Source organism: Narcine bancroftii, chromosome 1 (assembly GCF_036971445.1).
Source record: "Narcine bancroftii isolate sNarBan1 chromosome 1, sNarBan1.hap1, whole genome shotgun sequence".
Taxonomy (NCBI): domain Eukaryota; kingdom Metazoa; phylum Chordata; class Chondrichthyes; order Torpediniformes; family Narcinidae; genus Narcine; species Narcine bancroftii.
In genome coordinates, this window is record NC_091469.1 from 205,268,418 (window position 1) to 205,412,596 (window position 144,179).

General features: G+C 42.3%; 1 protein-coding gene across 3 annotated transcripts; it reads right to left on the reverse strand.

Annotated features, from left to right (window-relative positions):
* Window positions 1-4,232: 4,232 nt before the first annotated feature.
* On the reverse strand, window positions 4,233-92,554 carry zbtb26 (zinc finger and BTB domain containing 26). Of its 3 annotated transcripts, none has more exons than XM_069889072.1 (3): window positions 92,487-92,554; window positions 14,723-14,869; window positions 4,233-13,363 (listed from the first exon to the last, which is right to left on the reverse strand). In XM_069889072.1, exon 3 carries the CDS (start codon window positions 13,351-13,353, stop codon window positions 11,977-11,979), a length of 1,377 nt encoding a protein of 458 aa, XP_069745173.1. In that variant the 5' UTR covers window positions 13,354-13,363; window positions 14,723-14,869; window positions 92,487-92,554; the 3' UTR covers window positions 4,233-11,976. The 3 variants fall into 3 exon arrangements, with proteins under 3 accessions (XP_069745173.1, XP_069745186.1, XP_069745175.1); XM_069889085.1 differs by lacking the exon at window positions 92,487-92,554 and adding an exon at window positions 16,299-16,463; XM_069889074.1 differs by lacking the exon at window positions 92,487-92,554 and adding an exon at window positions 15,013-15,217.
* Between the last annotated feature and the right edge of the window lie 51,625 nt (window positions 92,555-144,179).

The following is a 144,179-nucleotide window of genomic DNA, read 5'->3' on the forward strand; positions in this document are numbered from 1 at the left end:
CCCAACTCCACCACACCACGGCATATCAACCACAGGCCAATGGGTTGGTGGAGAGGTTCCACAGATACCTTAAGGCATCCTTAATGGCATGGCTTATCAGACCTAACTGGGCCAACAAACTCCCTTAGGTCCTGTTAGGCATCTGCACCACACCCAAGGAGGACCTTGAGGCATCCTCTGCTCAGTTAGTCTACAGCACACCCCTAGTTACACCAGGCGAATTCGTGATGGACCTGAGGACTTAGGGGACCCCCTGGTGACTGAATTGTCATGACTACGAGAGTGACTAGGCACCCTAGCCCCCGCTAAGCCTAGACCCCATGGCCAACCATGTACTTATACCCAAAAGAACTTTACTGACTGTAAATACGTGTTTGTTCAGCACAGGGCTTACCGGCCACCTCTAGAGCAGCCTTACGAGGGGCCATACCATGTCCTCAGAAACAACAGCTCCACCTGTGTTTTGGACATTGGCGGGAAGGAAGAGACTTTCACACTCAACCGGTTGAAACCGGTGTAATTGGACTTTGATCAGCTGATCACTCAACTAATCTCACGGAGCAAGGTTTGGCCTCCTAAAAATGGTGCCCAAATTGCCGGTTCGGGGGGGGGGGGGAGTGGGGGATTGTGTAGCAGCCCACAGCCTGGGCTGACACAGAAAATGGCCATTGAACGCAGCGACCGGCAAACCATCATGCGGGCTAAAACGCCCGTTTCCATAGGCTGCCGGCAGAGCAATGAAACTAGCCAATCACTGCCAGTGGATCACAGTGGGCCCAGTCAGGGCCTGGGCATTCATGGTAACCAATCAGCAGCCAGCCCACTCAAGCCATGCCCCAGTGGTGACACAGCCAAGCTGACTATAAAAGGCAGAACTGCCACTGAATGAACTCAGTGGCAAATACACTCTACTGGGGAGTGGGTTGTTTCTTCTCCTGCGGATTCGAGCTACAGCCTTAGGAATATAACCGAGAACTATAACCCAGGTGTAGCCATAGCAACCTCACTACAACCTAACTTATTTAACCTTTCCCTATAACTTAGACCCTGTAACCCTGGCAACATTTTATTAAATCTTCTCTGCACTCTCTCCAATTTCCTATTCTTTGGTGACCAAAACTGTAAATAATACTCCAGATTTGGCCTCACCATTTCCTTGTACACTTTTAAAATAATGTCCCAGCTCCTATACTCAGTGCTCTGATTCATAAAGTCAATATGACATAAGCTTTCTTCACCACCCTATATCCACATGTGACTTCATTCAGGGAACTATGCACCATTATTCCTAGATCCCTCTACTCTACTGCACTCTTCAATGCCCGACCATTCACCATGATGGCCTATTTTGATTAGCCCAACCAAAATACAATAGCTCACATTTGTCTGCATTAAACGCCTTTCTGCTTTCAGCCCACTCTTCCAACTGGCCTAAATCTCTCTGCAAATTTTGAAACCCTTCTTCACTATCCACAACTCCACTGATCTTAGTATCATCCGCATTCTTACTAATCCAATTTAACATCCCATTATCCAGTTCATTAATGTATATCACAAACAGTAATGGGCCCAATACTGAACCCTGTGGCACACCATTAGTCATTGACTTCCAATCTGACAAACAATTATCTATCATGTCTCTGGAATCTCCCATTCAACCATTGTTGAATCCATTTTACTATTTCAATGTTAATGTCTAATGATTGAACCTTCCTATCTAATCTTCTTGAGGACCACATCAAAGATCTTACTAAAGTCCATATAATCAACATCAAGTGCCTTACTCCCATCAACTTTCCTAGTAACCTCCTCAAAAAATTTGATGGTTTGTCAAACACGATTTTCCTCTCACAAATCCATGTTGACTGTTCCTAACCAAACCCTGCCAATCCAAATATTTATACCATCTCTAAGAATACTTTCCATTAACTTACCCACCACTGATGTCAAACTTATAGGCCTTTAAATACTAGATTTACTCCCAGCACTCTTTTTAAAGCTACCCTCCAATCTTCTGGCACCATTCCCATTACTAATGACATTTTAAATATCTCTGTCAAAGCCCCTACTATTTCTACACTAACCTCTCTCAAGGTCTTAGGGAATATCTTGTCAGGACAGGAGACTTATCCACCTTTATTTTCCTTAATATATCATCATTTCTATAACTTCCCTATGTATTTCCATTTCTATACACTGATCAATATCCTCCTCCTTAGTAAGTACTGAAGAAAAAAAGATTCAAAATCTCCCCCATCTCCATGCATAGCTGTCCACTCTCATCCTCCAGGGGACTGATGATTCCTCAGAGTCCTTTTGCTCCTAATATATCTGTAGAAACTCTTTGGATTTATTTTCACCTTATTTAACAAAGCAACCTCATATCTCCTCTTAGCCTTTCTAATTTCATTCTTAAGGTTCTTCTTACATTCCTCTAACACCTCCTTTACTTCATTACTTTTTGTACACCTTTTTCTGAACCATATTTCCAATAACCCTTGAAAACCAAGGTTCCCTAAAACTTTTAATCTTTCCTTTCATCCTAACAGGGACATATTGTTTCTATACCCTTAAAATCTCACCTTTGAATGCCCTCCATTTTCCTTCATCCTTCCCATGAAACAATTTATCCCAGTCCACACCTTCCAAATCCATTCTCAAAATTAGCCTTTCTCCAATCAAAAATCTCAACCCTGGGTCCAGACCTATCTTTCTCCATAATTATTTTGAAACCAATAATACTGTGATCACCAACACACACCTGTCACCTGACCTATTTCATTTCCTAATAGCAGATCCAACACTGCCCCATCTCTAGTTGATACCTCTATTGATGTAGAAAACTATCCTGCACACATTTAACAAATTCAAATCATCCAGCCCATTTACAGTATGGGCATCCTTGTCAATGCGTGGTAAATTAAAATCTACCACAATCACAACCCAGTGCTCTCTATAAATTTTTGCTATTTCCTTACGAATTTGCTCCTCCACATCAGATGGACTATAATACACCCCCGCAAGTGTTGCCAACTTTTTTCCCACTCAATTCCATCCATAATGCTTCTATAGACAAGCCCTTGAATCTATCCTTCCAAAGCACCGCTGTAATATTCTAACAAGCAACACGTCCTCCTCTTTTTCCCCTATTCTATCACACCTGAAGCAACTAAATCCTGGTATGTTTAATTGCCAATCACACCCCTCCTGCAGCCACGTTTCACTAATGGCTACCACATCATAATTCCAAGTATCTATCGATACTCTAAGCTCATCGACTTTTCTCAAAATGCTCCAAGCATTGAAATAAATATTTAAGAAAATCTCCTTCTCTTGCTCTCTGTTGATTACTAATGGTGCATACAACTTCTCTGTCATCAATTTCATCCTTCTCCTTACATCTATCTTCAGTCTGGTTCCCCTCCCCTTCACATCTAGTTTAAATCCACCGGAGCCACACGAACAAACCTACCTGCAAGAATATTTGTCCCTTTATAGTTAAGATGTAAACTGTCATGCCAGAAGAGTTCCCACCTTCCTTGGAATGTTGCCACATTATCTACAAATCTAAAGCCCTCTTCTTGCACCATATTTTCAGCCACATTTTTAGCTTCTATTTCTTACCTCACCTGCATGTGGCACTGGTAGCAATCCTGAGATTGCTATCGTGAAGGTCTTGACTTTTAATCTAGCTCCCTAAGCTCACCCTACATGGCATCCACACCCTTCCTCCCCATGTAGATGACATCTGGCTGCTTTCCCTCCCCCCCCACCCCCCTCAGTATACCATGGTCTCAATCTGTAATATCCCGTACCCTTGCACTAGGGAGGCAACATATCATATGAAATATCCAATCTCTTCCACAGAACCCCTAACTATAGAATCCCCTATCACAATCCCATGCCAGACAACCAGACTCCGTGCCAGAGACATGATCACAACTCGTCCCGAATACGTCAATCCCCTCAACTGTAGCCAAAGTGGTATACTTGTTCGTCATGGGGATGCCCACCGGAGAACCCTGCTCTGTACGTCTCTTACCTTCCTCCTAACCATAATCCAACCACCGTCCTCTCGACTCTTAAGTATAATATTTTCCCTATACCTACTATCTATTACCCCCTGCTATCTATCAGTGACCAAATGCCCAGCTTCAACTGCATTCAGTTAGATTACTTTAGCTGTCCATTGCATGCACGTGGAATGCTGGAATTAATACACGGCTCATGAATTTCATTTACAAAGCAGTTTATTTTTTTAAATGAATTTGTTTTCCAGTGAATAAATTTGAATACTGCTATTGTAAAAAAAAAACCTGCAATTGCAGTTATATTACACCAGGAATGTGTAAACCAGGTATTACAGAAAAGAGGACTTTTATTGTTGTCAGTGCATCTATTAGAGTTAATTGCTAGGATAAAACAAATAGAAAAAGCTATAATTGATTTATTCACATAACATATGCAAAAAAATAAAAAAATAAAATCTTTTAACATCTGTGTATACATGGTACCATAAGGAAACGACTTTTTCAGCCTTTTTAAGAACTGAATGTGCCTCAACACCATTTTGTCAGTATTTTTGATAGAGCATTTTTGTTTTTATGATTTGAAAAATAAAGGTTGCATGAAACTTTTTGTCCTTTACGGACAATCCTTTAATTATGTTCAGCCAGATGTTGGAGGAATTCATGAACATTGCATTCCTACATGCATCCAGCTAAAATATAAACATTGTCATGTGGTTGAGGATACAGCTGCGTAAGCTGAAAACAAAAACAATTCGGCAAAAGGACTAGATATTATTTAAAGTAAATGTACTACTCATCTATTCAAGAACGACAGCAAAGGCAGACAATGATTTCAAGTACCTTGGAATTAATTGCTGTATCAAGAAAATCATATGCCTCTAAATAATATCAAATTCGTTCATTTGCAAATACCAATCTGAAAGGTAGTATTTTAAAAGTATCAAAACTGTCTGATCTGATAGTTGATGGTAGGATTTGGGGGCAAGTCCTCAAATCACATCTTAATAAGAATTAGGGTCATTGCCGTACATCCCAAAATTAGCTTAGACCGATGAGTCACGGGTCAAGTGAGATATTTTACTGTGCACAGATCCCCATCAACTCAAGTGATAACAAAGGGCAGGAGATGGACTCACTTTCATGCATCCTTCCTTGTCCCTTCACTCCGAAAACTATCGTGCAATCACATGGAAAAAAAATAATCATTTGAAGAGCTGTTCAATCATTTTGATAAAGGATGTTTGATGTCTTGAAAGTCACCTGTGATGTACAGAAGTAAAGATTTATTTTCCTCCAACTGTTTGGCTGTGAACATTGTTCACCTTTACCTGGCCTTAGTTAACATTGCATCAACGTCGTTAGCAAAGCTGGCTCATTCAATTCCTACAGCTGCAATTTCACTCCATTCTTGGTGGAAACCTAATGATTTCACAGCTGAGAAAAATGCTGCGTCATTCTAAAGCTACATAATTAAAAGTACACGTATAAATATATATGTCACAAATACTGTCCCAGATGAGGTATATGCTATTGTGCTATGAACACAAAAATCTAATTTCAGGACCAATAGGGTCAGGATACTGAAGTAACTGTAGTCAGCTCTTATTGTGACATTGCATACAGTACTAGAAAGATGCATACAAACTATTAAAAACAATTAATTGCTGATAAAAATAGAACACACCTTTAACAGTTTAAAAACTTCAACAGAAGTCTTTTGTGGACTGGAAGCAACACATTATATAAGATCCAAAATGGTAATCCTTTAAATGATATCCAGAGCTTACAGACTTGTTAAAATCAACCTGATTAACCATTTATTGGTGAATTGAATCTGCAACTTATGCACTTACTAAATATTAATGTTGACTGACATTTTGACAAACAAAGTACAATTACAGTGAAATTTTCATTATCCACATTTTGGTGAAATAAACCCTTTGTCAGATCACTTTGTGGTTTATTGGCTAACACCTTTATCTTCCTCTAACCACATTCAGTTATTTTTTTATTTTGATATTTTCTGCAGTTCCATGCCTCGGATACTACAATACTAACACATAGAAAGTTATCATCTCTCACCATACTACTGCTGTGATGTGGCTCCGCTGCACATATTAACCCCGAAAACTAAATAAATCAAACAAACAGGAAAGGAAGGTGATTCGTCTGATTTACATTGTTTTTCAGTGTTACTTTGGAGAGGGTTTGGGGAGGGAGGGACTGAGGTGGGGACAAGATCATACGACAGGAATACAAGATCATTCAATTCAGAACTATATCCCCATGCACTGCATTTAAAGTTCATCATCATTTCTGCACATCTCGACTTCATAATCAAGAAGGTGGTTAAGGAATTTCTGCAGATCCTAAAAAGGTACCGATAATACCAATTGATACGCTTTCCCATCCCTGTAAATGGCACCTTGAAAGGAGACACTGATGGGGATCAGGAAATCTTTCAGACACTTGATTTGTTCCAAACTAATAAAAGTATGTGGGAATATTAGAGATTGGAAAAACAGCTGAATTACAAATTCTTCATGATGGAAAAGCATTCACTTGTCATTTAGCAGCATACATTTCCCTCTTCATACATAGGTCCTGTTTCCCCTTAAATTCATTTAAACTATCCAGTTCTGCTCCTTCTTGCAGCAGTGATTACAAAATGATCAAATTTCTTCTGAACCTCCTGTTTGATTCCATGAGAATCATTTTCTGATGGTGGTGTAACTGAAAACATGTTTCTGTTCTATAAAAACTTTCATGATTAAAGTCATCTCTTTGCCCCTTTTCAAGCTGTGCATTCTTAGTTTGGCATCTTCCTTCAAAACTAATTTTCACCTTTCTGTGCAACAACCAGATATAATACCTCTCGATGTGGACTAACCAAGGTCAGCACAAACTTAATTGTCTCTTTACTTTTACTACGGCCAAACAGACCTACGTCAGAACTCATGACATGCTTGTTTTCATATATCCCCTTGTTTCTCCTGTTAAAAGTCTTATTTTCTGGTATATTTTCCTAACCATACACTAATTGGTGTTGAATTTCATTTGTAAAATATAAATTCTGCAAATCTATTAAGGTGTAACTCATTACAGGTTTTGCCTAATTAGGAGTCCCCACAAATTGTTGTTCATTCTACAGTTCAAATCATTAACAATAACTGGGCACTCATCCTTGTGAGATCCTATTCCCACCTTCTGCCACTCTACCCAGGAATCTTCATCCCTTCCCTCTGCTGCCAACTCATTGCTCTACTAATCATTCCAACTCTGCATGACCATGTAGTCCATTACATGGCATCATATTGGAAGACCTTTGGAAATCCGGATTTATTACACCACTTCTGTCTACTTTCTAGGTGGCCTCTTCAATAAATTTGATGAGGTTGGTCAAGCAAAACTTTCCTTTATAAATCCTCACTAGCCATTATTCTATTTTAGGTGATTTTTCTACTTTTTTTGGTAAAGATTCTATTTCTACTATCAACGTTAAGGTATCTGTCAACATACTATCTTTGTAGTTAACTGTTAGCTATCAGCTAGTCCTTTGGCACTAGATTCCTTAAATGAATTATTAAAATATGCAATAGCATTATATATTCCCAATTCTGTTAAGACACATCAATGCAAATGGTACCCATCAAGGATTTTATGCTCTGGTATTTATTTAAATTTTGCCTCTTTTAACCTCCTTTACATCATTTTAATCTGATTTTCTGCTGCTATGAGCAACTAATTGATCTCACAGGTAAATACTGAAGCAAAGTAATTAAGAATTTTGGACTCTTAAGAACTCTTTCTACAGCTGCTGCCTGATCTGCTGAGTTTGTTTTGAGAATTTTGTTTTTTAAGTAACATTTTTTCCTAATTGCTTGATTACCTTTTGTCTATTAAAATTTTGAGGCCATGTGCTGGTAGAATATTGTGCTCTGTTTGAACTTCCCTGATGTGGTCGTTCCACAGCATTCCTATTTTTTTCTGGAGGCTTATTGTATTCTGCCATTGCTAACTGCTTTTCCATTTTATGTTAATTCATCTGTAGAATTATATTAGTGTTCTATTTTTTTCTTTTAAGATGACATCTTTCCTCTTGGTTAATGAACAATTTTAAATGTTTCCTGTGGTATATCTACACAACTATTCGACATTATCGTTCTTTTTTTTCTAATGTTCTTTTTTAAGCCTCTCCAAATCATCCTCAATGTTCACCCTGGCCTTTTGTCAGGGTCACGTGCTTTCCAACTTTTATCCTAAACTCTTGTTAGCTTCCCTTAGGAGGATGGAATTTGAGAGATTCAGCAGCTAATGGCACCCCCACATGAAAGATCTATTTTTGATTCTCATGTGCTGAGACCACTTGAGGGCTTGGAAATATCAAAAGGAAAATAAAAGTTGCCTGATAAACACAAAAGGGCCAATGGGAAAGAGTAACTATCCACTGCTTTGAAATCCACTCCCAGGATAATATAATTATGGCAGTAATTCAATAAATCAAAACAACGATTTATCCAGTTTGGCTATAATCATGAATCCTAGGATGAACCGAGTCCAAAATTCTGCCTGGGTTCGATCTCTTTTAGCTCACGTGACTGTATATTAATGCAAAATTGATCATGAACTAAGGTAACTGGTTGGTGTGATATACTTTGCTTTTGTTCCTTTGATGTGACTTTTAATTATTACATTGGAAAATAAGTTTAATAAATAATCAAACATCCAAACCATTGCCTATAGTCCAATTTTAAAATCTGTCAGTTTTATTGGTAAATAGCAATTTCGAAAAAAAAATTAAAGCATGACTGTTAGCGTCCTTGCTCAGAAAAATAAATAGCTTTGTGTTCTTAAGAGCATTCTTAAATGGGTTCAAGCAGCAGATACTGACAGCTCTAGCAGAAAACTTCACACTTGAAAACACACCTTTGTGTGCTAAAATTGATCATGTTTTGGGTAAATTATACTGAACAGCATAGCTCTGCTGTGTCTTTATTGACAGGTTGTTTAATCATTCAAAGCTCATCAGATTTGTTTCTATTGTTCTTTATTTTCAAGAGATCAAGGCTGTCAGAAGGAAATTAAAATACAGTAGTCAAATTGAGGAGTGTAATTAACACCCCTTCAAGTTGACAGCTTGATACTTGAATATCAGAGCGCATCAAGTACAAGCACCAAAGAATTGAGTTAAAAGTTCCTAAGGAAGTGTAGGTAGTAACTCGCTGGTAGCATTTAACTTGAATTGGAAGCTTTTGCACTTGAATCTCAACATTGAGACTTGTGCACAGTGTAGTTCCAAAGGAGAGCTATACAGTTGAAGGTTCCAGTTAAGATATTAAACAAAGACCATGGTTAATCTCATAAGAAAATGCAAATTACTTCAGTAATTTGAAGGTGTGGGGAGAAGGGTGGTGAACAACTGTTCCTGGGTTCTTGGTGGCTCAGCACCTCCACTCCGTTTGAAACCACAGCAACCTCACAGTGGCCAACCATTTCAATTCAAGGTCACACTCCTGCGCTCACATGTCTGTCCATGGCCTTATGTACTGTCCCACCGTGACTACCCGCAGATTGGAGGAACAACACCGTATCTTCTGTCTGGGCACCCTCCAACCAGATGGTGTTCACATTGATGTTATTGCTTTTCATTAAACCTGCTTGTCTTTTCTTTCCCCTCCAACACTTCCTGCCTTCCCAGTTCTTTTACCTACACAGCCCCGCTTTTCCCTCCCCTGTAGTGCTGCTGTCCTCTGCCTCGCTTCTTGACCTATCAGCTCCTGCCCTGCCACCCCTTCCCCCTCCCACTCTTTTGTTCTGATGCTTGCCAGCATTTTCTCATACTTTGATGAAGGGCTCAAGCTCGAAATGTCAGTTATGTATCTCTGCCTTTGCTACATAAAGGACACTGTTCGACTTGCTGAGTTTCTCCAGCATTTTGTGTTTTTACTTCAACCACAGTGTCCACAGAATTTTTGTGATTTAGTTCTGGGTCCTTGGTTAATATTTATTCCTTAGTCAATAACATTCATACACGATTATCCCCTTCCTGTTTGTTGGACCAGTGCACAAATTTCTGCCACATTTCTGGCTTCATTATATTGATTCCATTTTTAAACTACTTTCACTAGAAATTAAGCCTGCTGGATCATTCCAACCAAACATTCATCCCCTGATTTAGTCCAGCGTTTCTTAAGAACTTATTTTCACTGTAGGCAGGACAATGAAAAGGTTTGCACCATCAGACATGCCAAAGATTCAACTCAGAAAAACAACTATTAAAGTGGAACCTCCCTCTGCAAAGAAGATACTAGTTAATACATTAGTTCTGGTTATGATACACCAGTACGTGCACAGAGGCAAATTCACAACTGTAGTGTCAATTCAATAAATATAATGGGCAGCACAGTTAACACAGCAGTTAATGCAGCGCTGTGACAGCGCCGGCAACCGGGGTTGAAATCGTCGGTAAGGAGTTTGTACATTCTCCCTGTGTCCGCGTGGGTTTCATCCGGGCGCTCTGGTTTCCTCCCATCCTTCAAAATGTATGGGGATTGTAGGTTAATTAGGGTATTTGGGCACCATTGCCTGTTACTGTGCTCCATGTCTAAATTTAAAAAAAATAACTGCTAACCAAACTTCAGCTGATTCCTTTTTTGAAGGGAGTGGATGGAAGGGACAAATTGTAAAATATACAAGCCACCAAAATTCTAAGCTCCAAATTAATGAACAAGCACCTCACAGGATGATTTCAGTGGAATTTTTAACAGATCATTTTTCTGAATCTTCAAAGAATGATATTAGTGTTCTTGCTCGAATTCAAATACAAAACTGTGTAAATGTGCACACTTGTATCAGCAAGAAAGTAACAACTCTGAGATAGCAACCAATCCCACAATTTCACCAACACCTTGGGTAGAGGGACTCGTCCATGATCATTTCTGGGAGCAGAATTACAAGTTTTACAATTTGGTGGAAATACACAAAGTATGGAATCGCTACTTTTGAGGAAACTATCAATTGTCCATCTGTTTAAGACACACAGCACTTTTGTGCTTATTAACAAGTAGCCCTAGTTTCCCCAACCAAATCTGGAGACAACAGAGGAAGGCAGGACTGGAAAAAAAAGTGCCTTAAATGTTTGAAGTAATGTTAAAAAGCTACTAGAAAAAAACAGGGATTAAAAAAAGGAAAGAACTACGCAAGTCAACCAAAATAGTACAGGCAGGCCCAAAATCGGATTCCTCCAGAACAAGGTAGACGTCACTGTATTTGGAACAGAACACAGGATAAAATGAATTGAAAAACCGAGAACTTTCTTCCCCTGAAAAGGCAGTGAATGCTGGCTCAATTGAAATTTTCAAGATGGAGATCAAACAATTTTTGCTGATGAAGGAATGTGGAACAAAGTTGAGAATGAAGTTCAAGCAGAAGTTAGTCGAGTGGTGGAAAAGACTGGAGGCTATGAATAGCTTCCTCTTGTCCCTATGTTCCACAGTCATAAGGCATTTAAGCATTCAACTTGGAAAACTGGATAACTAACCAGATGTTTTCTGTTCATTACAGATTAAAAAGGTTTTTATTTTGGTGCCTTATTACACGCCCTAGAGGAAAGGGAACCTGACAAATGCAAGGCTATGTCATCTATTCATCCATAAAAACTTTGTGGCCCATTAAGATGCATTCAGTCCATTTAAAAGTACCTAATTGCTTTTCTCAAATTATCTCCATTCTTCCAGACATCTAATAAAACTGTTGGGAGTGAGCTCTATTTCATCTGTTTGAAATCTACGGAACATTTCTTCCAAGTTCAGTGTTCTGCTTATGTACTAACTCAATTTGGTGGAAAAATTTTACCAACTTCCCTCAAGTGTTTAAGTTTACCACTTGCCTAGAGATTTTGTTGACCTTCTTAGAATATGTTAGATCAAGTAAAGAATTACCACAATCATTCAATAGTATCTACTTCCAGAGTAATTTCTTGTATGCTCCCTTCAGTGACGTTATCTACACATTTCTTCCCATGCTGTTCTTTGAGGTGTCGTCTGAGGGCGGGCTTATGTGCAAAGCCCACATCACAGTAGTTACACTTGTGGGGTCTGTCACCGCTGTGGAGATTCAGGTGGTCCTGCAGAGAACATTTCTGTGTGAATGTCTTCCCACAGATCGTGCATTGATAGGGCTTGATTCCCGTGTGCACACGGATGTGCCGTGTCAAATTACTTTTCTGCGTGAAAATTTTGCCGCAGCGCAGACACAGGAAAAGTTTGTGAGTTTTCAGGTGACTGATGAAGTTCTCGAGATGTTGAAAAATTTTACCACATTTACTGCAATGGTGAGGTTTCTGAAGCCACTTGTCCTGCATTTTAAAATGATTTGTATACATGGTTTTGTTTGCGAACAGTTTGGAGCCCCTGTTGCGCCTGTACAAAAACCCACCTGCAGCAGCCATTTCCTCATTCGGAAAACTACTCAATCCTTGCAATTCAAACTCATTGGCTGCCAGCATAAAACTTGTGCCATTCACCACTTCTGACAATCTGGGTGGATCAGCTATAAAGTTCTGTAAACAGCTATCTAATACCTTGTTGCTTCTTGAGTCAACAGATGAATTAACGAGGGAGTGCTGTGAATCAGGAGAGTTTGCAACAGCCCTTTCTATACTATTACTGAAATTATTGGAGAGATGACTCAAACTGTCCCCATTCTCACTTTCTTGAATATCACTAGTTAGAGATTCCACTTTCACAATACGAATGTTGCTGTCTTCAGAGTCTGTTTCACAGTCAGAGATGTCTCTAGTTTGTGGGAGGTCTTCCAATTTGTTCTTTCCAGTATCTGACAAGGGACTTTCTTGAGACCGTTCAGAACTTTCAGGAAATGCAGTTGAAGTGCTACTTTCCCCGACTTGGTGCCCTTGATCTTCAGACAATAACTTTGGCTCAATGTATCTAGAAAGGGCTTGTGTGCACTTTTCCACAATGTGACCCATTTGAAGATAGCTTGCAGCAGTTAAGTAGTTCACCAGTTCCTTCACAGGGAACTCTAGGATACCAGTGTAACAGGATAAAAGTATCTGTTCTCCAACTTCAGAACTCTGGAGAAGCGAAATTCTGACATCCTTTGAATCATTCAGCAAAAACTGGTCCCTCAAAAAGGGAGAGCAGGCAGCAAAAATAATTTTGTGCCCCAGAAATGCCACATTGTTGATTCGAATGGTAACATCACAGAATCGCTTTTGCTGCCTCAATAAATTCATTTTTTGCAACATGGAATCTCCGTAGCTTGTAAACTTAAACCGAAGGACATCAGAATTTGGAGCCATGTTTCAAAACCTGGAAAAAAATATCAGAATTGACATGAGCAATTTATTATCATTTGCCTGAAACATGAAGCAGTTTATCCAAATTACAAAAATAATTTATGAATTATTTATCTTGTAAATCTCTCATCTTTAATTCAAAACGAACTCAAATCTCACTCAACACATTATTTTGGCCACTTATATCCATAACACGTTATAGGTCACTTATATGCATACCTTGATATATTATCAAGGAGTTTAAATACATGTCCTTACTTGTGTATCTATTTTAACCTTCATTCAAATTTAGGAATCACTGTGTGCACACTGAGGCAACAGTCATAGCCCTTTTCAAACTTCAAGGCCAAATCAGTAAATGAGAAATCTTCTTGGCTTGGCTTCGCGGACGAAGATTTACGGAGGGGGTACAGCATTCTCTGAACTTTGAAGCCTGAACCACCAGCATTTGGAGAATGGACAAGACTTGCTGGCCAAGAAGTAAGTAAGGGTTTACAGTTGGATGATGTCACCCAAATAAAGTCTTTATTTTGAAGCTACTTTTCAAAAATTTTCCTCCAAGTTGTCAAGTACAGTAAAAAACCCCTAGTATCCGGTATCTATGGGGATAAGTAGATGCGAATAAATGTATTTTCTGGTTGCTTGAAACTTACAGGGCCTAACGCACCTATAATAAGAATAAACTTTTTAGAAGACTAAAGATAAAAATAGTTTACTGTATTTATACTGGGCAAACCACTTGCATGAATATATAAATTTTAAAGCTTTTTACTTTATTTTAAGCCACATTCTTTGAAAACATTTAACCATCACCACATCTGTAGGTTTCTTCCCCTCCACTGAGCCGCCCAAAAGACGAGCAATAATAAATAATTAACCAGCTCGTCATCCTGAGCAATCCCATTGCCGTTGAACTTTATTCAAACAGCTGCTACAAACAAAGCACGACCAAAGCACTCCGCTGGCAAACTATTTGCTCCCATTTTCACCAAAGGTTTATGGGTTATTTCAGAGAACATTTACTTCTACAATTTTAAACTTGCGTATTTCTTTTTACCTATTATTTTATTCTTATTTCTTTATTTTTTATTTATTTTATTTTGCCAGTTGTTTGAATTCCATGTACCAGAGGTTTTAATATTTAATTTCCAACGTAAAATGACTAGTTGTTCATATCTATAAGGCCTTGAATCGTCATGCTGAAGTTACTGGTATAGGCTGGAAGAAAGTTGCTCAAATACCTTCACAACAGAGGGAGAATTTAAATTCAAGTTATTAAATCAGGAATATTTTTTTCTCATCAGTAAAGATGAGTACAAAACCAGAAAATATCCACTAACAGATTTGTAGGAAGGAAATCTTGTGTCCTTACCTGTTTTGACCTACATGTGACTCCAACTCCACTGAAGAGTTTAACACTTAATTGACCTCTGAAATGGCATGGCAGGTGATAAGGGATGGATGATAAATGCTAGCCATATAAGCAAAGTCCACATTTCGTGAATGAATAAATAAAAACCTGTATGGAGGAATCACAGAGAAACTTTACCATCATCGTACAGGCAGAAAGTTATATACCATGTTAAATAAAAACAGAATATCCAGGAGATACTTAGCAGGTCAACAAGATTTGTGGTACAAACTCTGTTCATCTCTTCATACCTGCTAAGTATCCTTAGTCTTGTTTTTACTTCAGATTTTCAGCATTTGCAATTCTTTTGCTTTTCATGGAACTCTATTTCAGCAGGAGAGCAGGACTTGCTTCCATTATTAATTATCCAGTCACAGGTGAAGAATCATCTGCAAAGCTTCTACTCATGGTCTGATATTGCTACCTCTTCAGAATCCTTGCATCTTCTGATGCGTCATCTACATGTTTAAGATTCAATTTATTGTCAGATAATAAAGACAGTGCAATATCATATGAAATTTGTTTCCGTTTGCCATAAGACAGACAGATTCGCTGTTGGCAGAGATTGCCTGATGCAACATTTAGTCAGAAAAAAAAGAAGCAAAATAGTCAAGGTGTGTCAATGGATTCATCTCCAATGCTCCTGCAGCCACATGGAGTCCAGACCAGCAGCCCAAGCTCCAGATCCCAACCTCCAACCCGATCAGGAACCCTTCAGCGCCATTGGCACCCACTTGCATCCCAGTTCTGACACTTGGTACCCTTGCAGGCAGTCTTGAGCCAGTCTCTAGCAGTCCGCAGCTTGGTGGGAATCCTTCGACTGAAGTCGTCTGCAGCCTGAATGGATTCCTCGCCTCTAGTCATCATCACCCAGTGTGTTCTTCAGCTTCAGTGCCCCTTATTGGTTCACCGCCATGGTCACCATGCCATGGGTTGTCTCCTTTGCTTCTCCTTCTCAAATAGGGGAGGTCTCCCCGCTTTCTGATGCCCTGTGCCAGTCCTCTGCTTCCCCGGAGTCTGCAAGGGAGGTTTACCCACCTCCCACCACCCCACAAAAAAAAAACCAAGAAGTTGATGTGGCCATGCTGGCACTAGAAGAGGGAGACAAAAAGTGGATGTGTTCACAGAGTTTCAGACTTGGTCCTCAAAGATAAATAGGAAATGGCTATCAGTATCAGTAAATCAGAATTCCTCCACATTAGACCTAAAATGAATACACATGGTGCTTCCAATTATGGAAAACAAAATGATGAAAATCAGTAGGTCCACAGCAACTTCCCTTGATAATAATGGATTGGAATCACTTTATGCACACTCCCAAGCTCCACTCGTCAGGACAAAAAAATGGGACAATAAATGGGACAAAATAAATACAAACTAAAAGAAAGAAAAACCCACACAAAAAAAATCAAAACCAATATTTACAGTGTTCAATTAAAATGTCATGGATTAGTCCAGAAAATAATCAAATGGCTTGTTGGCCTTTATATTTAAGACAGGTAAAATTATGCTGCAGATCCCAAAGGAGTGGACGCACCTGCAGTATTCAGGGAGAGATACCGGGAAGATGCTGGAAATACTCAACATGGTCAGGCAATATCTGTGCAGAAACAGAATTCATGTTTAGATAATCAATCTTTTCAATTTGTGTCCAAAAGGAGAGGTATCAAAATCGGAACCCCGTTTGTTTCTACAGAAGCTGGTTGTAAAACACATTTCCCTGCGTCTGTATCATTTTGGTTTTGGCTCACTTTGTGTGCCTTGTATTGGCACAGGACTTCAACACAGAAAGACACCTGATGCTCAGCACCAAACCACAAGGAACAATTAAAGAAACTGGAATTGTATTCCCATGAATTTGGCTGGTTTGAATCAAGTTTTTAAGATATTACGAGGAATTTAAAGCGTAGATTTTGAGGAACTAATTCCAAAAGTTGTGGATGTGAATAGGGACATGCTCAAAAATGTAGAGCCACATTACGTGGTTGAATGGGAGGAAACACACACTTGAAAAGGATGTTAAGACATCTGGAACTCAATTTGACCAATGATCATTGATTTTAGGCCATTGTTACATTTAAAATCTGCGATAAATCATTTTTAAAAATTTTGAGGATATAGGCCAAGATCAGACAGAAGTTGAAAAATAGAATGGGCTCAAAGTGTTAAACATCCACTTCCTCCTCCTGTGCTCAGCCCTGTATGAAGGTGGTATACATTATTATCTCACAGCAGTTGGGGTCCTGCAGTAGCTGTTTCTCTCACAGTGTCACCCACATGCCCAGACCACACACCAGAAAGAGCAGGAGAGTGGCTGACATTTTTCTTAACCAGATGGTAACTCTCGCTATTCAGATGATGAAAGCCTCAGTTAAATGTGAAAGGAAAGGAATGGGTGGACACGCCCACAATTTATCACACAACCTATACACTCAAATTATTTCACAGCAACCAATCCAGATGACATGAACCTTTGGAGCATCACTAAGTGAATAGTCTAACACCTTTTGAAATCAAAGCAAATACTCCTGAATGAGATGGTATAGAACACAGAATTGTAATACAGGAACAGTCCCTTCAGCCCACGTGGCTGTGCTGAACTAAAACTTTGCTACTTGCTTATTCCTGTTAGGTTAAAAGGAGGGGCAAAAGGTTTGAGAGAGCCGTGGTTTTCAAGGAATATTGGAAACTTGGTTCGAAGAAAAAGGGAGGCGTACATTAGATATAAGAAGCATGGAGTTAAGGAGATGTTTGAAAGATACATTGAATGTAAGAGGAATCTTAAGAGAGGAATTAGGAAAGCTAAAAGAAGGTACGAGAAAACTATGGCAAGCAGGGTGAAAACTAATCCAAAAGAGTTCTACAAATATGTTAATGGTAAGAGGAAAGCTAGAGACAAAATTGGTCCCTTAGAAAATCAGAGTGGAAAACTGTGTGTGGAACCTAGAGAAATGGGGGAGATACTGAACAGTTTCTTTTCTTCGGTATTCACTCAGGAGAAGGATATTGGGAGATGTGGGATAAAAAAAGCAAATTGGGTAAATATGGGGAATATAGAGATTACAAAAGGTGTAGTTTTAAGGCTTTTGAAGAATATAAAGGTGGATAAGTCTCCGGGACCAGACTGGATCTTCCCCAGGACATTGAGAGTAGTGAAGGAGGAAATAGCAGAGGCTCTGGCGGTGATTTTTCAAATGTCATTAGATATGGGGATAGTGCCGGAGGATTGGCGCATTGCGCATGTGGTTCCGTTATTTAAAAAGGGTTCAAGGAGGAAGCCTGGCAACTATCGGCCTGTAAGTTTGACGTCTGTGGTAGGTAAATTAATGGAGAAAATTCTTAGAGATAGTATTTATAAACATCTGGATAGACAGGGTCTGATCAGGAGCACTCAACATGGATTTGTGGGAGGAAGGTCATGTTTGACCAATCTGATTGAATTTTTTGAAGAGGTGACTAGGAATGTGGATGAGGGTAGCTTAGTGGATGTTGTCTATATGGACTTCAGTAAGGCCTTCGATAAGGTACCACATGGAAGGTTAGTTAGGAAGGTGCAGTCTTTAGGTATAAATTTTAAGATAGTCAAATGGATTGAACATTGGCTGAAAGGGAGAGGCCAGAGAGTGGTAGTGGATAATTGTCTGTCAGGTTGGAGGCCGGTGACCAGTGGTGTGCCTCAAGGATCTGTATTGGGCCCATTGTTGTTTGTTATATACATTAATGATCTAGATGATGGGGTGGTGAATTGGATTAGTAAATATGCAGACGATACTAAGATAGGTGGAATAGTGGATAATGAAGAAGGTTTTCAAGGATTGCAGAGGGATTTGGGCTGCTTAGAAAAGTGGGCTGAAAAATGGCAGATGGAATTTAATGCTGATAAGTGTGAGGTGCTTCATATTGGTAAGAAGAATCAGAATAGGACATATGTGGTAAATGGGAGAGCATTGAGGAATACAGAAGAGCAGAAAGATTTAGGAGTAACGGTACATTGTTCCCTGAAGGTAGAAACTCACGTGAATAGGGTGGTGAAGAAGGCTTTTAGTATGCTGGCCTTTATCAATCATTGCATGGAATATAGGAGTTGGGAGGTGATGTTGAGATTGTATAAGACGTTGGTGCGGCCTAATTTGGAGTTCTGTGTGCAGTTCTGGTCGCCTAATTATAGGAAGGATATGAACAGAGTGGAGAGAGTGCAGAGAAGGTTTACCAGAATGTTGCCTGGGTTTAAGCATCTGGAGTATGGGGAGAGATTGGACAGATTGGGTCTTTATTCTTTGGAGCGTTGAAGATTGAGAGGGGATTTGATAGAAGTATTTAAGATTATGAAAGGGATAGACAGAATGGATGTGGATAGACTATTTCCGTTAAGAGGAGGAAAGATTAAAACAAGAGGACATGAGTTAAGAATTAAGGGGCAGAGGTTTAGAGGTAACATGAGAGGGAACTTCTTTACTCAGAGAGTGGTAGCTGTGTGGAATGATCTTCCGGGAGAAATAGTGGCGGCGGAGTCAATTGTATTATTTAAGAAAAGGTTGGACAGGTATATGGATGAGAAGAAGGTGGAGGGTTATGGGCATTGTGCAGGGAGGTGGGACTAGAAAGGGGTGTTTGGTTTGGTGCGGACTAGAAGGGCCTAATGGCCTGTTTCCGTGCTGTAATTGTTATGTTATGATACATTTCCCTCTATTCCTGCACGTTCATGGGTTTATCTTAAAAACACTACGACTCTGTCTGCTTCCACCAGTATCTCTGGCAGCCCATTCCAGGTACCTATTACTCCCTGTAAACATAAACTTGCCCCACATATCTTTACACCCCTCCCAAAAAAAACAGCCCACACACACCTTATATGCACGTGCTCTCTTTATTTTATAAACTTCGATCAGGCCACTCCTCTGGGTATACCAATACTTTTTATAATATTGCCTTGGTATGAGGATTGGAAGGCAAGCAGGGCACTGAAGCAGAGGTTGCTAGCTTTAAAATATTAATTATTTGCACAATTAATGTTGTATTTAAATCTATATACTTTAATAGCAACTTCTGTGCACTAACAATGCAGTCTTATCTCAAGTGTGAAACATTTAATCTGATGCAAATTCAGACATTTGTTTGAGATTCGCTGGTAGAAAAAGCCAAGGAGCAAGTTACCAAGTATTCATTTTAAATGTCGTATTCCTCTATTGAATTAACCCAGTTGGGTCTCATATGCTTGCAATTCCTTTTAAAATGGCTCCAAAATGTGCCACAAACTCCAGGTATTTTTTCAAGTAGTTTTTTTTTTCCGATGGGATTCAAATTGGATTGGTTAGCAACATTTAATGCACATACAGGGTGAATCAATGTATCATGAAATCCTCATAATGTGCAAAAATAGCTAGTCACTTATTAAATGTTGTGCTTAATTCTACCACAATCTATGCAAGGTTCTGAAAATACCTTTATGCCGGTCAGTTTGAAAGTAATACTCAGTCTCTGCTTCTCATGAGATCAAGCTCAAGTCAAGTGTCTTTGGCTCCCAATAATTTAATCACAAATTAGAGGGCTCTCTCAGACTCTCAAGAATCAGCATTTAGTTTTTAAGGTTTTACAATCACAGCCTAAAGCACCGGGCAAACCAATTCACTAGTTTGCATGTTAATCTTCAGTCCATTTTAAGATATTATTCCCAAATTTCACACTCAGAACTTTCCAATCAGACAAGCAGTTTTATCACAAAAAAATGTTCAAGTCAGATTGAAGCTTTGATGTTTAAGGAATTTTGAGGCACATTAAATCCTTTTGCCATTACCTTATATTTGTGTCAAGATTTTACTGAGTCTTCAGTTCATGTAAGAGAGATGTTTCAATAATAATAGTTAATTTGTCATACACACAAGTAGAATGTACATATGCACTGAGATTCCTACTTGCTGCAGCCAAACAGTACGGTAAAATCCCTGTTATCCAAAATTCAAGCAACCGGCAACCTCAAGTAACAGGCAAAAAATAAATTGCAGAAAATAAATGGGTAAAAATATGGAAGTTTAAGATTACTGTGTCTCCCCGTTATTTCACCTTTCACAAAACATGCAGTCTGGTCTCAAGCAATCAGAAAAACTTGCTTATCCCGCATTTTCCAATCCCCGTAGGTGATGGATACCAGGGGTTTTACTGTATTTTCTTAAAGTAAATTTTAATATATATACATCCAATGACTATAAGAGAGCTAACAAAAGATATATAATCAATATTCAGTTACTGTAGTGTGAGAGCCAAAAAAGTGCAAAGTTCCAGCAAGACTTTTTACAATTTTGATAATTTCTATTAAAAATATCTCTCAATCTTTCCTGCTCCATGGTGAACATGCTTAGTTTATCCACAAAATTGAAGGCTTTCATCCTTCATACTTTTCTAGCTAATCACTGCATTTCTCCTCAGAGCATGATATCCTTTCTAAAGTATTGGGCAAAACTCTAACGGGGTACTAATAGTAATTATAAAAGCTCAATATAACCTAAACTTTCAGTTCGCAAAGGCAATCATCCAGTTTGCATTTTGTTAAAAACAGCTTTGTCAATTCTAAAATCTTCAAAAGCATGTGTTTACTTCACTAGGTTTCTCATTTTCAAGGACTTCTCTGAAATTCTTAATTAGTTTAACAATTCATTGTCATTTGGTCCCATTAATACAGGAATTAATAGTTCCTTAAATTCTTTGTAAAACTCCGGAGGGAAACCATCCTCTCCTGGAGCCTTATTATTTGGTAAAGATATTAGTCTCATAAACTTCTACAACGGTAAAATAGTTTGATAATTCCAATTTTTCATCGATATTTAACTTAGGCAATGTAAACTTGTGATAAGTATTCCTTTTTTTTTCATCCTTTAGAGATTCAGACTGGTATAATTTTTTATATAGTTTCTAGAAAATATTTTATCTGTTGTCTAATAAAGCCACAGAATTCCTTTCTCTTTAAAAGTATTGTATAAATCACCATCTATAACCAATATTCTACTCTTCCTCCAATGCACTTGACATAATCAGATAACACTCTAGCTTGATGTTCAATCTTATAAACTCTAGTTTGTAATTGTGCAGAGACTAGAAACATGTCAATATGCAAATATGTTTTGTGTCTAAAAGAATAAAAGGAATAGTCCCTGTCCTTTGGATGAATTTTTCTCCAACTATCAACAAGGCTCATCTCATTCATAAAATATGTTGCAATCTTAGCTACTTTTTTGTAACAATACCAAAATTAAAATCTCCACCTACTATTATTTTCCCCTTTGCATCTGATAATTGTGTAAATATACCTTGTATAAATTTCCCATCATCTACATTTGATGATAATATATTCATTAATGTCCAATATTTTGAATAAATTTGACAATTAATTATTACATATCTGCTCATTTTATCTATAGTGGTATCCAATATATTAATTGGTAAAGTTTTATGTATTAATATAGCGACCCCTCTAGCTTTAGAGTTGAAAGAAGATGCCAGGGCCCATCCAACCCAATCTCTTCTTAACTTCTCATGCTCTATCTCAGTCAAATTAGTCTCGCAAAAAAAATCTACTTTGACTTTATTCATATATATATATTTTTTCATTTTATTGGGTTCTGTATTCCATTTATATTAATACTAATAAAATTAAAATTTCCTGCCATTAAGTACCATCATTAAATCTTTTGTCCATCCATCATCCTATTCCCACTCCTCTCACTCCCACACAATATTAATAACATATATCACAGTACTCATAGTTAATCCAAGGGTAAGATACAAAGAATAAAGACAGAAAGACAGATTAAAGATAGAAATACCCACCCCCCCACCCCAAGGTGTGTGATGGTGTTACTTCTCTAAAGCCCTGATCTGTCTGGGATGTGATCAAAACCACATATGTGCATATGATTTCACAGCAGTTAGCTCCATATTTCTAACTAGCTCACTCAAAATACCAAACAATCCCATGTTACATTAATATTATACATTCTATTTTTTTTTAATAGATCTTTTAAATATATGTAGGTCATTTATAGGCTAAACTCTCCTCCCCATTTAAACTCTTGGATTTTTTTCAGTTACAGCTAAACTCATTCTGTCAGATAATCCATTCAAGTGTCACCAACCACCTGTTGTTCTTTTTCAGGCAATGAATCGGCATACACCTTCGCCTCATTCGGTTCTGTAAAAATTGTTTTTCCCCTCTGGGACAAAAACTTTCAAAACAACTGGATACCTCAAGAAAAAGGCATAGCCTTTCTTCTATAGGACATCTTTAACGGCATTCAATTCTTTTCTCTTCTTTAACAAATCAAAACATATATCAGGATAGAAAAAAATCTTATTCCCATTATAAATCAAAGATGATTGTCTTTCTTTTGACTGCTTTGCCGCCAGTTCCAAAAGATTCTCCCGTACTTCATTACGAAGAAATTTAACCAGTATCGGACAAGACCTTTGATCAGGCTGTAGCTTTGGTCTCAATGCTCAATGTGCTCTCTCTATCTCCAGGGCCCCTTGAAATTCAGCTGCTCCAAGTGATTCTGGTATCCAATGTTGTAGGAACTTTTTCATGTCTTGACCTTCATCACCTTCTTTTAAACCAACAATCTTGATGTTATTTCTTCTACTAAAATTTTCCAAAATGTCTATCTTGTGCATTAATTGACCCTTTGTTGTAGCTGCTTCAGCTTGTACCTTCCGCATCTGTTCTTTAATACTTTGAATCTCAAACTCGTTCCCTTTAATTTTTTAATCTACGACTTCAAATCTTTTATCCACCTGCTGCATTATTCTTTCAATTTTCTCTCCATTCTTTTTAACTTCATCTATTAATACCACCAAAGACTGTTGAAAATTGTCCAAACATTTTTTCATTTTAACTGTAGAAAAAGAGAATTCTTTGACTTTTTCCTTCTAGGTCCATGCTCAAAACGTGTTTCCTGCTCTTTCCGTTCTTCTTCTGGTCCACTGGAGCTGGAAGCCTCTAAAACCTTTTTAAAAACTGCCTCCTTTCTTTTTGTGTTCTGCACAGCACAGAGCCACTTCTTCACCTGATGCGGTGGCCATTGTCAAGAGAGACCTTGGACAGCTATGTCCAGACTTATCTCCCCTGGGCAATTCCTTACAGACAGCTCCTGGATCTTTCTTTAAGGTAGGCCTTTATCTTCATCTTTCTCCTGTTCTGCTTCTTGTATTGCTGAAACTGCTTTGTCTTTCTTTGGTGGCATTTTGACTTGTTCCATATTCCTTTAAACATTTCTTTCTTCCATTTTTTTGACTTTTTTCCAACTTTCTCGAGGAGAGTAGGGATTTGCAGTCTAACCCCACGTCATCACGTGGCATGCCCCCGTACTTGCTAAATCAAACAAAAACTGAGTGTTTCTGAAGAAGGCATTGAAGAAAATCCAGAAAATACAAAATTAACTGGATGAAGGATTAAAGATGAGGAAAATATTTTAAAGGCAGCAGAAGTGTGTAAGTTAATAACCGAAAGGGTGAAAGAGGCAGAAACCTTCACTACATTTAATTGGGCATTAAGAGCCACGAACTAAAGACCAACAGACTGCATCTGACGTATAATGGGATTAGTTTGGGTAGTTCCTTTTCTGACAATCATGAACACGATTGGCCAAAAGGTCTCTGACAGTGTGAACATTTTTCCAGTGATTTTACATGGGCTCAGACTTTGTAGCTGTATTGTCAACAAAATTATCAGAATTGACAATCAAACTCTGCAAAACCTGAACAAATTGGGAGATTTCTACTGTAAAATTTATTTAAAAAAAATCTACTGGAGGAAATCAGAAGTTTGAGCAGTATCTGTAGGAGTTAGGTTCCAACCTAAAACATTAACAATTCTTTCTCTCCTACTGATGCTGCTCCACCCATTGAGCTCGCCAGCAGATTGTTTTTTGCAGCAGATGCCATTTCAGCTATGGACATTTCAATGTGGAAGTCCCAATTTTATTTTAAAAGAGATTCAGTCTGCTAAGAAAGCATTATTGTTTTGCAGCTTCTTCACAAGAACTGAGTCAAAAAGCATTAAACTACTGGGTTAAGAAAATCCAGAACATACAAAATTAACTGGATGAAGGAATAAAGAGCAGGAAAATACAATGCCCTCCATAAAGTTTTAGATAAAGACACTTTTTTCCTTGACTTGCCCCTGTGCTCCACAGTTTTAAATTTATAATCAAAAAATTAACATGTAATTAAAGTGCACATTCCAATTTTCATTCAAGGTTATTTGTATACATTTTGCTTTGATCACATAGAAATTACAGTACTTTTTACACATAGTGCCCTCATTTCAGGACTCTATAATGTTTGGGACATTTGGCTTCAAAGGTGTTTGTGAGTACTGAGGTATGTTTAATTGCTTCATTGGTGCAGGTATAAGAGAGCTAGGCTTGATTCTAAGCTTTTGATATCCTTTCGTGTCTGTAGTTGCCATTTTTCTACATGAGGACCAGATTGTGTCAATGAAAGTCAAAGCAGCCATTATGAGGCTGGAAAACAGGAATAAAACAGAAAGAGACATCTTCCAAATCTTAGAATTACCAAAACTGTTTGGAACATAATTAAGAAGAAAGAGTGTAGTGGTGAGCTCAGTAATCACGAAGGGTCTGGTATTCCAAGAAAGACCACCACTGCTGATGACGGAAGAGTTCTCATCATGGTGAAGAAAATTCCCCCAAACGTATGTCCAACATACCAGAATCATTCTTTAGGAGGCAGGTGTGGATGTGTCAGTGTGTCAAAGTCCTCAGAAGTCTTCATGAGCATGATTATCCCTTTGCTTCCACAAATGCTGCTCACCTCACTGAGTTCCTCCAGCAGTTTTTGTTTTACAATTGGGGAAGGTTTCAGCAGGAGCCACTGGACATTTCTTTCCTTGCAGCTTTCAACAAGGACAGAAGGTCGTTTCTGATAAAAGGTGCCTTACACTAGATTACTTCACAGCTCGTACATCAATAGGAATTTGAAAAACTGGATTCTGTGCTCAAAAGCTGCCTGGATGTATGTTACATGTAATGTGGCCACACAGTAGAGGGGTGCTACCACATGCTAAGGGAAAGATGAGGACCTGCCCAATAGCACTCACATTTACTGTAATAAAAATGCTTTGAGAGGTTGGTCATGGCTAGAATGAACTTGTACCTAAGAAAAGGCCTGAACCCACTGCATATTTGCCTCCTGCCACAATTGTTCCACAGTAGATGCAATCTCACCGGCTCTCCACTCAGCCCTGGATCATCTGCACAACAGCAATACCGACTGCTTTTAATTGATTACAGGTCAGCTTTTAACTCCATCATCCCCTCAGTACCGGTCAGCATGTTTCAAAATCTGGGCTTCTCCACCTGTCTCTGTAACTGGATCCTTGACTTGCTCATCAGAAGACCAGTCAATGCAGATCTATAACATATCCTCTTCAATGATATAGACGCACCTCAAGGATGTGTGCTTAGCACACTGCTCTACTCTCTCTCTCTCTCTCTCTCTCTCTCTCTCTCTACACCCAGGATTGTGTGGCTGGGCATAACTCAAATACCATTTACAAATTTGCCAATGACATCATGATTGTTGGCAGAATCAGAGACGGCAAGGAAGAAGCATACACAAGTGAGTGGTGTCACAACAAAAACCCTGCACTCAACTTTGGCAAAATCAAGAAATTAACTGAGGATTTCAGGAAGGGGAAACCAGGAAAACACACACCAGTGGAGAGGATAAATAGCTTCAAATTCCTGAAGATCTATCCTGCGGCCATCATGTCAATGCAATCGTGAAAAGAATTTGAGATTTGGTGTGTCACAGAAGACTCTCGCAAATTTCTATAGGTGTTTCGTGGAGAGCATTCTGACTGGTTGTATCATTGTCTGGTATGGAGATGCCAATGCACAGGACAGAAAAAGGTTAGAGAGTTGTGATCTTGGCCAACCCCATCATGAGCATCAGCCTTCACTCCATTAAGGACATCTTTAAGAGGCAGTGCCTCAAGAGAGCAGCTTCTATAATCAAGAATCACCCTCACCGCCGAACCCATGTCCTCTTCTCACTGCTACAATCAGAAAGGAGGTGCAGGAGCCTGAAGACGCACATCTCGCATTACAGAAACAGCTTCTTCCCCTCTGATTTCCTGAATGTACAATGAACCTACAGTGCCCTCCATAACATTTGGGATAAAGACACTTTTTTCCTTTACTTGCCCCTGTGCTCCACAGTTTTAAATTTATAATCAAAAAATTCACATGTAATTAAGTGCACATTCCAATTTTCATTCAAGGTTATTTGTATACATTTTGCTTTGATCACATAGAAATTACAATACTTTTTACACATAGTCCCCTCATATCAGGACTCTATAATGTTTGGAACATTTGGCTTCAAAGGCGTTTGTGAGTACTGAGGTATGTTTAATTGCTTCATTGGTGCAGGTATAAGAGAGCTAGGCTTAATTCTAAGTTTTTGATATCCTTTCGTGTCTGTAGTTGCCATTTTTCTACATGAGGACCAGATTGTGTCAATGAAAGTCAAAGCAGCCATTATGAGGCTGGAAAACAGGAATAAAATAATGAGACATCACCCAAACCTTAGAATTACCAAAACTGTTTAGAACATTATTAAGAAGAAAGTGTAGTGGTGAGCTCAGTAATCACGAAGGGACTGGTATTCCAAGAAAGACCACCACTGCTGATGACGGAAGAGTTCTCATCATGGTGAAGAAAATTCCCAAATATATGTCCCACAGATAAGAAACACTCTTCAGGAGGCAGGTGTGGAAGTGTCAATGACTGCAGAAGACTTCACGAACAGAAATACAGAGGCCACACTGCAAGATGCAAATCACTAGTTAGCCACAGAAACATGGTGGCCATATTAGTTTACTAAGTATTTTTTAAAAACCTGCAGTATTCTGAAAAAAAGATCTTGTGAACAGACAATACCAAGATTAACTTGTATCAAAGTCACAACAAGAGCAAAGTGTGAAGATGTAAAGGAACTGCCCAAGATCCAAAACATACCACTTCAGCTGTCAAACATGGTGGTAGGAGTGTATGGCTGCCATAGGTACTGGCACACTTATCTTCATTGATGATATAACTGTTGATGGTCGTGTAGCAAAATGAATGCTGATGTATATAGAAAAATCTTATCTGCTCAAGTTCAAGCAAATGCCTCCAAACACATTTGATGGTGTTGGAACCAAGGGGTTAAGTAATCATAGAAAATACGCCTATGTACTATTCATTATGTATTCATTAATCCAGTACGATGTAACAATTTACTATTTACTTCAATTATAGTGTTTAAGGGAAATAGGAATTCAATTAAGTAACAGACACAGTATGAAAGTTGGCTGATTATAGTACGTGTAGAATTTGCTGCTTCCAAATATAAAAGAGAGAAAATGTATAAACCAATTTAGTAGGAATGCTAAGTCATGAGGAGGTGTTGAGTAGAACAGAAGACTATGGCTAGACGAGAACAAAGAGTACCATGACTGAGAATGTCGGAGACAAAGAAAATGGATAAACCAATTTAGTAGAAATGCTAAGGCCTAAGGAGGTGTTCAGTAGAACAGAAGACTATGGCCAGACGAGAACAAAGAAATAATTAGAAATATCTGGGGTATGGAATTGACTTCTGATCAAAACAAAAGGAAGTTCTGGCCTTGGGGATTAAGATAGGAGGTCTACACATTGATAAGTGCAGAGCAGGAAATTGCTTGAGATTAATCTTATGCAAGGAATCTAGCAAAGAAAGCCAACTCTTGGTCAATGTAATAAGGTTGATCTATATAAACAGAAGAGACTGGACAATAGGGGTCAGTCTTGGGGAATAGCTCACTGAGCAGGTGACCTATGATCTAACGACTGAACCAGAGCTCTGTTAAGCTTTATTCTTGTGCTGTGTAATAAACTGATTGTGAAACCGAATACCTTCTCTTATCACTTCATTCAACGAGCACGCTGGACTCAGACGACACATAGACTAAATTGAGGGTAGGGTAAAGCCAGAGTCTGACAATGGCACTTCATTTAACAATACTGCTAAAGCAACAAAGGAGTTTTTAAAGATTAAAAACTGAAAAATTATTGAAGGCCAAGTCAGTCACCTGATCTAAATCTAAATGAGCATGCCTTCCATATGCTGAAGAGAAAACTTCATGGGACAAGTCCCTGAAACAAGCAGGAGCTGAAGATGGCTGTAATAGAAGCCTGGCAGAGCATCACCTGAGAAGATACTGAGTACCTGGTGATGTCTGTGAATCACAGACTTCAAGCAGTCATAGCATGCATGGAATATGCAATAAAGTACTAAACATGACTACTTTAATATACATATTATTGCCAAATACTATGGTGTCCCAAAATGAGGTGCTGTAATTTCCACATGGTCAAACAAAAATACGCACAAATAATCTTGAATAAAATCACACGTGATTGTTTGATTAAAGATGAAAAACTGTGGAGCACAGGGAAAAACAAAGGAAAAAAAAAATGTCTTTGTCCCAAATATTAAGGAGGGCACTGTGGACACAACCTTTTTTGTATTATTTAAATATTGAATTTATGGAACTGTAATCTACAGCAGTTTTGCCCCTGTAATTCACAATACTGCTGTAGCAAAATAACAGATTTGGTGACACATTCATAACAATAAATATGATTCTGATATCATTTAACTTTGATAAATGCACCATCAAGCATGTTGGTAGTTGGCAAAATACAAGCTCAACTTGCGGGTATCAGCAGGAGAAGAAAGGTCGAGATGTTTTTCTGCACAGATCACTGAACACTCATGACTAACAGAGAACTTATCACTGAAACCAATAAGCTATTAATAGAACTTTTGGCATGAATCAAAGGACACCATTTTCACATGATATAGCCTTCCCACATATACACTCCCACACAAAATTATCATCTTAAAATCTATTCAAACAAGACGTTTAAGAACTTTGGCCTATGTACTTTTCAGCAGAAAGCTGTGGGTGACCGAGAGGTCTGCAATATATCATTTAAAATGAAAGCCAGGTGATGTGCCTATTGAAAGATTATTCAGATTTAATCAACTGCAAAGAAGGGCATATAAACTGTACAAGACTGTGTAAAGATGGTCATTTTTCTCCCCAGAACATATTCTCACCTGTTGTGATGGGTGCCTGTTTGTTTTTAGCTAGGAACTAATTTAGCCCACGAGATTTGCCTTTCCTATTTCCACCTCACTATTTTCCACTCTAATAACACTGAACAACAATTTTTTTCAAAAGGTTTGCTTCCTGAAAACAAATTGGGTAATTATGATAGACACTTCAAGCTGAACACAAAGATAAATTTAAGAGTTGCAGCATCATGTAGGAAGTTGGAGAAACATTACATCAACTTTTATTGAATTTAGCAGGTTTGATCGCATAATGATACTGAGTCAAGTTTTCAGGTTGATTGCACGTGTTGCACAACAAATGTGATGAGGTCCAGGATTTGTCTTGGTCAACTGAAGTGGAGCTCATAGCTTTCTTAATAAGTGCAGTCATGCTGTGTCTTAAAGCTTAAGCATATAGTTCCACAAATGCACTGTTGCAATATTGATGAGACATTTCTGCAGTATTGAATCTTCCTGAAGACAATAAATGCTATCGTTAAGTATTGTCACTGTGCTATTCCCTGAAGAACATGTGCATCGACATGTGTTCAATCTATATCAATGTAATGCACATGACATATAAGTGAGCTGCTTTTATAACCCATCTGCATCTATCCCGACGAAGCATGCCCAGGTCTAAGACAATATTTGCATAGCATCTGCACTGAGTGCATGCCCAGGCATGCTTGGACTGACTAAAACAGCTTGCTTTGTGGGCAATATACTAGTTGACTTAAAATATGACAAAAATAGGTTATATCTTAAAAAAAACGGTTCATGATAGGAACATTTTAAGGTGATTTTCGTGATCAGCAGCCAAAAATCCATAAAGTACTTCCAAAAGTGCTCAGGAAGCAAAATCTTCATTGTCCAGTGTAATGGACACCAAATAAATGTATGTATTTTGTATAATTGCACTCTCCCAAAGTTACAACATGTTCCAGTTTCAAATCCTTTAATTTTCATGTTATCTTGGACTGATTTTGTCCTTAATATTCAAGAGGAAAGCTCCAGGATAATGTTTGACCTTATTCTCCGACCTTCCCCTCTCAGAGACTGAACATTCTGTCCTCAGTAGAGGTGTCATCTTTGTTCTGCTTTGTCTACACCTTAACGAGTTCACACAGACTATAATGTTGAACTCTTCTTCCATCAGTTCCGTCTTCATGCTTATTTCCACAACTATGATTCTCCACTCCTTATATCATATCCTTTCTCCTGCTTTAAAACATCTTCTTCCCCCTGAACACCTCATTCCAGTCTTCTATCTGCTCTGGACCTTTACATTTCCAACTGCTGCCGTGACATCAACTGTATCGACTTCACTATTCATTCTAATCTCACCACCTTGGAACACCTGGCCCTCCACTGTCTCTACACCAATCCGAACCTCACCATCAAACCTGCAGACATGGGGTAGCACTGTTGTGATCTGGCACACTTACTTCTATCAGGCCAAAGCCAGATGACCACTCTAAGACTTCTCCTCTTACTTACTTTCGAACAGGACCCCACCAAAACTCATCAAAGCACTGTATCACACACCATCTCTGAACTCATCCCTTCAGGTCACTTCCATGGCATGGCCTCGATTCTTATTGTTTCCCATTTCTACCTCCTACCCAAGATCCACAAACCCAATTATCCTGACAGACCTATCAGGACCATGTGCACCTGCCCTACTGAATTGGTCTCCCCCATCCAGGATCTCCATCTCTTCAACAACTTCCAGTTCGTTGAACTCAATCGCCTCATATTTACCATAGATATCCAATCCTTATGCACCTCCATTCCCTCAAAGCCCTTCATTTCTTTCTAGACAACAGAATCAACCAGTCCCCCTCCACCACCACCCTCCTCTGGCTGGTAGAACTCAATAATTTCTCCTTTGACATCGCATTTTCTCCAGGTTAAAGGGGTAGCCATGGGTACCCAGATGGGCCCATGTGAAGCAATCCGTGCTACAAGCCTACACAGGCAAGGCCCCCTCAACTCTTCCTCCGCTGCATCGATGACTACTTTGGTGCTGCCTCATGTACTCACGATGAGCTTGTTGACTTCATCAACTTTACTACCAACTTCCACCCCGACCTCAAATTCACTTGGTCCATCTCTAGCAACACTTTCCCTTTCCTCGCTCTCTCTGTCTCCATCTCAGGAGACAAACTTTTGACAAACATCTATAAAACCACCAACTCCCACAGCTACCTCGACTACACCTATTCTCACCCTGTCCCCTGTAAGGATTCCATTCCATTCTTTCAATTCCTCATCTCCATCATATCTATACCCAGGATGAGGACTTCCATGACAGATCATCAGAGATGTCCTCCTTCTTCAAACAGTGTGGTTTTCCCTCTACCACCATTAACTCAGCACTCACCTGCATATCTTCCATTACCCGCACATTTGTCCTGGCCCTCTCCGCCCCCACATGCCACAAGGTCAGAATTCCTCTTGTCCTCATCTACCACCTCACCAGCCTCCACAGCCAAAACATCCTCTTCAGCCATTTCTGCCACCTACTATGTGATCCCACCACTAGACACATTCCCCTCTCCATCTACTGCAGGGACTGCTCATTCCGTGACTCCTTTGTCCACTCCTCCCTCCCCACCAATCATCCTCTTGGGACGTAACACTGTGACCACAGAAGATGCTCCACTTGTACCCACACTACCTCCTTCAGCACCATTCTGGGCCCCAAAAGGTCCTTCCAATAAAGCAACATTTCACTTGTGAATCTGCAGGGGTCATCTACTGCATCCCGCTGTGGTCTCCGCTATATGAGAGACTGGAAGCAGACCAGGATATCACTTTGGTGAGCCCCTCAGCTGTTTGCCGCAATAACATGGATCTCCCAGTGGCCACTCAATGCAATTCTCCATCCCATTTCCCTTGCCGACATGTCTATCCATGGATCAGCCAGACTGAGACCACCTGTAAATTGGAGGAACAACACCTCATCTTCAGATTGGGAACCCTGCAACCGGATGGCATTTATATCAACTTCTCTGACTTCTGCTAAATCTCCCCCCCTCCCTTTCCATGTCTTCCCTCCATTCCCTGTCTCCTTTTTCACTGACATGATAAATTCTACCTTGACCCTTATCACATCTAATTAACACCTTTTGTTGGTCTGGATTCCTGCCCCCATCATTTGAATTCTGAGACTTTCTGATATATCCTGTTTCTGCCTTTTCTGATTTTTCCTCCAAGAAGGGCTCGGGCCTTCTTTATCTCCTAGAGATATTGAAAAGATCAGCTGAGTTCCTCCAGCGTTTTGGTGTTTTTTACTACAATCACAGCGCCTGCAGCCTATTGTGTTTCACTCAGGATAATGTGCCCTCCTTACTGGATTTTTTTTATATATAATAAAGATTCTGCTTGACCGACTAAGTTCTTCCAGCCTTTTCTGTTCAGGATTCTAGCATTGGCAGGCTCTTTTGAATACAGAGGAATACACCTTACTTTCCAGGTTTTTCAATGGGGCAATACAGGGCTTGTTCTTTTTAACTCAACAAGGACGGTTTTAACATCTTCCTCACAATGGTCATCCATTGTTTTAATAGTCTCATAGTAATGGGTTATTTTATTTCACTAGGCCTTTTCATGCCGCACTGTGAAATGGAGATTCCCCGGGAATTCTTCCGTGAACATGCAGTCTGAAAAGGCCAGCCCAGGAATTTTAAACATGTCCATTGCTCTACCTCATAGGTAGGGGCGCAGCCCTGGGAAATGTTCCCGAACCACCCTCTCCCTGCGGTCTAAAGAGCCAAATGACAAAGCAGGGACGCCTCGTGACATCAGTGCTTGCATGCTGTGTCACAAAGGCGATTAAAATGACTGCCTGACAACAAGGGGCCACTCTGGCATGTCACAATGGCAGCACAATATAGAATGAATGCCCATCCTCGTTAACCATGACCCCTCACACAGCTGGATTTACCAGTGCAGTTCCAGCTGTATGAGGGACTATGGGAAATGAAGTCGGCCATTCATCCTGCATTGTGTCGCCGTCGCAACATTCTGAAGCGGCCCTGAAGTGGAGGGGGGTGGGGTGGACGAGTGACTGACTGATAGCTAAGTTGGGGGGGAGGGAGAGGGAGCAGGCGGGCGAGTGACTGATGGTCAGCCAGGGGTGGGAGTGGAGGGAGAGAAAGGGACTGGCCAGACAAGAGAGCAACAGATGGCCAGGGGAGAGGGAGCGGGCGAGGGACTGACAGCTGGGGAAGAGGTAATGGGCGGGGGAGCGACCAACTTACCGATGGCCGGGGGGGGGGGGATATCAGTTGGGGGCGGAACTCCCCCTAAATTGCCAGGGAGGGAAAATTCCCAGGAATTTGAACTGCAGTGTGAAAGGCCCAGGAGGTCCTGAATTCCTGGAAATTTCTCTGGGACAAAGTAGGGCCACTGTTCACCTGTGGCGTGAAAACAGCTACTGCTTTTACTCGTCTCTATCTCAGAAAATGGTTCTTAACATTTTCTCTTCTTCTAACATTGCCCACAGAAAACAATTTGCATTTGGCACCAAATATTTTTCAACAACTTTATTTTCTCTGACATCCAAGTCCATCCAAAGATCTAACTCTCCACAGGATGGTGAAAGTAATTGAGCATCTTGTTTATTATTGCAAGTTAAAATACCAAAACAAGACACACTTCACAGTATTCAATACTAACTCTCACTTCTGGGGAAAGAAAAATCACTGTCCTTTCTGCTACATTCTTCAGATTTTAACTATTTTCTTATTGTCTGCTCTTTTACCTTCAAACTTTTCTGGTGCCCCCAAAAGTCCTTTGATTTTAAATCCTATCATTCCTTTAATTTCCCTCCCTATATACTCCTTCAGAGTTACAACTTGCCAAGTTCTCTTGCACATCCTCAAATTGTTGCACTACAGGCCACTGTGGTGTCAGGAACCAAGGTCCATAACTCTTGAATTCCCTCATCTCCATCTCTACTTTTTTTCTCTCTCCTTTAAGATGTATAAATCTACTTTGGATTCTTTGTCCCATATACAAATTTGTAAATATATACTTACTATTAAATAACAAGAGAAAGAGAAAGATTGTCACAACTTTCCTTAAGAAATTATTTACTAAAATGATGTAGAAAAGTTATTCATAAGGTTTGTTAAAATCCTAAAAATTTCACCTTTGGGGACACTAGGGAGCGACTAATGGAGTAAGATGCAAGTTACAATGCTCTCTAATTTCTTTCTTCTTTGGCTTGGCTTCGAGGATGAAGATTTATGGAGGGGTATGTCCACGTCTGCTGCAGGCTCGTTGGTGACTGACAAGTCCGATGCGGGACAGGCAGGAACGGTTGCAGCGGTTGCAAGGGAAAATTGGTGGGTTGGGGTTGGGTGTTGGGTTTTTCCTCCTTTATCTTTTGTCAGTGAGGTGGGCTCTGCGGTCTTCTTCAAAGGAGGTTGCAGCCCGCCGAACTGTGAGGCGCCAAGATGCACGGTTGGAGGTGATATCAGCCCACTGGCGGTGGTCAATGTGGCAGACACCAAGAGATTTCTTTAAGCAGTCTTTGTACCTCTTCTTTGGTGCACCTCTGTCTTGGTGGCCAGTGGAGAGCTCGCCATATAACATGATCTTGGGAAGGCAATGGTCCTCCATTCTGGAGACGTGACCCACCCAGCGCAGTTGGGTCTTCAGCAGCGTGGATTCGTTGCTTGCGGACTCTGCCAGCTCGAGTACTTCGATGTTGGTGATGAAGTCATTCCAATGAATGTTGAGGATGGAGTGGAGATGGAAGCGCTCTAATTTAACGCCAATCTAAATAACGTTGTACCACTCGATTATAGTTGATAAAACGTGATAATAATAGGTGTGGATTTTTGAAGTGTTGAAATACTGAATTAGAAGCCAACAAACCAAGTACTACACAATCACCCCAGACGCCTACCCTGCAGACTTAAGTTTCAACCTCACCTGATCCTGTCTTACCGAGCAATTCATCATCCAGCTATGAAGAACCGGTAATTAACATTAAAGTATTAAAACAAAAAAGTGCTAACTGCACCACGTAAAGATGTCATAAAGACTATTAAAATGGAGATGCGGGCATATAATCGGAGAGGATATAGCTGCTCTCATAACGGGCCTACAGACTGTAAAAATATAACTCATGGCCAAAAATCGTCCATAGACACCAGATTGAAAGAAATTAAAGATACTGTTTGTGAGATAGAACTTTCACTGTCTGATGGCATCTGCTTGATGTGATAAAGTTGGAAAAAAGATGTGGCAATTTGAAAACGAGGTCTCAGAGCAATAACATCAGATTAATGGGTATTCCCGAAGGAACCAACAGCATGAGTACAAACACAGTATTGGTTTTATTAAAAAAGGTGTTCAGCTTGAATAAAGAACCACTGGTGGACTGGGCACGCCGCACCCTATGGACGATACCCAGGGCTGGGGGTGCACCCACAATCATTAGTGACCAGACTTCATTATTATAACAACTGTGTGGATGGATGTCCTACGCCATGCCAGAGAAAGTCGTGAGGTAAAATGGAAGGGGATGACTATCTCAGTTTTCCTCGACCTTACTGTGAAAATGGCCCGAGCCTGGGCGGCGTTCAATGATGTCAGATGGGAACTGCGAACTCTGGAGGGGGTCTGATATAGGCCATTTTACCCAACCTGTCTATGGTTACCAACAGCAATTAGGTGAAGGATTTCTTTTTGAAAGATGAGATAGAATATCTCAAAACGTTAAAAAACAATTGATTGAAATGCGAGTGCAATGGGGCGCTGCCACTTGTACATTCTTACTTTAATTTGCAGTTATTAAACTTGTTTAGATTTTTAAAGGCGCAATTCCAAGACTTATACAGTATAGCAACATTACTGTTAAATTTATATTCGGAATTATTGGGCTGAATGATGCAGAGTCGACTGAAGTGTCTATTAATCTAATTCAAAGTTCGCAGTAAGGATGATTGTTTCTGTTCTGTTTAAGCTCACTCTCCAAGTCCTTAGCCTTTAGTTGTAAGGATGCTTTGACCACTTGAATGTAAAGTATTGTCCCCATTGGTTAATTTTAACATGGGGATAAGCGTAGTCAGTGTGTGGATGTGTCTGCAGTTTTGTTTGTGTATGTTTGGTGGTTGTCGGGGTGGGGGGTGGCTGCGGTGTCGAGTACCTTAGCACTCACACTCAATTATGGCATAATAGACCACAAAATCTCAATGTATACCTCAATGTGTCCAGGCACTCCTAGTGGGTGGACGCCTGTCAGATTTATCACTTGAAATATTAGAGGAATGGGAAGTCCTATTAAAAGATCAATGGTCTTCTCCCATCTAAATTGGTTAAATCCGGATATAGTATTCTTGCTGGAGACTCACCTTTGCATTAAAGGCCACTTAAGGTTGCGAGGTCCATAGGTGTTATATGTGGAGGAACATGTGACCTCCTGTCAGTCATGAATATTCCAGGTGGTCATGTGTCCTTCCTGTCTGAAACTTATTCAGAAGTCACAAAACCTGCCAATCATGGTTGGACTCCAGCCAACCATTAGTGCACACCTTGCCATTGGCTCATTTAAATTACTTAGGGTCATCAATGGGCAGACACCCAGCTCAGAACTGTATAAAAACTTGATGCATAGCACATTTCTTTCTCTCTGCCTTGTGGTCCAAGCTCTGGACATCGCTCCACATCAGGTCGCTACTGTGGACATTACTGGAAGAGTTGCAGATAAGGTATGCACTACACTTAAGTTGAGCCACAGTACTGTGATACATCAGTGCATGTAGAGAGCCACACCCATTTGAAAGTCCCTGTCTGTGAAGTGTGTACATGTGCAGGAGCATGTAAAACATAGGTGGCCTCTGTTATTGGGGGTCCAACCTGGGTCCTATGTGAATGTCTATATAGATGTTTTGTTGTAGGATAACGGTATCATTTGACATTCTCTGTTTGTCTGCTGTGTGTTCAATAAAGTTACCTGTAATTGTAACACTTGTGTCCAGGCTTGTCCCTCTGTGAACCCAACGCCAAGCTAGTAAAGGAACCCCAGGATCAGAATATAAAATCCCTGGGTTGACTGACAATCGTCAGAGGTTCAATCATTCAGTGGCGTGGCTTACCAGCCATGCCATGCCATGCCTGTCAGTAGCATCTCCAGGCTGGATCTCCATGGAGAGAAGACAAGGCATCACATTGTCTCCCTCCTGGAGCAATCGGGGTTTCCCGACAACAGGGGGAGTCTTGGGGAAGTCCTATGGTTACTGATACCTCTTCTTAGGAGCTAGTGGGGCATTGTGTCCAATTTAAGTAAACAGGTCGCCCAGAGAGATAGGGAGATAGAAACTCTGCAGCATTTTTGTTGTGTACTACAGGAGGCAGTGCAGACTGCCAAGTGCGAGCAACCAACCTAGAAATGAAAGTCATGGAGGCAGTTTCCAAGCTCATAAAACACAGCAGCTGCAAGAGCTCGGTAGTCTGGCTGGCAGCTTGACCCAGGCAAAATCCGAGCAATTATCCAGTGGGGAGAGGGGATCGACATGTGGTTGGGGGAATGGGTGTGTGTAGATAGATGGTGATGACCCTGAGGAAATTGCGTCCTGTGACAAACATCTTTCCTCTTGTGCCTGAGCCTTTGCAAGCCTGACCAGTTACCACACGAGTCCATGTCTACCACGAGGACACCCCGCTGACCCTCCAAAATTGGGAGGTAGCCAAAAAATGGGGTGGATCTCAGGAGGGCACGTAGGTGATCACTGTGAGATAATGGAGACCTGGGATTATACCTCCAAGGAGCTAATCGGGCTATGGGACCAATAACACCAGCAGTTGGGTGAACACCATGCCACATGCTGAGGGGCCTCCAATGTCCGCCTCGCTCAATGGAAAGTGAGCGCCCTGGGGAGAAGGTCCAAACAACCGATGATGGGCAACACCTTGCAGGTGCCACCAGTTGATGATGGCACCACCCTATGGGAATGAATGGTGATTGCAGACTGGGTCAGGTTTCCTGCCCTCCTAGAGGGCACACTGTTGGCATGGGGACACAGGTTGTTAGAGAGTGGGGTGATCATGGGCACCACTACCCAGGGAGCACGAAGGTGACTGGTGCCTTGGCAGGCTATTCAGTCACCACTCCACGCCACACCTTGGAAGAGTGGTCTTGCCCCTTATAGGACTGGTGACTGGAAAAAACATCCAGGAAGCCATTATCTTCGGAGTACACTGAGCAGGGAAGCACCCACTCAAGTTTGCAGGGCTGAGAGTAAATTTGGTGACATCACCCTGAGGGTGACTCACAGAGATATACATGCTCTCTGGAGAGAGCATTGTGGGGGGTGGGGGGAAGCCCCATGGGGGTGCAGCTTCCCGTGTACTGCCCACTCCGACCTGGACCAGCCTCCTCTCTGGTCCTCTCCCACCAGAGGTGGCACCTGACTAATCTATCTTGTGAGCTCTCCCAAACCACCACCCCTCCCCCTCCCTCCAGAAGAAGACTACCCTTCAAGCTAGCTGTTCCTCTTCTCTATGTGGGGGGCCTACAAAGTGCTTATTAAAACAGACTGCTGAGATCCCATCAGCTGTTGTCATGAATCATGCAGAGAACTTTCAGAAGATAGGCAAGAGCTGTTGTCATGGACACCTTATCACTGGACATTCCACCTTAAAAAGACCACATCTTTTGTCATGCACCTTCCAAGTAAAGTTTTTGTAATGGATCTTTCTCTTTTTAATTGCACCCAGAGCTAAGGTATCTACTCTTCACTAATCTCTCTCAGCCCAATCAGGAAATTGTAGTTTTAGCTTTTAATTACAATGTTACAGATCATGCATTAGCAAGAAATATTATATATATATATATTTTGTAACCATTCGGCAAATACAGCTTCCACCCCAGCCCTCCCTTTAACAGAAACTAATTCTCATGGGGTGGGTGCTTCAGGAGCTTTTATTTAAAAACTACTAATTTAGCCAACCTTACAGTCCTGACTTCTCCTGGCTATCGTTATAGAGAACCAACACAGAAATTTGTGGCACCCCTTTAAAGGGAATGCGAGCAGGAACACCATCCTGGTGTCTAACAGGCCGAAAAAATGGGGTTTCCCACAAGAATACAGGTACATGCTGGATGTATGCCTGCTGACCAGTCCCTACTTCACCACAGGATAGCATGGCAACAGGCATCTGGGCTCTGTACTGAGGGAGCACCCAAATGTGAAGCTAAGGTGCAGGATCCACAAGCCAAGAGAGGGCTTTGGCACCTTATGGATGACCCTGTACTGCCTGCTTGCACATGTTGATAGAAAAGGTGCTCACGTATGCTAGCTAAGCTGGAGAAACCAGGCATGTGAATCAGTGAACAGACAATTTTCCCTTCCCTTCCCTCTGACACTGGGGAGCAGTTCCTGCAGCACCTTGCTCCATTGGGAACATGGTAACAGCACGGAAACAGGCCATTAGGCCCTTCTAGTCCGCACCGAACCAAACACTCCTCTCTAGTCCCACCTACCTGCACAATGACCATAACCCTCCACCTTCTTCTCATCCATATACCTGTCCAGCTTTTTGTTATATAATAAAATTGACTCTGCCACCACTATTTCTCCCGGAAGCTCATTCCACACCGCTACCACTCTCTGAGTAAAGAAGTTCCCCCTCATGTTACCTCTAAATCTCTGCCCCTTAACTCTTAACTCATGTCCTCTTGTTTCAATCTCTCCTACTCTTAACGGAAATAGTCTATCCACATCCACTCTGTCTATCCCTTTCATAATCTTAAATACCTCTATCAAATCCCCTCTCAACCTTCTATGCTCCAAAGAATAAAGACCTAATCTGCCCAATCTCTCCCTGTACTCTAGATGCTTAAACCCAGGTAACATTCTGGTAAATCTTCTCTGCACTCTCTCCACTCTGTTTATATCCTTCCTATAATTAGGCGACCAGAACTGCACACAGAACTCTAAATTAGGCCGCACCAATGCCTTATACAGTCTCAACATCACTTCCCAACTCCTATATTCCTTGCAATGATTGATAAAGGCCAGCATACTAAAAGCCTTCTTCACCACCCTATTCACATGAGTTTCTACCTTCAGGGAACGATGTACCGTTACTCCTAAATCCTTCTGCTCTTCTGTATTCCTCAATGCTCTCCCATTTACTACGTATGTTCTGTTCTGATTCTTCTTACCAAAATGAAGCACCTCACACTTATCAGCATTAAATTCCATCAGCCATTTTTCAGCCCACTTTTCTAAGCAGCCCAAATCCCTCTGCAATCCTTGAAAACCTTCTTCATTATCCACTATTCCACCTATCTTAGTATCGTCTGCATATTTACTAATCCAATTCACCACCCCATCATCTAGATCACTAATGTATATAACGAACAACAATGGGCCTGAGGCACACCACTGGTCACCGGCCTCCAACCTGACAGACAATTTTCCACTACCACTCTCTGGCCTCTCCCTTTCAGCCAATGTTCAATCCATTTGATTATCTCAAAATTTATACCTAAAGACTGCACCTTCCTAACTAACCTTCAATGTGGTAACTTATCGAAGGCCTTACTGAAGTCCATATAGACAACATGACCCTGTTTAGTCAGGCGGGGGACGGGGGAGCTGGTGAGACATTGTCATTGAGTTTGATAATGTGCCTTGTGTACCATTCGGAAGGCACGTGTATATACCCATTTGATTTGTATCATTTTAAAAAACTTTTATAACATGTTACATAGAGTTTACTGTCTAGAAACCAGTTATTTATTGCATTTTTAGTGATTTGCCAGTGATGAGACTTCCGAGGGGTGGAACATTATATGTGGATTGCAGATGGTCATGTGTCCTCCCTGTCTGAAACATTCAAAATTCCCAACTCTGTCCACCCATTAGTGCACACCTTGCTGTTGATTCATTTAAATTTCTTAGGGTCATCATTAACTAAACACCTGGCTCAGAAATGTATAAAACATCAATGCTTAGCACATTTCTTTCTCTCTGGCTTATGATCCAAGCCCGGGACATCACTCCTCGCCAGGTCGCTACTGTGGACGTTGCTGGAAGAGTCACAGGTAAAGTGTGCTCTACACTTAAGCTGAGCCAATAGTACTGCAATAGATTGGTGTTTGCAGAGAGCCACACCCCCATTGGTACAGGGAACCTGTAATGTGTTTGAAAGAGAGTGTGTACACGTATGTGAGCATGTGAAATCGGAGTCCAACCTGCGTCCAACGTGAATGTCTATATACTTTAGTAGAGTAATTAAGAATAATTGTCATTCTCCCGTTTGTCTCCTGTGCGTTCAATAAAGTTACCTGTAATTGTAACACTTGTGTCTAGACTCATCTCTCTGTGAACCCACTGAACCTGATGAACTTCCAAACACGATAGTAAGTAGTCTTTCATTCTAATTTCGACTCTAAATCATGAGGGATTGCTATTTTAACAAATTAAAATATCTAAGTTGAACTAGCTAATGTGATTGCAGACAGAAGTACATTATAGTGGCAGGTAAGCTCTTGCTGAAACAGGAGCTACTGGTCAGTGTTTACACACTCTCATTTGATAGTCACATGGTAATTTTGGGGGGGAATTTCAATTGTGTAATGGACCCAGCTCTAGATCGATCTAAGCCCTGCATTTGTTCCCAATCATCCATGGCCAGGTTGTTTTTAGATTTTATATCTGGAAACAGAATAGTCTAATTGACCCTTGGAGATTTCACAATCCCTTAACTATAACATTTCAATTTTATTTCCCCCCCACATATTTCGTTCATAATTCAGACTCTAGGATAGATTATTTCTTTTTGGATGGCTCTCTCAATCATGCATAATTTTTTCTGATTATTCCAGTACTGTGATATCTGATCATGCACCAGTATTATTACACCTGCAACTATCCAACCATTCCATTAACCAACTGCACTGGAGATTCAACTCTTCTTCTGTCAGAAGAAAAATTTTGTTGTGAACTTTTATCAGACTATCAGTGATTTCCTTTCCAGAATCAAACCTCTCTTTCCTTACTCTGGGAGTCACTCAAGTGCTATATGAGGGTTCAAATAATTTCGCATTCAGCTTCATTAAATAAGAAATGTACTGCCAGGATTAAAGAATTAACATCCGCTTTGGTGAAATGGATCAATGCTAATGCAGGCTGTCCATCTTCAGAAGTATATAAAAGTGTCCTGATTTACAAGCGGACTTTGAGCTTTTATCAACTACACAGGTGGAGCAATCACTAATACAAACTTGTTGATTGTGTTATGAATACGGGGGCGGGGGGTAAGGTAAGCCGCCTATTGCCCCACCAAGTAAAACGTCAGGCTGCATCAAGGCTGATACCATAAATTAGAGACTCCTCTAATAACATAATATCAGATCCCACAGAAATTAATGCTTGTAGTGGCTACTGCGGTAGAACGACTAAAGAAATATAAAAACACACCAGAGTTGTCAACCCAAAACCGGGTTTAGGGTTTATACTGTGTGTCCCGGGCTCCACGGGACAAGATGGGACATCACTATGAGATAACTGTCGATCCACGGGACCAGCAGGTTTATATTTAGCCTTGTAAGTGTCCCGCGCCTTCCGACAGGAGACTCAACGTGCCGTTCCTAGACACTCAGTATCCCTCACGTGGGGTCTATTAGGTGAGTAGGCAGAAGTCTGCATTAGGGTTCCGCACGCCCGCAGAACCGCGCCAGCGACAGTTCACATTGTCGTGCTGTGCGCCCGCTCAGCCCGCTACATCATATGCAGCGTCCGTATTAATGGTTCTGCACAGCTGCAGAACTGTGCCAGTGACAGTTCACCTTGCCGCGCTGTGCACCCACTACACGCTGCCTTTAAATCTTTTTGCTCCTTACTCTACAAATCTGAATATGCTTTGGACAACATCAAAATGAGCCAGTTTCTTAATTTCATGAATCTGGTTATTGACTCCAACTTGGTTAAGGAACTAGACCCCTCACTCACTCTGGATGAGATTGCATTATCAATTAAAGCAATTGTCTTCAGTTCTATTTTTGTGTTTAATGAATCACTGGACCGAGGAGCTTTACCAACTTGAACCATAGAACATTACAGCACAGAAAAACAGGCCCTTCGAGTCTGCGCTGAACTATTTTTCTGCCTTGTCCCACTGATCTGCACCCAATCTATAGCCCTCCAAACCCCTCCCATCCATGTACCTGTCCAAATTCTTCTAAAATGTTAAAATAGATCCCCCATTCACCACTTCAGCTGGCAGCTTGTTCCATACTCCCACCACTCTCTATGTGAAAAAGTTTCCCCTAAACTTTTCCCCTTTCACCCTCAGTGGAAAAAGCCCACCTACATTTACTTTGTCTAAACCCCGCATAATTTTTAATAGTTCAATCAAATCTCCCCTCATTCTTCTACGCTCCAAGGAATAAAGTCCTAATTTGTTTAACTTTTCCCTGTAACTCCGTTTCTGAAATCTGGGCAATATCCTAAAGTAAATCTTCTTTCAATCTTATTGATAACTTTCCTGTAGTTAGGTGACCAAAATTGCACACAATAATCCAAATTTGGCCTCTTGTACAACTTTACCATAACAACCCAACACCCATACTCGATACTTTGATTTAAGAAAGCCAATAAGCCAAAAGATATCTCAACCTTATCTACCTGTGATACCACAAACTGGGAATTATGTACCTGTATTCCCAGATCCCTCTGTTCTTCTGCATATCTCAGTGCCCTATCATTTACTGTGTATTTCTTTTCTTGGTTTGTCCTTCCAAAATGCAACACCTCACACTTATCTACATCAAATTGATCTACCATTTTTCAGCCCATTTTTCCAGATGGTCCAGATTCCTCCGCAAGCTTTAAAAACCTTCCTCACTGTCCACAATGCCACCAATTTTTATGTCATCTACAAATCTACTGGTTCAATTTACCACATTACCATCATATATAAATGACAAAAAAAATGTTTCTAACACCAATCCGTGAGGCACACCACTACACACAGGCCTCCAGACTGAGAAGTAATCATGCATTTCTACTCTCTGGCTTCTCGCATCCAGCCAATATCGAATCCAGTTTATGACCTCACCATGACTACCAAGTTTCTGAACTCTCCTGACTAGGCCTCCCATGTGGGACCTTGTCAAAGGTCTTACTAAAGTCCACGTAGACAACATCACAGCATTTCCTTCAACAGCTTTCCTGATAAATTCCTCTAAAAACTATCATATTGGTTAAACATAACCTGTTCCAGCTATCTTCCTTTATAGGCACTTGGAAAGAGTAGAGTGCCGTTGTTTATGACTCATTTACAGAAAAATCCACACTAAAGTTGTGTTGAATTTTTCAGTTTATTAAAACTTTGTACCTTAGTAATGACATTACTTTCTTATACTATTAAAACTATGATAAAACAATTAAAATGATACTTAAATGATGATTAGAACGGTCGATAAAACAGTCAAAAAAATTATTTGGACTGTCTCCATTCTTATCTTTCTCGCAGAGTAAAGGAAATTCAAAACTGATTGTTTATCTTAAAAACACAAAAGCTAATCACAACCTTGAAGCAGGCTGTTACTAGGAGACATTCATGGAATGCATAAACAATATTTTCTGCCTCTTGTAAAAGACAGATTTTGGTAATTGGTCTCTTCAGAAAGCCAGTTTTAGTCTTGATCTGAATTTGATGTCCAAATCCTATTTTGTCCTAGATGGTATCAACAATCTTTTCCATCATCCAGGAATTCCAAGGCACTGAATGGTCTATGATGATCACAACATCCCCAGCCATGAAACTGTACCTAATCCTAATCTTAAACCATTTCTGTCACTCCTGGAAGATATTCTTTCACCCATGTTTTTCCAGATCAAATCTGTTATAAATTGCGATGAGAAGTAATGGATTGAGCAAGTAACTGAATCCATTTTTTCAAACATTATCTGAACAGCAGTTGCAGTCTTTCTCCTGATTTAAGGGTCTTTATTTTGATTTCAAGGTCTTCTGGTAAAAATTTCTTCTAATTTATCAGGATTTTGAGGCCACTCCTTTTGAGCCTGCAGAAGAAACTGAGACCCTGACACCCACATTTCATTCTTCATAAAAGACTTGATTTTCAAAGGTCAGGAAGTCAGATCAGTAGGAAATGTTAACTGCCTTAATGTTTCTCCACTCTATTGGACATGAGACTTTATCAATTTCAGTGATTCTGTTATCCACAAAAGTTTGAAACCTTGTAGTTTTATTGTTAACATTTTTGAGCACAGAGGTGCTATCAGTCTAAAATATGGAGTGTGTTAGTTTCATCTGTAACTAATTTTTCAATATTGTGCCCATTCTGCTCTCCATGGTAGCAGCTGTCAATTCCATTCATGGGATACTGACTGGTTTCAATGGAGCCACTCTGGCCTTTCCCATTGCAAATCCACAATGTACCTAATCTTTGTTATCATGCAGTAATAGGTAACTAACAGTTCCATATCAGTCTTCACATGCATCTGCAAAATGATGCAATTGAGCAGTTGTTATAATTCATAAATTTGTGGACTTAAAGCATCAGCCAATCTTGAAGTCTTCCAGCTTCCGAAGATCTTGCATCCAACACCTCCATTTTTGCACAATGGATTCTGGTATCTCATCATCCCAACCAATCTTCTTCTTACACAAATCCTGCAGGATCTTCTTGGCAGTCAGGACAACTGGTGTCAATATTCCAAGAGGATAATATAATCGAACAGTTGAAAGAATCCCCTTCCCCCTTCTTGTGTGAGGACGGTCCTTCAAAATTATTTTGAACTAAGAAACATCATTCTGAACACACCATTGTATTCCTAACACCCTTTCATGATTCTGTTATCCACAAAAGTTTGAAAACTTGTAGTTTTATTGTTATGATCTAAGTCCAAATTCTTCATTTCTCTTGCTCTCTCATTTTCAAATATGGCAGTCAATATCTGGCATCTATTACTTGTCCATTTGGTAAGTTGAAAGCCTCCTTTCAAACAGATTGCCTTTAACTCATGATAAAGAGCTACTGCTTCTTTAGCTGCAGGTGCAAGTCATCCACAAAGAAATTATTTTTGATGGTGTTTGTAGCTTGAAAGCCAAATTGTTCCATACTGTTCTCAGCACATTTTCTAAGGGCAAAATTCACACAACTTGGCGATGAAATCGCTTCACATAGATGCCCTGTTATTCTGTATTCCACCATGTTCTGACTGTAATCTCCATCAGGTCACCAAATGAATTGTAAAAAGTCAGTCTTCATTCGGTACTTTCACCTGATGGAACAGTGCTTCAATATCTGCAGTGACGATGACAGGTTCTTTACAGAATCTAGTTAGGACTCCTATCAATGTACTGGTCAAATCAAGTCCACGTAGGAGTTGAGAATTTATTGAAATTCCCCGAAAGGTTGCTCCACAATCAAACACCACATGAAGTTTTTCCTTCTGTGGATGCAAAACTCCATGGTGTAGTAAGTACCATTTTTTGCCATCACTACGTTCCAAAAATATTATCTGGTACTTCCTCTATATATCCTTTGGATATCATGTCAGACATGTATTCAGTGTAGTCTGAGTGAAAGGAAGCATTTTTCTTGATTCTTCTCTTCAAATTCAGTGCATGTTTCTCAGTTAATACTTCTATTATCAGGCATATGTATGCCCCTTTCCTTTAATGCAATAATGATCACTAACCATCTTGGCAGATTTTAACACCAATTCCAGGAACTGCTGATCTTCCTTTGAAGGTTCTTGGTCAGTCCTGATATATTCACGAAAGTCATTTTTGAATTGCCACTACCACACCTTATCAAACTTCACAGTCAATATGTTGTTGACCCTTATAGATTTTGAGCCTCTTCTTTCTCCTCATGGTCCATTAATCATCCAACCAAGTGTAGTTTTGACAGTGTAAGGTTCATTTCCCTCACTCCTTATTATATCTAGTGGTTCTAGAGCCTCTGGTATAGCTGAACCAATTAGTAATTCAATCTCAGAGTCAATATCACGTAAACGAATATTTCAAAAGTGTCCACGGTTCAATGTTGCTTTGATGTGCACTTTGTTTCTTGGCCTTGACCTCCACAGGTACTATCAAAGTTTGCAGTTATTTTCATCGGCCCCAGGAGGACCATTTGTTAATACTGAGGCTTCAACACTGTTTTCTTGTTTTTGTCATTTGTTCCTTTTCTGTATTCTTCTTTTCCTTGATATGTAATATCTTAGGATGTTTCTGACTACACATGTCACAGCTGAGTCACATTTTGTAATTCTTTAGCTGCAGAAGTGAGACAGTCATCCACATAGAAATTATTCTTGATGGTGCTTATAGCTTGAAAGCTAAATTGTTCCATATTGTCCTCAGCACATTTTCTATGGGCAAAATTCACACAACTTGGTGAGGATGTGTCCTTTACACAGACAGCCAAAACCTACTCCATCTTCCTTCAAAAAAAGTGATTTTATCACAGTGCATCTTCTTTTCCATCTGTGCACACTTTTCCAAATCATGCTTATTATTACAGAACAAACCTTTCTTCACAATGGGCAAACTTTAAGTTTTCTTAATTTCTTTATCTACCACTGTCAGAGAGGTGGCCAATGTAGTTTTCCTTAATTTTGGTTGAGGATATGATTTGGACTTTTCAACTTCTTTACTCACTGTTTGAGTACCTTTGATATTTCCATACACTGGATCTGTGATAATGTCCACTTGCCCTTCAATGAACTCCACCAAATCCTTAAAAGTAGATGTCACATAGTTTCTTTTCTGGTATTCAACAATTTGACTTCTCCACAGTTCTCTCATCTGGAGGGGTAATTTATTTACAATGATTACGATATTATTAGGTATGTCAAGCTCTCGAAGATGGTCAATCTCCGTCATGACGTTACAACTTAGAAAGAGGTCGTAAGATTGTAAACCCTTCATGTCATCTGGTCTTATTAATGACCATGAAAGAGCTGTAGAAATTCTATATTTGTTACCAAAATGTTTCTCTAGTAATGACTTAACCTGTTTGAATCTTGCATTAGGAGCCACAAGTTGGTAACTATTTACAAGATCTTGTGGTGGTTCTCTGGTGAACTGTTGCAAATAATATAAACAATCCTCTGTTTTATAAACAATTGTAATTCAAGGGTGTCACCATCAAAAATAGAACCTCTCTTTTGGGCAGAGAAGAGAGTCTGTAAATGCATTAATAATGCAGCTATCTCACTTTATCTTATTGTGCCTGGGCCTACGTTATTTCGTTCACCCAGATTTCTAATACTTGCCAGAAGCGCCTGGTATGATCCTTCAAAAGATTGCATTTGGCTCTGTCCAATGGGTTTATCATTGGGGTTTAAGATCTGGCTCTTTGCCTTAACCTGATTAATTCAGGATCTTGCACATCTCACAACTGCAGCACTGGCTGAGCCCCGAGTTTTAATCTACCTAGCTCATGACCAAACATGTCTTGTGATTGTAGCACTGGCTCAGCCCTGTGGTTTGACCTGCCTATTTCAGGACTAAGCACGTATTGTGGTTGAAGTACTGACTCAGCCTTGGTATTGAATATTTTCTTTTGTCCTTCTTTTAAGTATGATGCTTTTGATAATTTACTTTGAGCAACAAATACCACTGAGCTTCCTAGTGCCTTGACCTGACATGCTGAACAACAATTTTTTTGCAGTTCCAGTAGCTCCTGTTATAAAGGTTAAAACCTTGTGTTTTTACTTCTTAATTTTGTGCCTATCCCTTTAAGAAATTATTGTTTGTAGTGTTACCATAGTTACTAAGACCTCATATGTTGTAATATCCGGGTGCACAGAAAGCTTGCATCTCATTGTGCGAAGAATTATGGAGGAGACGCGAGCTCGAGAAACTTTTCTTTGAATTCATCTTAATTTTAGGTTATATCTGCTTAAAGTAGAATATTCATCGTTATGAAAATATCAATGCAAAGTTATACAAAATGTTCATCTGTTTTATCAACGAATTATAGCTACTTCAAGCTGCAACTACAAAGTTCGGTTTATTGGATTCTTTGCCTTGGCTTCGCGGACAAAGATTTATGGAGGGGGTAAAAGTCCACGTCAGCTGCAGGCTCGTTTGTGGCTGACAAGTCCGATGCGGGACAGGCAGACACGGTTGCAGCGGCTGCAGGGGAAAATTGGTTGGTTGGGGTTGGGTGTTGGGTTTTTCCTCCTTTGCCTTTTGTCAGTGAGGTGGGCTCTGCGGTCTTCTTCAAAGGAGGTTGCTGCCCGCCAAACTGTGAGGCACCAAGATGCACGGTTTGAGGCGATATCAGCCCACTGGCGGTGGTCAACGTGGCAGGCACCAAGAGATTTCTTTAGGCAGTCCTTGTACCTTTTCTTTGGTGCACCTCTGTCACGGTGGCCAGTGGAGAGCTCGCCATATAACACGATCTTGGGAAGGCGATGGTCCTCCATTCTGGAGACGTGACCCACCCAGTGCAGCTGGATCTTCAGCAGCGTGGACTCGATGCTGTCGACCTCTGCCATCTCGAGTACTTCGACGTTAGGGATGAAAGCGCTCCAATGGATGTTGAGGATGGAGCGGAGACAACGCTGGTGGAAGCGTTCTAGGAGCCGTAGGTGATGCCGGTAGAGGACCCATGATTCGGAGCCGAACAGGAGTGTGGGTATGACAACGGCTCTGTATACGCTTATCTTTGTGAGGTTTTTCAGTTGGTTGTTTTTCCAGACTCTTTTGTGTAGTCTTCCAAAGGCGCTATTTGCCTTGGCGAGTCTGTTGTCTATCTCATTGTCGATCCTTGCATCTGATGAAATGGTGCAGCCGAGATAGGTAAACTGGTTGACCGTTTTGAGTTTTGTGTGCCCGACGGAGATGTGAGGGGGCTGGTAGTCATGGTGGGGAGCTGGGGCTGATGGAGGACCTCAGTTTTCTTCAGGCTGACTTCCAGGCCAAACATTTTGGCAGTTTCCGCAAAGCAGGTCGTCAAGCGCTGAAGAGCTGGCTCTGAATGGGCAACTAAAGCAGCATCGTCTGCAAAGAGTAGTTCACGGACAAGTTTCTCTTGTGTCTTGGTGTGAGCTTGCAGGCGCCTCAGATTGAAGAGACTGCCATCCGTGCGGTACTGGATGTAAACAGCGTCTTCACTGTTGAGGTCTTTCATGGCTTGGTTCAGCATCATGCTGAAGAAGATTGAAAAGAGGGTTGGTGCGAGAACACAGCCTTGCTTCACGCCATTGTTAATGGAGAAGGGTTCAGAGAGCTCATTGCTGTATCTGACCCGACCTTGTAGGTTTTCGTGCAGTTGGATAATCATGTTGAGGAACTTTGGGGGACATCCGATGCGCTCTAGTATTTGCCAAAGCCCTTTCCTGCTCACGGTGTCGAAGGCTTTGGTGAGGTCAACAAAGGTGATGTAGAGTCCTTTGTTTTGTTCTCTGCACTTTTCTTGGAGCTGTCTGAGGGCAAAGACCATGTCAGTAGTTCCTCTGTTTGCGCGAAAGCCACACTGTGATTCTGGGAGAATATTCTCGGCGACACTAGGTATTATTCTATTTAGTAGAATCCTAGCGAAGATTTTACCTGCAATGGAGAGCAGCATGATTCCCCTGTAGTTTGAGCAGTCTGATTTCTCGCCTTTTTTTTTGTACAGGGTGATGATGGTGGCATCACGAAGGTCCTGAGGCAGCTTTCCTTGGTCCCAACAAAGCTTGAAAAACTCATGCAGTTTGGCATGCAGAGTTTTGCCGCCAGCCTTCCAGACCTCTGGGGGGATTCCATCCATACCTGCTGCTTTGCCACTTTTCAGTTGTTCGATTGCCTTATATGTCTCATCCTGGGTGAGGACCTCATCCAGCTCTAGCCTTAGGGGCTGTTGAGGGAGCTGGAGCAGGGCGGAATCTTGGACTGAGCGGTTGGCACTGAAAAGAGATTGGAAGTGTTCTGACCATCGGTTGAGGATGGAGATCTTGTCGCTGAGGAGGACTTTGCCGTCTGAGCTGCGCAGCGGGCTTTGGACTTGGGGTGAGGGGCCGTACACAGCCTTTAGATCCTCGTAGAAACCCCTGAAGTCGCCAATGTCCGCGCTGAGCTGGGTTCGTTTGGCGAGGCTAGTCCACCACTCATTTTGGATCTCCCGGAGTTTGCGCTGAAGATGGCTGCATGCGCGACGGAAGGCTTGTTTCTTCTCTGGACAGGACGGCTTTGTAAGGTGGGCCTGGTGGGCAGCTCGCTTCTTTGCCAGCAGCTCCTGGATTTTCTGGTTGTTTTCGTCGAACCAGTCCTTGTTTTTCCTGGAGGAGAAGCCCAGTACCTCTTCAGTGGATTGCAGTATGGTAGTCTTCAACTGATCCCAGAGGGTTTCAGGGGACGGGTCCATGAGGCGGGTTGCATCGTCGAGCTTTGCTTTGAGGTTTGCCTGGAAGTTTCTTCTCTCTTCGTCTGACTGCAGGTTTCCAACATTGAACCTCTTTCTGGGGGCTTTACTGCTCCTGGACTTTGGCTTGAAGTGAAGGTTGAGCTTCCAGCGAACCAGCCGGTGGTCAGTGTGGCATTCCGCGCTGGGCATGACCCTGGTGTGGAGCACATCTCGTTTGTCACTTTCTCGCACCAGGATGTAGTCCAGGAGGTGCCAGGGTTTGGATCGGGGATGCATCCAGGTAGTCTTGAGGCTGTCCCTCTGCTGAAAAAGGGTGTTTGTAATGACAAGCCGCTGTTCTGCGCAGAGCTCCAACAGGAGGCGCCCATTGTCGTTGCACTTGCCGACGCCATGATTGCCCAGGATTCCTGGCCAGGTTTCTGAGTCTTTGCCAACGCGAGCGTTGAAGTCGCCAAGGATGACAACCTTGTCGGCTGTAGGGGTGCGTTGGATGAGGTTGCGCAGGTCAGTGTAGAACTTGTCCTTTTCTGCTGGTTCCGCCTGGAGGGTTGGAGCATAGACACTGATGAGGGTGATGCAACGCTTGTTTTGAAGGGGGAGTCGCATGGACATGATTCGGTCCGAGTGGCCTGTCGGAAGGTTTTCGAGTTTGGAGGCAATGAGTTCTTTTTTTTTCACACCATAAATCACATTAGCCAAGATATACACTATTTCTTTTTCACACATATACAGTGACTTTTTCTCCCCCCCCTCCCTCCTCCCAAGCCACCCCCCCTCATCCATTTTAGGTATACAATCTAGGTTGCATTAAGCCAGTCAGACAATGTTGTCATTCAACAAAAATACACCAGAAATTCTACTGAGTCCATTCTTTTCTTTCCTTCTCCTTCTATCAACTTAGGTAATGTTTGTCCCCGGTAGGTTTTCGCTATTGTATTTAATGTAAGGCTCCCATACTTGTTCGAATATTTCAATATTATTTCTTAACCTATATGTTATTTTTTCTAATGGAATACATTTATTCATTTAAATTTAGTTGTTTCTTCCTTTTAATTTGGTTATGTATTCCATTAATATTTAAAGTCATATAGTTCAGCGTAGCCATTTTATATTTTGTTTATCTTCTCTTTCCGTTTTTCCATCATTACCTTTCCTCCTTTTCCATTTCTGTTTTCTTATTTTCAACTCTTTATAAGACAACATTCCTACAACATCCAACATTTTCCTTATTCTCCTATTTCTATCTTCTTTATCCCCAATCTCCCCTTCCCCTCCTGAGTTGTCCTTTATCCCTTGTCGGACAACCACATCTCCCCTCTCCATTTGGATTTGCGAATCCACTCGCAAGCGTCAACTGATTTTGCAGTGACTGCTATTTCCCCACACCCAGCCCCCCCCGAAAAGATTTCACTTTTCATATGTCACAAAGGTCACTCTTTTAATTCCCTCCTTATTCTCTCTATTCCATTACCTTCCCTTATTAATTCTTGTCTATACTATCTATATTTTCCTCTAAGTACAGATACATTCACGTCTGCACATTGTCTCTATTCACTCTTATACCTCTTTACCCGCATACATATCAATCGTGATCATTTTTACTCTCATTACCCGTCTTCATCCCTCAGTCTATTTTTGTCTTTACCCACATACATATCAATCGTGATCATTTTTACTCTCATTACCCGTCTTCATCCCTCAGTCTATTTTTGTAATTGTTCTGCAAATTTTCGTGCTTCTTCTGGATCCGAGAATAGTCTGTTTTGTTGTCCTGGAATAAATATTTTCAATACCGCTGGATGCTTTAGTATAAATTTATACCCTTTCTTCCATAAAATCGCCTTTGCTGTATTGAACTCTTTTCTCTTCTTTAGGAGTTCAAAACTTATATCTGGATAAATGAAGATTTTTTGCCCTTTATACTCCAGTGGTTTGTTGCCCTCTCTTACTTTTTCCATTGTCTTCTCCAGTACCTTTTCTCTTGTAGTATATCTTAGGAATTTTACTACAATAGATCTTGGTTTTTGTTGTGGTTGTGGTTTAGAGGCCAATACTCTATGTGCCCTTTCTATTTCCATTTCTTGCTGTAGTTCTGGACATCCTAGGGTCTTAGGGATCCACTCTTTTATAAACTCCCTCATATTCTTGCCTTCTTCATCTTCCTTAAGGCCCACTATCTTTATGTTATTTCTTCTGTTATAATTTTCCATTGTATCTATTTTTTGAGCTAGTAGTTCTTGTGTCTCTTTAGTTTTTTTATTAGATTCCTCCAATTTCTTTTTTAAGTCTTCTACCTCCATTTCTGCTGCTACTGCCTGCTCTTCCATCTTGTCCATTTTCTTTCCCATTTCTGTTAAGGTCATATCTATTTTATTCATTTTCTCTTCTGTGTTGTTTATTCTTTTTCTTAAATCATTAAATTCCTGTGTTTGCCATTCTTTAAATGACTCCATGTATCCTTTAATAAGAGAAAGTATATCCTTTATCTTGCCTTTCTTTTCTTCTTCTATTTCACTGTACTCTTCCTCTTCCTCTTCTTCTTCCTCTGGGTTGGCCATCTGTTGTTTCTTTGGTGCCTTTTCCTTCTCTTCTTTCTTGTTTCTATTGTCTTCTGTGTTCTCTTCTTGCTGCAGGTGTTCTGCAGCTGTCGTTGCCGGCTGTGGAGATCGACTCCCCAGCTGGTCCCCCCTCCCGTCGGTGTGTTTTTTTTCATGCGCATCACGCATGTGCGACTCCTCACGCATGCGCGGTTGCGCACTTTTACTCGGCTCAGCGAGCCATTTTTGTAGTCCATTATTTACCGACCTGAGGGAGCGGGTTTCTCTCTCCGCAGCGGGCCTCTTCGAACAGGTAAGGCCTTCACCTTTTTCCCCCGTTGTCTTCTCTTCCTCTCTTCTTACCGTTGCTTTCGATTTTTCATTTTTTGTCGCCATCTTCTTTCCACCTTTATACTCACTTTTCTGTAACTTTTATTTCTGTGCCTTTGTGTTTTCCTTTGTTTTTCCCGACTTTTCTGGAGAGGGCTGGAGTTCACTGTCCGGCCACTACTCCATCACGTGACTCCTCCGAGGCAATGAAGTTCTTGACCATGAAGCCTACACCAGATAGGCGTCGTTCATCCAAAGGCTTGCCAGACCAGTAGAGTGTGTAGCCCGCGCCGCGTTCTTGGAGGCTGCCTACATCTGCCAGGCGGACTTCACTGAGAGCGGCTATGTCAATGTCAAGTCTGAGGAGTTCATGTGCAATGAGGGCAGACCGACGTTCAGGTCGGTGGCTGTCAGCCTTGTCTAGCATGGTTCTGATGTTCCAGCATGCTAGCTTGAGTTTGTGAGCATCTTTTGAGGGGGAGGACGTGGACCTGTCCTCGGGCCTGCGCAAAGGAGCTTTTAGGTGGAGTGCAGTGCGCGCAGTACTGGCCCCACCCTTTACACCCATGGTTCGTGTGCCTTGGCCAAGCAAGCTGGGACGTGGCTGCGAGGTCCTTGGGTCGTAGGTTTTATATTGGAGTGGCCTTCTCCTATGCAGGTTTCTTACCCGGGCTGGAGGGGTCTGCCTCCCCTCCTAGGTCGGTCCATACTGCCCGGACCGGGGCCGAGGCCGTCGCAGCTCTCTCTGTGCCCGGACTGGGGCCGCCGCCTCCAACTCTCTGCCCGGATCGGGGCCTCCGCCTGCTTCCTAGTGGATTAATAAGATAGTAATTTGGAATATCGTTGCTCATGTTTGCTTGAAGATGATGTTTGGAAATTGGAAAATATTAGAACTTGGAAGGTGTCATCTATACCTGTTCCCTCCTCAACTGTTCCTCCTGTTGTTCAAAGGCATATCTCTCTTGAACCAATTGGTACTCCCTTTGCCTCTTTAATTGTCTGTTCCGCTCTTCTAAGTTAAATTTAATGGGAAGGAATTTTTCTTTTTGCTTCAAGAATTGCCACATCAACCTGAATTCTTTACTCGTGTAGATGCAGAACTTGTAACATTGGAGTCTGAACAAGAACTCCTTTCAGCATTTCACACACTATCATTAGGTTCTATATGGCAAATGTTGTCTTAATATTTGGCCCAGTCTCCATTTTGGATTGCTCATCCCCCTCACCACCATCTTGTGGCACAGCCTCAGACATTTCCTTGGGGCTGATCTTAATTTTTATTAATAGCTTTTGCAGAAATTCTGTGGGATTTGTATCCCCAGCAACCGCAACCTTCTGCTTATCTATATCCTCACTCAGTCTTGCTTGAGGAGTCACTTCGCTTCCACTTGTCTCTAATTGCTGACTTTGCACTTCTTCTATATGTTCTTTGACTTTCATCTTCTCAACACATAGCTCCTTAGCTGCAGTTATTGCTGTGGCAGCTGCCACCTTCTCCATTCAGTCAATCATTGCACTCAAAACATCAAACATGCACAATAATTTCTCCCAAACCATCCTCTTAGGACAAGCGACAGTTTCTACAAACTGTTTTCTAATTTGCAATAAACACACAGAAGTAACCTTTAATAAGGCTTCTTCAATGGTCTTGGTGCTGTTGATGCTTGTGCTTCCTTTATTGATCTGCTCTAAACAGAGCCCAAATGATCCCATCTTCTCTCCAAAATCTAATTTCCAACTTTCTATATCTTCAATTCTGTCTTCTATTGACGAATGAATCAATAGTCCATTTTAACATTTTTACTAAATGTTGCAATTATCTTCCTTTATAATTGCTTGGAAAGAGTAGAGTGCTGTTGTTTATGACTCGTTCAATGAAAAGTCCGTACTGAAGTTGCGTTGAGTTTTCCAGTTTATTAAAAAAGTTATACCTTAGTAACTGCATCACTCTACTTTCTTATACGATTAAAACTATGATAAAGCAATTAAACAACAATTAAATGATGATTAGAATGGTCAATAAAATGGTCAACATTTTTCAGATTGTCTCCATTCTTTCCTTTCTCACAGAACATAGGAAAGTTCAAAACTGATTGTTTATCTTAAAAATGCAAGCTAGCCACAACCTTAATCTGCTGTTGCTAAGAGACACTCATGGAATGCATAAACAATATTTGCCAGCTTCTTGCAGAATACGCTTGCAAGTCATTTTAACACTTACATGACCTACCATGTACAAATCCAAACTGACTATCTCTTATCAGTCCTTGGCTATCTAAATACTTGTATATCCAATCTCTTAGAACACATTCCAATAACTTACCTATTACTGACGTCAGGTGTACAGTTTCCAGGATTACTTTTGGAGCCTTCTTTAAATAATGGAACAATAATACACCAGCAACACACCTGTGGCGAAGGACATTTTAAATATTTCTGTCAGAATCCCTGCAATTTGTACACTAGCCTCCTTCAAGGTCAGAGGGAACATCTTGTCAGGCCCTGGAGATTTATAAACCCCTGTATGCTATAAGGTAGCAAGCACTTCCTTCTCATGACCTCACTGCTTGTCTTCCTAACTTTCCATGACTCTGTTCCAGTTTCTCGAGTTAATACTGATGCAAAATAACCCATTTAAGATCTCCCCATTTCTTTTAGCTCCATACATAGCCGACCACTCTGATCTTTAAGAGGACCAATTTGGCCCCTTACTATTCTTTTGCTCTTATATGTGTAGAAACCCTTTGGATTTTCCTTCACATTGTCTGCCAAAGCAACCTTGTGTCTTCTTTTAGCCTTCCCCTGATTTCTTTCTTGAGGTTTTCCTTTCATATTTTATACTCCTCAAGTATTTAATTTACTCTGTGCTGCCTATAACTGTTATACACCTCTCTCTTCTTCCAAACCAGATCCACAATGTCCCTCAAAAACCAGGACTCCCTATGCCTGTTAACTTTGCCTTTAATCCTGACAGAAATATACAACTCTGTACTCTCAAAATTTCCTCTTTGAAGGTCTTCTACTTACCTTGCATATCCTTGCCAGAAAATAACATCCTAATCCTTTTTCATTTCCTCAAAATGGGCCTTTCTCTAACTGAGAACCTCAACCCAAGCCCCAAAACTATCCTTCTCCATAATTACCTTGAAACTAATGGAATGATAATCACTGGACCCAAAATGTTCACCTACATAGACTTTTGTCACTTGTCCTGTCTCGTTCTCTAATAAGGAGACCCAGTATTGCTCGCACTCTAGTTGGTACCTCTATATATTGATTTAGAAAACTTTCTAGAACACATTTGACAATCTCCAAGCCATCCAGGACTTTTACAGTATGGGAGTCCCAGTCAAGATGTGGAAAGTTAAAATCTCCTATCACAATCTGGTTTTCTGCAGCTGTCTGCTACCTCTCTACAGATTTGCTCCTCCAATTCTCATTGACCATTGGGCAGCCTATAAAACAACCTCATGAGTGTGGTCATATCTCTGCCGTTCCTCAGTTCCACCCATACAATGTAAGAAGATGAGCCCTCTGGTCTGTCCTGCCTAAGCACAGCTGTGATATTTTCCCTGATGAGCAATGCCATTCCTTCCCCTTTCACCCCCCCCCCCACCATTCTATCGCATCTGAAGTGATGGAAGCTCAGAACATTGAGCTGCCAGACCTGCCCCTACTGCAACCAAGTTTCACCAATGACCACAATATAATTCCACATGCCAATCCATGCTCTAAGTTTGCTTGTATTTCCTACAATACCTCTTGCATTGAAATAGATGCACTGGAGAAAATTTCCACCATGTCGCACCCTTTGACTTCTAACATTACAAGCAATTTTCACCTCATCTTTTCCCTCCTCCACTCTCCTATCTACTCTGGCACTGTGGTTCCCATCCCCCTGCAAATCTAATTTAAACCCCCTGGAGCAACACTAGCAAACCTTCCCTACTTTAACTCCAGCATCAATAATTTTCCTCTTGAAGAAGGTTATGGATACAACATCATGCGGCTCCAACAAGCAATTATCTCTACTCAAAGAGGATGTTAAACCATTAGCCAAGGTCATAGCATCTTGACTAGAAAGTGTTACCAAAGATCATAATTGAAAAACAGAATGGTTTCATAAAACAGTATCATCTGTCCTTTAACATCCGTACACTTTTCCACATTATCAAATTTTAACCATTTGACAACTTCCCCGGAAATTGTGATTTCACTAGATGCTGAAAAAGCCTTTGATAGGGTAGAGTGGGAATATCTTTTTGCAGTATTAAATAAATTTGGATTAATCTTCTATACACTACAACTCAAGCACCTGTACACACAAACAATATTCACTGATTATTTTGCATTGAAACATAGTATGCGACGAGGATGTCCCTTATTTCCTCTTATTTTTGACACTGCAATTTACTATTATCAATTATGTTACAGACATCCCCTGCCTTTAAGGGTTTGTCCCAAATGGACTGGAAAAGAGATTTTCATTATATGCATGATTTGCTGCTGTTTGTAATTGATCGGTAGAGAAGCATCTCTTCCACTCTATCCATTTTAAAGGGGTTTGGCACTCTTTCAGGTTATAAATTGAATCTTCAAAGAATGAATGCTACCCCATCAATGCAATCAGATCTGTCCTGTCAGTTTGGTCAATCAGGTTTTAAGTACCTAGGTGTATACATCACGTTTATATTCTCAAACCTCCTAATAAAAAAATTATTTTTCTTACTGACCATGTGAAATCAGATTTTCAGAGATGAAGCAATTTGGCCTGGTCATTAATAGGTAGAATAAAAATGATTAAAATGAATATACTACCAAGATTTTACTTGTTTCAAACTAATCCCTTATTTCTTCCAAAATATTTTTCACCTCTCTGGATAAAATAATTTTCTCCTTTATTTGGGACAGAAATCTCCAAGTCTTCATAAAGCCTTATTGCAAAATTGTAAGGTTAGTGGAAGACATACTCTTCCCAATTTCACTACTGGGCAGCACATATACTGTAAATGAACTATGCCATTGGGTTCACACCCCTGAGCTCTCCTGGTGTAAGCTGGAGGGGTCATTTTGTAAATTGTCTTCTTTAGGTACTATAGTGCATTCTTCATTGCCCATAATCCTTCTAATCATATCGACAATCCAGTTAAACTACATTAAAAAAAATTATAGCAGATGAGACGTCATTTTAAGTGGGTAGCTGCATCAGTCAAACATTTATTCTCACCCATCAGTTAATGATCTCTTTTGTAATGAATAGTAAACTAAAGATATAAATTGTCTTCCAAACCTTAATGCGGATGGAGTGTTTAGCAGCTTCACTTCTTTGTCACATACACATGGATTACTATCAAAACACTTATTTCACCTCCTTTCAGATTTGACATTTTATTTCCAAGTCTTTTTTAAACTTCCCTCAGTTTCTTGCCAAACAACTCTGGAAGAACCTAGTATCAGCTAACTCATGAGTGAGAGGGACAATTTCAAAAATTTATAACTACTCTACCAATCAAAAGACAATCACTTACCAAAATAAAGTCAGAATGGGAGCAAGAACTAGAAATAAAAATTGAGGAGAAATTGTGAGAAGAGGCTATTGATTGAATTTGGTCTACCACCTCCTGCCTCGGTTGGGACATTCAATTTAAGGTGCTGTACAGGATCTACTTTTCTAAATCCAAACTGGCAGCCATTTATCCTGAAATAGAGGACAAATGTAATGGTTCCACCTACCACTTAAGTCACATGTTTTATTAATGTGGCTCAAAATATAGTTCAGGAGCAGGGTGTTTAGCATATTATCCAAAACATTTAACATTAATTTGAAACACTGCCTATTGACTACATTATTTGGAATCTCTGATAACTCCCTAAATTCTCTACAGAAAGAAGTAATAGTGTTTGCATCCATATTAGCTAAGCATCTAATCTTGTTGCCCTGGAAACCTGATAGATGCCCTTCTATTACACAATGGATTAAGGATATATTTCGATGAATTATGCATGTTTACAGAATAATGGAAGTTCTTAAGGAAGAGTAAATCCAAGGAAAGCTTCCAGCCTGGGCAGAGTATCTGGTTGAGTATTAAAAATCTGTGCTGACCAACCTACCAATGTATTCACAGATATCTTCAATATCTCATTCCAGCAGGGTGTGGTACCCACCTGCTTCAAACCGGCGTCAATCATACCCAGTGCCCAAGAAGCCTTAATGACTATCGACCAGTAGCACTTACAGTGATGAAGCTTTTTGAAAGGCTGGTGTTAAAGTATATCAGCTGAGAGGCGGCAAGGATACGTTCTAGTTCACCTATAGCGATGCCATCTCACTGGCTATACAAAAGCCCTCGATCACCTGGACAGTAAAGATGCATTCATCAGGATGCTCTTTATCGACTACAGTTTGGCATTTAACACCATTGTCACTTCAAACTGATCCACAAACTCCAAGACCTTAGACTCAACACCCCGTTGTGTAATTGGATCATGGATTTCCTCACCACCAGACCACAAGCAGTGAGGATTGGTAAGAACATCTCCTCCACAATCTCCATCAGTATCAGAGCTCCATAGGGCTGCGTTCTTAGCCCCTGCTCTACTAATTTTACACCTACAGCTGTGTGGCTTAGTACAACAATAACGCCATCTACAAAATTGCCGATGATACCATAGTAGTGGGTTTTATAAAGAAAGGTGAAGTGTCAGGAGGGAGATTGAAAACTTGGCCGAATGGTGCACCTACAACAACTTTGTACTCAATGTCACCAAAATGAAGGAGCTGATTGTTGACTTCAGGAAGGGAAAGACAGAGGTGTACAATCCAGTGATCATTGGGGGAAATCAGAGGTAGAGAGGTGACCAAATTTAAGTTATTGGGAATCAGTATCTTGGAGGATCTTTCCTGGACGCAACACACTAATGGCATAGTGAAGAAAGTACGTCAGAGCCTCTACTTCTCAGGAGTTTGCGGAGGTTTGATATGATACCAGAAACCCTGGCAAATTACAGATGTGTGGTGGTAAGTGTGCTGACCGGCTACATTATGGTCTGGTATGGAGACACCAATATCCCTGAGCGTAAAGCCCTCCAAAAGATAGTGGACACAGCCTAGGACATCAAAGGCAAAACCCTCCCCACTATCAAGAACATCTACAGGAAATGCTGCCGTAAGAGTGCAGCAGCGATCATCAAGGATCCACACCACCCAGCACACTCACTTTTCTTGCTGCTGCCACAGGAAAGAGGTATCGGTATCACAAGACTCACACCACTAGGTTCAGGAACAGCTGCTACCCCTCCACCATCTGACTCCTCAACAACAAAGTCAAACAGGGACTCATTTGAGGACCCTTACTTGTGCACTTTATTGATTTTTTATTCTTGGACAGTTTGTTTACATTCATTATCTGTTTACAGTTCTTTATTTGTTTACATAAGTGCTGTGTACAGATTTTTTGCACTACCAATTAGTGGAAATTCTGCCTCACCCGCAGAAAAAAGTAGCAGGGTTATACGTGATGTCATGTATGTACTCCGACAATAACTCTGAAATGTCTAACTTTGAGATGGTTGAACTTGTACAATTGCTAATATACCAGATACTGCTAGCAAAGGTACCAAGGGAGTGGGGGATCCGGGTATATTTTTTGAGGGTGTATGTGAACATTTATAGTGTTGGTTTCTCTGCTTTGAGAAAAAGGGCATAACACACATCGGGATAATGTGAACAAAGTTGTTTTTGATGATCAATAAATATATTTTGAAAAATTAATTCTCCTTTACAAAATGGTTACAATTACAAATTTCTACGATAAGCATTTTGTCTGCTGACACCCACTATATTTTTCTTGTCATTCTTAATTCAACTTATACATTTCTAACAGGTTTTATATTTTGAAAATTTATGATATTTAAGCTCAGTTTCTACATTCATTTCTTAAATAACAATGCCTTACACCTATCCCATTTTTAAAAAAAGATTTAGAAATCTGCACTCACTCTAATCCCCATATTGCTAACTGATGCTGCCTGTGGAAAGCTGTCAAACTTTTGTTTCCTTCAATTATTTTTTAAATTATCCAAACTTTTAATTTAGCTGCTGTAATTTCAAAGGCCCTAACAATTCCCCCCCAAAAGATACAGCATGCACATCACAGGCCTCAGGAACAATAACCTAACTTATGCTGATAAAGAACCTTATATGAGCAAATCATCCCATGACTCTTCAGAGTAACATCAAATTAACAAGGGTATATGAAACAAAATGCTTTCAAGTTTGGTCAAGAAATGTCTAGGAAGAATCAAGAAGGTCTGCAAAGTTAGTATTTAGCACAGAATGCTGCTTTGTGTGTGCAAAAATATTTTACTCACAAGACATCTACTCTGTTTAATCACCAGGCTCACCTGATAAAAGTTCTGGCTTCTGAGCCCAGTATGGCTAACAGTTTTAAGAATCATGTTATATTTGGAAAAATTAAGCAGTAATTACAATTATTAATTAACATTATACTTTGATTAGTTGTCAGAAACATGGAAGTAATTTTAGCATAAGCCTTGGCTTATTTTCCCAATTGAAAGTTTATTTAGTAGAAGCCAAGGTTTCCGATCTACTCAAAAATAGTTCCATTAACTATATTTCATGAATGTACACTGATAATAAATGCTATACTTTGAACTTGTAGTAACAAATTGAATGCACAGACAGTGTTTAAAATGACCAGTGATGAGCAGGTGAGTGGATGGAGATGAGGCGGCACAAAAAAGGACATATGGACACCTTGATATCAAGAAAATGAAAGCAAGGGGGGACATGGCAAGATGGCGTAGTGGAAAGACATTTGCTTCCCCCAGTTAGACTTCTAAATACCTGAATTTAAAATTTGTAAAAGTGATTAAAAATAGTATTTACAGACTTTGGAATATTGGAGGATTGCAATGGCTGCAAACGTGAAAAAATCAAAAGCTCAATTGCAAAGGAAATTACCTTACAAAAGTGTTGAAGAGCTGAGGCCTAGTTACCAAGTTGAAGCCACGGAGTCGTCGACTGGAGTCCCCAAACCTCAGAGAATGTCTGCTCGGTTAAGTATTACACCGGCGCCGATCGCACAACCGCAAGATGGCGCCGGCTCAGTGATGGGCTCGGCTGTCCCTGCCTTGCTCCCCCATGAGTCCGGGGGTGCGGGCGGATCGGCCGAGCGAAGACAGACCCGCGAGCCCGCAATACTGCCTGGCGGTCGGTGACTTTGCCAGGCATGCGCGGAACGTTGTGGGTCCGGGAACTAGTGGACAAGGTGTGGACTGTGGTGGAGCCAGAATGGTAGCGGCCTGACGAAGTCAGCACGCTGTCGACGGGCGTCCAGACCCGCAGCCGCACTGGAAGAGGACCTATGATGTTAGAGGAGGAAGAAAGATCAACATTACAGGAACTTACACAGGAAGAAATGGGGACTGAGACCAGAGAAGGTAGGCCTCAAAGGGAAGTGATGGAACCTAGACTGGATTCAGTGTTCACAATTTTGGAAGGAATTGCTCATCAAATAGAAAATAGGTCAATACAGATGTCTACTCAGAAGACTCAAGGATTTATGGAAGTGAAAACTAAAATGACTACTTCTTCTTTCTTCTTCTTTGGCTTGGCTTCGCGGACGAAGATTTATGGAGGGGGTAAAAAGTCCACGTCAGCTGCAGGCTCGTTTGTGGCTGACAAGTCCGATGCGGGACAGGCAGACACGATTGCAGCGGTTGCAGGGGAAAATTGGTTGGTTGGGGTTGGGTGTTGGGTTTTTCCTCCTTTGCCTTTTGTCAGTGAGGTAGGCTCTGCGGTCTTCTTCAAAGGAGGTTGCTGCCCGCCAAACTGTGAGGCGCCAAGATGCACGGTTTGAGGCGATATCAGCCCACTGGCGGTGGTCAATGTGGCAGGCACCAAGAGATTTCTTTAGGCAGTCCTTGTACCTTTTCTTTGGTGCACCTCTGTCACGGTGGCCAGTGGAGAGCTCGCCATATAACACGATCTTGGGAAGGCGATGGTCCTCCATTCTGGAGACGTGACCCATCCAGCGCAGCTGGATCTTCAGCAGCGTGGACTCGATGCTGTCGACCTCTGCCATCTCGAGTACTTCGACGTTAGGGATGTAAGCGCTCCAATGGATGTTGAGGATGGAGCGGAGACAACGCTGGCGGAAGCGTTCTAGGAGCCGTAGGTGGTGCCGGTAGAGGACCCATGATTCGGAGCCGAACAGGAGTGTGGGTATGACAACGGCTCTGTATACGCTTATCTTTGTGAGGTTTTTCAGTTGGTTGTTTTTCCAGACTCTTTTGTGTAGTCTTCCAAAGGCGCTATTTGCCTTGGCGAGTCTGTTGTCTATCTCATTGTCGATCCTTGCATCTGATGAAATGGTGCAGCCGAGATAGGTAAACTGGTTGACCGTTTTGAGTTTTGTGTGCCCGATGGAGATGTGAGGGGGCTGGTAGTCATGGTGGGGAGCTGGGGCTGATGGAGGACCTCAGTTTTCTTCAGGCTGACTTCCAGGCCAAACATTTTGGCAGTTTCCGCAAAGCAGGTCGTCAAGCGCTGAAGAGCTGGCTCTGAATGGGCAACTAAAGCAGCATCGTCTGCAAAGAGTAGTTCACGGACAAGTTTCTCTTGTGTCTTGGTGTGAGCTTGCAGGCGCCTCAGATTGAAGAGACTGCCATCCGTGCGGTACTGGATGTAAACAGCGTCTTCACTGTTGAGGTCTTTCATGGCTTGGTTCAGCATCATGCTGAAGAAGATTGAAAAGAGGGTTGGTGCGAGAACACAGCCTTGCTTCACGCCATTGTTAATGGAGAAGGGTTCAGAGAGCTCATTGCTGTATCTGACCCGACCTACATCACCTTTGTTGACCTCACCAAAGCCTTCGACACCGTGAGCAGGAAAGGGCTTTGGCAAATACTAGAGCACATCGGATGTCCCCCAAAGTTCCTCAACATGATTATCCAACTGCACGAAAACCAACAAGGTCGGGTCAGATACAGCAATGAGCTCTCTGAACCCTTCTCCATTAACAATGGCGTGAAGCAAGGCTGTGTTCTGGCACCAACCCTCTTTTCAATCTTCTTCAGCATGATGCTGAACCAAGCCATGAAAGACCCCAACAATGAAGACGCTGTTTACATCCGGTACCGCACGGATGGCAGTCTCTTCAATCTGAGGCGCCTGCAAGCTCACACCAAGACACAAGAGAAACTTGTCCGTGAACTACTCTTTGCAGACGATGCCGCTTTAGTTGCCCATTCAGAGCCAGCTCTTCAGCGCTTGACGTCCTGCTTTGCGGGAAAAAAATGACTACTATATGTGAAGAAATGACTTGTCTGAAGCAAGATATTAATGTAGTTAAAACTGATGTTAGTAGATATATAAAATCAGTGGACACACTGTGCAAGATAACTTTAAAAAGATTGAAGAAACTTTTTTTTGAATGTAAGAACCAAATGGAGCGTAAAAGAGAAAAAAATGGAAAAAGTGGAGGGTTCGTTTGTGGACTGGGGAATCCAGAAGAAGGAATTTTTGAAGAAGATTGATTCATTAGAAAACCAGGGTCGAAGAAATAATGTAAAAATAGTAGTCTTCCAGAAGATATAGAAGGTTCTGATCCGGTAAAGTTTTTTAAGAAATGGATTCCTGTGGTGTTGGGCAAGGAATTTTTTCCCGGATGGTTTGGAGTTAGATCGAGCACATAGAGCACTAAGGAAGAAACCTTTTTCAGGCCAACCACCACAAAGAATTTTGATTCGTTGTTTGAAATACCAGGACAGAGAAATTATATTACGAATGGCGGTGCAGAAAGCACGACAGAATCAGGCTCCAATGATGGTCCAGAATAATAGGGTGGTTTTTAATGCTGATTTGAGTCAAGAAATTATTAGAAGGTGGAGAGAATTTAATTCAGCCAAATAAGTATTTTGGTGAAAGGGATATAAATTTGCCTTTCATTATCCGGCCGTGTTGAAAGATTTTTTTATGGGAACTTTCAATCTCAATTCTTTGAAAATGATCATGATGCATTAATTTTTGCTAATTCATTGTCAGATTTACGAGGAAATGGACGATCATCATCACTGTCACCTAAGGGGAGGAAATGGGAAGAATGGAAAACATGGAAAGAATGGGAAGAAAGTTGAATTGACACAAAGTCTTCTCGATATTGAAGATCCGGAACAATCATTGGGACTGGAATCATTGGGTTGATTATTTTTGTTTCAGTACTTTGTGAAAGTCTGACTGGGGGTGTGGATGACACTGACCTTTAGTCATTTACGACTAGTGGGTTTTGCCACACCCAGATTTTTAGGGGGCTACTACTTTTTTTAGTAGTTTATTTTGGGGACTGTTAGTTTTTTTTCCCATTTTTTTTGAGAATTTTTACACAAGGGGGCTGTTTAGAATATTAAGGGAATTAGAAGGGAAGCATTATTTTATAGTAGTGAAATATATTATTAGATTAAGAAATGTCTCATTTGTATTTTTCAACTTTTAATATTCAGGCTTTGAATAACGCAATTAAGCGTAAATGAGTTTTGGCTTATATAAGAAAAATGAAAATTGATATTGCTTTTTTGCAAGAAACACATTTGACTGAAAAAGAACATTTGAAATTGAAGAGACAGTGGGTTGGCCATGCAATTTCGTATTCTTTTAATTCTAAAGTGAAGGGTGTGGCGATTTTAATTCATAAGAAATTACCGTTTGAATTGGAATCGTTTGAAGGAAATGCTGGGAGGGTTTTGATGGTTAATTGTAAAATTTTTGTTGAATTGTGGACTTTGTTAAATATTTATGCACCTAATGTAGATGATGAACGGTTTATGTTGGAGGCATTTTTATTGCTTAATCAGGCCAATAATAATATTTTGGTTGGGGGAGATTTTAATTGTGTTTTGGATCCTTTATTGGATAGATCTCCAAAAAGTATAAGAAAATCGAAGGTGGCAATATAAATAGGAGCTTTGATGAAGGATTTGAATTTGGTTGATGTTTGGAGAAGAGTAAATCCTACAGAGAAAGACTTTTCTTTTTATTCCTCTAGACATGATTCCTTTTCTAGAATAGATTTTTTTTGGTTTCGGCACATCTGCAAGGTAGAGTATAAAAATCAGGTTATATCAGATCATTCCATGTTATTTTTCTCCTGTGTAGGTTCAGAAGTAATACAATCGTCTTATTGATGGAGGTTTAATACAATGTTATTGAAAAAACCAGAGTTTATAACTTTTGTTAAGGAGCAGATTACTTTGTTTTTGGCTGCGAATATCAATTCAGTACGTAGTAATTTTGTATTGTGGGGAGCTTTGAAAGGATATTTACGAAGGCAAATTATTAGTTATACTACAAAAGTTAAAAAGCAATATGCGGTAGAAAGCTTAATATTAGAGAAACAAATTGCTGAATTGGAAAAGGAATTTCAGAAAGATACTACAGAAGACAAAAAACTGCTTTAATGAAGTTGAAATTACATTATAAAACTTTACAAATTTATCATTAAGAGTGTCTACTTCATTGATCTAAGCAATGTTATTACAAACTGGGTGAGCGAGTTCATAAGGTATTAGCATGGCAATTAAAAACAGAACAGACATCACAAACTATTTATGCTGTGAAAAAGAATTCAATAATTACCTATAAACCTCAGGAAATTAATGACCAGTTTTATTCATTTTATCAAAAATTATATACTTCTGAGGGAAAGCAGGATGCTGATTCTATCGAATCCTAGTTATCTAAATTAAAGTTACTTGTTTTAGGGGAGGATGTTAAAGAATTGGATGCTCCCTTTATGGATTTGAGATTAAAGAGGCTATACAAGAGATGCCAAATGGAAAGTCGCCAGGAGATGATGGATTTTCTGTTGAATTTTATGAAGTATTTTATGAAGATTTATCCTCTACATTTGGAAATGCGATGCAGCAAGAACCAGAAGAGCAATTGTTGCCGGAATCTTGTTCAAGTGCTATAATTACTGTGATTCCTAAGAAAGATAGGGATCCAATGAATGCATCTTTGTACAGACCTATTTCTTTAATAAATGTAGATTATAAAATTATAGCGAAGGTGTTAGCGAATAGACTTGCCAAATATTTACCTAAGTTGATACATATGGATCAAACAGGTTTTATTAAAAATAGAAATGCATCCGATAATATTCTTAGACTGATAACATTAGTCAATGCATTTAGACAACAACCCAACCAAAAAAGCCTTTGATAGGGTCGAGTGGAATTTTTTGTTTAAGGTGTTAGGGAAGTTTAATTTTGGCCTTTATTTTATAGGCTGGGTTAAGACCTTATATACAAACCCAACTGCTGGGGTGGTGACAAATGGTCAAATTTCCTTATCATTTAACTTAATGCATTCGACTCAACAAGGTTGTCCATTGTCACCAGCCTTATTTGCATTGGCTATTGAACCGTTAGCTCAGACAATAAGACAGAATAATAAGATTAAAGGAATGAAAATTATGGAGGATGAATATGATTAATTTATTTGCGGACAAAGTGCTAGTATATTTGACAGAACCGGAACAGTCTTTGAAATATTTACAAGATTGTTTGTCATAATTTGGAGAGTTATCTGGATATAAAGTAAATTAGGATAAGAGTGAAATATTGTCAGTTGGGGATGGAGATTATTCAGAATATAAAAGTATTATAAAATTGAAGTGGTCAGATAGAATTAAATATTTGGGACTGGTAGTAAACACAGACTACCAGTCTTTATATAAATTGAATTATGTCCCTTCATTAAAAAGGATTAAAATGGATTTGACTAAATGGAAAGATTTGCCGTTAACATGAATTGGTTTAGTAAATTGTGTTAAAATTAATATTTTTCCTTGAATTCAATATTTGTTTCAGTCTATACCATGTTTACTTTCAAAGGGTTTTTTTCAGGACCTGAACAGGACAGTGCGAGAGTTTTTATGGAAAGGAAAATTAGCCCGAGTAGCTTTACATAAACTTACATGGAAATATGCTTTAGGTGGATTGCAGTTACCTCACTTTCAAAATTATTATGATGCAGCTCAGTTGAAATTTGTTAGCAGATTGATGGATGTGGATCAACCTCCAAGTTGGGCAAAGGTAGAAATGGCTTGTATATCTGAAGTTGAGATACATCAGTTTATATTTAAATGGAATGTGTATTTATTGTGAGACTGTAATATGCCAGTATTAAAACATTTGTTAAGGATATGGGTTAAAAGAAATAGGGTTTTAGGATCAAAGGGTAAATTACCAATTCAAACCCCATTATATCATAACCAGCTTATTCCTTTTTCAATGTTAAATAATCATTTAAAGAGATGGAATTCTTAGGGCATAAAGATAATTCAGGACTGTTTTGAAGGCCAATTTCTTTCTTTTATTCAATTGAGGGAGAAATTTGATATATCTGTAAATTCTCTGTGTATTATCAACTCAGAGCTTTGATAAAAGATAATTATGGAAAAGAGATGAATTTACCCATGTTGATGAAATTTGAGTCTTTGATTTCTTCTGTACCTAAGAAAGGTTATATTTCAGATATGTACCAATTGTTACAGGATAGTATGGATAAACCGGAATGGAAGAAATCTAGGCTTAAATGGGAAAGTGATTTAACCTATATTTTTCCCGAAGATAATTGGGAGGTTACGTGTTCTGATAGTGTAACTAAAGTGACGAATGTATCTTATGGAATGGTTAATTATAATTTTTTACATCAGTTATATTTGACTCCAGAGAAATTAAAAAAAATATAGATTTAGTAATTCGGATTCTTGTTTTAGATGTGGACTATGTACTGGAACATTTTTACATGCTGTTTGGTCTTGTTTTAAAGTACAAATATTTTGGGAAGGAATTAGATTGGTTTTGGAAAAATTATTTAAGATTAAATTGCCGTTAGACCCATCAATCTTTTTGTTGCGATATATGGTTTCTTTGAAAGCACTAGGGTTGGATAAATTTCAAATTGCATTTGTACGTCTAGTGTTATCTGTAGCACGAAAATATGTAGCTAGTACTTGGAAGGATAATGTGGAGGTTAATATAACACGCTGGCATAATGAGTTCAGAAATTGTATTATTATGGAAAAGAATTACATGTAATTTACATGATAATTATTTGTTTTTTGTTAAAATGTGGTCTTATTTAGAGTATATGAATTTAGAAATACTTTGAAATATTCTTTATAATCATTGTATTATTTTTATATTGGCTCCTCTTAAGGGGGCTGGCTGAAGGGGTGGGGAGGTCAGGGTTTTTTTATATATACAAAAAATTGTTTCTTTTTCTGTTATGTTTGATTGCAAACTGTCTAAATTCTTTAATTAAATAAAGTTTTCAAAAAAATTAAAATGAAAGCAAGATGATCATTGAGACAGCATTTACTCAGTCATCACAGAAATCTTTGATTGGTAGGTGTTAGTTCTGGACATTTGACATCTTTAGAAAAGAAGATCAAACAATGATAAATTCTGGGAGCAAAGTAATATGTTTGACACACTTTAAAGAAACAGAAATAGGCTATTCACATCCTTGTTCCTGCTCCATTTTCCAATTAGATCAATGTTGATTCTTTCCATTCCCCCAATATCCAAAGATCCATTGATCTCTTTGAGAACACAGCAACTCAGCCTCTACAGCCCTCGATTTTGTCAGCTGGATGGAGTGGGTAGAAGGAACATTTTCTAGCTACGTGAATACCCAAGTTCCATTCCAAATTGAAAAAGAGACCAAGGTATTTTCAAATCCAATGTGCTATTACTGTTAAGCAGTATTTATGGCAAATTACCACACATAAATCCTGATTTGATTTTGACATATCAATATGATACTGATGTAATTTGCTCAAAATTTTACAATGGCATCAACATGGAAGATAAACTTTTGGGAAAAGCTTGAAATGATGAGATGACATTGAACAGCAGTTATCATATTTCTCAAATCTTAGCCCATCAAGTCTACAACAGTTTTCTGAGTTTCATTACAAGGCAGGGGTGGCCAATCTTTTACATTCCATGGGACAATTTTTTCACCCATTGTACCCCCATTCAATTCTTGTAAAAATATGTGAATATAGACATATTTAGCATTTTTCTTACCTTGATGAGACATTTGAGTCGGTTTTGATTTTGTTAAGCTTTTAATATTTGGAGTTACAGTGTAGCAGCAGGCCGCTGTGGCAATTGGGCTGGCACTCCAGGCAGCGAGAATATCTAAGAGCCAGCAGACCATGCAGCGGCACTGGCCCCAGCAAGTGAACCAGCGGCTAAGGCAGCATAGAGGCCAGCGTCCCCAACATGGTGCTGGCCCCGCTGCACAGCCAACAGATAGGGACAGCGCACGGGGAAGAAGGTATTGTCATGTAAGAATGTACCTGCATGTGGGAAACCCACTATTGTTACGCGGGCGGTGATGTCAGGAAAGGGGGACAAATGGCGGGAACACAAACGGTATAAAAGTCAGGCTTCAGCCACAATAAACTAGAGCTATACCTGACTACATTCAATTGTGTATGCCTTTACTTTGAGTAGTGTGTGGTTACAATTGATGACCCCAACAGTTTAGACAGCATCTAAACCCAACAATGAGAAAATCGACAGCAGTCCACGCAGTTGCCCTGAAGCTGGTAACCTTCTGGACAGATCAGCCATGCATATGGTTCAACCAAGCCGAAGTACAGTTTCAGATCTGGAAGATCACAGCAGAGTCCACCTGTACTACCACGTGGTGAGCGCCCTGAACCAGGACACAGCAAGCCGAGTGGCCAATTTCATCCAGGGCCCCTGTCAGAAGGCATCTACATTGCTTTTAAAGACTTACTCATTGAGACTTTTGGGCTCTCACAGCACGAGAGAGGGGCACGTCTGCTCCACTTGGTCGGGCTGGGGGACTAGCCCCTGTCGGCCCTGACAAACAATATGTTGGCCCTCATTGGGAAGCATTAACCCTGCATAATGTTCCTAGAGCAACTACCTGAGGGCATCCAACTGCTCCTGGCGGACGCTGACTTGAGTGACCCCCAGAAGGTAGCAGCACAAGCAGAACGGAAAAGAGAGTGCTTGGCTTCAGTGGGCCTCATCTCCAAAACCCACAGCCAGACCCAGACTGGCCTGTTCTGGAGCCCGCCGATGCTGACTGCCGTGCACATTCCAGGGAAACATCAGGGACATGGGGGCTGGCCAACAAGACGGCCACCTGAACGTAAGGAACTATCAATCCGGACGGCAGTTACTCGTGGACAGAAGCAGAGGTCAGCGTCCTGCCCCCGTTGGGGTGGGAAACAAGAAACAGGCAAGTGGGCCGCACAACAACACGATCAGGACCTATGGCACACGCAAGGTCCAACTGCACTTGGGAGGCACCTCTTCTCATGGGTTTTAACATTGGCAGCAGTGGAACAGCCACTTCTCGATGCACCCACAGCCTGCTGGTTGACTTGATGGGTCAGAGACTGGTTCACACACAGACTTTCCCTCTCAAGTATGCCAGGGTCCTGGCTCCCCACCTGAATTCAGTGCAGCAATCCGTGGATGAGTACGCCAAGATCCTGGCAGAATTCCCAGCAGTGCTTACCCCAATGTTCACCAAACAGATGCACCGGCACGGAATGTGGAATCATATTCTCACCCAAAGCCAACTGCTCCATTCATGAGCTTGACGACTCCCCCCAGAGAAGCTCCAACTAGAAAAGGAGGAGTTCAAGAAGCTGGAAGAGCTTGGCATAGTATGGTGGTCAGACAATCCATGGGCTTCTCCTCTGCACATAGTCATGGTGCCCAAGGCAAGTGGGGGTCGGAGACTGTGTGGTTCAGCGAGGCCACAATGCCAGATTGTTGCCCCATGCCCCACATCCAAGAATTTGCAGCCAACCTGCACGGGGTGAAGATCTTTTCAAAAATAAATCTCGTGCAGGGATACCATCAGATCCCAGTGCACCCTGACGACATCCCCAAGAGCGCCATCATCACCCTGTTCAGCTTGTTCGAATTCTTGCGCATGCCGTTCAGGTTGAAGAATACTGTGCAAACCTTCCAGCGGCTGATGGACACAGTGGCCGAGACCTGGATGGCACCTTCGTCTACCTAGATGGCTCCTTGTGGAGAGCAAAGATCAACAAGAACACTGTGTACCTTCGCAACCTCTATACCCAGCTGAGCGAGTTTGGACTGACGATCAACCCAGCCAAATCCCAGTTCGGGTGGGAAACCATCGACTTTCTGAGCCAAAGGATAACTAAGGAAGGGGCCACACCACCTTCCAGCAAAGTGGAGGCCATCCAGAGGACCAGGGGACCTCAGGAGTTCGTGGTGATGATCAACTTTTATCACAGGTTCATCCCTTCAGCTTCCAGAATCATGTGACCCTTGTTCGTCCAGATGGCGGGTAAGGCCAAAAACATAACATGGAACAAAAGTGGAGGCTTTTGTGAAAGCCAAAGAAGCCCTGGCGGGCGCCGCTCTTTTTGTGCACCCAGGGCAGACCCTCCAACAGCCCTGACAGTGGATGCCTCAGGAACAGCGATTGGCGTGTTATAGAGCAGCAGATCGAAGGAAGTTGGCGACCGCTGGCTTTCTTCAACCAACATCTGCGGCCTCTGGAACTGAAGTACAGCGCTTTCGGGAGCTACTAGTGCTGTACTTAGCCATCCACCACTTCCGGTACTTCCTCGAGGGCAGGACATTTAGAGCCTTTACTGACCACAAACCCCTGACTTTTGCCCTGGCCAAAATCTCAGACTCCTGGTCAGCTCATCAATTGCGTCATCTCTCATACATCTCCGAAAACACCACAGACGAGGCAAGGACAATGTTGTGGCGGACACACTATACAGACAGAACAACTATGTGCTATCGAAGGGAGTGGATTTTGTGGCGCTCGCAAAGGCACAGTAAGTGACACGCTGATACCCCAGTACAGGACAGCCATAATTGGGACTGGAACTCCAGGGCAGCCTGGTCAGCACAGGTAACACCACTCTCCTGTGCGAAGTGGCCACCAGACAGGCCAGAGCTTTCGTTCCAGCGGCTTGGAGACGACAGGTTTTCGATTGCATCCACAGGCTGGCTCACCCATCCATCAGGACTACCGTTCGACTGGTGGCTAGCAAATATGTGTGGCATGGTCTCTGGAAACAGATTAGCAGGTGCCAAACAGCCAAGGCAGCAGCATACCAAGACCCCACCACAGCACTCCGAGCCCATGGAGTGAAGGTTTGACCAAGTCCATGTGGACATTGTGGGACCCCTACCAGAATCCCAGGGGTTCCACTACCTGTTCATAATGGTTAACTGTTTCAGGCAAGAAGCAGTCCTGATGGCAGACACCTCCTCGATCTCGTGTGTCAGGGTCTTCAACTCCTCCTGGGTGGCATGGTTCAGCATATCCTCCCACATTACATCAGAGGGGCCCAATTCACCTCCAGATTATTGTCCAAACTCGACAGTATGTGGGGGCGCTTAGCTACACCACAAAACAGTCCATCATCCACAATCAAATGGGCAGGTGGAGCATTCTCACAAGCATCTCAAATCAGCACATGGCTAGACTACAAGGACCCAACTGGGTAGACAAGCTACTATGGGCACTGCTGGGGATCCACACAGTGCCCAAGGAGGACCTCAACACCTCTTCCATTGAACTCATCTACGTAGTTCACTGATGATCCGCAGGGAATTCACAGCAATTCCAGACAAGCAACAAGACAAAATGGCAGCACTCCTCAACAGGCTATGGGAACGAATCAGCAACCTGGCCCTGGTTCCACCGACCAGGCACAAGTGAGGACCAACATATCCAAAGACCTGCAGGACTGTATATTTTCATTCACAGGGTTCTACACCGTCCACCACTATAGAGGCCATATGAGGGCCCATTCTGAGTTGTACACAACAACGGCACAACGTTCAAGCTGGAGGTCGGAGATAAGACGGAGGCCTTCACTGCGGACAGGTTAATGCCGGCAACACCTGGACCCGGCATGCAAGAGAGGAAGGCCACCAAAGCCTAAAGAGGCACTGCCATCAGGCACCAAAGACAATATCACTGGTTCTGGGGGGGGGATATCATGTAGCGGCATACCACCATGGAATTGGACTGGCATTCCAGGCGGTGAGTACAACCAAGAGCCAGCAAACTGTGCAGCAGCACTGGCCCCTGCAAGTGAACTAGTGGCTAAGGCAGTGCAGGGGTCAGCATCCCCAACATGGCGCTGGCCCTGGTTCACAGCCAACAGATAGGGCCAGCGCGCGGGGAAAAAGGTATTATAATGTAAGAATGAACCCTTGCACGGGGCACCCGCTATTGTTATGCGGACGGGGACATCGGCAAACGACAGGAAAACAAATGGTATAAAAGTCGGGCTTTAGCCCCAATAAACCAGAGCTATATCTGACTACACTCGTCTGTGTCTCTACTTCGAGTAACGCGCATCTCCAACGGTATATTAATTACAGAGAACAGCAGACAATTCTTCAAAATTGAATCAGTCAATCGCGACCTCGCTTTGTTTTTAACCAATTTCATGGCTGAAAATACTTGTTCACATCTCTACGTCATTCCAAAACGATATATACAACACTGAGCAAATTTTCTTAGTTCTGGAAAATGTTCACAGGATTGCCAGAAATTAATCAAGTCAGAAGCATTTGGGACTGAGGGAAGCTCTTCAAATTTCATGTTCAATAATAAATTGGTTTTCAAGTCAATAAGTTCCACTTGTATGTTACTAGGCACCTTCATGATTTTTTTTGTTCACAAAGTGAAAATGGGTATATAAATGCAAGTATGCAGTCGTCTTCTTGAGCAAAATCACAAAATTGACTTTCAAATGACTCTTGCAATAACCTTGATTTTGTTCAATATATTTTGCAAAATTGCCATTATCTTCAGCACATTTACTCTGTTCTTTTAAGTGCAGAAACTGGCTCAAATCCTCATTTTCTAACTGAGAGGTGAACAGTTTTAACCTCATCTTGAATGCATTGATATCATTTACTAGCTAGGAAACAATCTGTTCTTGCCCTGGAGTTTCAAATTTAGATCGGTGAGATGGCTGGTAATGCCAACTAAAATTGCTAAATCAGATAACTAATTGTTATCACATAAAAGGACTCTTTCCTCAGGCAACTCATTTTTCTCTTCTACAAAATTATGAACAGTATTTTTCAGTTTCCAAAATCTACTGAGAACCTGTCCTCTAGAAAACCAGTGCACCTCACAATGAAGGACGGGATCTCCATATTCCAAATCTAACATTTCACAATATTCTCTAAACTCTCTTCTGTTTAATCCTCTTGCTCTAATTTTATTCACTCATTTCGCAACCAGTAACATGCTGCAAATTTAAAGTTTTTCCACACAGTGACTTGATGCATAATGCAGAGATACTTTAGTAGAGGACGATCTAAAAAGTTCTCAAGCAAAGTTGCAGTCCCAGTGACTTTACCTGTCATTGATGGCACTCCGTCAGTACTAACACTGATGAATTTACTCGAATCTAGTTGCAGATCTTCTAGGCATGATTTTACTTTGTCAAATATGTCTGAACCTCTTGTTTTTCCACGAAGCGACTAAAGACCAATAAGTTCTTCAAAGACACTAAAATTATCATCAACTCCTCTTATAAAAAAACTGGGCAGATTCGTCCAAAACTAAAGAAAGTACAAGCATGGACAAGATCTTTCAGTTGCTCAGATACATCATGAGAGAGTTCTTCAGTGCGTCTCGTATCTGTTTGCTTTCGTCTATTTTCCTTTTGATATTTTTAATCACCAAGACAACTTGCAAATATTTGGAGACCAGGCTTAACAATTTCTTCTCCATCAGAGAAAGACTTTTGTTTTTTGCCCAATGTTAAACCAATTTCATTGGTCGCTTCTGTCATCACCAAACTTTCACAGCTCCTTTTAACAAATAGATTCTGTCTTCTTTTGATTTCTTTTTTCTTAACCACATATTCTTTCCATAACTCAGACACACGCACTAGCTTCAGTTTTCCTTCTATATCACTTTCTGCTTTTCTTTTGCTCATTTTATTTTGCACTTTGATGGGGAATTGAACGTAAAAACAAGGCTTAATTTTTGAAAAAGTACCAAAATGCAACGAACAAAGCACAACTCCGTGGCGCACGAGTGCCAGTTGTAAACTGACTGGCAGAAACCTGCGACACACCGCTGGTGCAGTCGCCTCAGGATCAAACAAGGGTCAAAGCTGTTACGGAACAACTGCTGAACAAAAGTCCTTCTTTCCTAGTTTGACTCATTGAACACATTTTAAAATTCTAAACAGATTAATGTGAAAGAAGATAATATTCAAAAGATGTGCAGGAAATAATAAAATTGCTACAAATAATTGCTAAGTTTTAGATGTATTCTCAATAAAACCCATTTCTACCTCTCAGCTACTTGAATTCCTGTTATAGATTATTTTTCTACAAATCGGTTTTTGGTTAATACTTTTTGCACGAGTCAGCTTACTTTTATTATCACTGGGGTACAATGTGCCACCGGTTAGCCATCTCTGTTCTCGGCCATGCTTTGATGAGAGACAATCCCCAACGCTAACAAAGCTACAAATAAAAATGTAAACAACTTTTCTGATATTCAAATAGGTTGTGAATAATACCTCATAGATTGATGGAACTGTTAATCTACAGTTACCAAGATTTTGGTTTAGTAAATGAAAGATGGCAAAACTGTACTTCTAGCCAAAGTCACTGTGAGTACATGATACTCAAATTCTCAGAATCAGAATTTATTGTCATGAACAAGTCACAAAATTCAGTGTTTGCTGCAGCATCTTAATGTAAACATTCATATTGTGAACCACCTTACAATAATAATATATAAAACAAAAAATAAAAATAGTCGTGCACGAAAAGTAAGGTAGTGTCTTTGGTTCATTGATCATTCAGGAATCTGATGGCAGTGGGAAAGAAGCTGTCCTTGTGCTGTTGAGCGCTCATCTTTAGGCTCCTGAACCTCCGTCCCAATGGTAGGAGAGTGAAGAGGGCATGATGTTGGGGGATAGAGACTACTTTTTTAAAAATCACTACCTCATGCAATGTCCTTGATGGAGTGAAGTCTGGTGTCTGTGATGTCGCAGGCAGAATGTACAACCTCTGGAGATTTTTTCTTGTCCTGAGATTTGGCACCTCCATACCAGACAGTGATGCAACCAGCTAGAAGGCTCTCCATGAACACCTGTAGAAGTTTTCAAGAGTCTTCAGTGCTATACGAATCTCCTCAAACACCTCACAAAGTATAGCCGCTGGCAGGCCTTTTTCATGATTGCATCAATATGGAGGCTCCAGGACAGATCCTCAGAGATGTTGACACCCAGGAACTTGAAGTCCTTGACCCTCTTCACTACTGAGCCCTCGATGAGGACTGGGTCGTGTTCCCCTATCTCCCTCCTGAAGTCCACAATCATCTCTCTGGTTTTGCTAATGTTGAACACAAGGTTGCTGATCTATCTCCCTCCTGCACACTTCCTCATTGCTGCAGTCACGGGTGTATAATGAGTAGAGCAGTGGGCTAAGCTCGCATCCTTGGCGTGTGCCTGTGTTGATAATCATATTCATATGGTCTGTGCTCTTCCAATGAGAAAATCAAGGATCCAGTTGCGAGGGGGGTACAGAGATCCAGAGTTTGTAGCTTCATGACCAGCAATGAGGGCAAAATGCTGTTGAAGGCTGAGCTGTAGTTAATGAAGAGCAGCCATATGTATGAGTTGCTGTTTTCTAGGTGTTCCTGAGCTGAGTGGAGAGCCAGCGATATTGCACTGTGGTGTGATTGTGTCAATAAGAGAATTGCAGTGGGTCCAGATCTTTTCTTAGGTTTCCTTAATTCTGGCCATGATCAAACTCTCAAAACATTTCATTACAGAAGCTGGTGCTACTTGGCGATATTCATTGAGACAGCTCACACTACTCTTTTTGGGCACCGGAATGATTGATGTCCTTTTGAAGCAGGTGGTTAATACCAAATGTTAAGTTAAATCCAAGTGCTCAATTATCTAAGTTAGAACATAAAACCTTTTAAGGTAGTTGTTTTGGGCCTGGAAATGCTAGTGATTAGGAAGACATACTGGACTTGGCTACAGCACATGGACTATTTTCAATACACTACACAAAGTCACTTTGGTTCAATGGTTTTCTCCCCACAATAGAGAAACTATCTTGCATTGGATCTGAACTCAACAAAGATGCAGAAACAAAAAGAAATATTGTTATAAGAGTGCTGAAGCTAGCTCGCTTTATTGTAACTAACATTTCCTGTTGAATATGCTGCCAGTAGTAGATAAAAATGTTTCAGAGAATCTGTTGTACTTTCCAAAATTAAACCCATGGTGGCTGCTACATGTTCAGTTCTGGCTCAGATCCTGTACAACTCGAGTAAAATCGAAACGTCTGACTGAATAGCTCGATGCCAACCTTACACATTTCAAAAACAACCTATACTACAGCAATGCAAATATCTGGACATTCAAAACAGTGATTAATGCTGGCTTCCCTGATGAACTAAACATTTTTACACATTTAGCCAAACCATTCAACACTGCAAGTCTATTAAGAGTGACAGTGACCTGAATAGGACAATACACAGAATAAGATGGATCAGCAATCTGTATCTTAACATTTTATCCAATGACCATTTCAGAGGATTTGAACAAGTGAAAGAACAATTCAAAAATCACAATTTTAAAAGTGAAGATTATCCAAGATTACAACAGAATCGAGATGAAGTGGGAAAGTGAGCAATGGAATGGCAGATGGAATTTAACTTGGACAAGTGCAAGGTATGCACTTTGGCAAATTAACCCAGGTTAGGACATTCATGGTGAACGGTAAGATACTGAGTGTTGCAGAACAAAGAATCTTTGGGGTTGTGGTGCATAGTTCCATTAAAATGGTGATGGGAGTAGATAGGGTGGTGAAGGCAGCATTTGGCTTGTTTGCCTTTATGGGCCAAAGCCTTGTGTTACAACTATGCAGGGTGTTGGTGAGTCTGCATTTGGAGTATTGTGCACAGTTCTGCTTACCCAGCCAAAGGAAAGATATCATTAAGCTGGAACAGATGCAGGAAAAAATTCAGAAGAATGTAACCAGGACTGGTAAACTTGATTATTGAGCAAAGGCTGGGACTTTTCTTCCTAGAGAGGAGGGTTGAGGATTTTTAAAATGATGATAAGGTACATATTCATGGACTTTCTCCCCCATAGTAAGTGAATCTAAAACTAGAGTGTATACAGGTAGTCCCCGACTTGTGACCTATGCAACTTACAACTATCCGCACATACGATTGAATTATTTAAAAAAAAATTAAATAGAATTTATGCAGTTCATGTTGTATTTCACAAACTATAACAGGGTTACAGGGCATGTAAGTGCGAAAATGTGTATACTTACCTAGTTAGTTGGCGTTGCGGGGTTCATAAGCTGGGCACAGCCATCTTGATTCCTGTGCACATGCATAACTCTTCGGTAGGCGAATGCACAGTGGGTTCACATTTTGGAGTTGGGTTGGCACATGTGCGAGAGTTAAGTCCACTGGCAATACTGAATTCGGTCCTTAACTCTCGCGCATGCGCCAATCAAACTCCAATATGCAAACCTAATGAAGGCCCGTATATGTGCCAACCAAAGACTCGTGCATGCGCACAGGAATCAAGATGACCACACCCAGCCCCCGGACGCTGATTAACAATGTAAGCATGGAACAGGATGTGAAAAGATTCACCAAGATTGACCAACAAATTTAGTTTTATCATCAAATGTACGATGAAAATAAATTTAATTTAAAAGTTTGCTTTAATACTCCACGCATGCAAGCATAATTTCAACTTACGTCCATTCTAAGATACGACCGATTCTTTGGTCTCTATTTTTAAGTCAGGGACTACATGTAATTTAAGGTGAGAGGAGAAAGATTTAAAAGGGACCAGAGGGGCAAATCTTCACAGAGGGTGGTGAATATATAGAACAAGCTGCAAGAGGAAGGATTAGCAGTGGGAATAATCATGTTCCACACAAAACTAGGCAGGTAGCCAGTCTCAACAGCAGTTATACACACCCCAGAGCCACAGCATATTAGGGGGGGGGGGGGGGGGGAACAGAATGAAATCATAAAAGAAAATTATGCAGTCAGTAGGAAAGAAGAACAGAAGAAACCAAGTAAATTTGACTGCATCAACGGGAAGGGGGCCCATAAATTTTGAGCAGAGTCCTAAGGGGGCCTTAACTGAAAAAGGTTGAGAATGACAGGTTTATGGAGATATGGGCCAAATGCTGGAAAATGGGGCTAGCTTGGTTTGCATGGACAATGTGGGCTAAAGAGCCTGTTTACTTGCTGTAGAACTCTACGACTCTTAAAAGAGTTTACATTTAAATTATTATTCCACTTTTCCTGATTTCATAAGGCTACCAGCAAGAGGAATACGTATATCTAGTCCACAGCAGAAAAACTTTTAGGGAGTTTGTGAGAACAGGGGAATCATCTGGAAAGGGCATATTACATGAAACTGCAAAAATGGTGAAGGTGACATGAACCACTTTATTCAGGTGTTAAAAGACTTGAAACTTTTTTGCTTCAAAACCATACCTACTAAATGCTGTTGGAAGCTATCCACAAATTTAGGAACTAACTACATACAGGGAGCTCCTGAAGAAGGGGGGAAGCAACAAATGCAGAAGTTGAACTTTTGAAATAAAAACAGAAACCTTCTAATATCTGTTAATTAAACGTGATGACGTGGGTTTACTTTAATAATCCCTGCTCTCCTAGAAAAAGTTGAGAAAAAAATGACAAAAAAATTGTCTGAAATCAATTCTTTGGAAAAGGAAATAATAAAGATGGAAAAAGAATAGAGGGCATGATGAACAAAAAAATATTGGATTTAAAGAAATTGAAGCTTAATACAATACAAACAATAGAGAGGGATACATGATGAACCTGACAAAAATGTTACAAATTTGGTGATGGAGCACAAAGTTTTAGCATGACAATTGAAGTCTGAACAAGTATCGAGAACAATAGTAAATGCAAAAGAAGATTCGGGTCATCTTACTTATAATGACGTGTTTATGAAATTTTATAAGAAATTATATAAATCAGAATCTTTGAAAGATGAGGATAAAATAGACAAATATTTGTCTAAAATTACTTTACCACAGTGAAGAAGACAAAATTAATAAATCCATTTACAATTACAGAATTATATGATATATTGATGTCCTTAACAAACAATAAGGCTCTTGGGGAGGATGGATTCTCTCTGGAGTTTTATAAAGAATTTAAAGAGTTATTAATTCCGATATTTATGGTTGTTAGATCAAATGGAAGATCTTTGGGTCTTACCTGAGTCATTTAAAACTGCATTAATAAGTTATTCCAAAAAAATGGGAAGGACCCTTTGCTTCCATCTTCATGTATATAAAATTACAAGAGACTATTCAGAAAAAAGGATTTATTCAAATCTAAATCCAGATGGGAAAAAGATTTAAATATACAGATTCAAGAAGTAGTATGGTCAAAATGTTATGAAAGTATAACTAATACAATTAATGTTAGATATCAAATGGAACAATTTAATTTTTTTACATCAATTATATTATATTCCACTTAATTCGAATTGCTCTGATCAATGTTTTAGATGTAATAAAGAAGTAGGATCTTTCCTGCTTGCAGTCTGGCAATGTGAAAAAGTAGATAAGTTTTGGAAGGATACAAGTATTTTATTGGGACGAGTTTTGATGATGCAAATTTTGAAGGATCCCAGAGTATTTTTATTGGGAGACATTTCCCAATTGAAGATAGATATTTATCAAAAGAAGTTTTTAAGTGTAGCAATAGCAAGAAATCTATAGCTCTAACATGGAAATCTGTGGTATTGTGGGGTTGAATAGATGGCAAAGAGAATTATTAAATTGTACATCAGTAGAGAGAATAACGTATAATTTATGTATAATTAACCAGAAAAATTTGATAAGATTTGGAAACCCTGCATGGATTTTATTGCTACGACTTTACATGCAGCATCCACCATACCCCCATCCAACCTGCCATAATTAGTTATGGTTTAAGATTGTTATGTAAACTGCAATTAATTAATTAAAAGATACCAGTTTATTAGATAGGCTTTTCTTTTCCTTTTTTTTCTCCTACTTTTTTGGGGAGGGAAGGAGGTGGGGGGGGGGGAGAAAATATATAAAAACTGTATTACTTTTGTGTCATAGTTTTCATTATTTTTGTTATGGATAAATTCTGTATATGTTTTGACGCAAATGGAAAATAAAATTTAATTAAGACACTGGCAACACAAATATTTATTGTCTAACCCTAACAGTCCCTGAACATTATGGCTTTCAGTGAACAATTCAGAGTGGCATGGAGTTAGACTAGAGAAAGCTGGCAGACTTCCTTCCCTGAAGGGCATGGGCAAAATTTAATCTAGTGCTTTTAATAGGGACATCTTTTACTGTGGATTTTATTCAATAATGTGAATTTGAATTTTTAACTGCTGTTGTGGGATTCAAAGTCATTTGTCCAGATCAGTAGATAATCCAAGCCCATTGATACAGTTCATTATCCTGACCAAGCGCAGAGATACTGAAACATGACATATCTTATACCTTTACCTTAAGATACTACTAGGTTCATTCTGATCCAACAAAATGTACCTTTTTTTTCCCCCCACTTGTTCATCTTTGATCATCTGGCTATTAAGAGCTAGTAGAAACATTTCAAACACTAAATGTCCACATTTTTATACTTTACATAACCATAGAAATTATTACAAATCTTAACCAAGTTTTTCTACTGATATACAAAACCAATTTTTCTTGTGGCAAATCATACTGCTTGACAGATGGGTCCAAAGAGCAATATAGCATTTGCCCAGATGACAGTGCCAACTGTGAAGGATTTACATGCTCCCTGGGATTTGTTTATTTGTGCAGAAAACGCCAGATGGCAGCTTTGAGTGTTGCAGTAAACACTGGCATGAGAAGTTAGAAACCAAAAATAAACCTGGTATCTTTTAGAAAGAAGGGGCTGCATATAGATATACATTAGGTAAAATTTAAATCAAAGGTTTTGTGGTTGCAAGACTAGTGTGAGAGATTGGTTTGTGTGGCATTTTCCCTTGATGGCACTGTTAAATCAGATATAAAGAAGTGCATGACAAATAATGCAAGTACAACACAACTTCATTAGCTTTGCAAAGCGGGTGCGCTGTTACATGAGAAGACCTGTTGTAACCTACAACAGGATCTTTCTGCAAGAAAGCCCATACACAGATAGGCACAAGCCTTTTTTTATATGGTTCAGCTTCCTATTTTTACAGCCTGTTTGTGACTATTCACATGACCTGTAATCACTTGTACTTTGTAGACTTCAGCAAAACATCTAGCAAAAGTTTCGAGAACAGCGTGGCCTTGGTTCTAATGTCTTGCAGCTGCGCCACTAAAAGAAAACAATTTCTTTAACAGACTCTAGTTTTTTCCCCATAAAAATTTTATTTTGCAACCCTTTTCTTGTTGCTGAAATAAAAAGGGAAAAAAAGCAAATCTATACAATCTATGCTATAATCTATCAGCAACAGAGAGAAAGTGCTGAGCCATTTTGGTCAAGTTGAATGTCTTGTTTGATACGTTGCACAGAAGGTGCTAACACCTTCGCCGACTGAGGCATGTACTTATATGCAGGATACGCAAATGTTAAAATCAGACTATTTTCAAGAATTAGAGAGGCAGTTTTGAAATAATTATTTTGATATAGTATTCCAGGTTTTTAAAAAAACCCCACCATTTTGCTTTTAATCAACATTTTACATTCCAAAGCTGACATCAGGACACAGTGCTTCGTTTCCTCTCTCTGCCTTCAGCCTTAATCCACACACCCACCCCTTTCCCAGGATCCACAAAACAGAATTCAGCCTACTCTTGACCCACAATTTCTCGGGCTCAGGTCTGAAACATTGATTATGCATCTTTATCTTTGCTACTTAAAGAATGCTGTGCAACTTGCTGAGTTTGTCCAGCATTTTTGTGGAAACTTGTTTTTTATTCGCTGAACTATTCCTTTCCTCCATCATCCTGTTTTCTTCTGTTCCATAACAGCCATGACATGGCTGATGTCCTCCTCCACTTTGATATTTGCACCTTCCTGCTCCCAAGAAACTCCTTTTCAGTGTGGGCATCTGATTTAACAACATGTTCACCCCATGCCATGATATCCTCAGGACTTACTGCCACATCCCTGAATCAAGGCCAAGACAGCAATTGAAAATAAAATCTGCAGATCATGAAAATCGGAAATAAAAACCACTCAGCAGGCCAGGCTGAGAGTGTAGAAAGAGAAACTAAATAAATACATCACAAGGGCACAGGCTCCTGCTGTTAGCTGATTGCCCCTCCCCCACTCTTGCTTCTTGCAAGGATATTGTCCTTCCATTTTCCCAATATCTCTACCTGTTAAACATTTGCTCTCATAATGATATCTTCTACATTAGCAGCACAATATTTTTTTTCTTGAATCGTTGCTTCCCTTCCACCATAATTGTCAGGGCTCTCAACCATCTGTTCCCACACACCTCCTCTTACCCCACTTGCCAGTTTTCCTTGTTCTATGTTCCACTCCACCAACAATTTATAATTTACACTACCGCCAAAGTGATGCCATCATCTCTTCCCATCCCAGAATTCCAAAGGGACTGCTCCTGGCATGGTTCTTGTTCCTCCATCTCCACTTTCCATGACGATGTCTATTTACTATCTCTCTTCCCACCAAGATTCTTTTCAGGTAAAGCATGTTCACATCTTCGAATCTGGCATACTAAATTAGCTTCTTATATCAGAGAAACAAAGACTCTAGGACGATTTTTTCAGAGCATTTTTATTATAGCCAAGGATGACCCCAATCTTCCAATTACTTACTATTTTGTTTCTCCATCTAACTCAAAGATGGGCAACCTATGGCGTATGTGCCAAAAGTTGTGGACTTTACCCCAATGATATAATAAAAAGTAGGCCTACTCATGCAAAAAAAGTATTAACCAAAAACCAATTTGTAGAAAAATAATCTATAACAGGAATTCAAGTAGCTTAGAGCTAGAAATGGATTTTACTATGAATAAATCTAAAACTTAGCAATTATTTTTAATTGATTTTATTACAAGTAGTCCTCAACTTCGGACCTATGCAAGTTACATCCACCTGCACATACGACCAAATTTAAAAAAAAATCTTTATTAAAACTAGTGTACAAGTACATATTTTGTATTAAAAGTACTGTATACAGTGGACCCCACTCCCGGCGGAAGCCCAACATCCTCACACCTCGTTTCCCGCAACAGCCTGAAATCCCTGTCCCCCGTAGGCAGCCTGAGGTCCCCGTTCCCCGTGGTAGCCCAAGGTCCCCATTCCCCAACTTACGATCATCCAGAGTTACAACCAATCCTTCCATCCCTGTTACAGTCGTAAGTCAGGGACTACCTGTCTTTTGTGCACATCTTTTAGTGAATATCTTCTTTCACATTAATCTGTTTAGAATTTTTAAAAATGTTCAATCAAACTAGGAAAGAAGGTCTTTTGTTCAGCAGTCATTCCATAACTGTTCAATACAGCTTTGGCCATTGTTTGATCCTGAGGCGACTGCACCAGCGGTGTGTCACAGGTTTCTGCCAGTCAGTTTATAACTGACACTCGTGCATCACGGAGTTGTGCTTTGTTCGTCTTTTGTGAACATCTGCAGCTTGGTACTTTTTCAAAAATTAAGCCTTGTTTTTACGTTCAATTAACCCATCATAGAGCAGAAGTAAAGCAGAAAGTGATATAGAAGGAAAACTGAACCTAGTGCGTGTGTCTGAGTTATGGAAAGAATATGTAGTTAAGAAAAAAGAAATCAAAAGAAGACAAAATCTATTTGTTAAAAGGAGCTGTGAAAGTTTGGCGATGACAGAAGCATCCTACGAAATTGGTTTAACATTGGGAAAAAAACAAAAGTCTTTCTCTGATGGAGAAGAAATTGTTAAGCCTGGTCTCCAAATACATGCAAGATGTCTTGGTGATAAAAATATCGAAAGTAGGTGAAAGCAAACAGATACGAGACACACTGAAGAACTCTCTCATGATGTACCTGAGCAACTGAAAGGTCTTGTCCATCCTTGTACTTTCTTTTCTTTAGTTTTGGACGAATCTGCTGACATATGTGATGTTGCCCAGATTTTTTAATAAGAGGAATTGATGATAATTTTAGTGTCTTTGAAGAACTTATTGGTCTTGAGTCACTTCGTGGAAAAACAAGAGGTTCAGACATATTTGACAAAGTAAAATCATGCCTAGAAGATCTGCAACTAGATTCGAGTAAATTCATCAGTGTTAGTACTGACGGAGTGCCATCAATGACAGGTAAAGTCACTGGGACTGCAACTTTGCTTGAGAACTTTTTAGATCGTCCTCTACTAAAATATCACTGCATTATGCATCAAGTCACTGTGTGGAAAAACTTCAAATTTGCAGCATGTTACCGGTTGCGAAATGAGTGAATAAAATTAGAGCAAAAGGATTAAACAGACGAGAGTTTAGAGAATATTGTGAAATGTTAGATTTGGAATATGGAGATCTCGTCCTTCATTGTGAGGTGCGCTGGTTTTCTAGAGGACAGTTTCTGAGTAGATTTTGGAAACTGAAAAATACTGTTCATAATTTTGTAGAAGAAAAAAATGAGCTGCCTAAGGAAAGAGTCTTTTTATGTGATAACAATTGGTATCTGATTTAGCATTTTTAGTTGGCGTTACCAGTCATCTCAAGAATCTAAATTTGAATCTCCAGGGCAAGAACAAATTGCATTCAAGATGAGGTTAAAACTGTTCACCTCTCAGTTAGAAAATGAGGATTTGAGCCAGTTTCTACGCTTAAAAGAGCAGTGAATGTGCTGAAGATAATGGCAATTTTGCAAAATATATTGAACAAAATCAAGGTTATTGTAAGAGTCATTTGAAAGTCATTTTTGTTATTTTGCTCAAGAAGACGACTGCATACTTGCATTTATAAAACCATTTTCACTTCATGGCTATCCCTCGCAGTTGAGAATGATGGCCTTCCTTCTTTTGATCCACCGAGCGAAGATGCCTGTGCGTACATTTGTTTAACGTGTACTTGATATTGCACTCCAAGAAGCACACATTCATTCACAAATCAACCAACTAATTCCAATGGCATGAAAACCACAACAATTGGAGCAGATGGATTTGTTGCAGCCTTCATCCGCCTTCAGAGCCGCTGAGTTCAGAGTAACTTCGTCTGCCTGTTCCACTGTTGAGGACTTGATTGGATTGTTCTTTGTCAGGGACCTCACCCTCGACCTTACCGCCATGGGTGGCCCTACCAGGAGCATAGCTCCAGACGGCATCGCTCTCAGGATCATAGGACCACACAAGCTTCTCCACCACGACAAGGTGACAATCCACGAAGAAGCCATTTTTACTTAGTGAACAAAAAAAATCATGAAGGTGCCTAGTAACATACAAATGGAACTTATTTACTTGAAAACAAATTCATTATTGAACATGAAATTTGATGAGCTTCCCTCAGTCCCAAATGTTCTGGCGTGATTAATTTCTGGAGATCATGACCCTGTGAACATTTTCCAGAACTAAGAAAATTTGCCCAGAGTTATATCTATAGATTCAGAACAACATACAGAAGTGAACAAGCTTCGTCAGCCACGAAATTGATTAAAAACAAAATGAGGTCGTGAAAGATTCAAATTTGAAGAATTCTCTGCTGCTCTCAGTAACTAATTTAACTCCAAACATTAAAAGCTTGGCCAAATCAAAACAGATGTTAAAATCTCATTAAGGTAAGCAATGTTTATCATGTTTTTATATTAAATCAAGATACCACATAAAAATGCTAAATATGTCTGTATTAACATATTTTGTTTACAAGAATTGAATGGAGGTACAAGAGTTGTATGGGTGCATCTGAACTCACGAGTGAAAAAATTGGCGCATGGAATGTAAAAGGTTGGCCAACTTATCTTAGTCCTCTTATACAGTTACAGTGAAGCCTAAAGCAAGTTCCAGCAACAGCATCTCATCTTTCAGCGAGGCACACCACAGCCCTCAAGATTCAACATTAAAATCAACAACTTCAGGTAGTCAGCTTTTCCCCCCCCTCACGTACATCAGTGATAACCAGTTCCAATGAAAGGTCAACCTACGAAATCAACTCCTTTTCTCCACTCTCCTAACCTGCTCTTTCTTTTTGTTCCAGGTTTACAACATCTGCAGTGTTTTGCATTTCGCAATCCCAGCAATAATCCCTACCCATTTTTATTTGTATCTTATTAATGTTCCTAGTAGTCAGACCAACTGCAATTGCCCTTCCTCAATTGCCATCCTATCAGAGACACAAGAGACTATGGATGCTACAGGAACTCAAAGTGGGAGAAGCAACAGCTGTGGAGAGTCCTGATGCTGGGTCTCAACCTCAATAAATCAACAATCCCTTTGCTCCATAGATGCTGCTTGACCCAGGGCAATATGTTTCTGACAGCCACTGACCTCTCTTCCTCAAAATCCTCTCTACTCTAGCAGCTTGTTTCTTAAAAACATTGTCTTTTACTTTTTAAAAAAATCACAGATCCAAAATTATTCAAATGAATATTTCCAGCATTTTCTGTTTTTATTTCGGATTTCCATCATCTGCAGTTTGCTTTTTGAGGATTGATTTTTGTTTGGGCTGCAAAGCACGTGACAGTTAAAATTAAACGTTCACTGAAATTCACCATTAGTGCCAACTACCACATGCATTTTATGCAACATCATTCATTCAAAAGAAGGTCACATTTTTTTCCTGGAGGCTTCTAGATGTTAATTGTGAAGTGAATCTGATACAATTGTCATTCATTTAAACAGAAGCAGCACAAGTCTCCCAAGCTCTTTGTAAAATATTTCTTCTCTTACAAAAAAAATCTGTCCTTTGTTTTTTTCTAAAAAAAAGCTCTTCAGATATTAATCACATTTCCATTGAAACAAGTGTGAAATGCCTGCATCTTGAGAAACCACATCAGCACAACACACTTTGGCAGAAGAATCTGTTTAGAAGCCATTTCACACACTCTTATCATGTGGGGATGAGGCATTAAGAAAGTTTTAAATGATTACAAGCTTTGATTTGATGCAAATAAAAGGCAAAGGCTGTAATCACAAAATTTCAAGTACATTTTTATTCTCTCATGTTAAGAGAACCTTTCTTACAAAGAAACCTCAATTTCAGACACAATGATCAGATAGAATGAGGGCAAGTGCTTAACGCAAACTCAAACACCACTCAACTACACACACAAATTTTATTACAATTTCCCAATCGAGATTAAAATACATATGAAGTAACAATTCACTAAATGCCAAAGTAACATTCATTGGAATGATGACAGTCATTTACAGTGCATGTGCCATTGTTAATTATCTATGTACTTAAGCCACCATCATCTACTTGTGCTGAAGTGCCACATTTTATTATTTAAAAATCTGTTGCTCACTGTGCTAATTCACTGAGGCAATATCATGCAAAATCCAATGCAAAATAATTTATGGAGCATTTGAACAAAACAAATAAAAATGCCCAAGTCCAGAATTAATTCGAAGGAGTAGGGGAGAGAGAGAAGGAAGAGAGAGAGAGTTTGAAATGTTAGAGTTACACACAGGCAAAGTGTTGTGATGTTAGCAGAATGAGACAAGGGCAATAAATATACACCTCAAAGACAAATCAAATGCTTGCAACGCGACTATAAATAACACGGGCAAACCCGATCTACTTAGAATAACTTCCCCTGCATCTGTTGTGAAAGCTCAGGAGAAGGTCGGTGTCCAGAGCATGGGGCCGCCGGGCAAGCCCCGATACACTGAGGGCAGCGCGGCGCTCCCCGGCCCAGTGGGGGGTGCGGAGGCCGGGGTCATTGTGGCGGCCTGGCCGGCCCGGGCCCGGGCCTAGAGCCTGATGGAACAAAGCCAAGCCGGCTCCGGGCTCGCTCCGAGCAGCAGGCCGGCTGCGTGCTTCCCCCTCACCGGCCAGGCGTGCGGACCGGCCGGAGCGGCTGCCCCCTCCCCTCCATTAACGGGGGGGGGGGGGGGGGGAGCCCAGTGGCTGTTGTTGTGGAGGAAGGTTCGAGCAAAAGCCGCGGCCCCTACAGATTAACCCCCCCCTCCCCCATCCCATCCCACCCCACCCTACACTTGCCCCACTCCCCACCCCCGGCCGGGACGCCACCGCCGCCGCAGGCTCCCTTCCCCCCGCCGTGACCCGTTCACGGTACCTGCCCCCGCCTCCGGATTCTTCAAGCGCCGCGGCTCGCGGGTCGGCGGGCGGGCGCGCGCACGCGCTGAGCGGCGGGAGCGCGCGGGTCGTCTCCGTCTGGGAGCGGAATCTGTCAATCAAGCGCGCCTTAAAGGGGCCGCCCCAAACACCTTCCAGACACCTCCGCACCCTCAACACGCACACAGCCAGACCCCCCCCCCCACACACTGCCCCTGCCCCTTCACCCTTCACACGCTCACCCAGACCTCCAGCCAACACACTGCCCCTGCCCCCTCATCCTCAACATACTCACCCAGTCCCCACCCCAACACACTGCCCCAGTCCCCCACCCCAACAAACTCCCCCAGCCCACCACAACACACACCCCACCCTCAACAAATTCCCACAGCTCCCTAGTCCTCATAACACACTTCCCCACCCCCCAACCACCAACACACTCCCCCAGTCCACCTCACCCATTCTCAAAAACAATCTGCAGCCAACCCCAGCCCCGAGATGCTGAGACATCACAATATCCTGGAGTGACAGCGGAAGCAGGTTGTCTCCCATTGCCTGGGAATTTAGACATGGTTGCACCCCATGTTCAGCAGTGGAATGTTGTAAATGCCTGGGAACAGTCCGAAGGAGCTTACTAGACAATACCTGGAATGGTTAGGCATTGAAGACTATAGATGCTGGAATCTGCAGCTAAAATCAAACTGCTGGAGGAATTTGAGCAAGCAATGGAAGAACTCAATAGGTCAGGAAACCACCATGTGTAGAAATGTCAGTCAATGTCTTTTGGATTGGAATCCTTTAACGTAGAAACTCAATAGGACAACAACCATCTGTGAGGAAGAAGGATAGTCAAGATTTTGGTTCAGTGCTGGTGCAGAGTTTTGAGCAGTAATCTAGATGATATGAATGCCTCCATAGATGCTGCCTGACTCAATGAGTTCCTCCAGCATTTAGTTTTTAGCTATGCGCATATGCAACTATACTTGTGTGTGTGTGTGTGTGTGTGTGTGTGTGTGTGTGTGTGTGTGTGTGTAAAAAATATCCCAAACCATTACATTTCAGGCCCAATTCTGGAACATCAATTGAAAATCCAATCTCAGAAGTCCAGTGTTGATACAAAGACTCTTAAGTTGAAGCTCAGAAGTGTTTATGAATGAGGTGGGAGAGACTGGAATGACAGAATGTTGTAAACTCACTAAATCCTTGTCGAGTTGCTTCCCAAGAAATGTCCTTTCAGAGGAGTGGTAGTCAAAACTCGTCTTTTCCTTTTCTACGGGAAACAAAGTGAGCGGATTTTACAAAGTTTCCAGAACCCTTTCACAGGTCAGTCCAAAGTGATCTTCACAATGGTCATGATCCAAATGCAGTATTTCTTCTGCTTCCAGAACCCATATATGGATTAGTTCAAATGAACTTTTCTTTCAGCCTCGGTGGGGTTCAATAATTCCCTTCAGAAGTGAATCTTCCTTTGCCACAATGAGATTCAACAAGTTCCCTTTTTCCACGATGGGATTCAACAAGTCCCCTTCAAAAGTGACCTTTCCTTTGGCCACACGAAGCCACTTCAGCACAGTATTCCTCAAGGAGCTATGCTCTTGTGCTCCTTCCTTAAAATCGACCCAATAAAACAGTGTACTGTTTATTTAATATGTTGGTCACATGGTCTCTGTACCAGTGTCCCAGGGCCTTCCTCTCTCTTCAGAAGTTGTGAATTTGAGAACACGCTGTCCCCAGCCTATCAGCCCACAGTCATTCTCCAAAACTTGCAGCTTGATTTATTCTCTTAAAGTGACAGTCCCACTCAAATGAAAATGAACTGGGTCATGTAATAGTAACTCACATTTCAGGTGGTAGCCAGCACCCAGACCCTTGGTTGCTGCCAAATCTCAACAACCTAACACCAGAGTCTGTCTCGTGACCTGTACAAACAGACAGGCTGCAGTTTTTTTTCCTTCGTTTCCTGGAACTGCTTGTCTCTCATCAATAAAAGCTTGCTAGAAAAATGTATGTTCACCAGGGGTAAATGGTGGCTCTGAAGAAGTACCTTCATATTAATTGATGGAAATAATGAACACCAATCAGTGATATTGCAGTATCAATTCCAATTACAATGTAAATTCAACAAACAGACCACAATAAAAGATATTTTGGATTACAATTGTACAACGTAATTTCCATGAAGGCAATATCAAGCAGATTGATGATTCTCACATCTTCCTTGGTAAACGGGGAGCAGTTTATGAAGTAATTCAGAAGTAAGAGTTATATTAGATAGAATGGAAGCAGACTTTCATCCAAACTTGACCATATCAACTAGGTTATCCATCTGAGTTAGTCCAATTTCCCTGTGTTTGGGAAACCTCTCCTATCAAAGTACCTGTCTAAAGTTCTTCTAAATGTATCCATCTCTATAGCTTCCTCTGGGAGTTTATTCCATATACTGTACCTATCACCCTCTGTGTGAAATACCTGCCCCTCAGGCCCATTTAATTCTTTCCCTACTCTTGGACTCTCATACTCTGGGGAAAAAGATTGTAATCATTCATTTTGTATAAGCTCCTCGTGATTTTGTATATTGCTGATATATAATTCCTCAGACTTCTCTGTTCCAGGGAAAAAATGTCTCACCCTCTCCTTGAAACCCAAGCTTCTGATAAACATCCTAGTGAATTACTTCTGCACACTTTGCAGCTTAACGACAACCTTCTGGAACCTGGGTGACCAGAACTGCACGAAACAATCCAGATGTAGCCCATTCAATATGTTGTACAGATGTCGCATGACATCTCAGTTTTTGTACTTTAATGCCATGGAGCAGAGTGCCAAGTGCCTTCCCTACCACCCTGATGACCTGTGTCATTTGCTATGTTCAATGACACCTGTTGTCAAAGCATGAAGCCTCAGGTATGTCAAGGGAGGTTGCAAAAGCAAAAATGGACCTAGTTTCATTGTAAGATGGTCCCCTTCAATCATCAACTTTTCATATGACACACATCTTTTCTTGGTTTGTCATGTCCATCCACCTCTCTAGTTCAAGCCTCACCTCTCGCCTGTCTTTCAATCAGAAACAAACCAAATAATTGGAAAGGGGGAAAATTAAATCACATCATTCACAAATTAGATGATAAATATTGGTGTACACTCTCAAAATAATCTGACAGAAACAAGACTGTTTGATTGCACAGGACTTTGTGCATTCCTTTCAGAACTTCCCAAATGATTCATAGCAAACAAAGTGCTTTTGAAGTGTGGCCTGAAAAATTAATTGCAAGAATTAATGAATTAGATGATTCTGACAACTTTATTAATATTTTCATTCAGTCACCTGTACATCTAATGGCCACCTCTAACCTCAAATCCCACTTGAGTAGGTGAAGGCGGCTTAAACTTCTGATGAAATGTCTAGTTCCAAAGTTTAGACCAAATGATGATGATTTCAGGAACCCTGAAATATTTCTTCGTTAGGTTGGAAGGTGGCCTGAGCAGATGGTAAAACACAACCCATCACAGCAGAATGTTCCCCAGAGTTCATGAACTATTCTCCATTTTTAGTTTCTTTTACAATGTAGGACAAAAGCTGAAGGCACTGTATGTTTATAGATAATAAATGAAAATCAGGAAATCGCAGATACTGTAAATCTGAAATAAAGGGGAAAAAGGGTCTTCTAAATGAAGCACTCGCCCTGTTTCTCTTTTCTTGAAAAAATGCCTAAACTGCTGAGTACTTCCAGAAATTTGTTTTTATTATACATATTAAAATTCCACTAAAATTGCACAACTAATAGGTACATTTTCAGTAACGTTGTTTTGAAAGGTTGACATTCTCCAGAGCACCTGAACATCTCACCAACTCTTCCTCAAAACTAGAGTCCAAAACGATAATAAATAATCACTAAGCATGATATCTAGCCTAGAAAATGCACCTAATCATAGCCAGTCTCTGAACCATCTTGCCCACTGTAGAGCTCGTCGAAAGAACCAAAGACTTGTTGATCCAAACCAAGGCTTTTATTAGCAAAAGACAGGAGCTCTGCACAGGTAGCCGACCAGTCCGGAATGATCCGACCTGGCTAGGGACACAACCCTTTAAGGCCCAGACAATAGGCGTGGCTTAGCTCTCAGCCAATCGCTGTAAGCACAGTCTAGATACAGTAACTATATACACTATGTACATTGGTGATAGATCTGTACTATCATATTCACCCCTTCTTGGAGAACTGACCCTGGAAAAAAAAACAAAAACGATGGAAAGAATGAAAGGAAGGGGTAGGTCAAGGACTGTAGCGGTCAGGGGGTCTGACCATCCAGCGTGACTGCCGTGGTGCCGGGATTGGGGTCGCTGGAGTGGTTTCGCCAGCGGGCTCGTCAGGTGCGACTGCTCCGTCGCTCAATTCCCCAGTCGTGTTGTCGGCAGGGTGGCCCGGGTCGTTGGGGTGCTGTTGGTCCTTCTGTTGCGGCAAGGGGCCTGGGGAATAGAGAGTTGGGGAAGGTTGGGTTGGGGGGTTTGCTGGGTCTACCGCGTTCTGAGCTAGGTCCAGCATTGAAACAGTGTCCTCCCGCCCGTCTGGGAACTCAACGTAGGCGTAATGTGGGTTCGTGTGGAGTAGAGTCACTTGGTCGACCAAGGGGTCATTCTTTGAGTGCCAGACGTGGCGTCGCTAAAGGATGGGGCCAGGGACGGTGAGCCATGCCAGTACAGTGGTTCCTGATTCGGATTTCCTCGGGAAAAGGAACATCCTTTCGTGGGGGGTGGCATTTGTTGCAGTACATAGGAGGGAGCGGATGGTGTGTAAGGCACTAGTGAGAACCTCCTGCCAGTGAGAGGTGGGGAAACCTTTAGACCGGAGAGCCAGTGTAACCGCTCTCCATATGGTGCATTCTCCCTCTCGACCTGGCCATTACCGCGTGGGTTATAGCTCGTGGTCCTGCTTGAAGCGATACCACACTCCAGAAGGTACTGTTGCAGCTCCGCGCTCATGATTGAGGACCCCCTGTCACTGTGGATGGAATTGGGGTTTGTAGTTGCTCGCAGTTGGCAGTGAGTAGGTCGTTGGTCGCGGCGGTCGGGCCCCGGCGGTCATTGGCGATGGACGCTAGGGCGAGTACCTGGTTGGCTGCGGGGGTGGCTGTGGCGGTGGCAGCAGCAGCGGTTGCCACAGTCGGGACCGAGGCCGGGTCGAGTGTTCCGCACTAGGGCGAGAGGTGGGCCAACACCATGGTCGCGAGGGTGGGCTGCCCCTTCCGGGTTTGGCGTCTCCGTGACGTCAGGCGTTGCCGTGCAGGGGAGCCCTCGCTCTCATTGGACGAGAGCTCTGGGGAAGAAGAGTTTGAATGGGATAGCGGCGATTGGGCTTCACACGAGGCACTGTGTTTGCTGGCGGCCATTTCAGACCTACAGACTGCAGCAAAGTGGCCATTTTTAAGGCACTTCTGGCACCTGGCTTTTCTTGCTGGGCACTGGGACCTGCTGTGCTTGTCCCTCCCGCAGAAATAACATTTTGGGTTCGCACGGGGCAGGGTAGCAGCAGCCGACAGGCCGTCAGTATCTCGGGGGGTGGTAGGGTAGAAGGGCACTTTACTCACATCAGAACGAGGGGTCCAGTCCCTAGAGAACTCGGTGGACTTTAAGGCTGCATCCTCCATTGTGATTGCAATCCGGGCCACATCCTCTAGTTTTTCTACCCCTTGCTCGAGCAAGTGCAGCCTCACTTCGTTCGATCGGAGCCCGGCCACATAGGCATCCCGGACGAGATCGTTTGTGATCTCGGCAGCAGTTTTGTCCTTGCCCAACGCCTTTAATACTTGTAAATATGCCCTGCTGGACTTGCCGGGCTGTTGTTTCCTCGATGCAAGCACGAGCCTGGCATGAACTCTGTTCACCGGTTGATTATACAGTTCTTTCAGTACCTTTATGGCTGCGGTGTAAGTGGTCTCATCCTGGATGTTCTCGTAGACTCTCAAGGACACCATAGACAGCAATGCTGTTAGACGCTGGTTATCCTCCTCCACCTCAATGAATCTCAGGAAGTTTTCAAAGTTCAGCAGCCAGAACTTAAAGGCTTTGAAGGCTATAGCTGACTGTGGGTCGATATCAAGTTTTTCTGGCCGAGTTAAACGCTCCATCCCTTTCAAAAAAAATTATTTTTGCTAATAAAATTGTAGAGCTCGTCGTAAGAACCAAAGATTTGTTGATCCAAACCAAGGCTTTTATTAGCAAAAGACAGGAGCTCTTCACAGGTGGCCGACCAGTCCGGAATGATCCGACCTGGCTAGGGACACAACCCTTTAAGGCCCAGACAATAGGCGTGGCTTAGCTCTCAGCCAATCGCTGTAAGTACCGTCTAGATACAGTAACTATATACACTATGTACATTGGTCATACATTGTTCTGTACTATCACACCCACATAATGCACTGTTCTTATAACTGGGCACTTACAAGGAAGCCAATAACTTGGAACACAGGAATTAAGGATCGCATTTGCCTCTCCAGCATCTTGCCCAAATTAATACCAGAGTTGATCTGAGATTTCATCGCACTTACCTGTCTATTCTCCAGACGCCATCATACCATTGGTTAAAAAATGTTAATCTCAAATTAGTCCTGAGACTCCTTCAAACACAGTCCTCTACACCATAAACTAAGGAGAGGCCTGTGGTGATACACCACTAGCCTACTGCAGAAGGTGATCTCTGTACCTGCAGGAAGACCTCTGGAGGACAGACCACACCCGGCCAGCTGTCAATCAACCACCCGGGATATAATCCTGTGCTGGCCCCTCCTGAGCCAGTCACTCAGGAGTCACCAGTACAGCTACCACTGTAGCAGAGATTTTTAACTGAATAAAGCCTGTTGTACAGTCTTTCTCGAGTTTTGTGTCTGCTCACTGCTGCAGCAGTGCATCACAATTTATTCATTTAAAAATTTAGACCTGTTATGGAAAAGGTCCTAAATGTCGGGAGCCTAGAGATCGACCTTCGCCATGCGGAAGCCCAAGCACACTTTGAAATCTGGAGGCACGCGGTCGAGGCAGTCATCCAGGCAAATGTGTGGTAAACACGGATCAGAAGAAACTCGTGGTACTCCACATGAAGTTGGGTCCCCATGCCTCCAGGCCCTCCAAGACTGTACAGGGTGCCTGGAATCGATGGCTACCCTGGAGGACATGTACAAGTCCCAACGAAAGTGGTCTACGCCAGATACCTCCTGAGTATTCAGGCCCAGCAGCCAGGTGAGACAGCCGAAGCCTACCTGGGAGCCCTGCGTAAGCTCGCTGTGTCTGGCAGAGCCCGGGATGAATGAAAAGGAAGTCGAGAGATTGGTCAGGGATGCCTGTGTTTGAGGTCTGGGCTCGAGAGCCCCTCGCCAGAAGTTACTAGAAGACAGTATCTACTCCCTGGCCCAAACTATAGAGGTTATCTGCTCCTTGGAGGTTGCAGCCTTCCATGCCAAAGTCTTCATTTCCCAACTTCCCCAAGCCTCCATGTGAACAGCCCAGACAACAGGGCTGCTGGTAGATGAATGCACTGTGGGTCCCGGTGTGGGTCAGATTGACAGTCGCGCCAAAACTGCCCAGCAAGAAACGAGTTCTGTTCACAAAGTGGCAAGAAAGGCCTATGCAAAAATATGCCTCTCAAGGCCCGCCAGCAGCTCAGCAGCCCTCTACGATCACCTGCCACGTGTGAGGGCAGGGCGCCACCATTACCCGCCCAGTGACTTCCGTCCTCCTCACCAGCCCCAGTTCTGGCCCTGACGGGTATTACCACTGCATGCTCGCCATGAGCGCTCCCCTTCCCAAAGCCTCACCAGCCAAGGCCAGCGAAGATGTCACTTCTGCCGCCACAGATGACATCACATCCTCCGATGCAGAGCACGACAACGTCACCTCCCACCAAGCAGGCAGCGTGATCAATGGGTAGAACCAGCCAGCCATGGTGCCACCACAAGCACCCACAGGGCACCGCCACCATCTTGGGCCTATCGGCCCGACCCAGCGCACAGCCCTACCTCCCACCAAGAACAGAGCAAATACGACAATGACGATGATGATATAGTCAACATGGGCGCTGACCAGACCGCCCTCCTGAAGCACCCCAAGCCTGCAGACACCACCGACCATCATTCACCTCCACCGACGCATCCTACACCTGCAAAGGATGCCATTGGCCGCCACTCGCCTTGACCGTCAGGGAGCAGCAACTCGGACCCCGAGATGGTCCTAGCAGCCACTACACTAAAGAGAGACATCCCACACTGCCTTGGGCGCTCCATGATGGATATTGCTATTAACAGTCAGCGCAAAATGGACCGCATGGTAAACCGGCACATGCTGAGAGCAACCTTCCCATATTTGGACAATGTCACCATCTGCGGCCACGACCAGCAGGACCACAATGCCAGCCTGGGGAGATTTCTCCAGACGGTTGAGGAGCTGAACCTCACATATAACAAGGAGAAGTGTGTGTTCAGCACCACCCACCTCATCATCCTGGGGTATATTGTGGCACATGGTGTCACCGGCCCCGATCCAGAGCGCATGCACCATTAATGGAGCTACCCCTCCCACACACACTCAAGGCCCTCCGCAGGTGCCTCAGCCTCTTACTACTCCCAGTGGGTTCCCCGCTTCTCGGACAAGGTCTGCCCACTGACCCAGGCCACCACCTTTCCCCTCCCACCCGAGGCACAGGCAGCCCTTACCTGCATCAGGCAGACGCCACGATGCATGCTGTGGATGAGGACTCCCCATTCCAGGTGATGCCTCTGATGTGGCCCTTGCCACCACCCTTAACCAGGAGGGGTAACCCATCGCCTTCTTCTCAAGAACCCTCCATGGCTCCAAGCTCGGGCATTCCACCATTGAAAAGGAGGCCAAGCGATCGTGGAAGCAGTCCACCACTGGCGTCAATACCTGGCAGGCAGGAGATTCACCCTCCTGACCGACCAGCATGCAGTGGCGTTCATGTTCAGCATCACTCACAAAGGCAAGATCAAAATGGCAAGATTTTGTGCTGGAGAGTCGAGCTTGCAACATCCAGCACTGACCAGGGAAGTTCAATGACTCCCCCAAAGCCCTATCCCGAACCTGTGCGTTGGCCCAGGACGACCAACTGCAGGAACTCCACGAATCCCTCTGCCACCTGGGTGTCACATGCCTCTACCATTTCATCAAGTCCCGGAACCAGGTGTATGGTGGTAAAAGGTTGGCGTTTAACTCATTATGCTCCAAGTACAGCTATCAAATGCCCCTCAGATTCAATCCACTGCTTCTTTGCTCAGTTCACCACTCCACCCTTTTAATTTTTGATCCTTTGTCAGCCACTCAATATTTGCTACTTATTCTGCCTCAATTCATGGAACATAGAACAGTACAACACAAGAACAGGCCCTTTGGTCCACATGTCTGTACCAAACATGTGGTGTCTGAATCAAACTAAATCTCTTCTGCTTGCATTCGATCCATGTTCTTCTCTTCCCTACATATTCATGAGTCTATCTAGCAATCTCTTAAAAGACGAATGTCATTTCTGCCTCCACTACTATCCCTGACAGCCCATTCCATGCACTCACCACTTGCCTCACAGATCTCCTTTAATCTCCACTCTGCAACTTAAATGTGCATCATCTATATCTGACAATTTTAAACCGGGAGAGAGATTTTGACTGTTCACCCTATCAATGCCTCTCATAATTTCATAAACTTTGATCATGTCTCCCCCTCAGCCTTCGAAACTCAAGAGAAAACAACCCAAAATTGTCTCCCTATTGCTCATGCTTTTTGATTCTATTGACTGGCCACAGCTCCTTGCTTGGATTTGATAGTTATTTTGACACTTATGCCCTTTCACCTTTTTTTCCTTTTCCAAGAATAGACTTTATTCACAATAAATTATTTTTAAAAATGTCTTTTCACACCCATAATGCCAATCATATCTATACATTTCCATCAATGTACATTGTTATGTTTCTTCTCTAAATACACCATTACCACCCCAGTGGTACCATGCCACTACTTCCCCCTCTGTTGTTTGAAGGATTTCCCTTTGGTCTCAGCCCCTCAATGCCCAGTAATGGGAAGACGCTAGACTGTGATCCTTCCCCACATTGCCCTCGCATTGGGTGCGCCAAATCTCTGTGCGTCCCTTAGCATGTACGCCTGCAGCCTGGTAATTGTCAGTTGGCAGCATTGCTTCACCAAAATTTCCATGTGCTGAAAGACCAACAGGTTTCAGGCAGACCAAAATGAGTCCTTCACTGAGATGATGGTCTTCCAGCAGTTCTGGATGTCTGACACTGTGCGCATCCCCAGGAACAGCCCATAGATCGGAGAGTCCCCTGTCACACTGCTGCTGGGGATAAGTCCCCTTGCATCCTTCTCCACACACTAGCACTTAGGTTTTCTATGTATGTAAGGCACTCTTACACATACTGCCCTCACTCTCACTGCTCTGTGATTACTGGATCTTTTAAGAGAACACAGGATTTTTTGGGACAGTTTTCGCGTTGTGCAGGGTTGGGTTTCTCTGTTCATTGATACATCTTGATCAGTAACCTGATTGGACCCCTCGCTCTTCCCTCACAATTTCAAACACGTAGGCTACATGAGGCAAAACAATTTGTGTTTATCTCATGCCATCAAGGATATTCCAGTCCTGTAACTCAGAGGATGGCATAGAGAGAAGGATGAGGAGTCAAGTTTTATCCCAGACAGCTGTACATCCACATTTAGGCTGAAACATCATTAGGAGGACTGAGGAAGTGCTGCACCGCTATCTTTCGGATGAGACAATAGTCTTTCCCTGGCCTGAGAGATAGAGAGAGAGAAAGACAGAGAGAGGGTGGGAATTAGGGAGTGGGATGGTGGGAGGGGCAGTGGGGAATAGGGGAAGAGAGAGAGAGCACAAGATAAAGAGATAGAGAGAGCTAGTAAAAGAGAGAGCGTGATTAAGTAATTAATACTTAATTAATATTTTTTTTTGTTTTTTTTTATATATATCGATCTTTTTTTTAAGATATATATTTTTTATTTTTTTTATTATACTAATAGTATTCACTCTTTATCGTGGGGGTGGGGAGGGGGGGTTTAGGGGTTAAAAATAGGTTTTTTTTAGTCTTAGTTTTTAGTTGTTAGGGGGAGATGCCGAGATTGGTATTGTATTAACTATGTTACTTTGTACTTGTATTACTTTATTTTGTATTTTTTCTGTACGAGAATTACTTACTTTCTTCATACGTTAAAATTAATAAATAAAGTTTCGAAAAAAAAAGAGAGAGAGAGATTGAGAGAGTCAGCACTTCAGATCTGGAACCCTTTATTCGAGCTCTTGTCAAAGGATCTCATACTTAAGACATTACCTGTTTTTTTTCCCCCACCACAGATGCTGCCTGACTTACTCAGTTACAACACTTTAGAATAGAACAACACAGTCCAGGGCTTTCAGCCAACAATATTGCATTGTCCCATGTAAACCTCCTCCATAATCATTTTAACCCTCCCCAGCATCACAGTTTATAACATTTTATCTTATAGCATGTATCTAAGAGACTTTTAAATGTCTTTATTGTAGCAGCCTCCACCACCAACCCCAGGCACCCACCACTCTCTGTATAAAATGGTATCTCTGACAACTTCCCAGAACTTTACTCCACTCACCTTAAACCAGGAATGTCCAACCTGTGATGCATGGGATGATTAGAAGTGAGGAATTCTATCCCAGTGATAACTGTAAAGAAGGTAATCCTACTCATACAAAATGTATTAACGAAAAACCGATATGTAGAAAAATAATCTATAACAGGAATTCAAGTAGCTTAGAGCGAGAAATGGGTTTTACTGAGAATAAATCTAAAACTTAGCAATGGGTAAAAATGGGTTGGTGATGTATCTTCACCTTTGCTACATAAAGGCACTGTTTGACCTGCCGAGTTTCTCCAGCATTTGTGTGTTTTTTAAAACTTAGCAATTATTTTTAGCAATTTTATTATTTTATGCACATCTTTTAGCAATGTTATCTTCCTTATGTTTTCAATTTTAAAAAAATGTTCAATGAGTCTAACTAGGAAAGAAGGACTTTTGTTCTACTGTTCAATATGTTTGATAATTGCTTGATCCTGAGGCGCCAGGCAGCTGCACCAACAGTGTGCCACAGGTTTCTGCCAGTCAGTTCATAATTGACACTAGTGTGACACGGAGTTGTCCTTTCTTCGTCTTTTGTGAACATCTGCACTTTGGTACTTTTTCAAAAATTAAGCCTTGTTTTTACGTTCAATTCCCCATCACATTGCAAAATAAAATGAGCAGAAGTAAAGCAGAAAGTGATATAGAAGGAAAACTGAAGCTAGTGCATGTGTCTGAGTTATGGAAAGAATATGTGGTTAAGAAAAACAAATAAATCAAAAGAAGACAAAATATATTTGTTAAAAGAAGTTGTGAAAAGTTTGGTGATGACAGAAGCGTCCTACGAAATTGGTTTAGCATTGGGCAAAAAACAAAAGTCTTTCTCTGATGGAGAAGAAATTGTTAAGCCTGGTCTCCAAATATATGTAAGATGTCTTGGTGATAAAAATATCGAAAGTAGGTGAAAGCAAACAGATACGAGACACACCGAAGAACTCTCTCATGATGTACCTGAGCAACTGAAAGATCTTATCCATGCTTGTACTTTCTTTTCTATAGCTTTGGACGAATCTGCTGTCATGTGTGATGTTGCCCAGTTAAGCATTTTTATAAGAGGAATTGATGATAATTTTAGCGTCTTTGAAGAACTTAATGGTCTTGAGTCGTTTCATGGAAAAACAGGAGGATCAGATGTATTTGACAAAGTAAAATCAGCCTAGAAGATCTGCAACTAGATTCTAGTAAATTCATCAGTGTTAGTACTGACGGAGTGCCATCAAAGTCACTGGGACTGCAACTTTGCTTGAGAACTTTTTAGATCATCCTCTACTAAAATATCACTGCATTATGCATCAAATCACTGTGTGGCAAAACTTTAAATTTGCAGCATGTTACTGGTTGTGAAATGAGTGAATGAAATTAGAGCAAGAGGATTAAACAGACGAGAGTTTAGAGAATATTGTGAAATGTTAGATTTGGAATATGGTGACCTCCTCCTTCGTTGTGAGGTGCGCTGGTTTTCAAGAGGACAGGTTCTGAGTAGATTTTGGAAACTGAAAAATACTGTTCATAATTTTGTAGAAGAGAAAAATGAGCTGCCTGAGGAAAGAGTCCTTTTATGTGATAACATTTGGTTATCTGATTTAGCATTTTTAGTTGCTGTTACCAAATTTGAAATTTCAGGGCAAGAACAAATTGTTTCCTACCTTAGTAAATGATATCAATGCACTCAAGTTGACGTTAAAAATGTTCACCTCTGCAGTGAACTGAGATTCACTAGTGATGTGTTATACTGAAGGCTGGCTCTCCCCTCATCTACCCATGGTTTCCCACCTAATTCCTGAACCTTTCTGAAAACTACTGTAAGACCCTACCCTCAGTTATAAGCAAATAAAGCGTGTATTCTCCTTCCAGTCGTGAGAGCTTTTATTCACGCTACAACTTTATTAGCTCAGTCCCTGGAAGATGGAAGCGCTACTCAAGCCAGGTACGCTGCTGATAGACTCTCTGTCCCCTGACGCGGCTGAAGAGTTCACGTACTGGCTAGACTGGTTCCAGGCCTACCTGAATGCGAGCAGAGACGTCTTCCACACTGATGAACTCAGGAGGCCCGCACTCGTTTCCGAGGTAGGAATTAAAGGGTACGCAGTCATCAGGGACTGCACTACTCATGACACTGCCATCGAGGTTTTGAAGGATCAGTTCCTGAAGTCACAAAACGAGGTCTCAGCGAGGCACCGACTCGCTCTACTTCGACAATGGCCAGGAAAGACCATCGATGATTACCTGCTGGATCTGTGGATGCTTGCCAAGAAGTGCAGATATGAAACGGCTATGGGCCGTGTTCGTGAGGAAGAACAGATCCAGGATACTCTAGTCGCAGGGGTCTGCTCAAGGAACATGAGACAGTGACTGCTTGAGTTGGGTAAGAAGGACCTGGTGAGCCACGTTGAACTGGCTAAGTTGATGGAACAGGCCAAGCTCGAGAACAATGACCTCAAAACTAGCGAGCTCGCTCACCCAGGTGACCCCTTCCAAGGACCAGCTGCTTCCCATGCTAGGGAGTGCTTTCTCTGTGGCAAGAGCCATCACCCCAATCTCATTTCCTGGCTAAAGACTCTGTTTGCTCCATCTGTGGCAAGAAAATGGCATTGGGTGAGGGTTTGCCACACGAGGAGAAGCCCGGGGAAGTCCATAGTCTGCATCGCTCCCAAATCTGATTCCAGCCCCAGGCTGCCTGCCCCGAATTCACCTGAACCCACTTGCTGCGTAACATGCCGACGGGGGGTGGCAGTGAGGAAATGGCGTGAAAAGGCTCGGCGGCTATCTTGCCATGACCCAATTTCAAATGGAGGAGGAGGAAGGAGGGTGGTCATCTTACGAGGTCGACACCATCTTACCCACGGGCAACTCAGAACATGAAATTTGATGAGCTTCCCTCAGTCCCAAATGATCTGACTTGATTAATTTCTGGCGATAATTGCCCTGTGAACATTTTCCAGAACTAAGAAAATTTGCCCAGAGTTATAATTATTGTTTCAGAAGTGAACGAACATTTTCAGCCAAGAAATTGATTAAAAACAAAACGAGGTCGAGACTGTCTGATTCAAATTTGAAGAATTCTCTGCTGTTCTCAGTAACTAATTTAACTCTAAACATTTAACAGACTCAAATGAAGGTAAGTAATGTTTATCTTGTTTTTATATTAAATCAATATATCATGTAAAATGCTAAATATGGCAGTATTAACTTTTTTTTCAAGAATTGACTGGGGGTACAAGAGTTATATGGCGTATCTGAACCCGTGCATGAAAATATTGACGCATGGAATGCAAAAGGTTGGCCACCCCTGCCTTAAACAGATGTCCTCTAGTATTGGCCATTACCATCCTGGGAAAAAGGTGCTGGCTGTCGGCCTTATCTTTGCCTTTCTAATGCATACACGTCTGTTAAATCCCCTCTCGTCCTCCGTTGCTCCAAAGAAAAAAATCCGAACTTGTTCAACCTCTCTTCATAAGCCATGTCCTCCAATCCAGGCAGCATCCTGGAAAATCCTCTCGGCACCCTCTCCAATTTACAGCAGACAGTGTGAAATGAATGACGATTCCAGCTGTGGCCTGGCATCTGTGGCTTTAAAGTGTATCAGATATTAACACAAGGCAATCCAGCACAGCACAATGAAAACAACTGAATTCAGCCTCAAGTACTTCATCTCACAGATAGAAATAGTGATTAATCATTTGTTAAAAGGCTGCACATTAATTCATTTGCCTAGGACCATATTATTTGGTTGAAATTTGGAGATTGTTGCATGGACTGGCCATAAACCGACAGTGATTAGAGGCCATAGCACTGAATACCGGGAATAGGACTGTGCTCTTGCAAAGGAACATTTACCACCAAGCAGAGTCCTGAGTCTCAATGGCCAGTCATATGGTGACAACCGACGTTCCAAAGGGTCAGAGACCTTTGTAAAATGTCACAACACCTTTGACCTGTCAGAGTCAACTCCAGTTCAGTTGCAGAGCAAAATCCAGTTAATGAAATTAAAATAGAAAAATTTGCCACTGCTTAAAATCTACAATAAAAAAAAACGCTGGAAATTTTCAACAGATCAGGTACCATCTGTGGGAAGAGAAACAGAACAAATGTTTCTGCTTGAAGATACAGGTTCTCACAATCCAGTTGTAGAGCGCGTCGAAAGAACCAAAGACTTGTTGATCCAAACCAAGGCTTTTATTAACTAGAAGACTGGAGCATATCACATGTCACCAGAATGACCTGGTCTGGCTAGGAGCAATCCTTTAAGACCTGTGAGTAGGTGTGGCTACACTCTCAGCCAATCACAGTCGTCCTACACTACCATCTGTACATATACACATTGGTGATAGAATCTGTACTATCACACCAGTTTACTTGCTCTTCCTTCATTGTCTTTAAGTATTTGTTTAATTTGTTTCAGTCCCACCATGAATCCAGATTCATCTCAGGTGATTTGGCTTTGCATCAATTCATCCTTGATTCTTTTGATAAGCGTTTTATATCCTTCTGGTTATTTTAACCTTTACTCCCTGGTCCTAACTCGAACCAATTCTCATTGGCTTGACTCCTGGTTATGTTTGGGCTCCATTTTAACATTTTGCTTGTTTCAAATCCCTCTGCGGTTTTCACCTCTGAATCTTCAACCCCTGGGTCTCTGACATTATGTCTCAGTTCCAGCTCCTTATCGTTGCTGAAGTCACTCATTCCACCCCTGGCTGCCAGGGCAAATGCAGGAATTATGGGTACCACTGCACATTCTCCCTGTGGCCATGTGAGGTTCCTCCAGGTGCCCTGGTTTTCCCCACATCCCAAAGACATTGGCTCATTAAGTTAATTGGCTGCTGTAAATTGCGCTTGGCATATCGATGATGGGGTAGAGTCTGAAGGGTGTTGATGAGAACGTGAGGAAATAAAATGTGGGTTCAGCGTAAGATTATTGGGGTGGTTGATGGTCAGGGCTCGGTGAGCTTAAGGGCTTGTGTTGTAGCTCTCTAGGACAGGGGTGGCCAAACATTTTTGGTTGTGGGCCACACATAGAAAAATATAAGGATTTACAGGCCAAACAATATAAAGCCTGACAATTTTCAACCAGTTACATTACAAGAAAAACTGTGTTTTGGATTAGAAGACCCCTGTGCCATTGAAAATTCATTTTCTATCAAAATAACTATATGACTCTACTGAACAGTTAACTGTTGACATTACAGTCATTTATTGATGTCTTCTTATATTACAGGAGGCATTTCTCTCTCTGCTGCTCTTAAATTTAATTTAAATTAATACAATAAAACTCCTTAAAATTCTCATTCAAAAAGCAGTGCAAAATAAAAAAGCTGGTGCAAAATAAGAACAGATCAAGGAAGGGACGAGCCCATCTCCAACATTCCTCCACAACTCTCAGTGAATACTTCATGGCCCGAGTGTCCACCTTAATGATTATGACGCAATGCACAAACCCAACAAACACACTTCTCCTTGATGTCTGTGAAAAAGTATTCATTTTCACACCGTGAAATTTTCAGCACTCCCTTGCTATATTCCTTCCTTTTGGTTCTGCCATGTTTAACCAACTGAGGTAAATGATTTTTTAAAATTGATTTTCATTGAGTAACATTGCAGTGGTCAGTCTAGTATTGTTCAAAATGGCAGCAACATCTAGAGTTGAAACTAGGAACTGCAATGTGCACAGAGTGCAATTTATTGTTAGAGACTGTTTGAATGGGCCACTTAAAAATGGATATGGACGTTAGTTGGCCAGAGGGCCATAATTTGGCCACCCCTTCTCTAGTATCATAACTGCTTTCTTAAATCTCTCAACTGCGTTACTTATCTTTCTCCTCCCTTCAAGGGTGTTATGAGCCCAGAGGACCCCCAAACCCAGCAGCAATAGAAATTCACCAAGGGAAATGGTTACTTAAACAAAAGTTGCTTTTAATTATCTTTAAACATGAAAACAAGATCAAACTTTAACTTATTACTATGAATTAACTTAACCTAACTTAACCTCCTTCTAATTCTAAGCGTACGTGTATGTAATATGTGTGTAAGTTCAGAAAAGTTCTTTGATTCACAGTCCAATCTCACTTCTCACTCCTCCAGTTCACTGCTATCAGGCAATTCTTACACTCTGCACAGAATTTAATATTTATGAATTTCACCAGGCTTTGGTGCTTGAAAGGTAAATGGTTACCGCTCAGGAAGGTTCTTGTCAGTTTTCAGAGAGATTTGTTACTCTTTGAACACCCACAACTGATTCCTTCTGATCAGTCACTTCAGTGTCTTGCCAAAGAAACTTGCCCCATCAGTGTTTTTCAGATGATAACCTCTTTCTTTCAGGTCACCACAGAGTTTCTTTCTGTTTTCCTTATCTCAGGTGAAACATTACGCAGCCAACCATCTCCTCTTGTATGGACCACAAGGGCTTTGAACAGGCTGAACTAAGAACTCATAACCCATCTTCAAAATTGGGGTTTTCCACAAGCTTGCCAGCTTGTCATGTTCTAGTCCCAGCTCCTGCTGCTGCTGAACTGTAGAACTGAATTCTCTCTCTCTCTCTCTCTGAGAAAATCCTGTTTTTCTCTCTCTGCTTGCAAAACGACATGACCTTCCTAAAACAGCCAACTGCATTCAGACAGACTGTTGCACCGGACCTAATCTTCAAGTCCGTTCCTCTGTTGCTTTCTAAACCAATACTCCATTATTCCAATTAACACCTACTTGTGAAGTCCTTATAGGCATCCTTCAAAGTCTGTGCAAAGGCACTTGGAGCCTGGACTGTCTGGCTTGAGCAGAGCTCCAGCATTTTAAATGAGATCTGTTTAGAAGTGTTTGTATCTGTTTGTGTCCTAACTAAAAACACCACAATCTATCTCCTTTAAAACATATCCATAACAATATAAAATATAACATAATCCATCACAAGGGCTTCTCTAAGCCTCACTCTCTTTGGTCCCAACATTGTCTAACGTGGCCCCTTGTTGTCAGATTTTGTTTGCAGTCTTGCCAATTCAACACCCACCTTCATTAAAGGTGGTCCCTGAATGCAAATTGTTATTGTAGACTGTTTCACTGTGAAGCCAAAAACCTCAACTTGCTGAGCAATCCTTCATAACCCAGTAAATATTTTGAAGTGAAACTTCATCTGTGCTCCATCTGTGGGGAGAGAAATAGTTCATGTTTCAGGTTGGAGACCCTTTGTCTTTCAGCAGTAACTGTTCATCTCCATAAATGATACCTGGTCTGCTGAGTTTTCCCAGGACATCTTTAAATTTCAGATTTCCTGGACCTGCAGCTTTTTTAAAATAACTTTCAGGACCTTTTGAAGGTTTGTAGAACAAAGTTTTCGGAGACTCAAGCAGATACTGGATTTTGGGAGCAAAGAAACCACGAGTTTTTGGAGGATCAGTGAGTTGGGCAGCATCCGTGGAGGGAAACACAGTCCCAGCCTCGATAAAAAGATGTTGGCTCCCACTGATGCTGTTGAGTTCCTCCAGCTGGTTGTGTTTAGCTACAGATTTCAACATCTGCAGTCTCCTGTGTGCCATGAATTCCTCCAGCAGTTTATTCTGTGATAAACAAGAAGGCCCACAGATGTTGGAGCTGAGGGCAATACACAAAAAGGCTCGAGAAATTCAGCACGTTACTCAGCAGCTCTAGATGCTGCATGACCTGCTGGGTTTCTTCAGCACATTTGTGTACTGCAGTTTATTGTGTGCGATTTATTTGTAGTTGGTATCATAACCAGCAGATGGCACCCACACTTCACTACCCATTGCCTCCTGTTCCCAGGTGAAAACCAGCTCAGACCAGTGAGAGAATTAAAAACCATTATTCAGACATTCAAAACAAAACCGTTCAGCACCTTCTTAAATCCTGGTTCACACGACCCACTCTCCAGCAGTAGCCCACAGGTTGGTGTGAGTTCTATGAACTCAAGTCGGCAGCAGTCTGAAGCCTGTGTGGGTTCTTTGCCAGCAAGTCACCAAAAGTCTGCCACTTGTGTGTGTCCTTCAGCCACTAAGCACCTTTCTGGTCCGCCACTGTGATCACCGTCCTTAAGGTTGTCTCCTCTGCTTCTCCTTCTCAATGGGCGGGGGTGGGGGAGGTATTCACCCCAGTACTCATGCCCTGGGTCAGTCTGCTGCTCCCCCCAAAGCCCTGCCATCTGGGCCCAGACACAGCGGTTGCAGGATTTTTTTTGTTAGGTTAACACACTTAGTATTTGGGGCAAACCGTTCAGTCAGCTGATGTTGGGATGAGGAGGGGATTTTCTGTTCCCGGCAGAATTTCACCTCGCATACCCACCAACTACCTGCTCTCTCAAGCTGTCACCTTCACAGCAGCTCATTGCCACCTTCTCATGGGCAGTTGGGGAAGGGTAGTTAACTCCTGACTCAGCTGAGCAACTGACATCCCTTGAATGAATAAGAAACATGAGCAAGGAAGGGCAGGAGGGGCACCCAGATGGATCAGCACAGACTTGTTGGGTCAGTGCATCTGCAATCCAACCACGTCCTCTAATTGATGTGAAAAGTCATTCAGATTTCACAACAAACTGATCTGAGCAGTAACTTGGAAGAGTGATCATCTGATGTGGCTTTTGCAAGACCTTGTTGCCCTCACTTAGGTATAGATGCCTACATCCAAGCAAACTGAGGTTTTCACTGTATCTCAGGGTGCGTAGTAATAATAAACATTATTATGGGAGAGGGAGATGAGGGAGGGGAGGGGAATGAGGGAGGGAAGGAGGTGACGGGGCAGAGGAAGGTAAGGGGGATGAGAGAGGGAAGGGGGTGACAAGGCAGAGGAAGGTGAGGGGGATGAGGGAGGGAAGGGGGTGATGGGGCAGAGGAAGGTGAGGGGGATGAGGGAGGGAAGGGGTGAAGGGTGGAGGAAGGAGAGGGGGATGAGGGAAGGAAGGGGTGATGGAGCAGAGGAAGGTGATGGGGATGAGGGAGGGAAGGGGTGATGGGGCAGAAGAAGGTGAGAGAGATGAGGGAGGGATGGGGGTTGACAGGGCAGAGGAAGGTGAGGGGCATGAGGGAGGGAAGGGGTGAAGAGTGGAAGGAGAGGGGGATGAGGGAAGGAAGGGGTGCTGGAGCAGAGGAAGGTGAGGGGGCTGAGGGAAGGAAGGGGTGACGGGACAGAGGAAGGTGAGGGGGATGAGGGATGGAAGGGGGTGATGGGGCAGAGGAAGGTAAGAGAGATGAGGGAGGGATGGGGGTTGATAGGGCAGAGGAAGGTGAGGGGCAAGAGGGAGGGAAGGGGTGAAGGGTGGAGGAAAGAGAGGGGGATGAGGGAAGGAAGGGGTGATGGAGCAGAGGAAGGTGAGGGGGATGATAGAAGGAAGGTGACGGGACAGAGGAAGGTGAGGGGGATGAGGGAGGGAAGGAGGTGACAGGGCAGAGGAAGATGGGGATGAGAGAGGGAAGGGCTGATGGCGCGGAGGGGGATGAGGGAAGGAAGGGGGTGAGGGAAGGAAGGGGGTGATGGGGCGGAGGAAGGTGAGAGAGATGAGGGAGGGAAGGGGGTGTTGGGGCAGAGTAAGGTGAGGGGCATGAGGGAGGGAAGGGGTGATAACGTAGAGGAAGGTGAGTGGGATGAGGGAAGGAAGGGGTGATGGGGTGGAGGAAGGTGAAAGAGATGAAGGAGGGATGGGGGTGACAGGGAAGAGGAAGGTGAGGGGCATGAGGGAAGGATGGGGTGATGGGTGGAGGAAGGAGAGGAGGATAAGGGAAAGAAAGGAGTGATGGGGCAGATGAAGGTGAAGGGGATGAGGGAGGGAAGGGGTGATGGCACAGAGGAAGGAGAGGGTGGTGAGGGAGAGAAGGGTTGATGGAGGGGATGAGAGGGATGAGGAAGGAAGGAAGATGAAGGGAGATGGGTAGTGGGAGGGGGTGATGGGAGGGGGAATGAGGGAGAAGCAGGAAGAGGAGAGGGGGTGAGGGTGGAATGTGAAGCCTTTCATATTGTGCAAAGATAATAGGAATAGTTTTTCAAAATATGGAAAGTCTGTTGGCTCTTGCTGGTTACTTTTTAATTTGTTTACTACTTTTAGATAAAAATTGTAATAAATTATTGAAGTGGGGCTGTCCCCTAAAACACCCCCGATTCCAAATAGATTAATACCATTGACAGTAGGTAACAAGCTGGTAACAACCTGGCATTGTAATCATTAATGCATGGTACAGGCTGCCTCAATAGAAGTTCCTACACCAGCTGTACCTGATGCCACAAAAAATTGAACAGATCTAAACCAGAATTGTCAGACTAATATTTCAGATGTGGCATTGAGACTGGAACCTTTGTGCACACAACCTGGACATGAACCAAAGTGAAACCCTTCTAGGTGGAACTAGGCCAAGCCCTAGAAAAAATCGTAGGTAAAGAATTCCCACAGGACCAAGAGCTGTTCCTGCTGGGAAACATAATGGACATAAGTCTTACAATGAACCTGTTCAAATTTCAAATACAATTCATAATGATCGCATTGGCAATGGCCAGGAAGTACATAGTGGCTACCTGAAAATCCAACTCCTGCCTGACCATTACTCGCTGGAACACAGAAATACAAAGCTGTGTTCCCCTGGAGAAAATTACTTACAACTTCAGAAAAAAAAGTATAAAACTTTTGTGAAAATTTGGCCTCCATGCTTAAATTTCATAGGAGCACCACTATAGTGTGGACCATCATACCTCGTCACCCCCTACCTTCCCCTGCTATCCCTCAGTCGGTGGGCCAGGAGGGCCAGCGGGTGGGCAGAGGGTTTCATCCCATCCCAACCAGGAAAAGTCAAGGGAAGAAAACATCTTGAGCACTGGCCACCATGCTGTGACAAACCCATAAACCCCTGATATATATCTTATACCTTTGTTGTGAACATCCTGAATGTTGTGTGTAACCATGGTTGGTTAAGTGTTAAATGTGGAGGAGGTAAAGTGGGTGGGGTGGGGGGGGGGGGGGGAGGAGGGAAAGATAGAAAAAGCTTGAATTGTGCAGAAAATCTTGTATAGAATTGATCATTGTAAATTGTAGCCAATATTGATATTGTCAACAGTAACGTCAATAATATTGATAACTGTTTTGAGTTTTAAGTTAAAAAAATTGTAATAAACAAATGTGGCATTGCCTTCCTAAGGAGAACTGGACCAATCAGCACGCTGAATTTGTTGTTCTTAGTAAACTGATTGTTATAAAAATCCAAGTTTCCCCATTCTCAAAGACTGGTGAACAATTTCAAGATTTAAGATTCCTTTCTTGTCATGTACATAATAGGAAATCTTTGACAACTTTAGCCTGCCATAAAGGCACATAAGCAGCCATTACTAGCCTGGTGACCCCACCAGTGAGAGAAGGAGAAGCAAAAGAGACATCAAGTGTCCATGGACTCGCCTCCAGACCTCCTGCAGCCTCCACAGCTGCATCGCCTCCAGTCCGTTCTAGCGGTGAACCCGAGCTCCTGGTTCCAAAACTCTGATATGATCAGGAAGCTGCTGACCCTCATAGTCTTTTAGCAGCCCTTCCCACCATCATGAATCCCGGTCATGACACCTGGTTCTATTTGTACCTGGTATATGTTTTATCACAGTGTCGTGGCAAGTAGTTGAGGAGTACCCTAGTATCAGAATCAGATGTTTGGGCTCAAATAAATCTAGGCTGGTACTTCCCAGTGGTTCTGAGCATGTGCAGCATTTGGCCTTTTCACACCGCTGAATGTAGGCGACCCTCCTGGGACCCGGGTGAAGTTCCTGGGAAAGCTCCTCCCAGGGTTTTCATACCACTACCTTACTTATTTGGAAAATTGGCAACCAGGCATTTTAAGGGGGGAACCTTCCCTAGCGATGGCGTCATGAGTGACACGTTACACACTCACAGGAAGTCCCACCAGAACTCGCCTGTATAAATCCAATGTTGAAGAGCACTTTAACACTCTATAAAGTTAAATTGTGCAACAGAATCAGCAGGTTCCAATGAATATATAAGGTCAATTATTTATTCTCCTGCCAGATCCCTGCATGTACTGTTATTGGTAGTGAGAACATGCATGTATCTTACAACAAAGTGGGCAAATTCCATGGCAAACGCCTGCCCTGTCCTTGATGTAACAAAAGCTATGAGCTTCATGTTACAATTATAAGGGTAGTGGTGAAGGGTTTATGGTAGAGGTGGGGTTGGTGGAGCAAACCTCTTTTATATAATGGCCTTGAGATAATATAGTAACATGTGGAAGGCAAAGGGATGGTTTCAAAAAGTTTTCGGAACCGCAGCTTACACTTTGAGGCTGTAGTTAGGGCTCAGAAACTTGGTTTAACTTTTGTCACCGACCAGTGATTGACTGATTAGCTTCAAAAGAACTGTATGGAGATGTTAAAACGTGGGCATCCACAGGTGCTGTAAGAATTCCAGCGATGCCACGTCATTCTGTGATTGTTAGGCTTTGTCGTTATAGGGCTTTTAAATATTAATTACTTAAAATCACTTATTTGAACTCTTTTAAATAGACTGTTACTAGTGAAAACATACATGCAGACATCTTGTACAGTTAAAGTATCGAGGGGAATTGAAGGACCATTACAAGATGGAGTTACTGGTTGGCTGGATACGACAGAGTGATGGAAAATCTTATTTTAAAAAAAAGTGACAAGTTCTCCTTTTAAATATTTCTGGCAATTGCAGTAGAGGGTTCTGCGTAGGGACTTTGTTATAATATTAATAAAGGGAACAAGAACTGAATGCTCTGTCTTACATAATGTTAAACTTTCTTCAGTCTAATGCTCAATGGTTCACTCCCAGAACCATTAGTAGGATTTTTTGTCCTGCTTTTTGTTGACTTGGTTACTTATACATAAATTAAGTTTTAACATCAACTTAAAACACCAGGGAACCAAAAAATAATGAAGAAAAGTAATAGATTGATTCATAAATTGTGCCGTTTGCGTGAAAAGCCAAAGTTACAAAATCTTCAATCTTCAAAGAAGAGGTGAATCACCTATGTTACGCACGCACGCAGGCAGGCGCTGACATCATGAAGCCATTTGTTGTTTCACACCGCCAGAAGGGGATTGGCAGGTGAACTCGGCCGGGCTCGCTCCGAGAGTATCCCCCACCCAGGACCCGGAACATGGTCGATTTTGGCCAGCCCTACCCGGTCCGACTTTTTGACATCGCATGATTCCTGGGTAGGTAACCGGTTAAATTGCCCGGTTTTCCCACTTGTTCATAGTGGTGTGAAAAGGCCCAGTGTTAGAGATGCAAAGCACGCTCAACCATAGGAACTCAGCAACGAGCATCATTAGGAGAAAAAGAACGGTTGACATTCCTCAGTCTTGATGAAGGTTTCTGACCTGAAACCTGGACCATACTTTCTCTCCCACTGATGGCGCTTGACTCGCTGACTTCTCCAGCAGTGATTTTTTTGCTGCAAATTCCAGCATCTGCAGTCTCTGCTCCCTCACGACTACCTCATACAGATGGTGGCGCTGCTGGAGCTGCTGTGATGACAGCGTTGCTACTGGTGCGGACCTGCGGAGATCAGGGAGTGGAGTCACAGCGCTCCCACAGGGTTCAGCTGCCCAATCTGACTGCCATCAGCTCCGTACAAGCTTTAAATGGACTGCTAATGGAGCCAACAGTGGTTTTATTTGAAAAGCCTGAGACTGTGGGGTCTGGGCCCAAGATAGTGGGACCTATAATCAGCAGGCAGCCACAAGGGGTTATAGACTCCAGGGAAGCAGAGGACTGGCACAGGGCACCAGAAAATGGGAAGATCATCCTCTGTTTGAGAAGGAAAAGCAGAGGAGACGGCCCATGGGTGGCCCTGACGGCAGACCAGTGAGGGGTTCTGTGGCTGAAGAACATCAGGCTGTGGGCTGCTGGTGACTGGGATTCACACCAGGTTGTAGACTGCTGGAGTCTGGCTCGAGACTGGCTGAAGGGAGTACCAGGTATTGGACCCGGGATGCTAGAGGTTGTCAAGAGCATTGAAGGTTTTCTGATGGTGTTGGAGGTTTGGATGTGAAGCTCGCATTGCGGATGGTTTGGACTGGACTCTGTGTGGCTGCGGGGGCTGCGGGAGCGCTGGAGGTGAATTCACGGACACTCGGGGACTCTGAGGGGACTCTTTTCTACTTCTCTTTCTCTGACTGTAAGAGGTGCTTCAGGCAATTTCTGCCAATAGTGAATCTGTCTGCCTTACGGAAAACTAAAGCAAATTCAGTGTAATATTGCACTGTTTATATAACATGACAATAAAGGAACCTTGAACCTACCTCTCATCCAAAATCACTGAAATAGCAGACTTACTCATTACGCTGTCCAAGTTATTCCTCTGTTTAAGCATACAGCTGCCCTGTCTCTTGTGTTTCAACAATAACTGGCTCTAGCCGCTTTCAGGTGCATTATTTGCCAAGAATGTGCCTGCAGAAGTGGATGCAGACCTGTGGAATGGACATTCAGGTGGCAGCCCTGAAAGCGCTGCGCTGTCCACCTGCAGGAGAGGCGCCTCGGAGCGCACTCTGTTTCCTGTCCACTGTAACTGTACTCCCGCCCACTGACGTCATTTGAAGCATGACGAAGGAGAAGCAGAAGGAACACGATTATGGCTGACCCGGAGCAGGCAAGATGATGATGGTTTCAGCCTTTCACAGTGTTCAGAACAAGATACCATGCCTGCACACTGTGTTTCCAAATTCGCGCCAAGTGTCTCGGGCTGATGACGTCGCAGTGACATCGTCAGCCCGCCCCTTAGCAGCCAATTTCAGCAGCTGCATTCAGGTGCCTTAGGGGGACTTCAGTGCTCCGGCAATTATCCCTCCCAGAGGAGGGTTGATGAGTGCACCTTGGAGGTGCCTCCTGCTCTTTCATGTGGGTATTCTGGCCAACCTGAAAGAACCTACTGATACATCTTGGGATATCCTGAAAATATATGATGTGGATGTTGCTCAAGAAAAGCGGGTCTTGAGGGATTGAGGCATTATTTGCAAGTGCAAATCCATCTCCAGCTGAGAGTTTTCAAGTTGTATTAGGGATTGGTAAAAATAGAAGAGTTGGAATCACAGGAATCCAATTAATTACATGGAATCTGCATGTAAAATTATGTTAATTAATAAGATGATCAAAATTTTAATTGCATCCTATGAATATTGGCTTTCTGATTTTTTATCATGAAAAACATATTAATTCTCCTACTTAGTCTTACTTTTTACATGCAAATTAGTTAATTACACCTAGCAGCCAAGGTAATTAGATTAATCACATTATATAAACAAACCATCCCGGTATCACTGTTGTCTGATAAGTGCCAACAAATTATTGCATATTCATGATTGATGTAATTTGTTTGAACGCTGCAAATCCTCCTTCTTCGCCGATTAGGTAAAGAAAGTCAATGGGGAGATGCCAAATGTTCCGAGCACTCCCCAGATTCAAGGATAGGTTCTTTCCTGGTGTTCTCAGATCCTCGAATGGTCCTCTCATTGGTAAAAGGTGTTGTTCCTGCACTATTTAACTGTACCAAAATTCTGGAGGGACTCAGCTAGTTTATTCAGCATCTAGGATCTTTTTGACAAAAGATCTATTGCCGATGTTTCGGGCCTGACCCTTCTTCAAGGGAAAAACAGAAAAGGCAGAAACAGGATATATCAGAAATTCAAATGATGGGGAGGAATCCAGACCAACAAAAGGTGTTAATTAGATGTGATAAGGGTCAAGGTTGAGTTATCATGTCTGGGCGAAAGCAGACAGGGGAATGGAGACACAACAGTGGTGGTGGGGGTGTGAGTGGGGGTGGGGTTTAACAAAAGTCAGAGAAGTTGATATTAATGCCATCCAGTTGGAGGGTGCCCGGTCGAAAGATGAGGTGTTGTTCCGCCAATTTAAGGGTGGTCTCATTCTGGCAGTGCATGAGACCATGGACAGACATGTCAGCAATGGTAATGGGATGGATAAATGAAGTAGGTGGCCACTTGGAGATCCATGTGTTATTGCAATGGATGGAGTCGAGGTGTTCAATAAAAGAAATTGGAGTAACAACACCTCATCTTCCGACTGGCCACCCTCCAACTGGACGGCATTAATATAGACCACTGACTTTTGTTAAACCCCACCCCCAGCCCCTTACTCCCTTCCCTCCCCCACCATCGTCCCTGTCTCATTTCCCACAGACATGATAAATTTCACCTAGACCCTTATCACATCCAATTAACACCTTTTCTTGGTCTGGATTCCTCCCCCATTGTTTGAATTCTGAGACTTTCTGATATATCCTGCTTCTGCCTTTTCTGTTGTTCCCTTGAAGAAGGGCTCGGGTTGAATTCATCTCAAAAAAGAATAGTAGCTTTTACTTCATGGATGGCCAGACGAGCAATTTTGATAAGATGGAAAGACAGCAGAGCACCAATTCATATGCAATGGTTACAGGATGTTATTGTCTTGCTTGAGTTTGTAGAGAATTAGATCTAAGGTTAAAGAGAACAAGGTTGCATTTGACAAGATATGGGGCCCATTCATGGACTATGATCATAATTTGATTACTTAGGCAGGGAGGCGCTGGGGGTTTTCTATCTGATGTCCAAGAGCTTGTACTCGATGCTTTACAATTAATTTGCTGGTGACCGTGTTAGTGGGAAGGGTTTGGTTAGTATGGAGGGGAGGGGTTCTTTTTACTTTGTTCTTTTTCCTGTTTTTTTTAGTTAGAAGAGATTGGTCTATTTAGATAATCACAATGTATATCTCAATATTAGAAAATCAGGTGAAATTCTCATAAGGATTTTTCACTTTTTTTCGAGAATTATATAAGACAGTGTATAATTTGTATGTGACTCATATTCTGTATTGCATTATATAAAAGCTATATAATTTGAGAGATGGTCTTTGAGGAAAAGATGGTGGCCGACATGCCCATGGGCAGCAGTTGCCTCTACTGCTGGGCCAAGTTGTTTCCCATCAGAAGTTGCAAAGTGGACCAGGCAGCAGCACCAAATCTCTGATGCTTCCCACAAATACATCGTCCGTTTCCTACCACATCCTTGACCACCACAATTCCAACCAGGTCAATGGAAGAAACTCCGTTGTGTGCCCAAAGCCTGGACCTGTGTAGTCCGTGCTGCCATTTGCTGCTCCAACTCATTTATCATTGATTGAAAAGGTGCTGGAACTTCACAAGGTGCAATAAGTAGTTTTTCCAGTTCCATTTACTCCTGTTGACTAGAAGAAGAAGCCAATCCTTCTATCTACAATGTGGAGGTTGTGGACATAACGCAGTCGGCATGATCCGCCAACTGATCGAGGGTGGACATGACGAGGTAAACATCAAAGGAAAACCTGTTTCCATAAATGGTCTTTGACAGGATGTGTTCCAGCTATCCTGGCCCACTTTCTCAATATCGGTGACGGTTGCCTATCGCCTAGGATGTCATTAGTTAGTAATTTGGCAATACGAGTCTCCCTTGATGGCTGAATACACCGCAGAATAGCCGCCTTAATCATGTCATATGGGAGATTACTATCCAGATCCACTAAGACATCCTCCACCTTACGGGAAATCTGCTCTGGAAGACACTCCACAAGTAAACTGTACTTTCTCTTCTGAGGACAGAGAAACGCGCTTCAAGGATCGTGAAACATGCTGGTGCATTATAAATAAAGGGGGGGTGTATCCTTTGTTTGACCTCCCTGACTACTCCTGTAAGGAGTTTATCCTTATCCATTTTAAATTAGAATGTACTGTGAACTCATGGGGTCACTATATATAACGGCACTGATTTACCACAGCTTATATACAAATAAAGAATACACTCACTTGTTTCTTTCAACAAACGATGAAGTTGACTTTCTTTTATGATTCACCAGACACCAACTTCCCAAACCCCACCCAGTTGAACCCCTCTGACCTTCTCATTGGCTCACTGCCATAGGGATGACCCTGACCTTCTCACTCTCTTCCTCCTGCATCTGAGATTCATCACCCTTATACTGACACTTGACAAACCCACGCATGCCCACTTACATCATCAGCGGCAGCCGGCACTGCTCCTGACGAAGGTAAGTGTGCGACCATGACAATGTCAACACATACTCTCTCGAATTGGAAATCACAAGCCTGCTGTCTCCAACTGGTTTGGGATTGAAGGAGGAGCTGTGATTGTGAGAAATAAATGAAGAGGAAAATCAAAAAGTCTGCAGGTGCTGAAAACCTGAAGGAAAACCAGAAATCACTGGAAACACTCAGAGGGAGAGATTGAAGGGTCTTCTACCTAAGACATTGACTCTGTTTCTCTTTCCTCAGAGATTTGATAGATTTAATGGTAAATTTAATTAAGGTGAGATTTAAAAGGGACCCGAGGGGCACCTTCTTCACCCAGAGGGTGGTGGGTCTGTGGAACGAGCTGTGGAAATGGAAACAATTACAGAAACATTTAGACATCTCCATGGATAGGAAAGGTGTAGAGGGATATGGGCTAAATGCAGGCAAATGGGACAATGTGGATGTTGGGCCCAAGAGCCTGTTTCTGTGCTGTAGAAGTCTATGACTCAATGACAGATGCTGCTGGACATTTCCTGGGGTTGTTTCTGAATCTGGGAGGACTGGAGGGACAATCCACGAGATCAGCAGATAGATTCCAGCAGAAGTACGGATTCAGGGTAGGATTATGATCAAGGTCTGTGTGAGCTTCAGTTTGGGCTAATTATTTCCCTAGCAACACCAACGTACCACATGATTTGCCTGTAGTCACTGGAAAATGCAAAACTGTTCTCCTGTAACTGATTACCTAAGACAGGTATGTTTAGAACTTACTGTGGGAAAGAGGGGGAGAGAGAGAGAGAGAGAGAGTGAGAGAGAGAGAGTGAAGGGAAGACAGGAGAGAGAGATAGGGAGAGAAGGGAGGAAAGAGAGAGAGAGGAAAGAGAGAGAGAGAGTAGCATTCCCATAATGTGACACACCCACAGTGCAGGATGATGGTCCCACAGTGTAGAATTCCCGCTGTTCTCCAGCAAAGTATCTGGAGACTAGACAAAGAAGGGTGTAACATGAAGTACTGGAGCAACCGGATTGTATGAGGTAGTGCTAATAGATTCAGTCTTCCAGGATGTAGTGTAGCTTATACTTCCTTTTAATAGTCTGCATTGTCTGAATCACTAAAGGCCTGCTCTATAACTCACCGTGATGAGACTGATGCGCTTCTGTTTAAAACAGCTGGCAAGTTCTGTGGATTCTGAAAAGAGATGTGAAGGTGTGTACTGCATATCATGCTCTGGGAAATCCAGGGGAGTGGTGGTTTGCACTCTGTTAACTTAAACAATGATCTCGGACCAGCTTTGTATAGATTTGGATTTGGCAGGATACTTTTATTGTAGAATATAATATTTCCATTGAGGATTGAATGGAGTTTGACCAATCAAGGAGCAGCCAAGGTATCCTAAAAGCAGAGAAGGAATTTCAGTCAATACCACAGGAGGGTCACCTGCATGGTGAAGGAAGAGCAAGGGGTGAAGTGTATTTTAAACAGGTGTTAATCATAAAAATACTTCCAAAATTAAGATTTAGAAAGTCAAGAAATCCCTGACAGCTCTTCCATGGGAAGGTAAGGTGCTCTCAGGAAGATATTGAGAACGTGGAGACCTAGTGTGTACACTATGGATGGAGGTATGCTGTTTAGTCAGGTTATATATGTATGCGTATAATCAGACGATAATGAACTTGACCTGGATACAAGGGACTGCAGATGCTGGAACCTGGAGCAAAAAAAAACAATCTACTGGACGAGCTCAGCAGGTCAAGTAGCATCTGTGGGAGAGAGAGAATGGTGAAGGGTTGATGGAGGGCTCTGACCAATTCCTTTTCTCCCATTGCTGCTGCTTCACCCTCTGAGTCCATCCGCGGATTGTTTTTCTTCCAAATTGAGGACACTTTGGCAAGAGCCAGAGAGCATTATCGCCAACAGCATGTGTAGCCTCAGCAATGGGCGAGAGGCAAAGCTCCTGATGCTTTCAGCTGATTACATAAACACTTCTGCTACTGAAGGCACTGATTGAGGAATGGTTCTGTGTGAATGCACCACCATCATATTTAAAGAATATTCCTGTCGAATAGCAAGATATGTTTAGAACATAGATATTACAGCCCTCAATGTTGTGCTGGCCCATATATTCCTTTAAAAAAGTACTAAACCCTCCCTACTTCGTAAGCCTCTACTTTTCCTCCATCTCTGTGCCTTTGTAAGTGTCTCTTAAATGCCCCTAATGTTTCAGCCTCTGCCACCATCCCTGCCTGGCAAGGCATTCCAGGCACCCACAACTATCTTTGTAAAAAAACTTACCCCTGATGTCTCTCCTAAACTTCCCTCCCTTTATTTTCTGTCCTCAGGTGTTTGCTATTCTTGCCCTGGGAAAAGGGTGTTGGCTGTTCACCTTGTCTATGCCTCAGAATCTTGTAGACCTCAATTAACTCTCCTCTCATTCATCGCTCAAAAGAGAAAAGTCCCAGCTCTACAAACCTTGCCTCACAAGACTAATTTTCCAATCTAGGCAGCATCCTGGTAAATCTCCTCTGCACCCTCTCCATAGCTTCCATTTCCTTCCTGTAATGAGGTGACCAGAACTGAACACAATACTCTAAGTGTGGTCTTACCAGAGATTTGTAGAGTTGCAATATGACCTCCTGACTTTTGAACTCAATCCCCCTATTAATGAAGCCCAACATCCCATAGGTCTTCTTAACTATCCTCTCAACCTGTTCAGCGACCTTGAGGGAGGTAAGGATTTGAAACCCAAAGTCCCTCTGTTCATCTACACTCTTAAGTAATCGACCATTAACCCTGCACTCAGCCTTCTGGTTAATTCTAATATTTATCTGGATTGAACTCCATCTTCCACTTTTCTGCGCAACTCTGCATCCTATCTATATCCTTTTGTAACCTACGACAATCTTCAGCTCCAACCACAACTCCTCCAACCTTTATGTCATCCCAAACTTACTGACCCATCCTTCTGCTCCTTCATCCAGGTCATTTATAAAAATCATAAAGAGCAGGGGTCCCAAAACAGATCCTTGTGGAATTCCACTAGTCACTGAATACTTTCCTTCCACTACTACTCTCTGATTTCTATTGGCAAGCCATTTTTTAATCCACACAACCAAGGTTCCCTGGATCCATGCCTCATGATGCTCTGAACGAGTTTCTTATATGCCTTGTCAAATGCCTTGCTAAAAATCCATAGACTGCATCACTGCCCTACCCTCATAAATTTCCTTTGTTACCTCCTCAAAAAACTTAGTTAGACTCGTGAGACATGACCTTCTCTTCTCAAATCCATACTGACTATCCTTGAGTAGACTGTACTTCTCCAAATGCTCATAGATCCTATCCTTAAGAATCCCCTCCAATAGTTTGCACACCATTGATGTAAGGCTCACTGGTCTATAATTCCCAGGATTCTCTCTATTACCTTTTGAAACAAAGGGACCACATTTGCCATTTTCCAATCATCCAGCACCTCCTCTGTTGCCAAAGAGGAATCTGTTCCAGCTCTCTCTTCCTTCACTTCCCACAGCAACCTGGGGTATATTGCATCCATTCCCAGGGACTTACCAATCTTTATGTTTTTAAGATGATCAACATTTCTTCTTCCTTAATCTTCACGTTGTCGAGCACACAAGCCTGTCCTATTCTGACCTCATTCTGATCAAGGTCTTTTTCTCTGATGAATACTGAAGCAAAATATTCATTTAGAACATCCCAACCTCCTCCGCCTCCAGGCACATGTTGTCTCCTTTATCTTTAAGTGACCCAGCCTTCATTCTCATCAGGCCAAGACCTTTTCATGCCCCCTTCGAGCTCTCAGTCCTTTCTTGAGCTTCTTCCTGGCTGCCTAATGATCCCTTCCTGCTTCCCACTTCTTATGTCTACTGTATGCTTCCTTCTTCCTTTTTACCAGCTGTCTCTCCTGCCCTTTTCCTGCCATCTTTTCCCTGACCCAGTAGGACAAACCGATCCTGAACCCAGCTCACACAAGTGGTCCCTAAAATCCCTCTAGATTACTTCTGTGCTTTCACCCTTGAACATTTGTTTCCAATTTACTTTCCCTAGTTCCTGCCTCAACTCATAATTAGCCCTTCCAAAATTAAGTATTTTCCCATTTTGTCTGCTTTTATCCTTTTCAATAGCTATGCTGAAGCTAAGGGAGTTGTAGTCTCTCTCATCAAAATGCTCCCCCACTGAGAGGTCCACTCCACCACCTGACCAGGTTCATTCCTCAGAACCAGATCCAGTCTGGCTTCTCCTCTCGTCAGCCAGTCCACAAACTGTGTCAGGAATTCTTCTTGTATGCACCTGACAAATTCAGCCCCATCTATCCCTCATGCAGTCAGTAGGTGCCAGTCAATATTGGGACATTGAAATCACTCATAAGTACAACCCTATATTTCCTGCACCATTCCTAAATCTGCCTGCTTCTCTGCTCCTTGGTCTCCTGAGGGCTATTTGTGGGCCTATAGACTACTTCCAGCACAGTGACAGCTTCCTTCCTATTTTGGACTTCCACCCACACCTTCTCAGTAGACACTTCCTCTGCAGTATCCTCCCTTTCTATACCTGTGATACTATCCCAGTAATGCTACTCCCCTCCTTTACTCCAATCCTATGTTTTTAAAAACATCTAAACCCCCAGGTTTCTGCATCAACCAATCCTGTCCCTCCCCAAGCCAAGTTTCAGTAATGGCCACAACATCATAGTTCCACGTGCTGATCCATGCTCTATGTTCATCCCCTTTATTCCTAATACTTATAGCATTGAAATAGATACCTTTCAACCCCTCTAAATGACTACACTTATGTTTCTTTCCTTGCCTGTCCTTACTCACCAACTCACAGCACGTAGCATCATGCTTTTAAACTTCTGCCATACTCTGTCCTCACATTCTGGATCCCAACCTCCCCCCCCTCCCCCCCACCAAACTCATTTAAACCCTCCCCAACAGCTCTACAAAACCTGCGTCCCAGGATGTAGGGACTCATACAAAACACACACAAAAAACACAAATCCTTTATAAATAACAAACTAACTGCCAAACCTTACCCTACATTGTTTGCTTTGGATTCCATGGAGAATAGAGGTGAAACAAATTGGTGTGACGTGATGGTTTGATGTAATGTTGACGCCTGAGCTGGATTACACGGACCAGTCCTGTGAACTGGGTGTTGACAATGTCTCAGGATCTGCATGTTGAATTCTCATTAACCTAGATCCAGTCTCCTGCCCCACCACAGTTTAATGCAGAAAACTAATTTCTTAATGATTAACACACATGGAATTAGACCACCTCACAAGCAGCTCCAGGCAGGAAGTTGCCGGGCTCTCTGCATTGACTGTGTAATCAGAATGACAACTGGATCAAAACTGTCACAGGAGGGAAAACTGTGAGTTTCAGCAAGTGCTCTAGATCCATCAACATGAGATCAAACTCTTGAGGAAGGAAGAAAGTTATTAACTTGTATGGAAACAGGGTACAAGGCAGCATTAATATCGACTTATTCAACTTCCGGTGACAACTGTACCTACCTCTTGTTCCCCTGTTCATCCCCGCTCTTTTCATCTTCCCCCTCCCCCATCATTCCCTCTAAATCCTTTCCTTCTCTTCCCTGCCTCCCACACTTTCCTTCCTCTAACCCCCCCACTCCCTTTCTCCTATCACAGAGCACCTTTTCAGCTGCCCCCTCCCCCATCACCTCTCTGCTCATTTTCCTTTCTTCCCACTGCCACCTGTATCCGACTATCACCTGCAAGCCTGTCCTTCTCCCTTTCCCCCCCTCTTCCTAACCCAGTGTCTGCTCATTTTCTAGCATTCCTAATGAAGGGCTCAGGCCTGAAACGCCAACTGCCTTTTTCTTTCCATGCATGCTGTGTGACCTGTTGAGTTCCTCCCAGCACTTTTGTGAGTTGTTTGTATCCAAATGGCCAGCTCATCCTGGTTCCCATATGATGTATCATTTGGGACCTTATCAATGTAGACATTATCTACCACCCTGCCCTCTTAGTCACCACCGCAGCAAATTCAATCACATTTGTGGGACATAATTTCCCACACACAGAGCATTTAAGGTCATTGTCAGCACATATTAAGAAAGAGGCAGCAGGAGGGTTAGGGTTAAATGAAAACCATTTCACTTCCCGTCAGAGTAAATTATGACAAGACCACTAGATTCTGTTGACAGAGTTTGTCTGCATACATTCACTCTGTTCACTGTGGCTTCTGATCCTTTGGGTTTTGAACAGTCTTGCTGATTATATCATGTCTTGGGAAGTATCATATTCCGGCCTAAAGCTGAGGTAATGGTGGTGTCTTGGTGAATGGCACTTTAAAGCTAACAGATCTGCTTGTCAAGGTCAGCTGCAGGATCAGTTGCAGTACTTTACTTAACCCAGGACAACAGGGGAATGCACATAAGCACAGTGCATGCAGTTAGAGAGGCCAACGAATATCAGGTTTGATTTGCCTTTAATGAGTTTGCATCGGCTGCTTATGGTCAGGTCTTCATTAGGATTGTGCCTGACACAGAGAGCTTATGGAATGGCTGGAATCTGCTAGACTCCTGAGATTTGAGGACGTCTCGAGTGCTGTAACCAGAAAGGCAGGACCTCTGCCAAACACATTCACCTGACAGGCAGGCTTCTCCACTCTCATCACTTTCCCTATCCTTTCAAGCACGTCTGACCCAGAAGCAGCTGGCAATGTGGTACATGGTTACAGACGATAATGAGTCAGGGTTATACGGTCATATACATCAATACATTGTAGACACACAGAAATTCTTGCTTGCTGCAGCCACAACAGGTACATCAGATGTTCTAACAAACAATGAATTGAAATTCAATCAACACAATTCATTCGAGAAAAAAAATCAGGAAACATATAAAAGGATAGATAGGTAAACATTCATGTAATAGTGCGTGAAAAATCGTGCAGTCAGAGGGCAGACAGATCTGTTGGTGGTCCCAGAGTGGTTTATGGTTTGAGTTAGAGCAGTAAAGGTAGCTGTTGGATTAAACTATTCTTGAACCAAGAGGTGCTAGACTAGATTTCTGTACCTTTTACCTGAAGGTAGCAAGAGGTTGTGACCAGGGCGATGGGGGTCCTGTGTGATGTTGGCTGCCTTCTCACCTGGATAACTTCAATGGACAGGGGTCAGAGTCTGTGATAGACTTGCCTAGGTTTGCCACTTTCTGTTCCTCGGCCCTTAAGTTTCCAAACCATGCAGCACTGATGAGAGGACAGTGTTTACAACCCTCCCACAACCATCTCACCCTTAGCTCTCAGCTCACTCCTCCTTTCTTGTTCATGGTTGATGTACCTTCCCTTAACCTGATAACCTTCCCAAGTGCCCAGGCAGTGATGAGGTCTTCATCCCCAGCAACCCGTACTCCGATTCATGGTATAAATAAGTCTAGGCATTGACTGTACTACATCCAGCGGGTAGGTGACTGGGCCCAAGTCAGGAGTGTGGTAGTCTACTCTTTGGTGACTGAATGAGCGAGACCCCAACACTCAAAGAGTTCGTCAGCACTTCAGACCAGCAGACTGGTACTGTAGCAAATGTCTTGGTGATATTGTGTCAACTTATTTAGTTTTTCCCTTTTAGTAGTGGAGGACGTTTGACCCACTGGGTGTGACTTCCTGCTCTCTGCATTTCACAACTCCTTAATCCTCTCGTCGATGTTCTCATCTTCTAACTGCTCCTTAACCAGATCACCTTATCCCCATGGGTTCATCAGACCCTTGAATAAGAAGGTGGGTCAGGGGAGGGATTGGGGGAGGAGCAGAGGCTTGTGGGTAATAGGTGGATACAGGTGGGAGGGGGAAGGAGCTGAGGTGATAGGGAAGTAGCCAGAGGCTGAGGAAGATGATCTCTGGTGGGGGGGGGGGGGGTGGTGGGTGAGTGAAAAGGGTGGGAAGCTGGAGAAAGAAAGGTATGGATGATGAGAAGGGAAAAGAGGAAAGAAGTCAGAGAGATGAGGGAGAGTGAGGGGGATGAGGGAGGAGTTACTGTAAATTGGAGAAGTCAATATTGGTGTCATCTACTTGGAGCCTGTAAAGACAGTATACAAGGTGTTGTACTTCTAATCGGTTTGTGGCCTCAAGCTGGCAGTACAGGCGGGATGTCCCCAACCAGGTGGCGTCAATATCGCTGCTCCAATTTCCAGAAACTCCTTGCTTGTTCTCTTTTTTTCTGCCCCCTCCCCCCCACCATTCTCTCAGAGTAAATTACGTAGATGCTGTTGTTGCCTTATCTGCCAACACCTTTGCATAAACTGTATGGCTGGACGGCAGTTTAAATTGGTCTCCATTGTTTGCAGTTCTGTCATCATGTCTTTGAGATTATCTTTAGACCAGCTAGACAGTTAATAAAATAAACTCGGAATTGTAAAAGAGAGCAAAAAGCAATGTTCTATGTGTCACAGAACTATTATCAATCTGACTCCTGCCAAATGACACAAAGACAGCTGGTTAGTGAGGAAGGTTGTCAAAGGATACATCCATCAGGATATAGATCAGTGGGAATTATGGGGAGTTAAATGATAGTTGGAGTTCAAATATGTGTGAGGGATGGTCAAACATAAGCAGAAAATGTACAGGACATTGATGAGCTTTGAGATCTAGGGGAATGGCTAAACAAGTAAAGAAGGTGAATGACACACCTGCCTTCATTGGTCAGGCAGTTTCTGACCCACTGAACAAAAACCCACAAATTTATCAGAGAAATTGAGAGCCATTGTGATTGGAATCTGAATCCAGAGACATAACAAGACTGCATGCAGAAGCTAAACAGAGACTCACACTCAGTTCCCACCTAACCTGAACACCAAGAAAAATCGTGGAGTCAAATAGTCAGAGTGTCAGAAAATTATAGTCACCCAACAGGGAAAAGGCTCTTCTGTCCACTGAGGTCATACTGACCAGCCAGCAATTCTACACAAACCCCATGTTACTCTCCCCACATTCCCATCAAGTCCCCGCTATTTCTGCTCTCGGGACAACTTATGTGGCCTATTAATCCACAACCCGCTTGTCTTTGTGATGTGGGAGGAAGCTGGAGCAACTGGGAAACCCCATGTGGTCACAGGGAGAATGTGCAAACCGTGCAGGCAGTGCTGAGGGTTGGAATTGAACCAGATCTCTGGGGATGTGAGGCTGTCCTCTATCTACACTGCTGCCCAAGCACAAAACTAATATGAAAATATGAGAGATGAAGAAAGTTAGTATGGATATATGTGTAATGAATAAAGCCAGTATGAATAGGATAAGGGTAGATAATAGAATGTAGGAAGTAAAGTTAGTCTGAATAAGATAAAGGTCTTCTAGTCTTAGAGAGAGTCAGCAAGTTCCGCATATGTAATTAGTAAGCTAGACAGAATTAGCAAGTTCTGCATATAAGTTAGTAAGCCCTGAGAGTCGGGAAGGTGCGAATAAGGACAAAGGCAGGTGAATAAGGACAATGACATGATGGGACACAGCCAGGATACCCCCTGGTCCTCCAAGTTCACAGAAACAGCACATAGGCAGACAGGATTGCCTAATGCCAAACTTATCCAGGAGGCAGAAGAATGTTGGGGGGGGGGGGGGGAGGGTACCTCTACACTGAAATGAACTGTATAAAAGTTGGGTGAGCCCCAGTATGTGTGTGTGTTCCCAGGGTAAGCACCCAACTTTGCATTGTTGTATAATAAATGTTATTTGTTATCAATTTTTGTCTCAAGCAAATTCTGTGAAGGTACTTCTGTTTCTCACAAATGGGGGCTCGTCCGGGATCCCACTCCCTCCACTGACAGAGTGCCCGACGACAAGGGTAGGTGCACCCCAGCTGATTCAGCTGGACTCACAGATGACAGGTGACTGCTCAGTGGATGAAGTGAGTGATATCCGAGAAGAGGCATTGAGAACAAACGACGGGAGGATGTTAAGGAAGCGCGCTAGGAATTGCTACTGGACCCCGGTAAGAGGAATTTTACTTACCTGTTAGTATGGGAGGTGTGAGTAGCAAGGGAAATAGTCCTAAGGAAGGACGGGACGATCAGATAACTAAGCAAAGTCTGTTAGGTTTAATGCTATCTGATTGGGGTGTGGGGAGAACCCGTGGGAAAGACAAACAGACCATGGTCAGGTATTGCTGTCTGGAATGGGTTAAAAACACGATAAAAGGGAATTCGGTATATTGGCCAAAGTTTGGATCCGATAAGGACTGGATGTGTCAGGCATTGAACATCTGGCTCTATCAAAATCAAAGAGATAATATTGAGAGCAGAGAATATGCAGCCTGCTGGCTCAGTGGATCGGTTGATCAACTGGTTTTGAATGAAAATGAATGTAAGGACAAGAAGGATGAGGAACCTTTTGTCCCTGAAACACAAGGATGGGATGTGTTACATTCCCTTCCTCCACCTTATGCTCCTCCTATGCCGGCTCCTATCTTTCCCCTCTCTCCTATGCTCTACCCTTCTTCACCTTCCCCTCCTCCCCCACAGCTAAAGAAAGGAGAAGAAAGTAGGGGTGGTATGATGACCCGTTCACAAAGTACTAGATTACTACCTCAATTGACAAGAGAGAGAAGACTTTGATTCAAAACAGTGTGAGACCCTCTGGGAGGGAAGGGCAGAACCCTTTGATTCATTTCCCAGAGAGCAGGAATCTAGACATTATAAAGGAGAGGATAAGCCAGAAATTAACTGGATGAGACCTTTACGGGAAGTTCCCATGGGAGGGGGGTCTCGGTTTTGTAAATGTGCCCCTGACTAATACGGAGGTGCGTAACTTTAAGAGAGAAATTACCTCCCTGATAGAGGATCCTCAGGGATGTGCCGAACAATTAGATCAATTTTTGGGACCAAATATATATACATGGGATGAGTTAACATCGATCTTTAAGGCTCTGTTCACTTTGGATGAACGTGGAATGATTCGCCAGGCAGGGATTAGAGTCTGGGACAGGGAACACCAAGGGGGACCAGAGGCAATACCTGGGAAACTTAAATTCCCCCTGGCAAAACCAAATTGGGATAAGAATACTAATGATGGTCGCACATTAATGGAGGAATATAGGGTTAATCTGATAAAAGGAATCAAGGAATCTGTTCCAAAGGAACAGAATTTTAAGAAAGCATTTGAGGTTCCCCAAGGTCCCGAGGAGACCCCCTCTGCATTTCTGAATAGATTGCGTACGGCCAATCAGCAATATGGGGGTCTGGATATAGAATCCCCAGCGGGTGAAAAATTGGTATTAACGGGCTTCGTTACAAATTCAGCCCCAGACATTAGAAGGAAATTGCAGAAGAATGAGAATTGGCATGAACAGGGAATAACACAGATTTTACAGATCGCACAAAGGGCATACGTCCAGAGGTCTGAGGATAAACAGAAAGGAAAGGCTAAGATTTTGATGCAGGCAGTCAAGGAAGTCGTGGAGGGACAGCAAGGAAAGGGTAGGGGCTGTGTGCCAGCTCCTGGACATTGGGAGGAGCTCCGGGAGTGAGAGAGCAGGGGCAAGGGTAGAGGGGAATTCCAGGGATGACGACCGTTCTCGGGACCTCGTGGTAATCCCGGTAGAAATTGGGAAACAGGAGCATTAGTTTGCTACCATTGTAAAAAGGAGGGACATTTTAAGAGAGAATGCCCAATGCGAGCCAGGGAGACGCGATCTTACGCACTGATGGAAGCAGATTATGAATAGGGAGGTCACAGTTTTCAGTCAATACACACCGTGGGGCTGCACGGAAAACCATTGGTAAATTTAAGCATAGGACCCCACAGTGACAAGATGACCTTTTTAGTAGATTCTGGGGCAGCCCGGTCTAGTATTTTACAACCACCCGAGGGTGTTAAGATAGAGGGGACAGTGATGATTTCGGGAGTAGGAGGAAGAGATTTTACGGTCCCTGTATTAAGGGATGTAAGAATACAAATGGGAGAGAAGATAGTAATGGAGGACATTCTACTAGTTCCCCAAGCTGGAGTTTGTTTGTTAGGACAAGATTTACAGGACCAATTGGCTATCGGCACCAGACCACTGGAATCAGGTATCGGGGTTCAATTGTATGTATTAACCGAGGAGGATCGGGAACTAATAAATCCTAGAGTATGGGCAGAAAGAGGCAATAGAGGAGAGTTAGATATTCTTCCCCTGCAAGTTACTTTAAAAGATCCTGAGCAAGTAATTAGACGAAAGCAGTATCCAATTCCGATGGCTGGCCGAAAGGGGCTGCAGCCAGTAATTGACCAGTTGGTGAAAGATGGTATACTCGAACCTTGTATGTCACCTTTTAATACCCTTACCCCTGAGGCTATTGACCAGTACATATCCAAATATTTAAAGGGACTTTCTGCCTCTCTATACGAATTAAAACAGAAGGGTTTATTAGCTCAAAACCCACCCCTGGAGCATCCTATTCATTTTATTAAATCTGGTGATTGGGTATATGTAAAAGCATGGCAAGATCACCAACTAAAACCTGTCTGGGACGGCCCCTATTGTGTACTTTTGATTACAGACACTGCAGTGCGAACGAAAGAAAAGGGGTGGACTCACATAGAACGAATTAAACAAGCTGCTGATCCACGGACTAAAGACATTGATAATCTACCCTCCACCTGGCGTGCAGTCCTTCATCCTTCTGATCTGAAAGTTGCACTACGCCAGGAAAAAGTGCTGTAATGTTGTTTTTACCATTTGCTGTTTTGTTTACTTGTTGGTTCCCAATTTTTGGGAAATCACCAAATTGCTCACAATGTATTAAGTCCTCCTGGAATAGGGGCAGCAGAGGTGACAATTATTTACCTTTAGAATGCAGACAGGGTGCAGGTATAGAGTATAGTCATAGTGGGGTACCTTATTTAGTATGGGTTAATATAGGATCCCAACATGGACCAGGGGAACAGAATGGCCCTAGGGGAGTAGACTTGGTTTGTATTCCGGCCTCTACAGATATTAAAAAGAGGAGTTTTAAAGAGATAGCACAAAGAAGATGGTAGGACAATGACAGACAGAATGTTAGTCAGGATTGTACATGTAGCAGAGATAGAGTGAATACATATGCTAATGTTCACAGACAGGCTGCAACTCACAGGTTCAGTGATACTTATGCTAATGTTCGCAGACAAGCTGCAACTCACAGGTTAAGTGACAAGAAACACCCCTCCCCAACTTGGTCTCCTGTAAATCATCCTTTGGGTCACACAGACATTCGGAATGTTAAGAACCACCACTGTAAGGGGAGTTCCAGCTGTAAACGACGTAAGCTGCTCCAGAACACCACAGCTGCTTGGCATTTAAATCGTTTAATCAGACTCCAGGCAGCCTTGGAGATCATCACCGAAAAGACAGTGATGGCCCTGAATTTATGGGCTGAAGAAAGACGACAGATACGAGCCACAGTTCAACAAAACCGCCTGGCTCTCGATTACTCATTGGCTGCTGAAGGCAGTGTTTGTGAAAGACTGGCTAATGACAATGCTCACAACGGTCAGGCGGTTAAAGACACTTCTTCAGGAGTTCGAATTCCCATGCCCAGGTTCAGACTTGGCAACCTTGGTCCGGTGTGGGATGGACTAGACTTTTTATTGGTAACTGGAGTCTGATACCCACAGCCCTTATAGCAGCTGGACTCGCTATTCTGGCCATTATGGTGCTCCCCTGCCTAAAGACTTGTGTGCAGTATTTAATTCAACGGACCCCTTGTCAGATCACTATAACCCAAAGGATGTATGTTTCCCAAATTCTGTCTGATGATGCTGAGACTGCAGTTCGTTTACTGTCTCGCTGGGAAAAAGACCAAGTTTACAAGTAATACATTCCAGTTGAGAATTCATGAAGCGTAGCTAAAAGAAAAGTGAGGATTGTGAGAGATGAGTAAAACTAATATGAAAATATGAGAGATGAAGAAAGCTAGTATGGATATAATGTGTAATGAATAAAGCCAGTATGAATAGGATAAGGGTAAATGTAGCGTAAAGTTAGTCTGAATAAGATAAGGGTCTTCTGTCTTAGTCTTAGAGAGAGTCAGCAAGTTCTGCATATGTAATTAGTAAGCTAGACAGAATTAGCAAGTTCTGCATATAAGAGTTAGTAAGCCCTGAGAGTCGGGAAGGTGTGAATAAGGACAAAGGCAGGTGAATAAGGACAATGACATGATGGGACACAGCCAGGATACCCCCTGGTCCTCCAAGTTCACAGAAACAGCACGTAGGCAGACAGGATTGCCTAATGCCAAACTTATCCAGGAGGCAGAAGAATGTTGGGGGGGGGGGGAGGGTACCTCTACATTGAAATGAACTGTATAAAAGTTGGGTGAGCCCCAGAATGTGTGTGTGTCCCCAGGGTAAGGGGAAGCACCCAACTTTGCATTGTTGTATAATAAATGTTCTTTGTTCTCAATTTTTGTCTCGAGCAAATTCTGTGAAGGTTCTTCTGTTTCTCACAAAATGGTCCCTCACGTCTCAGGACCATCAACAGCCAGGCAGACGTTAACATCTCTGGCCCAAGTTTGCAATCCTACATCTAAAATCAGTGGCAGACAGGACAGGGCTGTACATTCATGAAGATGTTTGCAGACAAGTTCTCGATTTTCAGCAGTTTTGGTGAAGTAGATTTGAGGAGTGAGTTTCCTGGTCATTGACAAGCAACAGCTGTTAATCTGGCCCTTGTTTTAGACCAGCACTTCTCAATGGAGCCCTGCAGTCCACCTGGCGGCTACAGCACATTTAAGTAAAAGCTTTGCTTTATTTTCACCTCATGTAACATAAATATTTTGTGGTTTTTATATAGTTGGTATGAGAGAACCAAAACTTGACTATTTCACAGGGAAGGGGGCCTATAAACTATGAATTGAGTACTAAGGGAGCCATAGCTAAATAAAAGTTGAGAATAGCTGTGTTAGGCCATGAGAGTGAGGTGTGTACCACTCTGCTGTGACTTCATTGCCTACCTGCCGGCATTGATCCCAGCACCTGAACCTGTTCCCCTCAATGCAAGTTATACTCCCTGCCAAGATTAACAACCTAGCATTGGAAATAGAAGTTCTTACATTCCAACCAAGATGAATCTATTAAAATAATTATTACAATTGTACTGTAAAAAGGAGAACTGTAAATTATGTTAAAGTTATATTGAGGATCTTAAAACTCAAAGGCAGATTGTGCACACGGAATGATTTATAGCAAAATGACAGTGATTTTCCATAAAAACACAGATCATCAGTTATTCCATTCATCAGTCACGGTATAGAGGAAATTAAAGTCTTGGGTATGAAGCATAAAATACTGGAACAAGGTTTTCACTGGGTATAAATCAGTTTAGTAATGTTTGTTTCAAAGACCTAGCACTGAAGGGCATTTGTTTAACATCCTCTAGTGCTCAGGTATTTCACTTTTACATCTGCTGAAAGGTGCACAGCGGATGAGGAAAGAATTCCATTTCTATTGCACTGTTCACAGCCAATGCCTAATGCTGAAGGACAAGAGTGAATGGATGGGACTCTCCATCAATCCAGTGTGTACCTCCAGGGTTAACATTGTGTTGCAGCTATGTTATCTGATAGGGAATATGACAGCAGGTCCAGGACATACTACCCTATCAATGCCTTTCCTAATTTATAATGTACATAGCAAGATCCCATAAGCAAAAACACACTGAAATGCTAGAGGAACTCAGCCTATCTTTTCAGCGTCCATAGGAGACAAAGATATATTGCTGACGTTTCGGGTCTGAGCCCTTCTTCAAGGAATAAACAGAATGAGCCTGAAGCAGGAAATCTCAGAAAGTTTCAGAATTCAGACAATGCCAGATGGGGGAGGAATCCAGACCAACAAAAGGCATTAATTGGATATGATAAGGGATGAGGTAAGAATTTATCATGCTTGTGTGAAAGGAGACAGGGAAGGGAAAGACAGTTCAGCTGGGGGAAGAAGTGATGGGTGGGGGGGGGAGTGTTTAATGAAAGCCAGAGAAGTTGATATTAATACCATCTGGTTGGAGGGTACCCAGTCGGAAGATGAGGTATTATTTCATCAATTAATGGGTGGTCTCAGTCTGGCAGTGCATGAGACCATGGACAGATATGTCAGTAAGGGAATGGGATGGGGATTTGAAATGGATGTCGACTGGGAGATCTACTCTAATGCAGTGCTCAACAAAGTGATCTTCCAGTCTGTGTACAGTCTCTCCAATGTAGAGGAGACCACAATAGAAGTGCCGGATGCAGTAGATGACCCCTGCAGATTCACAAGTGAAATGTTACTTCACTGGGAACGACTGTTTGGGGCCCCGAATGGTGCTGAGGGAGGAGGTATGGATGCGTGAAGCATCTCCTGCAGTCACAGGGGTAGGTTCAAAGGGGACGATTAGTGGGGAGAGTGAAGTGGATAAGGAGTCATAGAGGATGCAGTTCCTGCTGAAGGTGGAGTGGGGAGGAGAGGGGAATGTGTGTCTAGTGGTGGAATCATGTAGTAGGTGGCTGAAATGGCAGAGGAAGATGAGTTGGATGCAAAGCCTGGCGGGGGGTGGGTGGACAAGAGGAATCTCTTGTTGCGTGTGAGGGTGGAGGGGGCAAGTGAGAGCTGAGTTGATTGTGGTAGAGATATTTGAAGAAGGACATCTCCTCCAGCATTTCAGTGTGTTTTTACTACAATCACAGCTTCTACAGACTTGCGTGTTTCATTAAGATCCCATAAGCTCCAAGGCAATAATGACTGGGTAATCATCCTTCTCCTTGTTTGCCACAAATGTGTGAAAAAATTCAACCCTAGCAGCTGTGTGATCTAGGTCTGTTCTTAGCAACAGACACCAAGAAAAACTGACTGCTGCTTGGAGATCATGGACTCGGGGAAGGACGCTCTTCAATCTGTGGAAAGCTCATTGGAGTTGCGGTGTCAGGAGATATTTGTAAGGGAATGCTCCCACTTGGCACATTCCAGGGTGCAGGAGCTCCTGCTATGGAGCACAGTCTCAATGATTTGCTGGTACAATGGGTGCAGAGAAATACACATCCTGATTGTGTTTCCTCCTTTATTATGAATAAAGTTTATTTTTAGAAAAGAAGGACAATTTTAGCTGATGGATAAAACCTGGAAAAAGATTCCTTCTTCCAGCAGTAACCATGTTTAAGGTTTCGTGCCTCAGTTACAAGGCAGTCCAGACATGAGCAGGAAGGGGCCTCCCACAGTGTGACGTCTCCTCAGTACATCAGTGCAGCACTGGAATGGCACCTCCGATCTCCTCCATGCACTATTGAAAAGGTTGACAATAGGTATGGAGATCAGGTAAAGATAAATGGTGCAGATCACTGACTGTGTTCAAGTTATGTCCTTGCATTAGCATTTGAATCCAGTCTAATCTTGACCTCTCATTACATGTTTGCACAGTTCATGCTTTCTCAGAACCTCAATCCAAATACTTTAATGCTCTTTATCTCTGTTATATCATGGCATCATTCCAGTCAATAAATTAGAAGAATCATCTCCTTTTATCAGTCACTTTGGTCATCTGCTAAAGGCTCTTTGTTCAGTTTTGAAATTGAGTGAGAGACAATTTTGGGTGAAAACAAATAACATTGGACTTGCTGGAATGAACAAAACATGAATGAATGTTGGAGTACTCTAATAATTTCCAAAGCCTTGTATCAGTGCTTAAAACAAAAGTGGCAAACAAGATGTGCTCCACACCAGGGTCATGCCTAGCGCGGAATGCCACACTGACCACCGGCTGGTTCGCTGCAAGCTCAACCTTCACTTCAAGCCAAAGCCCAGGAACAATAAAGCCCCCAGAAAGAGGTTCAATGTTGGAAAACTGCAGTCAGACGAAGCGAGAGGAAACTTCCAGGCAAACCTCAAAGCAAAGCTCGACGTTGCAACCCGCCTCACGGATCCGTCCCCTGAAACCCTCTGGGATCAGTTGAAGACTACCATACTGCAATCCACTGAAGAGGTACTGGGCTTCTCCTCCAGGAAAAACAAGGACTGGTTTGACGAAAACAGCCAGGAAATCCAGGAGCTGCTGGCAAAGAAGCGAGCTGCCCACCAGGCTCACCTTACAAAGCCGTCCTGTCCAGAGAAGAAACAAGCCTTCCGTCGCGCATGCAGCCATCTTCAGCGCAAACTCCGGGAGATCCAAAATGAGTGGTGGACTAGCCTCGCCAAACGAACACAGCTCAGCGCGGACATTGGCGACTTCAGGGGTTTCTACGAGGCTCTAAAGGCTGTGTACGGCCCCTCACCCCAGGTCCAAAGCCCGCTGCGCAGCTCAGACGGCAAAGTCCTCCTCAGCGACAAGATCTCCATCCTCAACCGATGGTCAGAACACTTCCAATCTCTTTTCAGTACCAACCGCTCAGTCCAAGATTCCGCCCTGCTCCAGCTCCCTCAACAGCCCCTAAGGCTAGAGCTGGATGAGGTTCCCACCCTGGATGAGACATATAAGGCAATCGAACAACTGAAAAGTGGCAAAGCAGCAGGTATGGATGGAATCCCCCCAGAAGTCTGGAAGGCTGGCGGCAAAATTCTGCATGCCAAACTGCATGAGTTTTTCAAGCTTTGTTGGGACCAAGGTAAACTGCCTCAGGATCTTCGTGATGCCACCATCATCACCCTGTACAAAAACAAAGGCGAGAAATCAAACTGCTCAAACTACAGGGGAATCACGTTGCTCTCCATTGCAGGCAAAATCTTCGCTAGGATTCTACTAAATAGAATAATACCTAGTGTCGCCGAGAATATTCTCCCAGAATCACAGTGCGGCTTTCGCGCAAACAGAGGAACCACTGACATGGTCTTTGCCCTCAGACAGCTCCAAGAAAAGTGCAGAGAACAAAACAAAGGACTCTACATCACCTTTGTTGACCTCACCAAAGCCTTCGACACCGTGAGCAGGAAAGGGCTTTGGCAAATACTAGAGCGCATCGGATGTCCCCCAAAGTTCCTCAACATGATTATCCAACTGCACGAAAACCAACAAGGTCGGGTCAGATACAGCAATGAGCTCTCTGAACCCTTCTCCATTAACAATGGCGTGAAGCAAGGCTGTGTTCTCGCACCAACCCTCTTTTCAATCTTCTTCAGCATGATGCTGAACCAAGCCATGAAAGACCCCAACAATGAAGACGCTGTTTACATCCGGTACCGCACGGATGGCAGTCTCTTCAATCTGAGGCACCTGCAAGCTCACACCAAGACACAAGAGAAACTTGTCCGTGAACTACTCTTTGCAGATGATGCCGCTTTAGTTGCCCATTCAGAGCCAGCTCTTCAGCGCTTGACGTCCTGCTTTGCGGAAACTGCCAAAATGTTTGGCCTGGAAGTCAGCCTGAAGAAAACTGAGGTCCTCCATCAGCCAGCTCCCCACCATGACTACCAGCCCCCCCACATCTCCATCGGGCACACAAAACTCAAAACGGTCAACCAGTTTACCTATCTCGGCTGCACCATTTCATCAGATGCAAGGATCGACAATGAGATAGACAACAGACTCGCCAAGGCAAATAGCGCCTTTGGAAGACTACACAAAAGAGTCTGGAAAAACAACCAACTGAAAAACCTCACAAAGATAAGCGTATACAGAGCCGTTGTCATACCCACACTCCTGTTCGGCTCCGAATCATGGGTCCTCTACCGGCACCACCTACGGCTCCTAGAACGCTTCCACCAGCGTTGTCTCCGCTCCATCCTCAACATCCATTGGAGCGCTCACACCCCTAACGTCGAGGTACTCGAGATGGCAGAGGTCGACAGCATCGAGTCCACGCTGCTGAAGATCCAGCTGCGCTGGATGGGTCACGTCTCCAGAATGGAGGACCATCGCCTTCCCAAGATCGTATTATATGGCGAGCTCTCCACTGGCCACCGTGACAGAGGTGCACCAAAGAAAAGGTACAAGGACTGCCTAAAGAAATCTCTTGGTGCCTGCCACATTGACCACCGCCAGTGGGCTGATAACGCCTCAAACCGTGCATCTTGGCGCCTCACAGTTTGGCGGGCAGCAGCCTCCTTTGAAGAAGACCGCAGAGCCCACCTCACTGACAAAAGGCAAAGGAGGAAAAACCCAACACCCAACCCCAACCAACCAATTTTCCCTTGCAACCGCTGCAATCGTGTCTGCCTGTCCCGCATCGGACTGGTCAGCCACAAACGAGCCTGCAGCTGACGTGGACTTTTTACCCCCTCCATAAATCTTCGTCCGCGAAGCCAAGCCAAAGAAGAAAAAACTGCATTTTTTTTTTTGCGTGTGCGTGAATGTGTTTAATGTACAGAAGAATCATTTCTGCAGATTATGTATCAGGAGCACTGTTAGTGTAGGATTTCACTGCACAATCTGTGGACCTGATCAATCATGTAATTATCCGGTTGCCTGGTAACAGACGTTATTTATCTGCTGATTGAGATGCAAATGTTTATCTTGTAAATTCTGCCTTCTTTTAGCATATTTCAGATGAAGAGGCCCTTCTCTGTTACAAATTCATTTCAAACAAAAAAAATTTGGACACATTTTTTAAAACCCACCTGATTTATTTTGGTGACACCCCCTCTGATGGTGTCACCCGGTGCAGACCGCAATGCAACTCCATAGTAACCCCAGTGCTGCAGATGGGTGGGTGTGTGGGGGGGGGGGAGCAATGGGTCATGCCTCTCATAGAACCTCAGTAAGTCCAGGTAACACAAGTAGCTACCCTTAAAGAGTTGGCATTTCCCATATTGATACCATGGTGGTTGCATTACTGCACTAGTGTTCAGAGGTCAGGTCTGTTGATCCAGAGACACTATTCAAACTTGGGAAAGTTAAATTCTAGTAATTCCATAAATCTGGAATTAAAGGGTGTCTCAGTGCATTAGAACTACTGGATTGTTGCAAAAACCCAACTGGTTCATTCATGTCCTCCAGAGAGAAAACCTGCCATCCTGACTCAATCTGATCATTCCCTAAATCCAGATTGAGAGAGGTGGCATTGATTGTGAACTGGCCCATAATAAGGGATGTGGAACAACTGGCTGCACTTCTCAGCAAAGTTCACATCTCATAAACGAACAAAGAAATAACATTACTCAAGTAAACTAGACCCTAAGGATTAAACATTTATTCTTTACTCATGATGATTCTCTACAAAACTTATTTAAGATGACAATATATAGAGTATTGAACAACATGTAACAGTCTCCTTGGCATGAGGCCCAGCACTGAGCGAGAGCAAACCTCCCTCTCACTTCCCAAACACATCATGAGAATGCAGAGATGATTGATTTTGCAGTTTTGCCTGACACAGAACTAAGCCAGAAACAATTAAACATGTAGAATTGTCATGACTGTCTGGTTGATCATTTCAAAGCTGTTATTATGATACCTGGTTTGGCTGCAATTCAGGCACTTGCATTTTATGAGACTCAATCTATTACATCAATAAAAACAAGCTTGTACCTGTTGCACTCGCTGTAGCCTGCCACCACCGAGTATACATATGGGTGCTGGCGTGTAACGCACCTTGATGCCAAATGTTGTTTTGTCTATCTGGGAGAGGTTGATGGAAGTTTAATATTGCTATTGACTACCCAACTGAGATCAGCAAGGTCTGGGAAATAAAGACAGAACCATCTTAGGAGTTCATTTACAAAAGAGTTCCTTTTTTTTTCTGGAGACACACCAGAGGCTGAAGATGCTGGAATCTGGAGCCAAATAGGAACTCAGCATCTTCAGTGGGAGGAAAAGTTCGGTCACTGCTTTAGTAAAAAAACGTGAGGCTGGAGAAACTCAGCAGGTGAAATCGAGTACAATGTGTAGCAAAGATAAATAAAGATAAAGATACAATGTGTAGCAAAGATAAAGAAACAGATACATAAAGATAAAGATACAATGTGTAGCAAAGATACATAACCAATGTTTTGGGTTTGAGCAAAATGTAGGCAGGCGTCTGAACATAATGGTGAGGGGAGGAGGGAGGGGCAGGAAAAGGAGCTCAAGATAAGGGAGGTAGGACTCAGCAGCAAACGGGGGAGGGCTGCGGCTCTGTGAAAG

Coding starts and splice junctions, on each gene's coding strand:
- zbtb26 (XM_069889072.1), bottom strand. CDS start 13,353: ATGGCTCCAAATTCTGATGTCCTTCGGTTTAAGTTTACAAGCTACGGA.